The sequence below is a fragment of the Ischnura elegans genome, chromosome 1 (assembly GCF_921293095.1).
Source record: "Ischnura elegans chromosome 1, ioIscEleg1.1, whole genome shotgun sequence".
Classification (NCBI taxonomy): domain Eukaryota; kingdom Metazoa; phylum Arthropoda; class Insecta; order Odonata; family Coenagrionidae; genus Ischnura; species Ischnura elegans.
Window position 1 is genome coordinate 142,757,274 of NC_060246.1, and position 144,179 is coordinate 142,901,452.

Below are 144,179 nucleotides of genomic sequence, written 5' to 3' on the forward strand. Positions count from 1 at the left end.
TATTATTATTGTTATTTTTATTGATACTTATGTGAATAAATGGCCAACTAAATTTAGAATTGTGCTAAATCACAGTGTTATCCTAATGTTATGGTTTCTTTAAAAAAATGTTTGTTTGTCATAATTGTCATAATGAATAGTCACCTTAAATTCTTGTATTTAGAATCTTTTATCTAAGTGCGATTATTTATTTTTCTGTAGAAAATATTGTATTGTTTGTTCATGCTCTTGGCGATCTGCACTGATTGCATTTGTCTGTAATTATATTTATTTACTTTTTTACTTCTATTTATCTACCAAGATGGAAATGTAGAAAGCTGTACTTTTATTTTCTCATGGGCCCCAGTGCCTACGTAATTAAACGACATTATTATTATCATTTCCCAGACATGTTTTTCTCCTTCTGTAATCTTCCAATTTTTCTTTATTGTGAACCACGTAGGAATGTAGAGTGTCATGATAATTTTGGTTATTGTTTTCAAAGCCACTGTTGGTCGTTTTGTTCCTATATGTAAACCCGGATTACTCTGTTGGCCGTCGTTCCCCATCTCCTGTTATTCATTCATAATCGCGATCAGCAAGCGCTTGTGGGATGTATCCCCTGGCAATACCACGAGCCATGTCCAGCAAATAGTTTTGGTGTGTGTTGATGAGTGATGAATCTAGTTCAAGAACAGGTAGACCAAGATCAATCGTCTGAAATTTCACTAGAGGTAGCTGCACACAGGTCTTCAGTTGGCGACCAATTGACCCATTGTAGCTATTTAGTCCAGTCGTCGGCCCATCAAATTTCTCCATTATATGACGAAGAGGGAGTTCATTTGAATGCAGAAGGCCCACAAAAATCTATAGGGCACTTCCGAGATGCACTTCGATGAAACATATAGCGCCTCCCATACAGCCCGTCGCGGTGTTCGATTTTCGTCTTGTCCTTTCTCCCCTCGAAGAACCATGCTATCCTCGGTCGGTCTCTTAGCTTTTCCATATCCTCTGCAGTTGCAAGCTCTCTTTATTTCTTCCTTTGGCACGTAATTTTCTTCCGGTCGGCAATCATTGATGCATTTTTATATATGACCTGGCTGACGTCTTCAAACGCTGCAGCTACGAGGACTGCTGCAAACCGCTTGCTATGTTGTGCCTTTGCAAGCAGCTTAAGGATGTTGTGCGACGTGCTATTTGAGGATGGGAGGGATGGCTGCCATTCATCGTCAATCACAGGTGGCGAGTCCTCTGGAACTTAAGAGAACAAAAACCTGAGTTTAGAACCAATTTTCTGGGCAAAGGATGTTGATGCCCACTTTTCAAATAATTCCTCCGTTTTTATTACTTTTGCAGCCTTCTTCCTAAGTTTTTCTGTGGTTTTCCAATCAATTGCCCCTATCTCTAGTTCTCTGGTTGATATTTGGTCCACTAGGAATGATATTTCTGTATTTTTAATTTACGTCTTGCACTTTGCCAATTTAGGAAGACACTTGCATTGAGCTACATCAAACAGTCTTTTAACATCTTCCTTAAATTTGTTCAAGTCTCAATGAACAACAGATGAATTTGTCTTCTTAGTGCTCTTCATATTTTTTTACATTTCATGTGGTTTCTCAAAAGTACTATGAGGATGCCGCGGTTTGACATTACAGGACCATACGCGTCATTCCACACTTGGCCCACTCTATTGGCGACAACATGGGCAATCTCCTGGACCGATGGATCAAATTCTCTTCTTTCTTGAATCTTTTACATCTCCACCCACTTAATGTAATATTTCATAATATCTTCATATGTGGGAAGATATCTCCCAGACAACTGTCGAGGAGCGCCAAAGAGATGACTCTCAACTGAAGAGCGTGTCAATACATTCATTGTTTTTTTAGTTGCTTCTCCATTTAAAAAGATCACATCGGCACGCAATCCTTGACTCACCAAACCTTGCGAAAGGCTGTCCAAGACAATTCACCAATAGCATATAGGGAATATATATAGTAAGGGAGAATAGATGGGAAATGGAGAAAGAGGAGAGGATTCTGGCATTGTTACTTTCATTTAATTTGTATTTACATGGTCTTCAGCAGCTCACCTCCTTCCAATCTGTTTACTTACCATTTCTCGCCACCAATTTCGGGTCCAGAAGCATGGGTGGGTATGTGAGAAACTCGAGTTGGAACCACCTCCATGTGAGGAGTTCTGGGTCTAACTGAGAGCCAGAGTGGCACCTGATCTCATGGTGGGCGAAGAACTGCAAAAATTGGAACACGGAGCCATTTCCCTAGACAATGTAGCCTAAGCGGTGCGTAGACATTAGTTCATAGGATTCATTGCGATCATACCCATACTAGTACACAAAATTAAAATATATGCCATTAATTAAGAAATTTTCAAAGTTTTTTACATATCTTTGCATTTTAATGCCAGTGGTTCTATAAAAAACGTAATTATTTGATCTATGTTGCTTACCTCGACAATGTCAGGCATGACTGGTGTAGAATCGGCTGTAAAAACCATTAAAATCACAACATTTATCGCCGAAATAGCTCAAAAAGAGGGCATGTGTTTCGGGTTGCCTACTCTCAACATAAATGGTCTGGCGCCACCGTAGGATGTCAACCTACAGGAACAAAATTTTGTCTCTGCTCATTTGGTACCTCGGGCTACGTTTTGACATATGTCGAACTTTGAATATCGAAAAAAGTTGTTTGATGACCGCCCCTAATGTACATAATAATTTGAAGGCTACCATTGCAGGACTCTATTATGTTAAATCCTGGTGCACAGCAAAAACATTTGATCATCCAAATGTGGCCTCAATTTCATTTCTGAGACAGGTCTTCCTTGCATGAAGAATGTACAATTGAAATGGGTTGTATTTCCTCTGTGCACAAGGTATATTTTGCGACTACACAGTACTTGCTGACTTGACTACAAAATCATAAGAGTATAGGCCTCCTGAAAGATTCACTCTAGTTGCAACAAATGGTGTCGTGGCCCAATGATACCGAATGGTACCATTTCACCTGATAAGTTAGACTAAAGACCACAGGGAAAGCCTGATAACTTTAGCCCATATAATTAGGTCAAATACCATGAAGAGGGTGGAGATATATATGTGGAATTAAACCAAATAAGTGGATTCAATCAATCTATTTATATTAAATGTTTACATGAGTACACAATACATATCACATATTTCCTCCAGCTGTATTTACACATATATTAGGAAAGCCATAGTTATTAACGCCTGACTTCTTTCAGTGTTTTACTTTGCAACAATACAAATGCCAACATATGAGGAGATCACGGACTCTTCCACAGATGAATGAAGCTTAATGAAAAAAATACATGCACTACAGCAACACAACACACTTTTCCATGTTGCAGCTGTACTGCAACTAATTATGTATATACACAGTGAAATTAATACAAAATTATATACACCACATTCATAACTGGAACTGGGAAAAGGAAAGGATGTCATATAACAATATTACAAAGTGTGCTTTGTTCCACGACTCATGATTATTGAGTTATTCTTTAAGGCATGGCCAACAAATGGGCTTAAGCATATTGTTCATCGCAATAATCATCTTAGTAACAATATTTTAGAAATGTCCTATTGTTGGGCCTTCAACATGCATACACCCCTCCACTTCTGTAGCCATACTCTTCACTATCAATATCGGATATTTACAATAGGGTAAATGTATACTTATCATATGTTGTACTCTACGTTATATAGAATATAAGGCAAATGTAATTCATAGCCTATGAGTATTTTATAAATGTTTCAGTCAGAGGAAAAATGTATATCTCTTTCTTTATAATAAATTAAATTCCTTCATGGATTCATCTTAAATTTTTCTCCAAATGAACGTGGAAAATGATTAATTCTTTGGGACAAAATACTTACATATAAATATGTTTCAATTAATGCATGACTTCTGCCACAAATCTCATCTATGCCTACAACTTTTAAGGTAAGGTTTTGGCACAGTAACGAGCAGCAGGACAGAAGGGACTAAAGGAAATGCATGGATCCAACTTGCAACTTAGGATGGGGCTCATTCCCGGGTGACTCACACAGCAGCTCCAGTCATACTTACATACTAACATAAAAAATTAACAATTTATTATCATTTCGATTTGTGTGGCTGACTAGTTATCATTCATGGGCAGTTTAAGCAAATGAAGGGTTTTAAATAAATATTCCTATCTCATTATTTAACTAAAGAGTATCTTCACTTAACAAATGCCAGACACTACCCACGAGTTAAAGCATTAAAAAAATTAAAGCAGGGTAAAGAGGGGGATAGGAAAGGTTATATCTTCAGAGGGATATTACAAGAAAAATAAATAAGTGAGTAAATAAGGTGTGCCAAATACATACATCACGTTAAAGCTTAATACTTCGAAAAAACAAAACAGTGGCATCATTACCCTGGATTCATTTGCAATCATTAAAATCTACCACTTTTTACAGTGAAACACAGCACCTCTCAAATAAAAATTTGTAAAATTTAAGGATAGATAAGAAAGCAAACTGCATTCAGGCATATGCAATATGAAAATGGGCGTTTGACTTCAGAAATGTTTTAGCATACTTTGTTTTAATTCAAACATATCCTTATACATGTATGATGCCATGTAAATATAAGAACCATACTATGGTATGGTATGGAAAAGGTATGCTCTTGGGAGTAAGAAAGTGCAGGGAATAAAAATGCGACCAAAACTAACATTCAACAATATAGTATTAATATGTATTTTTCGGTGCCGATTCACATATGTGCAAAAGATATAACCAGAGAGATATGAAGCTTTTGAAACACTCAACCACATATTAATTGCAGATGACATAAACCAGATAAATGATGCCACTGAAAGTGTATGAGGAGACAACGAAGAACACTTAAGGAACTTCACAGACAAGATGAAAAAAATCAATACAAAATACATTGATTGGAATGATGAGATTTGAACTGGAGAGATCCTGAAACGAGTTACCGAATGAGGAAAGTATAAATTGGGAAAACCAGGCATTTGCACAAGGCCTAGACAGTAATGGCACTGCATGACAAAAAAAGAAGCATAAGAGGAGGAGGTCACGAAATAAAGGAAAAATTTCAAACAATATGTAGAAGTCAAGAGAGAGAAAGAGAGTTTGGTAATAGGATGGTTATATATTCAAAGAGAGGGAGAGGTAAAAATTGCCACAAGGAAAGGAGAATAATGGGTACAAGGTGGGCTATGTTGTAAGGGATGGCAGAAAAGAAAATTTGCAGCCCATCAAACACGCCCCACGTGCACAGGCAAACATACATACATACACACACGCACACTCTCTCTCTCATGGAGACTCAATCAAGCATACTCAAACACACTTGGCTCCCTTTACACTCTGAGGAGGACAGAAGTCTTTTTCTCGGGATGGGTCACTACTTGTATGCTGACCACCTCCCCAAGATCTCTCATTTCATCCCGTAATTTCCCCTGTACAGGTGCACAGACCCCTGCCTTCATGCAACCCTAGCCGTGGCAGCTGGTGTCACCGCTGCCTTGGGCACGAGTCCCCTTCTGTCTCCACGGGTGCAGAGGAGCCATCTTGAGTCCACGTCAAGTGCCACGGAGAGTTCATCACCCTCGAGGAATGCAAGGTGTCCACCAGCAGATGCATCACGGCTGCAAAGTGCACGCACAATCCTGGAAAGTTAAATACAGACATCCTCTTGACAACAGGATACATGTTCAGGGAAATATTATTTAATGACTCCTGACCAATATTTTCAAAACATACACCGCAACTCTATCAGTGATTCTCAAACTATAGGTAAAGGCACCAAATTTCCGTGATTAGCAATAATGAGTTCAGTTGACTTCAAAATGTATGCATCACATTTGAACGTAGTCCATATCAAAGCTGTGTAGAGAAAATTTGTGTTGTCCACATGACAATTATGTAGAGAAAATAGGTTTAACAGAACAATGTGTTTTCATGACTTGCAAAAATTTGGTGCCTCTAACTATGGCTTGTGATAGTCAACCAACAAATGACTAGCTACAACTCTTTAAGTAAAGTTCAAAACAAGAATGTGCATGAAAACAAGGTATGAGCAGTGAAAAATGCACAATTATGAAGTTGGGAATATGGCCACTGTAAAGTTTGTAAACAACTAACCAGCAAAATGGAAACATTAGACTATAGATAAAATTTTATCGAAAAATTCCACAGATGACTATGTACTCTAAAAATAATACATATGTTCAAGACACAATCCTTACACATTCTACAAGAGAAATGTTTGAATGAGAGAAAATTGGGGAACCCATAGCCTTAATCCTACTAAAGCTCATCCTAATTTCATCTAACTACACAAACCTAACTTAAAGACACGCAGTAGGTTGGCCCCAATAGCTCCACCAGGTTTGAAGCAATTAAAGCTGTGAAGACACTTTTACAGAAATAGCAATGATTACATTAATGATCATACATGGCACGATAAATCTTCCAGTTAAAACTATTCTGCAGTTTAAGGTAGAGTTGCAATTGCAGAATACTAAAATATATATACAGATAAATTTTGGAAAATATGTCAGCACACCCATCAACAGATATTTAAACAATAAGTGCAACATCCTAAATTAAGAGCATTGACCCCAACTTTTTGCTTCCCCAAAGATACCACCATCACCTAATTAGCAAGTGCAAGTATTTAATAGACAGCATTGCTAGCAACTTATAAATGTGGTACCTCGCTCATTTATCTCACTTCAAAAAGAAACTGCCAACCAGCTCAGAAATGTAGTTGAACACATGATGATGCCAAGAAGAGCCTATCAACCAAGAACATCCGAGCAACTGTAAATGATACGAATTTAATTCAAATGCATTATCAAATTCAAATAAATTGATCAGAACGACTGCTTGAGCCCAGGCCGAGAAAACAAATATTTACTTCCACAACAACATTGAAAAGGCTCACTCACCGCCTCTCTCCCTCCTGTTGCCCTTCTTTCTTGGTGCGCTGCAGTCCATAGCCAGAAGATACGGATGCTGGGCGTGGAACACGGGTACCAGGTCTTTGGGGAACTCTCTTCACCACACCAGTGTTTTTGCTGGTGGTGGAGACTGGTGTTCGCCCCCCACCATTATCGACTCCAGACCCATTGATGTCCTGCCCTCCAACCCCCTTTGAATGCATACTTGACTGAGGAGCTGTCTTTGAACGCTGGCGGTACTTTAGGACAGAGGGTTGTCCCGTCGGGATGAGGGATGGGGGATTCGGACGGACAGGGGAGGTGACGGGTCGCGGGATCCTCGACTTGACGCCACCGCCTGCCCCCCCACTCTCCTCCTCACCCTCCTCTCGCCCCGCCAGCATCTCCCACTGCATTTGCAGCCGGCGGAATTTGGCACCATCTGCCCTCGGGGAAGCCTGATTAGCGTTCCCGTTGATGTTCTCCGCACTCCTGCTGTTGCCCCTGGGGGCTTTCATCCCTGATGCCATGCCGCCACGAGGAGAATGCTCTGCGGGACGTGGGGGGGGCCTAGGAGGGGCGTGGGGGCGTGGCAGGGGGCGACTATGGGAGGCAGGGGCACTGCTCCTATATGGTAGACCCCTCCCCAACCGCAAGGGTCCCTCGTCCTCCTCTTCATCTTCCTCATCCCTATCCTCTTCTGCCTGGTCCTCATCATCATGGTCACCCTGAGAGTCTCCCCCACCTAACTGTGCGTATCCACCCAATCCTTGTTGCGACAGAGATGGAGCAGCCCAGCCTGAGATAACTGGAGGGCGCTGCTGTGGAGATGGGTGCTGCAAAAAGAAAGAAAAAATTAACACATTTTTTCACTAATAGTCTGAGAATCTCCACAAAATTCCAATTCGAGAGCACATAAATGTTGATAAGCATGAGATTCAGTGCAGTGGGCTTTGTGTCAGCCTTGCGCATCACTTGAAATTTGTCTGGGAGGGGCTTAGTCTAGTGCAAGAAGTGAAAAATAATCACAGCAGGTTATAAACACAGAGATTTAACGTATCCTTTCGAGTCATAGGCCATTTAAGTGATGGTGCTCAGGAAGAATGTTACTGATTGAAAATACTAGAGTGAAATGATTTTCACACCCAAGATCTTGAGTTATAATTTAATCCAAAATGTAAACAAAAAGAATCATCCAACCATATGAGATTGTGCCAATATAGGGAGGACTGGCATCAGCCTTAGGTTGGTGGAATTATTCCTAATGATGGAAGAATGCTAGAACTGATTTTTTGAAGAAATCCACCATTTTAAATAATTTTAATTACAGATGATATTCACAGCTTCATGAAGACCATTTATCATAAATTAACAACTAAAAAGGTAATTAAAATGAGACGGAATGGAACTATGCCCTATGTAATGATAATTAAGTTTTTGGCCATCTTTTCTTTCACTGTATCTATCTGGTTACACCAGTGCTAATCGTAATAATGTGCATAAAAAATCATTCACATATTATAACTCATTACAATGGTAAAAGCAATAAGAATGATGCAGTTAGAAAGAAGCAGTTAATTTCAAAAGTTTTAGGTTTTTTTTTACTTTCAAAGTTTGTGATGCCAATTCTGCTTCTCAAGGAAATTTACTTTTCCTCACTACTTTTGTAGTCTTTGATTACCCATGATTAATATTTCATTCGTTCATGATATGCACTTAAGAGAGAAGTTCTTTTATTGTTACGAATTAATATTTCTCTTTCGATTTATTTTGGATTACATGATGAGTACATTTACAGAGTACTTGCCCCAGTTCTCACTGTTGGTTTTTATTTTAAATATTGGAAGACTTGCATTACGGGCAGCTGCGTCAGCATAATGGATAGCATTTACTACTATGAGAGTGAAGGCTGCAGGATCACATCCCTGCCACAGAATACTTAACTCATAATTTTTTCAAAGTAAAGTAACATGTTATATAACAGTAACAAGGATGACATGGGAGAGTAGGATTGAAAATAGCAGAGATAAAATTGGAATTTGACGCTGCAATAAGAGACCTACAAAGGAATAAGGCACCAGGAATAGAGGATATTCCAGCAGAGCAAATAAAAAATGCATGGGAGAAGATTTTTATCTCAGCTATAAAAAACCAGAATGAAATTCACTCAACAGGAGATGCACCTGGTAACTTCAAGAAGAACATCAGTATTCCCGATCCCAAAGGGAAGAGAGAAAAGAAGTGCAAAAATTTTAGGACCATAAGCTTGACAATACGTGCATCACAGATACTGACGAGAATCATCTGCATAAGAATTGAACGAAGAGCAGTGAATTCCTGGATGAAGACCAATTAGTATCTAGGAAAGCAAGGCACAAGAGAAACAATTTTGCCCTTTAGACTGCTTATACAGAAGAGAATGGAGAAGAATACACCAACTTTCGTAGCATTTGTCAGCTTGGAAAGGGCCTTTGATAATGTGGAATGGATTACAATGCTTAAAATTCTGAAAGAAATTGAAGAGCTCTACAATGATGATAGAATTGCTCACAGTTTACATAAAAACCAAGAAGCTGCAAGAAAATCTGGATCCAACTATGAAGAGACAAGATTTGAGAAAGGGGTCGGATAAGGGTGTGCAATGTCCCCCAATATTTTTAAGGTTTAAAAAGAGAGAGCCATCGATGAAATCAAAGAAAAGGCTACAGGTGTCAATATCCAAGAAGAAAGCATTTGCTGACAACATAACAGCCATAGACAGAAAATTATATGAAGAAGACTGATCAATATGAAAAGGACAATGCCCAGGTATCAGCTGAAAATCAACAAAAAAGAAAACTTAGGTATGTATTAGTAAGCTGCAAAGGAGAGAAGAAGGGCAAACAAAGGAAAGAAGAAGGGCAAACATTGAACAAGGAGAATAAAAGCATATAGAAGTGAAACAATTTTGTTGCCTAGGACGCCAATTGACCAAGGATGGTTGAAACAAGAATCACATAGTCAATGGAATAGTACAGGTGAGGAGGGCTTTCTACAAAAAAGAAGAATCTACTTGCGTCTGAGTATACAAGTATGTATAGAATTAAAGAAACAGTTCATCTGGTGCTATACATGGAGCATGTTTGTGTATCGGAGCAAGGCTTGAACGTTGACAGCAGCAGAGAAGCAGAAAAGCGGAGCATTCGATATGTGAAGAATTATGAAGATAAAATGGATCGGCCACATAAGCAATGAGGAAGGGCTAAAAATGATGGGAGGTAAGAGAGCTCTTCTAAAAACCTTAAGGAGAAGATGGGACAAATTTGCTGGCCATATTACAAGGCGTAATGGCCTATGAAAACAATCGTAGAAGAACAGGTTGAAGGGAAGAGGGACAAGGGACGACCCCGAATAAGTTACACAGGACAGGTTATTACGTACGCAAAAGAAAATAAATATGTCGCAAAGAAAAGGCTAGCGGAGAGGCCAGAGGAATAGAGAGCTGCATCAAACCAATCTTACAATTGTTGACCAATGATGATAAATCAATACAGAATGATAATTTTGTAATAAATAACTTCTCCCTTAAAGTGCATATGTATTCACACACAAAAAAATATTTGCAGTGAGCAACCAAAGACAAGAAACAGAGCAAAGAAAACTAAATTTTCTTGAGAAGCAGAAGTGGTGACACAAACTTTGGCCTAAAAATTTTGAAAGTGACATTATATAAGAAGGGATACTTTAAAAATCACGGAAAACTTACCGGGACTAGAGGCTGTGAATCAGAATCATTTCTTCTCTGTTTTCCACACTCATAGAGCAGTGGCAGCCGGAGATTCAGAGATGAAAGTGAGCCAAGAGCAACACCAATATGACCAGTAAGTCCTCGAGTTGCAGTAGCTGCCAATGCCATGAAGCCATCAGGGCAATAATGCTTGGAAATAACTTCGTCTTGTTTACAGAGTTGAAGGAACCATGATTCAAGAGCATGGGTACTGAAATAATAAGATATTTAGATTAGTTAGCAAGATTAAATCAAGCATTTCATCTGATATATAGATTGATATGTGTCTGTATACTAGATTGGATAACTTTTTCTCATTTTAAATTGCTCACATCGACAAATTTATAGCAGGGTATACTCACTTGAGCAGTCCAATGATGAATGCATTGAACTTCATCTTGCCATCCTTGAGTTTCTCCTCACTATTCAGTCGCATCACTAGGTCCACATAATCCTTGTGTTGAGATCCTTTATGTTTAGGATATGGAAAATGACACAATAGAACTGCATTAAAAGAAGAGTAAGATTAACTCCAAGGAAAAGCATCGCAATAATAAATTTTAAAAAATGAAAAGAAAAAATAATAATCTTGATACATAATCTCTTACAGTCTAATTCACCAAGAGTTTTAGGGCAAAAATATTTGGCAGATATAGAGAGATAGATGGTCTGAGCAGGTGGAGAGTTATCAGAGTACAGTGATATTTTTCTCCCCATTTTTCCTTCAGTTCAAGTAAATAACCCCAGTTATGTCTTAGAAAATAGATAAAAGTAAAATTAATAAAGAGGGACATAGGGTAAACTCAAATATTTTAACAAAAATTAAGAAGTTAACATTCTGTTCATCTCCTCTTATATTTAAGTGAGCTAAAGCTTATAGAGACGAATAATTTGAGTGGACAGAAGCAGTTGGTATTCTGTTCACACCTCTTTGAAAAGTAGGGAGTAACAAAAAAGGAAGCCGAAGAAGGAGCACAAGTGTAAATATGAAATGTCCAGGAGAGAACACAATATATCTTTTTGATGGGTCCAAACTGCCTTCACTGCTTCCCATTTAAACTGAGAGATGGTATTTAATAAAGACATAGCCAAATTGAAGCACATTCATGCACATTTTAATCGGCCTACCTCCAGAAGCTTCAGCAATGCGCCATGGTGAATTGTTCACAGGCCCGAATACTGTGTCGATAGTTCCTTTGAGACCATCTGCCAACAGATCATGAAGAGCAGGACACAGAGTTTTGGTGGCCAATTCGGCCATCGCAGCAGCTGCACGTGAACCAGTTCCCACACTTCTGCATAACTGCTCTACAGCACCCACAACTGCTTGCGCAAGGGCTGGATGAAAAAAATTAAAAAGTTAACCAGGAAATTGATTCAATAATTCAAGACCAATATTAAAAATCACCGATAAAGTGCCTTTTACAAATGCAATTATCATCCAATGACTCCATGATATGCTAAATAAATTTAGAGTGGATCGTGACTTGTTAATTCAGAAGTAACATTGGTAAAGTTTCACCAAAAATATGATTACTGGCAGCAATCAGAGGAACATTAAAAATATCCCAAAAGAAAATGAACTCTTTGTACAAGCTCTCAAATTCATGTCAACAAATGAAGCAGAAAAGTCTAGATGTAGAGAAGTAACTGGATACAACATCACAGAATGGAAGATTTTCACTTATTTTCAAATTACTTCACATATGATCAAGTGACTTAGGGATCAGGATATCAATGAGAATAAACTATAAGGGAAAACCTTCACTCAAAAATCCACATGATATAATGCACATGAAACCTTAATGGAGGAGGAATATTTTAAGCAGGTAAATACTAATCAGCATGTAGAAAATCATCTAATTGTAAGACCTTCCAGACATTCATCATCAAGAGATTTTTTTAGGTGACAGCAGTCACAAACTACAATCCCACAGTCTATCAATGGACATGTCGTCCACCAATGGATTAATTACACATGCATAAAAACTAATGAAAATTGAGTGCCTTTTCCAGAGGCAAACACTTCGACATACAGTGAAGCACCTTCTGTCCTTCATTCAATTAACTGTCCATAGTCAAATCAACTGTTGATACATCAATTAGATCTTAAGCCTAAAATATCCCTCTACCATCTCCCTCCATTACCGTTTTCTACACTTTGGCCCCTTATAAAAACGAAGAGTACTTGGAAGAGGGATAAAATTTGCTGATAAAGCATGCCACAGAAACCAAAGTCAAAAATCATTCATGGATTATTGTTTTTTTTCCTATATCTTTCCTAGCTTCCCCTAAATTAACATGAAAAATTGGCACTTTACAAGATCAAACATGGTGAAGTATGTAATTAAGATGAGAGCAAAATCCGCTTACCTCTCTTCCCTGAAAGGTCAACAAGCAGTGACCTCTGATGAGCTCTTCCCTCCTCCGAGCTTCCCTTTTGCACCCAGACATCCTCAGCAAAGCTCACAGATTTCCTCTTGCCCCTTCCTTCATCGCACCACTGCCTACTTCCCACCCCACTCGGAGGCAGAGACCAAGGTCTTGATCGCCTGACACCCTCTGTGCCACCCCCTCTTGGGACAGGCGGCGTGGGTGGGCGCATTTCTGTCGCCCGCTCCCCACTGCTCTCCATCCCTGTGTCCACTCCCTCATCTTCCACCTCCTCATCCTCTTCATCCTCATCGCCCCACTGCCGCCTCTTCTCCGCCGACAGCCAGTCCTCCACGCCCCCTCCGGCCCTCAGCTCCCCCAGGCTCCCACCCTGCCCCCTGCGCAGGATGCCCCTGGGCAGCGGGGGCCTCGGCGGTGCCTCCACGCCTCCAACGACCCCACCGTCCTCGGCTGCCGGCAGCGAGATGGACCGCCGCGGAGGAGCGGGGGCGACCATCGCCGCCAGGCATGGATTCGCCGCGCTCTGCGTTCTCGGCGACTCGGAGAGGAGCGTCGAGGAGCCGCGGAAGCCGGAGGAAGAGGAGGGCGAAGCGGACTGATGCTGCTGTAGCGTCGTCCCAGTGGCGGACGTCGCCGAGCAGTCGCAGCACTCGCTGTTTCGCGTCCTCCCGCGAGACCTCTCGCCCTCCGCGGGCATCCCCTCCGAAAGCACCCTTCGATACTCGGTGGGCAGCAGCACCGCCAGCGACTCCCAGTCCTTGATGTGCCGGAACGAACGGTTTCTCAGCGCCTCCGCGTCGTTGCACGACAGCGGCCGCGCCCTGTTGCGCCGATTAACGTCGCCGGCCGCACCACCCGTCGCTGCCGCAGATGCCGTCGACTGGACCGTGCGGAACTTTTGCGGTGCCAACACCACGTTGAGATCGATCCCCTTCTGCCTGCGCTCCTCGAGGAAGCTGAGGTCCGGGAGAGAGTAGTTGGGGTAGCAGACGCGGACTGTGGGCGACCCATCGTCGGCAGACGCCCCCCGGTCGAGGCGCGCGTGGAAGGCACATGGGACCGAGTCGGAGCGACCAGACGTTTGCAGGCCCACGTCCGCCACGTAGACCGGCATCTGCGTGGAGGCCGAGCGCGTCGTCACGATGGACACGGAGGAGCGGGACCTCGGCGGGCGCGACGCTTGTTTCTGCTGGTCGCCCGGCGTCGAAGCGGCTGTCGAAGTGGACGAGGACGAGGTGGTCACCAGCTCCCCGTCCGCCGTCGTCTTCGTCTGCGTCCCTCGGCACTTGCCGTCGTCGCCGCGAGAGTGGACGCCCAACTTGGAGAAGGAGGACGCGTCCCCGCCACCACCACTACTACCGCTGACCACGACGTCGGGCGGAGGGCTCTCCGTCGGCGCCGCCGGTTCCTCCGGGATCTGCTGACCCCTAACCACTAGACTGTCCTCGAAGTGCGCCGAGTCCCAGATGCGGGAGCCGCCCTTCCCGCGCACGAACAGGCCGACAAGTCCACCGAGTCTATCGCCGACGCCGACGTCGTACAGCCTGACGCAACGGCCGGGGAGTGCGGACGCGGTCATGGCACCGGGAGCGGCGGCGGCCGCGGCGCGGGCCGCGAGTGGGGGCGGGAGGAGGTCGGGCAGGCTCCGACTCTTAGTGGCGGGGGCGAGGGAGGGGGCGGTGGCGGCGGAGGTGGAGCGGGAGTAGGAGGAGGCCGAGGAGGCGGAGGAGGTTGCGTTCCCATTGCCGTTATGGCTGCTGCTCTGGTTGCTGCTGCTCGTGCAGCTGTTGTCGCCGTTGTTGTTGTCGAGGAGGGAGGCCGCCGTGGAGGCTGGCCTCCTGGTGGCCCTCTGCAGCAGGCATCGGCACCGGGGCGGGCGGGGGGAGCACCGCCTCAGTTTTGACCACGTGGTGTAAACTGAGTCTGAGTGGACTAGACATGAGTCTTCAAGAGCTGAGAGCCGGGCTGAGCAGTTGTCCGATGTGCTTTCACTGTCACCTGAGATTTAAAAAAGCCAAATTTAAGGTTATCATGAAAATGATAAAATTCACCAATCACTGGCATGAAAAACTACTTAGTACACCACAAAGCACACAGCACTTTCTTTCCTTATATCACATGTTGAAAAAATTATAAACTTCATGAAAATTAACTTGGTATGTACTTCAAAATTGAAATGGAGTAAAACCTCTAAATTTTTAGCACTGATAATTTAATTATGATATCATCAACATTATGAACATATTTTCAATGACTCAGGCTCCTACCACAATATTTATATTTGATTCATTCACAAGAGGTTGCCAACTTTGCACAAAGAAAATGATTATAAATAAATAAATGAGCATATAAATGCAATGGTATGCTAAGGATCCAACACTTCTGGAAATGTCTGGATTGTGCTGCCCTTGCATAATATGCCCTCTAGGCAATTGTGAATTTTCTTACCTGTTTCCCTGTAGTCTGAATCTTCCGAGCAGAGCGTTACGCTGCCCTCGAAAGCAATTGTGTAGTTATTTTTGTTGCATGTGAGCATAATATCTTGTTCTGCTAGCAAATCACAGTCTAAGGAGTCCACACTGAAGTTTGCAGCAGCTGCTGGTAAAGGACTTTCCTTCACTGGCGAGAATAGGGGCTCAGACTTACATATAGACATGTCTGTAGACCCAGACTCCTCTCCCTAAATAATAAAAAAAATACAAAGGATAAGAGGAAACACCTTATGGGTTGGTCATCACAAAAAAACCTGATAGTGCTGTGGAGTTTATACATTCTTCAGATAAATTCTATCGACCTGGATTTTTCATTTATAAAATTGAAGGTATACTAAACCAGATAACAAAATCTCAATGTATATGCATACCTTCTTTTATGACATAGTCAGCACAACAAGAAGTTCAAGATAATGAGATTCATTTTAAAACTAAATCCTTCATTGTAAGCCATTCGCGAAAAAAGTATGTAGAGTACATTATGAAAGTAGCTCTTCAAAAATCAAGGTTGAAAGCCTGAATATCAAGTGTAGCTTGGGTTTCACAGTCTTTGAGCTTGAATGCATGTCATTGGTACTTACATGTATAATTATTTGGATTAACAAAGAATGGATAATAAATAAAGGATTGTTCCACTAATTTCATTACAAGCCCTTTAAATAAGTCACACTCACCTGTGAGCTGCTTCGTGGGCTTATTGAAGATTCCAAATCAAACTTGGCCATTAAAGATCCAGATACACTGGCAAACATTTCACCTTGACGATTTGTCTGGAAATAATTACAGATAGAGAATAAATGCTCTGACCTACATTTTGTAGCAAAAACATTCTAAAAAAATTATCATGGCACAAACCAGCAAAATTAGAACTATTAACACAGTAATAGTTAAATCTGCAAGCTTGAGGAAACCACATTTGCTTGCATTGACTCATAAAGCTTCAAACGGCAATGATTAACTAAAACCAAGCACCATCGTTTCATGAATGAGTAAGACACCCTTTGCTATTCAAACACACCCACGTAAAAAATCACCTTGGAAGAAATACAAGAAAGAGTGGGGCAAGTTACAATAGATGCAATGATGAGCGTTTAAAATTTACTCATTTAATAATTTCATATGTCAATAAAAAAATTTAGTGGATCAAGGTAATTTTATTGAATAGACATGACTGAAGATGTGATATTAAATCACAAGCAAACCATCATCCTTCAATTATTTTAGGTGCCACTATTCTTTTAAAACTTAAAACTAAAAATGCATGCATTCAAATTAAAAAGGGAGACATATAAGAAACTTTAAATGGGCAATTCACAGCTTAAAGAATCAGACTTTTTTATCAGAAATGTTTTCACAGAAAAATTACACCAATTGGATTATAATTACCTGCTGTACATCGGCACAGCACATTGTTGGCAGGGCAAGAAGAGAGTGAATGTCCTCTGTGCGGAAATCTTCCATGTCAATCTGTGCAAGATTCGCATCAAGATGCCTCGCCATGTCATCATAGCTAAGCAATGGAGATGCAGAAAGACAGCCAGGCAGTGGCACAGGTCCACCAAGAGACAGTGTTGACGCCATGCCTTGGTGTCTTGAAGTTGTGCGACAACAACTGCAACTGGTTCCAATGCCGCAAGAGCTGAGCAAGTTTCAAGGAGAGTAAAGAGAACAAATGTTAAATTCGATTAGTAATTGGCCCACTTCTAATGATATGTGATAAGGGCAAACGGCAATTTCCGTGAAATGTCACTGGAAAAGGAAGATGTTTCCAGTGGAGTATCTGAGTGCTCTTTAACAATAGGTAAATATCATTTTCACTAGAGTAATCTCAGGATAGAGAATAATGGAAAACATCATTTTTATAAAAGGCAAGAAGTACTTTATAATTTCACTACAAACAATTTCCCAGCCTCAGGAACTTTATATAGAAGGCTTACATTACATTTATAAATGTAAAGAAGGCCAGGCATGATTAAAATTTTACTTAAAAATGATTTTTAAAGGTTCAAAGAACTTATTAATTATAAATAAGGAATTTTCAGCTCTAAAGTTTGATGAAGAAAACTCTATCACCATGATTTCCATTGCTGAGGGTTTATAATGTACAAATATTTGACAGGTCATTAAGAAAATATGGTTATTACATACACTTTTGTAAGAAAAAACCAGGTAAAACTTCAGCTACTGAAAAATCAACTTACCCACATTCAGTCAACCATCTGCCTTCCACACTCTCATGAGAAGTAATGAGATCCTGTTTATTCATTGTGTTGCTTAGCTCTGTAATTATCCTTCCACCACCACGCCTACGAAGCCTTTCAGGGTCCACATTTCGATTCCAGTCACATTCACTGGACTCGGTACGATTTGCCATTACCTCAGTGGTCATGGCAGTTGGAGGCCCTGATGAGGGATAGGGCATCATATAAGACCAAAATAAATAAACAACAAAAAGAAATACTATTCAAGAATGCAGGCAACAGTTTCTTTACAAGACAGAATTATATATTTCTCTGAGATAAAATTACCAAAGATCAAAGCGACCATAAAGTTTAAGAAACTCTCAATAATACAATTGTGGCTCATTTACCCCAATATTAGGATAGATAGGAAGCCACTTGCAGCATAAAAATGCCTAAAATAATGCATTCCAATAATTTTTATTTATAGTCAACAAGATAAATTAAATCTCATAGTTACACAAATTACCTTGTATCATTCCAAAACATGCATAACTAAGCATTCAAAGTGAGGTTAGGTAATTCTAATCATTCCTACATGGAGGATGAAATTAGGGGTCCTTCTCACCTTGGGGCATTTGACGAACTGTCTGAGCGTTGCAAGCGCCCTCTTGCGCAACTGAAGGGATCAGCCTCATGATGGGCGGTGGTGGCGTTCTGCTTCTGCGCCTTTGCTTCTTTCCATGATGTCCTTTGGATGCTGGCTTTGTAGGAGCACCACCACCTAATCAGAAGAAAAAATTAACAATATGGTTAATCAATAGATACAGATGCAGTACTGGTGAAATTCTAATCTTGTGCTGGGTAATTCAAGGAATTTCCTTTCCATATGGACATATTTTTCCAGCAGGAATAAATTTTTAATCAATTCGAAGATTACCCAGCAATATTACACTCACTGTCATTATAAGAAGGTAGGTTATGTAAAACCATAAAGGGGATACTAGAATTCAAAAAATATTTTTAGAGATGATTTTGCTTGCTAGTATTGTTTCAGTGGCTCATCACAATTAATTAACAAAGCAAAACATCCTTTAGTACCCCATACATTAATGATGAAGCCTTTGAAAGCAGACTCATAACATAATGTGGGTCAACAAACAACGCTGTGCAGGTAAGCCCACTTTTTCAAAAGTAGATTTCTCATAAATACTTTTATTCTTCATTTATCTTTTTGCCAACTTTAACCTATTCAAAAAGCTTTTGACTCCATTAGCCATTATATTCCAATGGAGAATTTAGATTCACATCCACAGATAGCCTCGTAAAGAGCAACCACTTCAAAGCAATGCATGTGTCCTCCATGTCTACAGACTTCTCTCCCTAACTCAAAATTCTATTACAAAGAACCAAGACCTGGTTTCAGGCCCAAGAAAAAAGCCACTGCTAGGAGCATTATATGAGACAGCCACAGATATGTGGCACTCACTCAAATAGCACTCAAAAGTTCTTATGTTATTATGGCGCGAGGAAATTGAAATAAAATTTATTTACAGCTCGCATGAGTGTTGAAATACTACCTAAAGCCTACAAGGTGATAAAAAATTGCTTGAAGCATCTAACGTCATACTGCTTGCATGGAAATAAACTTGCCCCTGTACCTATGAATTAATATGCTTCTGTCATGTTGATGTATTTCTATTGACTGATAAAACATCATACCTTGTATAGTTGACATGTTTATGCTTAGTGTGAGAATAAAATATAAATGTGTGACATATAGTTCTAATATGTAAGGTAGGTGGAAGAAATTACTGAATATTCTACATAACTTTGAGCACCTCACTTCTTAAAGAAAAGAAAGTTTTCATTTAAATTAGAATGACTAAATTTGTCCCCACAGAATAGCAAACAAATCCACCCTACACTGACAAACTCTACTTGAATTGATTTTTCATATCCGGACCTAATACACAGGCTTTGGTTGAAATACACACACACTCACTGTGAACCAAACTAGTAGAAAAAGGTCCCATTCCACAATGATTTGTAACATTGGCCAATGATTCTTTTCTCTCTGGACCTTGACTGAGTGCTCCATAGAGTAACCCTTTCCTCCCATGGTTCAAAATAATTAAATAAAACCACATCTTTATCAACAAAGAATTCATTCACTGTCAATGCAAACGTTTCCTTGGAGTGACCATAGTCGAAGAGGGATTCAATCCCATGCATTGTGAAACTGGGGATATGGAAGAAAACGTTAGGGGTACTATCTTTAGCTACTTTGAGCAACTACCAAGGAAAAGCATCGGCTGCCTTACACTACCTGTAAGTATGGTGTGCAATTTCAACTGTTCTTGATAATAATAAATGTGTAAAAAGGTATTGTATTGCTTTCTGATGACTAGTATCATATCTATAAGTGGCAAATAAAAGAGAGGAATGCGAGGCTTATGTTTTTTAATGAATTAACTCAAATTCCAACAACACAGGTAGACATAATAGAGGAAATAAACAACTAAAATTGAGACCATTTTGCCGAAACAGACAAAAAATATGTATCCCAAATATGATATTTTGTCTAACTTGGCCACCATTGTCAACAAATACAACCATATTCACGGAATCACCGATGTTATGCCCATCAAAAGGTACGTGTAGTGTCGAATGCTTAACTAAACACAGATGGATGTCTTTCATTGATGGAAAAATATTAGCACTATCATTAAAGAGATAAAAACCATGAAGGTCTATATTATTAAAAATTTTCCAGTAAGTAATAAATAGAGACTATAAATTCAGCACGAAATAGTAGTTACTCGTATTTGGGTGAGAACGTTAAGGGAGTAGTGGATTCCGTGATAGCAGATCGATGTTCCCTAAAAGGGCAAAATGAGTCTATCCAACTTTAAAACGTGACACCAATATCCAATGCGTACTTAGTTTTATATCATAACATCATTGACCACAGGAGAACACAAGAAGATCTAAACTGATCTAAACCCTCGTCTACACCAGCGAAACCAAAACAATAACGCAGCCTCGCCCCCTTAACACGCTAAGCTGAACAGGCCACCTTCTCAACTTAAAATCAACACTGAAACCACGAGCAGAAAATAAACCAACTAAAATTTCGTGGGAAATGAAACATAGATGAAGCTTTTACCACATCCTCAATGGCACTATTTTTTTATTATTAGCCAGAAGAACCCGAAATCCGTCGAACACCGACAATCAACACACACATATCTATCCCTCACCTCCCTCAGTCGGCAGCAGCTGACTCACTCCTCCTGTCCCCCTTCCACCCTGCTGCGTCACTCTATCGATCCACAGAAGGCGCCGTTTTTCCACAACGTTATCTCGATATTTCGAAGGGAAAGAACTTCGAGGAAGGAAAGAAATTCACCACACGGGCGGCAGCGGAGACCTCTTTATCGACCCGAGGCATCGATTCTTGAACCACCGCTACGGGTGCCGCGCCCCTCGCAACGTCGCGACCATTTGGGGAGGCCCCAACTCGGACCCGACGCCAATGGCAGGCGCCAGTGCCACTCACAACCCTCGCCCAACGACGCCAAACACCGGCTTTCACAAAAGAGAAACACAGAGGGGTCCCCAGCCACGCCCTGCTCCGCAGTGGCCTTATGTGTGTATCTTCTCCCAAACACTAACAAGTGACTGGCTGCGAAGCGCATCAGGCGGCGGGGTTTCGAGCAGTCTGCGAGAGGGGCGGATCGTCGAGGTCGACTATTTTGCTTGAAGAGAATGGGAGGGATGAGCCTCTGGGATGAGGTTCTGAGAGAGCTGCTTGAGGAAGGCCAGTGGGATGGAGTGATGAAGCCTTTTGTCTCGTGCCTTCGTTTGATTTGGAGTGCTCCTCTCCGCCGCGCGAGCACTATCTGTCCCCCAATGAACTGGTGACACACTCATGGTTTTTTATGTTTCTCCCTGACATGTGGGAAGGCTGTCGCGTAGGGCAAAATCCTATAATTTTATCCTTTAGACTGGTTGAACAGATGTGCAGAGGCCGATCCCATCCTTCCAGTGTTAGCTAAAAAAAATTGAGCCTATGCCATACGCCCATACAACAATAAAAAAATAGAATGTGATGTCATGAGAAGAGGACCGGATTCATGCATCCCCTCCATGATAAATGTGTTGAAAATCATACAGTAAAGCTGAAAAGAGCTAAATCAGCGCTATCTTCAGAATTCACATTCTGATTTCACTGGAATGAGCGATGGAATCTTTCTGTCAAAATGATCACTTATAAATGAAAAAATTCTGTAAAGTGATGAGGGCCACATAACATTAAGTAATTTTTTTCACTAACTAATGTACTGTAACCGCCAGAGAGTAGCAAGTCCTCGGCTTGATCGTTAATTCCCCATAAACTATAGATGTCACATCTGCCACACAAAAGACATGGTTACAAGGAAAAAAAATGGGGGAAATTATAATATTATTCTTATACATAATAATTGAAATTTGCCTCGACGCAGTTCGATCATGCTTGCATATTTCAATGTGCAAAATCAACATTCTTGAAAGCTACTCGAGTTTTTCCCCTTGGTCCAACGCTTACTTTCTCAGAGATGACAATACACTTGTATAGACTTATTTCAAGTCCTGCTTCCTTTTTTTAAGAGTTCCTTTTTCACGAGGGTAAGGAACAACCCGCACCAGAGCAGGTCCATATCAAAGCTCAAATTTCTCAACCGAGGAACTGGAAGATGGTGTATCTACATATTTTCTGCGAGTCTTGACCGAACATGCAGTGGGAGACCAATGGCGCGTGAGATTTATCCCTAATTCAGGGGTAATTCCAGAGATGGTATGAAATAATAAAATGTCTGGCACGATAGGCAGGCATTGGCTGATATCCTTAAAAATTGACAGTCATATTCAGGGTTTATTCGTTGATGTGACAGAAACGGTTATGAGCGATAAGAAGTGGGTGATGGTTTTACTGATGAACATATTGAAAACTCTTTGTCAGGGAAAGTTTAACCCCTAGGAGAACTTGATAGGGGCTCTAAAATTTACGAGAACGTGAGGCATATGTTTATTCGAGGGGTGGCAGTTTTTTTCCCCTACAGTGAGCCCATTAACCGGCCTACTCCCCTTCAGATAGGGCGACGAAGGGTCAAGGGCTTACCATTGCTCCGAACGATATCCCCGAAAGGATTTGAACAATGGCGTTATGAAAAAAACTTCATACTTTTGTATCACAATTAAATACATAGTCAGCGTTGTAATAATGTTTTTAGCTGGGTTAAAAATGACGGGGAACGTTCAAACTCTGGCTCGGCTGAAATGAAAATTCACGGAAAATAATTCCGAATAAGATAACGAATTCCAAAAATCTTGATTGGATAAATTGTTATGAGGAATTTCTGAAGAGGAGGCGCTAATGACTGATTGTGAAAAGAATTGACAATAACATTAAAAAAGGAAAAAATACAAGTTAATTGCGATTTACAGTGATTGGTTTTCCTTCCCTAGCGGTACAGCGTGTAAAAGATGGAACATTAGATGTTATTAAACAATGGGGAATACTGGAATAGGATAAGAAGAGGAAACCAGGAGCTGGAGACTCAATTCCCCCATTTCTCCCTCCATTAAATCCCCTCCACTAAAATAATTACCACACTACCCTCTCGACTCATCACACTATAACACGCCGTACCAAAAGTGTAGCCAGGGTCTCTCTCTCCCCCGAGGAGGGAAGGGAGGGAAGGAGTGGGGAACTCGGTGCACGACCCTTTTCGACGGACTCAGAACGAAAGCTATCAACAACGTCCATTTCCTTTGGGGAGTGGAGGTAACTGACTCCCCCCCCCTGGTCCACCCATGGGCTACGCCCATGCACTTGGCTTTAAGAGTCATCTTTCCCTCCGCCTATTTCCTCCATGAACATGAAAAGAACATTTTTCCCTGTATCTACTGATACCACCTGATGACAATGTTGAACCGTCGAAAATCGTCCCAAAATAGATTTATCATTGGATAATCATTTAAGGCCATAATATTGCATCTACGCCATGGTGTTCCGCCATTGATGGCGACATTAAAGTGAAATATTATGAATATATTAGCTAATAATAACATCAGAGATACTTTCAATCGATAAAAGTCTGCATAAGAATGGTTACATTTTACTTTGTACTATAAGTGTTTCCCTAAGGCTATACTGATAACGTAATAAGCCAAAGTGATGCAGCGAGTTTGAAGTATGAGAAAAATTACTTCGATTATGAAGATCAATGGGATAAGGAACGAATGAACCGTGTCGAAATGTCGGATGGATAGTTCTGTAATGGATTCATGAGATAAGATCGTCCTCCACCGTATTGACCGGGAGAGGAGAAAGGATGAGAAACGAATCATTGAAACTAGAGTAAATGGAGCGAGAGGATGGATCGGAGCGAAAAGGTCATGGATGAATAATACAGTTGAGGAACTGAAGAAGAGAGACGTTAGAAGAGTCAAGAACAAGAGAATGGCATGAAGCGATGCATTATTGCTATGGAAGCGAGGGAGGCCTGCAAGGATAGTACATTATGAAGGACATTAGTGAGGCAGAGTCTCCTTGACCTAATATCGACTATATAAACTTAGCCTGCCAGCCAAAAAAGGAAAGTAATTACTTCGTTCACCAAATATGTGTTGCAGACTAAAAGATTCGGGAAAACGATGGTCGTTTTGTATCAAAAGTGTTGAAAATAACCACGCATTTTTCCATTCTGAGGTTAATCATTAGTTCCCATCATATGAAGCCGGATCTTACATTTGAAAGAAAGCAAAAGATGCTCCATTAAACGTGACTCAGTCATCGCTTTTTCTCAAGTTATCGTCGGCTAAACATCGATGCTGCCAAGGCTTCATGTAAAAGGGGTGTTAAAAATTGTTGACGTCACGCATCGATCGCAAATGAGGTGGTAAATAGGATTATCGTGGTTGTTTGAATAAAACTGTTAAGGTTTGGGTAGCGACAGTGGAATGGATAAAGTAAACTTGACGTAAAAAAACAATGCTAGAACGGCGGGATAACCGAGAAAGAGAGGATGTACAGAAACTAAAAAACGATTGACATTCAAAAATGAAAAAATATTCAAGTAAATAAAAGATCGTAGCACTTTTCCACAAGAATTTTTAATGCGTACAACGCGTTTCGGCTCAGTGAGAAATTCTTGTGGAAAAGTGCAACGATCTTTTATTTTCTTAAATATGTCTAACTTCCACCAATTGAAGCCTGAATCTGTTGAACTTATGAAAAAATATATTCTTGAGACGTCTGCTGACTTTAAAGAAAAGAAGGCAGCTGACATCAGCAGAGATATCGAAATAACAATAGTATTATAACCACTCTCTCTCTCTCTACTTTCTTCTTCAGCCATTACCCAGAGTACAAACAAAATAAAAATATAACGATTAATAAGTCATAATCATCATGTACATCGACGGTCATGACAAAGCTTTCAGTTCTGCTCGCTTGATTCTCAATAAGAATTCAGGGATGCCGAATTACAAAAAATATTTGGGGGGCCCAAACGTGGGATCTTGCCGCGGGAAATTTTATAAGTTGTGAGTTTTAAGTTTTTTAAGAGTTTTAGAAGAGTCAAGTGATCAACATTAGAACCCTGATAACTCGAATCTCGATATCTGGACACTCCGGGGAAAATCGACAAGCCAGACACATTTTTCCCTCACACCCATAACAAATTCTTGAGGGGGCTCAAGCCCCCTCAGGCCCCATGGAGTCGGCGCTACTGTAAGAATTTGTATGTGGGGGTAAACATCTATGCTTTTTTCTAAGTCTTAGGGCCCCCGCTCACTGGCAACTTTTACAAAGCAACTATTTAGTTGCTCTGTGGATGTTCAAATGAAACACACGATATTGACTGTGGCCCCGCGCACGGGCAACTTTTTAGTTGCCGCAACTGCCGTGTGTTCCATAGGGACTTCCTCAAAGCAACTATTTAGTTGCTCTGTGGATGTTCAAATGAAAAGCACGGAATTGACTGTGGCCCCGCGCACGGGCAACTTTTTAGTTGCCGCAACTGCCGTGTGTTCCATAGGGACTTCCCCAAAGCAACTAAATACAGTAAAACCTCTCTTAAACGAAACTCAAGGGACCGAAATTTTGCCGTTTCGTTGATCGGGAGTTCGTTCCCCGGAGGTGATGCGCACGTTGCATCATTCTAGGGGCTCGGAAATTGAAGCAAGTCTGCATGCGTTATCTTCATTCTACCTTCGCATACTTCAAAACAGTGCTTATTTCTTCAGCTGCAATGCAAATCGCGGGCAATAGACCACATTTAGGAAGCCTTAGTTCGTATTATTCAATCACTTCGCGTGCTTTTTCATCGGTTTTCAAAAATGTATGCAACGTAGCGGTGAGTGCGAGGCCATCCCTTTATTCTCAATATTTGAAATAGAGTACATGTATTCGCGAAGTTTACACTGAAAAATTAAGAATTCGATAGATTTGACCATTACTAATATAAAGTTAAAGTAACAGCGCCAATTATAGCTTCATCATGAAATTAAGATCGCTCTACCATAACGGCGCGAGTGCGACTTTCGTCGACCCATTAAAGCTCAGTGGGTGGCAGCATTTCTTTATAGCAATCGAATCCAGAATACTCCATAGCAATATTTGCGGTCGCGGGCTTCGTAAATAATTCATTGTACTAGCATCATTTCCATCGCATTCCGGATAGACAACTGCCGATAAGAAAACATCTTGAAAGGCCCTATGCAGGAGTTCTCGAAGTAAAATACGTCACGATTTTGAAAAATGAGTTTTCGAGAAATTATATTCTGCAACCCTCAGTTCGCTGGCTTCGCGGATTACGAAATTTGAGTCTATTCTAGTGAACTCATCAAACGACCCTTCAATATTCATGACTTTTGAGAGACCCTGCCAGGATTCACGGCTTTTGTCATCACTCTCCATCGCGTGGTCGCAGTTGACTGCAAACCGGATTGACAACTCCCGATAAGAAAACAGCTTGGAAGGCCTCATGCAGGAGTTCTTGAAGTAAAATAAGTCACGATAATGATGCTGTTGACTGCAAACCCGGTTTTTGCAAAATAACTAAATATGGTGACAGGTGCGACACGCTTCCAAGCTTTGCAAAGCCCTTGCATTACCTGCAAAATGGTCCTCTTCAATTTCGCCGATCCCTTACATCCATTCGACAAACCAAAAACTCCACTACAATCCGACGGTAATGCCGCTTTGCCGCAGTAATGACCCCTCGGTCGAGAGGTCGCAACTTCGCTATTGCAGTTGGGGGGAAGAAAATAACACGCACATTTTTTATTGTTAGTCCTATGTTTGGGCCCGTGCAGCGATCGAGGAAGAAATCTACTTTCCCCATGAGTGCATCAACTCCCGCCAACCACCGCTTAATTAATCCTGCTGTCATTCATGGATTTTTGCTGCTACCACAGGGGTGAGGCATCACCATTGGCCCAATCTAAACATGGCATGTTTAGACTGTGTCGTCTTCTTCATGCAACAATTGACGGGCGTCGCAAACCTTTTTCTCAGGAGAAAATCAACACCGCTTCACATCACGTTAGGACATCGCTACAATCGCCGACAGGCAGAGACTGACCTTTAGTATAAAGCACTCAATTCAAGTAACGTCTAGATCAATGGGAAATGTTGGCTTTCGTGTCTTAAGTGCGAATATTTTTTATCCAAGATTGCGGCAAATGCAGAAGTTTCTCCTATTTTTTAGATGATGTTAAAATAAACAATGTGAATGAAACAAGAGTAACTACTGAGTCATATATTAAAGATAATTAAGAGATGCAAATTTTGGCTTTCATCTTCTAGCGCGCACATTGTATCTTCCGTAATTTAGTTAAATTTTAAAGTTATCCAAGATGGCGGCCAGTGAAAAAAAATGCTTCTCGGAATTTACGCGTTGTAATTCTGTAAAGTATCTTAAACAACCGTCAAAAGAATGCGTTCGAAGTACATAGCTCTAGATATCATATCTTTGAGCGTGTAAATATTGGGACATTGAGTTATTTACGAAAGTCAGCATTAACATTTTTCGCAATTCGCCGCGAGCCGCGAGTTGGGGTCGGCGGAAACACACGACGGAAGGCCATGGTTACGGTTAATAATGACGATTCTGATTGGCTTATTCAGTGGAAGTCTCTGATTTGCCCTCCAACGCTACGAATATTAAATTATTCATATGAAAATAAAAATTTAACCGGAAAAATTGGTTATTGGGAGGTGAATTTCACTCGATCGCGCCGAAATTTCATTTCGTTGATCGGGAGTTTTCGTAAAAGAGGAGTTCGTTCATCGGGGTTTTTCACTAATGTGTTTACATAGGCAATTGGCCGGACCAATAGCATTTGTTCGTTGAACGGAGTTCTTCGTTTAGCGGGAGTTCGTTGAGGTGAGGTTTTACTGTAGTTGCTTTGTAAAAGTTGCCAGTGCGCGGGGGCCCTTACTCTCATCCACCCCTCCCCCGTAGTTACGCAAGAAAATCCATGAATACCACGCAACAATCTCCTTCCTTCGGTTTCCGATAAATGACGTGGTTACCGCACTATAAATTAGGTGACGTAACTAACTTCTCCAACGCGAATGATTATTTAACATTTGCTAGTAAATGGCTGGATTCTAGATTGTTTGGCGAAAACAATCCAGATCAGACTATTTACCCGTCGGTTCATCTACCGATTTCATGAATTAGATTACGATTTAGACCCTGAGCAGGCGACCAAATTAGCACGTCTGCATGTAGTCACGGAATTAGGTAGATGGAAGTTTGAAAAGCACTTGAGTTAACGAGTGCACTGAAAAAAAACAACGTTTAAAATTACTAAACGAGCAAGTTAAGCCTCCCCTGGCTCCAAGCCAAAGAGTTACCGGCCTTTACCTTCGTAAGTGGATATGGCTTCCCAGCTCTTAAAATCATTATCGGAAATCCCTTAACGCGAGGATACCGTGCTGGAGTGTTCGAAATAATACAGTTTTCCTTCGGCGGATGGCTCAAGCGTAAAGAGGGCTCAAAACAAGGAAGTGGGCACCAGCTGCGGATCTATTCCTACGTTCCCCGGAGGTGCAAGCAATTCGAAATACTACCGAGAATGAAGGAATTATTGCTTGGTTATAGATAATCAGGATGACAAAATTTGCATCTTTTAAAAATTCAATTGTATCCATTCCCAACATGAGAACATTTAAAAGATAGTAACACCATATAAAGACGAAGATGAGATATATCGACCAAGTGAGTAATTACGAAGTATTATGCAGGGTATGAGGAAATAAAAGTCTTCCAAAAATCCAGGGAAGCAGAAGGCACATCCATATCGATGGCTAAGTTCTAACAACACGTATCTCAAATTCGGCTGGTTTGAGACAGGTACCTTAAGCAAAGTGAATAACATTTAAAAATTAAATACAAGCAAAAATTACTCTTTGTTTGCAAATGAATGCTCCTTTTTCCAGTTTTATGAACTTTTGGTTTTTAAGTTCAGTGTAAAGTAAAAAAATTAATCGTCTTTTTTCTCTCCTGAAAAGTTGCTATTTTTGAGATACGTGTTGTTAGAACTTAGCCATCGATATAAACCGCATCATAAGACATGAGAGCTTGATGAATGGAATCATCTAAGGGCAGGTGACGAGGACGGCCAAGAAAGGCATTTACAGAACAATCGATTTCAGGCAGAAAGGAAAATAAATACGTTAACGTCAGTGTTGTCATGCTGCCGGAACTCGCCGGAACGCCGTTCCGGCACTGGTTTACATAAGATATAATTGTCAAGTAACACTTTCATCAATTTTTTGCCTCAAAATCTCTAAAAAAATGCATTCCTAACCAAAAGAAAAGCTTTTATAGTTATATCTAAAAATAATAACTAGCAATAAAAAACACAGAGTAATATTTCACTTGTAAAAAAGCTGAGGAAAGTGCATTCCGGCACTGCTAATTTTGCCACAACGTCACTGTTTAGCGTGTAAAGATAAAGTTTGAAGAAAATATTGAGGAGAGCTGCGTCATACTAATCTAGGATTGCTCACTAGCCAGTAGCTTAGGGCTAAGATAAATGTAAGGTTAAGGTAAGTAATTTAAAATAAGAACATCACAATATACTTGAAATTTAAACTAAATTTGCGATTAAAAAATAGGAAGTAAAACAGTGCTAGTTATCGTACAGGAATTATTACTATAGCTGTGGTGGGCGGAGGACAGATTAAACGCTAAAAATCTTCTTTATTTTGAGGGGGATCAGGTCACGTGACCCTCCTTTCATACGCCCGTATGTTGAATGATTTCGTTACGTGAGGGCCTCTCCCTGGAATTAAATTTAGCGCTGGATTTTAAATTTACCACGTTAAAAGTGACGCTAGGTTTCAAGGTATAAAATTATCTGTCTCTCCGAGAAAATATATTCTCTTAGATTTTGATGCGGAAAATTTTCCCTTTCTCCTCCGCGGACCCGCCACTGATGCGCACCGATGCAAAACACCAGGGCTTCCGATCACTCGTGCGCGAAAGGAACGCACCCCGAGATGCGAAACGGCATTCGGTCACTTTTTCTCTCGACGGGGGTGACACACCGGTTCGGGTCGATCCACATATGCATACCATCCCGTAGAGTCACGGGTGCACCGACTCGGTCGGTCGTGTGTGTGTGTGTGGTAAGTCGCCTTAACCTACAAAAGGTATTCGCAGTCGCTCGGCGAAGGGGATATTTAGGAGTGCGAAAACGGCAATTGGGTTTTCATTCGCGGTTGGAATCCAACCCGAGCCATGAAAGCAGTCGAGAGACGAGAGTAGAAGAAATCGGCGAGGACAGCGAGGGCGACCGTTCCAGTTCGCCATATGCACCGCGCCGCCGTGGTGTGGGAGACTTGGTGCCGGACCGAAACGAAACATAAAGCCATGCGCCACAAAAATCAATAGCCCAGAGAGAGAGAGAGGGAGAGAGAGGCAGGGCATGTAGTACATTCGAGATGTAATTCAAGAAGGAGCGAGGGAATTTCCGTCTCAGTTTTCGGGATGTTTCCACGCGGTGTAATTAACTCGCCACCAATGGGTCAGATGCCTCCTGCATTAACAAAAAAATGATTTACGTAAACATCCGAGTCTCTTCAGTCACTCGGATAGATTTGCGGCACCGGCGTCAATGACGATCCCCCAGTGTCCGGAGGAACATGCCGGAGAATTCATCAAAATTTTCCGAAATAGGAAAAGCAGATCGAATGGAATGCAAAGTAAATTCCCAACTCGCTAATTCAATATAAATTCCCAACAAGACCGCAGTGAGTGAAGAGGGTGTTGAGAGGTTTAAACACGACCTTATGTGTTCCTGATCCAATATGGAGGCTCCAAATGAAGCCTTTCCTGAAATGTATGTGAATTTCCTCTGAGAAATTTATTCTGGCCACGGGTTTAATTTGCAATTTTATTCCTATGATGCATGCATTATGATACATGATAAATTGATTTATTTTTCTCGACGGTGGTGTGTGGGTTTAGTCAACGAGAAATAACCAATAATTGTAAGTCATCGCGATCGTGAATTCAAAAAAAAATCAATAACGAAAATAACACCTCGAATGGGCGGAATTGACTGAGAGCCCATTTAAATAAAATATTACTCAGTTTCCACCGCAGAGGCGTGATATTTTATCCGGAGGCAAGTCGCAAGTGTATTTTATTTTACACATTCAACAGGATTGGAGAGGACACTCAAGAAAAACATAGCCATAACTTTCATTATTTTTTACATTATGTAATCACCACTTGCAAAATCAAAGGATTCAGAGGAATTGCGTCGAAATGTGTACAGGTATCCGATTTCCCACTGGTTTCGCTGCGATGGAGCAGGTGACTCACGAGGCAGAACCCGCTAACCTGCCAAGAGAGAAAGAGACTCTAGGGCTCATATCCAGGCGAGACAAACTAGGAACAACAACCGATGCTGAGAGACGTTTTTCAGGGACGAGATGAAGAGAAAGAAGGTGCCAAGGCTGTAGCTACAAAGGCATCAGAAGAGACACTCCAATGTTATGTATTCACACAAAACATAAACTACCACGCAAGTACAAAAGAAAAATCACGGAGGAGAGATAAATAAACTTGCAGCAAGCGGTCCGATCTATTTATCACGTATTTATTTGTATGAGCCGAGAACACCGGTTGGATTCCGCCCCCTTCGTGAATCTGTATGTTTTCTCCGCGAAAGTGATTCGTAAACCTGCCACTTCAGGGCGATCTCGAGCGATTCGCCTTGTAACAGGATTACACCGATGCAAGGGAGTGGGGGTGAGGCAGAGGGGGGATGGGAGAGGGGTGCCAGATCGGAGGAAGAAGGGAATGAGATCAGGGCAGCAAGCACGGAGTAGAGAGAGAGAGACTGCGGCAAGCAGATGCCATATTTGCTGACCAACAGGACGTATTTTTCCGACCGAATTACTCCTTAAATATTGCTTAAGCATGATTCACACGATAATTTTTTCCATCCCTTTCGAAGGACAGCTACAGCAATCGCTCCAATGATTGCGGAAAAAATGACAGTTTCACTCGATCATTTTCCGCGATGGCTCGAGGGATGGAAATCCCATCCTTTTTCGCATCACTCGGCAGGTCTCTTTTTCCGTCGGTGAAACCATTGAATGAAGGGCGATAAAAATGAAATAAATTTACTGAAGGTGAAATTATGGAAGTAGTCCAGGGGAAGTGAATTATACGGAAAAGGGCAGATTGGCAATCAGGTATCATATTTTCCCACGCACAGGTACATCAAATATCCCCTTGAATATTAGTTGCGCATTGAGAATTTTCAATCTAAATACTAATTATGAATGTTCAATGAAAGATAACGATCAACCAATGAAAGAGCAATGCATATTGAGGGATGTTTTCTACTGGACTTATTAATAAACTTTACAGGATACACCTCTTTGCATCTAAATTGGCCTAAAATACAGGTTGTGCATTCTGCGAGGGCAGTAAAATTTATGAGTTGAAATTTCAGTCTGTATGTAACTTCGGTTAGTATCAAAACTACTGAGCAGTTATTCGATTGCATTTCGTTTAGAATTTTTGCCTAAAAAGGTTGTTTCAGCCATGTTCTTTTCGGGTAAGGGCTGTCGGTATATTCATATTCTGCGTAGCCGTGCGAGTGGAGCCTTTCGCCGATGGTCACCATGACTACTTCACAGCTCGACGTTGTTATTCCGCAAGAACAAAAGTTACGGGATCGCCGAAAAAACACAATGTATGCGAGTGCAGAAGACGAAAAACTTTAAAATACGTAAAACAACGGAGGAGATGGCGTCGTGAACATTTTTCTCGCAGAAATTTCTTGATTTAATTGATAATTATCTCAAAAATGAAATACCATGGGAAATTCCCTAATAGGCAATGATGAAATAGGCAGCAAGATTTTTACGCCACTGAGTTCAAAACACGAGCGAATACGGTGTATAAATCGTGGATGACTTGAGGAATATTTGACACGGAAAGATATGTGATTCGATGTTTATGCGTACTTCAGCAAACGGTTAAATCTCCTGATTAGGAAAAGGAACTTAAAAATCGGACGTCAAACGCTCTTGGATGTAACACAGGTAAGCGACTGGTAAAAAAATCTATCTTCGCCATTCAGGTTGACAAATCGGAGCCAGTTATATATCCCACACCAACGCTGCACTGAGCCATGTCCATTATCAGCGGCACACTTAGCCCTCCAGTACCTTGGAAGAGATGTGAAAGTAGCGCTTTTGACTTGGGAATGCGACGACATTGTGACTTCCTTTTCTACTTTTCCGTGCCTAATACGGCAACTAAATCATGTGTCAACGAGGTACAGCCCGATGAGATGTGGAAGACAAGTCTTGTCTACACGCTTACTCAGTCAGTTTCTCTATTTCTCCGAAGTTTATCTTTGAGGCGTGAGGGGTATGTGACGAAGTAGTATAATAGCTGAACAATAACGACTAGAGATAAGAAACAAGGAAAATGAGCGCAGGAAGTAAAGCCAAAATTTATGGGCAACACCCAGTAATTTTCTATCCGAAGGTTTGTTCAACAGGCGAGGGCGGAGTTCCCCCAGTGTATAATCTTCACCACCTTTTCGATTACTTCAGCATCGTAGCTCGACGTGCAATTAAGACCACCAATCTCTAGATGTCGTTTGTCTCTTTTTCCTTCCGTCCTTTTTCTCAAAACTTCCTCGTCGAAAAAGTATTAGGCTTTAGATTTCTTTAAACTTCACTTTGCATCATTTAATCCTCTCATTGCTTCTGGAAAGATTTTTTCCAATTAGCACGTGACGTAATCAATTATTCCTCCCTTAATTAACGTCGAGATTTTAAGAGAGGAGGTCGGTTCATTAGGAAAGAAAAATATAAAACTATGATCAGAGAAGCAAGGTTGATTAATTTTGTAAGAATAACACATTGGCTTATCACTGAAGAGGGATGAATTCGCGGGAAAGTGATGAATAATTGCGATGAGAAATGATACGTACAAGAAATCCGATCCGTTGACGGGAACAAAACGCGACTGTTTCTCACATGCAGAATAAACTGAAAAAATTGATTTAAAAAATAGCATTCAGAGACAACGATAGCAATAACATAGAATTGGAAAAATACAGAAAAGGTTTATGTGACAGAAATTTGATGAGTTAGGTATAACATGAAATGAAAATGAGAGGAAATGCGTCTCAGAGATTTAAGAGAATAATTATTCGGACGCATGTATTTGAAGTGAGAGAGTGAGTTTCCCGCTGGTAACCTATCCTTCACCTGACCACATAAATTAAACAGCGAAGGATCTGAAGTTCTTTATTGATGATTTTCGTGTTAAATTCTTAAGTGGTCTCAGCAATTAGTTTTTTAATCTGTTCCTTCTGAAATTTGGAAGGCATCGGTAGGTGGTAGTAAGGAAAAATCATGGTTGCACCATGCGAAAGATAAATACCAGATGCAAGGAGCGGAGAGCAGAGCTACAGTGGAAACTAATATAAATCCGGATCGATGACCCACGATCACATGCGCTCTTCAGCCACTAGCATTTATAATCCAATTCCCCTAGCACACTCTTACTTCTCCCTTCCTCTCTTAACGTAATCCCATCGTACGCAAAGCATGCACATGATTGGAAAGGTAATGAGACTGGTACTTCCCTTCGCCTTTCCGGATAGGTCCGCCACCTAGATAAAACTATCTAAAATTGGCTTTGAATCTCGAGTCTCGTAGACTTCCACCCTTATTTGAACCAAGGAACCTCGGGTCAGCCCCGCCGAGCGCTTGACCCAATAGGCGACCAAACCGCACCTGTCGGGCTATGATGGAGATGCTGGCGCGAAAACACACCACGGTAGCTTTGCGAGGTTTCATTTCTCGTCCCCCTCTCCTTCTTCCTCCCCTTCATCGATGAACTTTCTGAACTTTCGCCGACGGACCGGCGGCGCCTCCCGCTGCGGCAGCCGAAGGCCGCCCGGGTGGCACGATGAGATTCGAGGGAAATAAAATAAGAATGACGCTACCCGTCGTAACCTTAACCTAGCGGAGGACAATATTGCGATGAATTGTCCCACTTATCAAAGAAGCGATGTTGAGGGCTGTAAAAAGAGGAATAAAAATGACGAACGAGCACAGTGGCGAAGGCGATTACGGACTGCGGAGCTGGGGCAATTAAACATTTATGCTAATTTTCGGGACACTAGAAAGTCTCGAATTGTGCGAGCAGACCGGAGGGGTGAAGGCCAGGGTGTGGGTGCTCCAAGTGGAACCTTAATCGATAGACTCATTACAGGTGGCCCTCGATACGCATGGTGATTCCTGATGGGAAAATCTTCTGCTTGGGAACGGGTTCTCATGGTGAGCAGATTCGGAGCTCTCTCGAGAGTTAGGGCTCAAATATCGATCCGCATTTTGCTGACATGTTGAAAGTAGTTCAATGAGCACTAAGCAATGTAAATCTATGCAGAAAATGGAAATTACACTTTTTTTTTAACAGGTAGACTTATCGTAAACCATAGGAATCAATCCTGAGAAGACGAATAAATTCGTTAAATTTGTGCATAAGAGCTGGAGGTATTTCCTTACCGATATCTAGAGAGCCCATCAATCTCGCTGGGCCGGTCTATTTTCGTGACCTTTATCTCCTTTAAAATTTATGCTGCCATCGTGAATTTGTCATAATATTAAACTAGACCATCATGTACAAATTTTCCTTTGTCTCAAATTTTAAAATCGCTCCTCAATATTTTCTCAGATGTAAATATATTATCTTAAAGATAAGGGGCGGATTAAGGAAGGTATCACAGGGGTCATGACCCCCCTAAATTATATATATATACATATATATATAAAAATTTTATTGGTTTAATAATTTTTATATCCTAATAAAGGAATAAAGGCAAAATTATATATGCAAATGCAAAATAATTCCCGAAGGTGAGAGAAGTTTAAGTTGTACTTGTCGCAGAGCGTATCACTCCCTACCGTAAAAACACCCCTCTCTCCCGGGGGGTATGTCATGCTTCCCTAACGGGCTAACTTTTCCCTTTTCGCGCACATGAGCTCCATCATCAGGCACTAAAACAAGTAAAAATGCGTATATATTGCACATTAGCGTTGCAAAATAAGTGATATAGACCGACAAAACATAATTACAAGATATGATAAGATAAAAAACACACATTTGATCATTCCTGAATTCAGATTGACGGTAAACGGCGTACATTTTGACTTAAAAAATATTAAAACTGCATTACTTCGACGGGCGATGAAAAGAATTCTGGATAAATTATTCAATTCAACATTCACACAGCATCAATTTTCGCAGATCTTCATACCAGCGGGTCTTTTTGCACGACACTCGATGAAACTTCCCGGCAAAGAGTTGAATACCTCTGAAAAGTCACCGAGGATTAATTTTCTCTCGGGTTCTCCTACCACCTCGTCTTTTCATTTGAAATTCGCAGCCGCAGGCGGAAATGTGAGGTCTCCAATTTCATTTCGTCGACCTCAACGTGTTGACAGAGCCGTGAACGCGGTACAAAAAAAAAGAAACCACCTCTCCAAGACGATAATCATTTCCATAAAACAAATGAAGAGACAATTGGATTCCAAGCCACGCCAAAAAACCCAATTACCATCCTGTCATCGTATATCACCTTCAGTCCAATTGTCTCATAGTGCATCGCCATCGGCTAACTACTTGCCCGTAAATGTTTCGAACGCCAAGGGTCACCTGATGTTAAACCAACACTTTTTTCATTGATAGCAGGGAGACTGGCACATCCGTCAATTCAGTTCTAAACAACGTGATTCGATAAGGGAAATTGATTCAATCCCGTCGTATCCCGTGGTACGAACGAAAGTGAAAAACTCTCTACCACCTGACACACTGATTCCTACTTAGTGTAACAAACCCGCGCAGGCCAGAAATGCTATTTGTTTAGCGTTATAAAAAGACAGGAATTTATTAAGATGACCCACTAAGAGGCGATTGCACTACCTTGGAGGAGGTATAGGAGAATACGATAAAAATGAAGTTTTCAGTTTTAGAGGGTTGCAGTAACTTTAGAGAGATATAAAAATTATCCCTTCCATAAAACAAATTAAGAGACAATATGCATTATCTCAAAAAGAAACATTAATTCTGACAAAACAACGGAGTTATCGCACTTTTTACTTGCATATTCAGAATTCACACACCTTGGTCGAAACATGATGAAAAACGTCTTCTAACGAGCATAACATTTTTCCAAAATTTCGAATGACAGCTCATATTTATCGTGTTTTTTTATTACTGGCTTGCGTAGTACTAGGCTATTCATCACAGATTCAAGAAAAGATTAAACGAATCTGGAAAGGGATGCATCACGTGATGGCAGCGCAAAGGTAAAAATGCTACGTTGATGAAAAATATTTATATCATTTAATATGTATTGTTTCTCAGTGTTTAATTCTCTTTTGAAGATATAATTAAACTCGCTTATAACGATCACGCATGTGACGAAATGCCGCATGTAACGAGGTGAGTTCGTGGTCCCTTGGACTATCTTATGATCGCCAATGTCAATTTCCTTAGTGCGCCTACGGATGATACGAAATCCCAGCTATTACTAACTATTATTTGATCCCATGGGGAATTATTGTTACGTACCCGTTGCTTGAATAAAGACGATTCACGGATTATTAGCCCGAAATCCTGTGATGTGCATAGCAAAATCCTTTATTATGGTCACAACGAAATCCCTTTTTAAACAAAATAGAACAATTGTCCCATAAAGTTAGTTATAAGCGAGTTTTATTGTATATAGACATGAGGACAGTGTTTTCAGTTGAATTAACAATCCTATTCTCACCCGTCTATCTCACTTCACTTTTCCCAACACCCGGTGCCAAACCGAAACGGACACCTAACTTTTGCTTCACTCGCAAAGGTGACATGATACCGCATATATATTCGCAAGTCATGCGCAACGGGAAGGGAACGTAATGGGGGTTGGTGACCGCCGCAGGCGGAGACCTGGAGGTGGTGTGAGGCAGACGGGCGAAACGGTGACCATCGCCACAAGGTTGTGCAAAAAGAACATCTCGTGTAGCTTCCCTCACCGCCCTCAAATCGGAGGATTTGTTTCTATCGGATGTGAGGGACTTTAATATTTTAAGAGGAGATACCATTCCTTCTCTAGAGTGTTATTCTTGACGCATTACCGGTTTAAAACTCAAGTCATAAATTTTAAACTATTTCCGCCCAGAAAAATGTTTCCTTGTTATTTTGAATATATGGATGTATTTCGTTTCTATGGTTGTCGTAAGCTATACTTTAAAAATATTATGGCGATGCAATCATACAACAGTTTTCTCAGAATGACCGGTGACCACATGTTTACATTGGGCGGTAACGTGTCAAAATCTCATGGGATTCATTTTCTACCAGCATAAAAAATGATCAAATCAGGAAAAATACAGGATCAAAGGATCAGGGAAAGCATATCCTTGGAGGAAGGAGAGTCAAAATCGTCTTTTTAGTTCCCTTCTATTTTTACTTTTATTATGCTTGGGTATTCTTTACAAACAGCCCGTGTCCATAGTGAAATTCCGATTCGCACCCGTCTCCTTCAGCAAGTGGGACTATACCTACCAGATTCAAAAATAAAATGATAGACGGATAAGGTTAAAAAAATTAAGCAGCACATTCGCAACAATTTGAAAACAAAATAGCGCGATTTTTTTCATCTCCATTCAAGTTTTCCATATGCCCAGCACGATACAATGCAGCCATTTGATTACAGTGGGCGGGGATGGATTAATATTTCTGGTTATGTAGAGTTGACCCTCCAAAATTTGCCTAAATCTCCAACGGCAAAATTTTACCCTGGTAATTTCTCATATTTCAAATACCTACGCTTGAGATGCAAGCAAACGCTGGCAGAGGTTTCCACTGAGTACCCTGAAAATTTATAAATGGCAGCATAAGTTCAAAATAAGCAATGCATCACGAAGAAAGAGAAAACGCCTGGTTGAGTGGGTGAGTGGGTGTGTTCCATCCTCTTAACATGTGTCGGCTGCTGAGGAGTGTTATGGAAAATAGATGACGGTGATCAATGAATTAACGTCGAGACGGAGAAATTCGAGTCCTTAAAACGGCATTATCTTTAGTGACGGGATAGGTAGACAGCATGGGGGAAGCGATGTTATTCGACCGGTATCCACTCTTCGACACTTAGGTTGGACACGCCCGCCGAAAAATAAACTGTAGAAGTTGAGTGATGTTATAACGTTTTACGTTTCAGGGTAGGAAACAATGACTATAGAAATTGGCACCACTTGAATTTCTTGCCGGTTATCGACTGTTAAAAAAAATGTCGCTAATATATTTCATGTTCATGTCGAAGAGTGAAAGCATTACAAGAGCCAAGTAATAGTTGAATTATGGGGATGAAATAAGCAATTTAAACCAAGCGGATCGCATCAAAATCATTTTCTTTTCATAATTATATTCTATTTCACAATAGTTACCATCATAAAAGAGGGATATTAGAGATAATTACACTTTTGAATAGTTTCAATTCCTTAATTGACAATGCATCGTTTATTTCAGTGTCCAAAGATATTTCGAAATTACTTTTCTCCCCAACGATTCAGAAAATCACGCAATTTCTAGAGCCATTCTAATGTTGTCCAGTGATATCTCACCAGGCACCCACTCATTCGTGGAGATCAATACCATAACAATCCTGAATAACCCGAATTTTATATAAGCTTTTATGGAGAAGCATGAAAAAATACCCAAAATTAAAATAACTTCCACTGCCGTTTCGCAGATATTCATGTATTTTTTCCGATTGTTTACCAAGTCACATTATCCCCCCAGGAGATTTCTGCGTTCCCAACCCCATTGTTGAAGTCAGTGCCACCGTTATCCGGGTGACACTAGGCAGGCCTGTATTTCCTCTAAAGGCCCGAAGGTGTAGAGCAGAGTTAAATTGGGACCAGTCCCGCATGATCAAATGGAAAGGAGGAAAATCTTTACCAAAGAAATCCTTTGAATAACCCTAGTGAGGAAAAACAATGCACAGCCAGGAGATCGATGTCATAAAATTTTATCCATAGAGTTTTTTTCTCGACAGTGTGAAACTTTTCTTCTAGTCCCGTAATATAAGATGATCCAAAAATGAAATATATCCAATTTTATACCGTATTAATTTTTACGGAAATTTTAATCTTAGTTTATTTCGGAATTAATAGCAGCGATTTCGTTGGCTATTTCGGTGAACTTAAGTAATAATTGCATTTAAAATATTAAAATTTACACTACCCCGTTTATTTTTTTGTCAGTCGAAGAATTTACTTGACGTTTATAAAACTCAGAATGAAGTCACCAAATCCACCCTCACAATAAAAAAAGAAATCTATCGAAGAATAGGTTTTTCGTTTACTATCAGTTTACTATCAAAATTGTATAGGTGAAGATCACTTAAGCAATAATTCTGAATTCCTTCACATTTCATTTCAAGTTTCGATTGACGACAAAATTTGTCAAAAGCAACAAACAATCTTAGTTGCTGTAACTTAGATTAAAATTGTTCGCTCGGTTGGAAATGCAGCAGCCAATGCTAAAAAATGTAATCAGTTCGATGCATCATTGATTATTGTGCGATTTGAGATTCACTGTGGTACCTCGGGAGCCTATCCCAACGAGTACGAGCGTTCGAAAAAAACGATCTATTTATCGCAGCTGTTTTATTTTTTTTAACAATCCTCATGCATCAGCAAAAATGTTGTATAGGATCTTGAGAGGATGTTTAAACAGAGTACGATGCGAGATGACGGACAAAGGCAGGAAAAAGGGAATTTCAGACATCGCAACGGTTGGAGACTCCGTAGGAGTGGGTTGTTCCGAGAAGCGAGCGGTCTTTTGCCTCGGGCATTATAAGGGAAACATGCTTAAGCGTGGTCGCAATCCAACAGGCAGAGGAGAAGAGTTTGCCACGAGCCACAAACTGCGCAGTACAGAGAAACTGCATTGCTGCAGCACATCAAATGGAATCGTAATGGCTTCATCTAGGCTGCACATTTGTTTGCTGCACCATCAAATAAATAAGCTCCACTTCCATTCTGCAGCAAATTAAAAAAAAACATGAAAATTAAAGGCAGCGTTCTGATACGAGAGCAACGGGAAACTTGACCAGTAAGGGAAGCCAATATCTCTTTTTTTCCAAGCAATCATTTATAATTTAAAATCAATTCTCAGAAGATAGACCCGGAGGGCATGCTCCGGACGACGTAAAACTTTGACTTCTGTTAGCAATCACTCCACCCATCATTCCCCAACTGCGCGTAGGAGTCAGCGGAGTACATAAATGAGGGACGATAAATTTATTCAATGCTGCGCATTTAAATACTCGTATTATTCACCCGTGGTTTTATATTCAAGCATTTCTGGTTTGCCTGGAGAGATTTCGTGTCGGACAGCGGAGCGGCTATTGCAAATGCTTCCGAGAATCTCTTTCGCCCTCCAGGATACATGGGCCGAGGCGGGTAGAGGCCTTCGGATTTCGAGGATGAAGAAAATATACAGCGTGTCGCCTTTTTTTTTTCATTCTATCGAGGCGTTGGGCAACGCGTTCGGGATTGGCCCGCACGCAACGTATACCATATTAGGAAGATAAGTGGCGCGCAAGAGGGCGGGGGCGTGTGTTTCGGGTCAGCCGTGCGAGATCGGCCAGTTCCTTTGACAAGGCGAGTGATTTAGCAGGCCGACGTGACAAGAGCTTCAAGCCGTCGCCGAAGCCGATCGAACCGCCATGCACGCGAGCGAGGATAAATCCACCCGTTGCGAAACGGGAGCGAGGTTATGAAAAGTACCCGCCGCAGTAATGCGAAAGGGAGGAAGACCGATTGCAAAAATTGGAAGATTAAACGTAAGCATTCACAGAAGAGAGCTAACTACGACTAACCTGATTAAAGAACAGAAAATGAGAAAAAGGGTTTTGGTTATCATAACTGATTAAATACATATTACCAAAGGACGGTAGGTTTGAAGATTTTCGCAGCCTTGACCAGATGGTCTCTGCATTATCCTCGGCTTCTCACCGCGTCGTTTGGATTTTGTTGACGACATTACAGTCACCGTCTTTAAGTCGTTAGTTTGGCCAAAAAAGCCAATGGAGGCGGTTTGAGCCCGAAGAAAATGCAGAAATTATATGACCTATGGAAGTTGGGGTTAAATCACTAATTGGGAGTTCCGTAGGGGTAGAACCATCACCATAAAGGGCACATTTATTCCTAATAGCCCAAAAAGGGAGGAACTCATGGTCCTGAATACACTTGATGAAAGGACGACGATAATAGAATTAATTTTATTATTAAGCTTAGACGTTTGACGTAATTTTCTCCTGAAGATAAAAACTCAAGCCGTTTTTAATAAATATTATTGGGATTAGAAAGTTATTAATACTGATTTTTAAAGCTAAGCACATAAATCAACCCACGCCTCAGAAAAGGGTGCATTGAGGAAATTTTAAGCGTTGGAATTGATTAAAATAAGGAACCAAATCAGTATTTTCAGTTGCCTACCGGTGAATTTTCGTACACTGAGTAAGTATAAATTCTATCTGTTACTTAGCATTTATGAAAAATGGGCAGGAATGAAATTTAGCGTTTACTAAGGTAATAAGAAACCATCGTCTAAAATTAATTCCGAGAAAGTAATTTTAGAGCCCATGAAGAATGAATACTTTCTCTATGACAGCGGGATTACAGAAAGAAACCGACAAATACAACCTTGTTTCCTCACCAGTTTCTAAACAGATCAGTGTGACCTCTTCACCCTGAAAATTCGCATCTAGATGGAGAATTCTTAGAATGAGGAGAAGAAGGAATTCACTGAAGAAAATTTCCATCCAGAAAGTGAATTTTCACGTTAATTTCTCTCTATTTCGGCCGTATACATTTCGATAATTGATCACATCTTCTTCAGGATGTTGTCATTAGCATCACATCCCTAACTCTTCTACCATCTTGTCTTATCTGGAGGACTTTGTCAATCCTCCCACCAATGCTTACTTATCTCATCAACTTGATTGATGTCCTCCTGCATGCGTTCGGCAAACTTTGTTCTAACCTAGATGTTCCAAACACTTATCCGTTTAGCAAGGGAATATTCTTTGCCATTTTTCGATTAAAATACCCTGCATATCCTCCCATGCTACTTCCATCAAGGTGACCTATTTCTCGAATCAACACTACGCCGTGCGACAAATCAAACTTTTTTCACTGAACTCATCGCGAACGAACTCCAAGTTTTATACTGCATTGGTCACTGGAGTACAGAGCCAACGCAAACGTTTCTGCTTTTATCCCAAGAGCACACTATATAACAGAGGAAGCTTAAAATAATATACATATAATCCAGTATTTGAACGGCTTCCAAACTTATGAAAAATATCCTCCCAAAGATAATCACGGCACACAAGCGAGCCTCGAGCGAGTTTTTCCGCTCTCGCATGCACAGCGATTTGTCACCCTCCGCGGGGGAACCGCGATTTATTCTCGGAAGCGGTATTTTATTCGGCAGGGAGCGGGTGGAGTAGTAGCACTCGCCGGCTCCCATGATTAAGTACTTCGATCGGCGGATAGGATACGGAACAGGGGTGGCTGAAAAGGACCGGCCCACGCTCATTACTTCTGCCTTTGTCGGGCACACGTACTGCACCTACGCGGTGGAAGAAGGGTGGTCGGAGGAAAGAGGGGGCGCGGTGGAGTCTTCAATGATTTCCTCCTTCCCCTCTTCGCGGGTTTCGCTCGCATGGGGAGAGAGAAAGAGAGAGAGAGAGAGAGAGGATGGCGAGATGGCGGCTGCTGCAGCATCTCGGAGGAAACGAGAGACTAGAGCGCGCATTGGCATCGGCGCATGGTGCCAAGATTGAAATGGCAAAAAACTAGATCAAGTGATGGATATCTACATCTGTATAGAACCCTTCAAGCCACCTCAATAGGCGTGTGGCGGGGGTGTCAGGGCACCAGCCGTTTACAAATAAAATGAAATGCTATTAAGAAATAACGCATAGAATTTATTAAATTTCTCATAGTTCGGGGGGAAAACGAATTTCCACAATTTGAATATTATGTACATCCCTGATATGTTCTGATATTCTGAAACGTTGGGTCTGTTTGGCTGACAACGGCGACAGCGCATGTATTCTCTTTATTTCGATAAGAAAAGTTATTCCCATCGCATTTTGAAATAACGACGGTGTAATAGCGCAAGGATTTTAATTAAGGCTATTTTAAATTATATTTGTAATAATAACTGTGTATTTCTACAGCTATTTATCCTGTAATACTACTAGTGTTTATGATCTTCACCATCATCAAGTGTTATAAAAATTGATATTTATAAAAGTACAGTGTTCCCAAATTTTTTTATTGTTATGCTTGCAAAATTAGAAGCATTTTATTTACAGAAATTCTCCATTTTCGTTTATTACCGCGTCGGTTGCTGTGGCGATGACAACTTTTTCTCTAGTACTACTACCAGCGTTATCAGGTCGAAGATGATCAAAAGACCTTTAGCAAACGAAAATAAAGATGAAAATTGTACATCGCGGAAATCTCTATTCTCACATTGTATTCAGTGCCAACATCAAATTTTATAGTACTAGATGATACTGTCAAAGCTAAGCGAACCTAGTTGCATCTAGGAATAAATAACTGTGAAAATAAAAAGATATCGCTATAAATACAATAATGTACCACGAATCGAAGCCTGAACTAATCTATGTCATCTTCATAATGAATTTACTGTGTAATCTGTTTCCATTCCTTAGGATAATACGGAATGTTAGGGTTTCAATGTTGGCCTCGGGTTTGGGCTACTGCGCAGTCTTCATGCGCGCCCTCGCATTTATATCCTCTGGGGCCTCACAGCATAGCGAGGGTATGCTAGTCGCGGCAAATGGTGGATATGAGGGTGGGAGAATGGGGACCCTAACCCTCTCCCTCCCCCCTCCGTTGACGTAAGCCAGCGTGGGAGGGGCCCTATGGCTTAGTGGTGTGAGGAGGGAGAGGGGATGAGGGGGTGGGGGGGCGTGGGCGCTCCAAATATAACCGATCCGTCGGGGGAGCCACCGCAGCGGCAGCAGCTTCAGGCAGCGCGGCGTTTCTCTCTCTCTCTCTCTCTCTCTCCTGCCGAGTTCGAACTCCGAAATTATCTTCCTCCTCTCGGCGGTGGTGTCGAGAGAGGTGACGGGGGATGAGGAATCCTGGGATGCTGGCTCGAGTCCCGTAGGGAGACCGCTCCACTGCTTCTTGGGGAGGGTGCACCGACGACTTAACTCACGGTGATCGCTCACGGATAGAGGTGAACATTTTGTTTGAGGTGAATACCCATTTTCCCTTCCTCGAATGAGAGAAGGTATGGCGATTTTCGATATCCGTCTATCTACGCCTTTCCATACCTCGCCACTGAGAAAAAAATATGCGCGGCGGAGCCGAGCAAAATCCTCAGGTGCTCTAGGACACGTTCGCGTTATGAAAAACGGTGACATGAAATGAATGGGAGAAGACGTCATATTCAGGCAAAAAATGTAACTGATATTGGATTTAATAAATTAGGCCTTGAAATGATCTAAGGGCGCAGAAAATGAAAATAAATTTTTAAAGGAGCGCTGAAACATTACCTCAACTATTTTTTCACTGACATATTTAGCGATTCAATGACAGAATTTCTCACATACAAATCAACCAGATGGTCAGCGTATGAATAGACTTGTAGCCACTAGATCAAAGTATTTTCTTTCGCGAAGTTTCTGCGATATTTCAGGGATGGGCAAGATAAGTTGATAGTAATCTTCAAATGATATATTATTACCTTCCTTCCGTCTCTGGTGAATAAAGGCGGCTAAAAACCGAAGACTTTATATGTAGAAGTTATCGAGCGAGAGGAAATTTGGCGCTTGCATGGATTTCACCATACATTCTCACCAGAAAACTTTGAACATAAACTTGGCCTGAACTAAGGGCTTGAATGCTCCATGGCGGTTTCTGAGGTCTACCTCCGGCAAATGGCTCTCCGCTTACGAACAACTATGCCGATAATTCTGTACACATTCTCACAGAAGTTGGAAAAACACTAGTAACATTCAAAATATTCTCTAAGTGGGGCACGTTTGTTAGAGGAGAGCATGAAGTATTTTGACGTCGGCGAGGAAACAAGCAAACTCGGAGGGTATTTTCCAAGCAGAATTACAACTTACAATTAGTAGCACAAAAAATGGAAACTAGATTTCAGGGATTGCTCCTCAAGAAGAATGCCGTCCAAGGGAATAAACGGTTTAAGATTTATTCACTCTAACCTCATGCTGCCAGAAGTAGGATAACCATTTTAGTATTGAGGCCATTCTCAGTTCTTATTGTATCTGGAATGTAATAAATTAGAGACGTTAGTAAAAATTTCCGACATCAAAACGCGGTGAACTCCTAATCAGCGTGTAAACCAACATAATCTGGTTAATGAAGGTACTCACTCTAACCACACAAGTTTTTTTACAGATAATGTTTAAAGCTTTTAGGAAGAAATGATGAAAAATAACAACATATTATAAAGAATATTTATTAATTATGATATACCTATCAACAAAGATTATGTTTTGCATAAATAAGTCGCTAGTTATTGTGTTTTTCATACCTGTACGTAGGCATGAAAGTGATAGCGCAATGAACTAAAAAACATTCATACGACCAACAGCAGAAAAATACCGACTCTGCGTGCGACACAGCAGGAATGTTAATAACACAGACAATAATATTTAAAAGTATGAATAGTAACTGATAATATGAAAAGGACAGTAAACGGAAACTTGGATAACTCATAATATGAAAATTATAGCAAAGAGGATAAGAATTATTATCAATGGTAATAAATTTGAGCTAAATATATCGCCTATTCTCTAAGCTGAGCTGAATATTTTTCCATGCTCTAATTCTAAAGCACAAGGACAGCTAGGGATGCCCTCCGACTAGTATCGTTTATTTGTTCTAAGTTTGGAGGGCGAAGTCTGCCGCATCCAAACACAGATACCCGACGAACATTTCAAGACCCTTTTCTCTTATCTGTTTGCAGAGCTCAAGATCTTCAATAAATGCTTGTGACGAAAAGGAGAAAAATAAAAACTTTACCTACGGTCTAGACTAATTATGAAGGAAAACAGATTGAAGGGCATAAAACAGTCTTATGTAATGTGATTATTTATCAACTCAGATATAATACACGAATCCGATGCAATTTATAAAATAACTAGCGTGGGTAACCGTAGAAATTCTACAGTGAATAAAATAAAGACGGAAGTGGTAAATAAAAAAAACAAATAAAATTTATAATAACTCACAATCAGATTAAATTCATTATTTTGTTCATCGGTAATCAAGCACAGGCTTCAATGCACAAACTCATAGTCCACATTAATGTTTACCACTCATATATTATTGATGGAAAGAGAAAAAATATCATCAAAAGAAATATGGTATACAGTAGGGAGGAGTACTACTAAACGAACAGCTGATGTGCAATTTTATCATAATTTTTCACAAAAAGCTCGATTACTACTGAAAACTTCTAGGGATCAGCACCAGGCGAAAAATCATAAAAAAATCTTTCATGGCGTGGTCAGAAATTTAGTGTGGTCTAGCAATTAACTAGCGTAAAATACGCCAGAAAAGGTAAAAATAAAAAAGTGCTCGATTTTTCCTTCGATTTAACCACAATCACATACGATCTCATTCGCAAGTGCACTTATGGGCTCAAAAAGAGGGAGGTTCATGATCCAAACTCCGTTCATGGGACATTGATATATGTTAGCGACATGATGGATTTCCACTGATGATAGGGGAAGGCAACCGGATGTTCTTCGGAGGATACATTTTAAACATACAAAGCGACGAAGTCCGTGAATCACCACTTGGACGACGAAGATTGCACGGCCTAGTCTGTACAACCAGGATCAGCCAGCCTTTGTCATCGGTGGCAGTGAAGTAATCCCTCATGGGCTTAAATAAAGGACAGTTGCGCAAGGACGAGTCCACACGAAGGACGAGGAAGGAGGTTCGATAGAGAGGGGGCCACAGGGGGCGGGAGTGAGCAGTAACGAGGCATGATCGGGAGTTGCATTTCGTATCCAGCGGCGACGAGCAAACGTGGCGCGCTGCGCAAGTTACCTTCGACAGCAATTTCAAGCCAGGAAATGGAAGGCCATGCACCGCAAGTGAATCTAAATAGAATGCCGAGGGATTGAGTGTACCTACCATCTGAATGCGAAGTAAATGGGTGAAGTGGGGGAACTTCGATTTGCCGTGACCAACGGCAAATCGGAGGCAACTCAGGGAGCCGACTTGAGCATGTCATCGAAGGAAAATACCAAAAAATTTCGTGATATATATCTGGTGATGCAACCAGACTGAAATTAGCTTTTTGCGAATGCCGAGGCAATGTGGCCCATCGTAGGCACTTACAAGAAGAAAGAAAAACGCGAGTCCTTTTGGCCCAGTTTAAATTGGTGCTTTCAGGAGAAGCGGCGACCAAAATGTACTTAGTTTCAGGGGTGCATAAATCCATCCAACTTCGCCGGCCTACAAATTAGCTGTGGAAAATATGCAGGTACTTTCTAGCGGAATAAAATCTAATGAATTCATTTTATCAAGTGTGGAGGTATGAGCTAGAGAAAATGACCAGTAGGTAATATACATTATTATTGAGGATGAATCCTGAGATTCTAAACTAGTAGCAAAAAAGTACTTCTAACAAAACAATTACTCTATCGATGAGAAATGGTATTAAAAGTCGGAGAACAGCAATCGTGCTAACTTCACGAAAAAGATTGCCCGCTTATAAATTTAGGCCAACGATGGGATCAAAGAATTACGGATCGATTTACTTGCATCAAAGTACTCCACAGAGTTGAGAAGGAAATATGTTGTATTAGAAAGAAAAATGGCAAGCCATCAAGAATTTTTGCGGAGATACAGTGAAGTGAAAATCTAAGAAAAGGAATTACTTAGCATGATTAAGCAATGGAGAGATAAATAAGGCATCGTGGGTCGATCAAATGAAGGCTTAGTGAAGAAATAAAACCTAAAGGCGGACAGAAAGACTGAAAAGACATGAATTAAGGACCATTACAAACCGATTTCCGGATCTATTACTGTAAATTGATAAAAAAATATGTTAATGCATGTGAAGTTGTGAGACAGGGACGGAATATGTCAGTAACTACGTCATTTATCAATTTCATTCCGAATAGTATTTAAAGTAAAGATGTGGGCAGTATTATTCAACAGGCCGTGGTAGTTGAAAAAATAGCTATTCATTCGTTAAAAATATTAAATGAGTATTTTTTGCCTCATTCACTACAGATTAATTGCAAAGCCTTTTTATTTTCCTTTCTTCCATCAGGGCAATACATCAGGTGGAGCAGAAACCTCTTGATTCCGGATAATTAAACAATTCAGATGTTTTAAATTCATTGATTAAAATATTAAAACGCTATCAGGGCGGGAGCAAATATTAACTATAAATCGCTCTCGGGTACGACTTGGAATTATATCCACCACAGATAATGTTTGATGAAGGCTCTTTTTCTCAACATAGCGCCTTTCTATAGCATATTCAACATAGTGCATTCCATAAGGGGGAGCCAGCCCGAAGGGATGAGGCCCTCAAAGAAAATTTCATTTCAAGCTCCACATGCCTACCGTTTAACTCCATTTTTCCCGTTACCCTAAAGAATATTTCTGACCCTCAACACCAGAAGCTGAAAAGCAAATGCTTAAAATAACCAAGCACCTGCTCGCAATAAATATAACGAGAAAAAGCCCTTCAACTCCGTAACATATTTCTTTTCGAGACAACTAAACATCAAATAACATTTTTTAATCGGTACTCCAGCTCGAAAGCAATTTCAATTTATTTGAAAATTTGATATTACATCGCTAAGTGACTAAAGATAACTTTTTTAACACCTTAAAGCATTTTTGATTAATACATTACCTAATCATAACTATGCATGGAGCCCAGGCAATTAAATAAAATACTGAAATGGTTTTTACCATCTGAGAGCAAATGGTATGGGTATACAGATGCAAGCAATGAAACTGCAGAAATTATCTTGCATTGAATAAACAACAACTAAGAGACAGTCAAATTCTTTTTTAAGGTGGAATCGGGATGGGTCAACTTCACATCTTAAATTCTTCGGGCTACCAAACTCGTTAGTGTCAAATGAATGAGCACAACACGAACTTGCTTGGTTCATTATAAGAACTTATTTATTCAGGAAGACGTTGGAACTCCGCAATCTTGCGACCCACGCCACACATTTTCAAACTTGCAAATAAGCATGATCTTGAAACGACTCAATCACTAGCGAGGCACTCTGAGGATAATTAAATTCCCGAGCCGAGAATTTGAATAAGTAAATCGTTCATAACGGTTCGCTCGGTCGATTACCAGCGCACCCACGCAGCGATAAAGCTCCTGGGGCGATTCGGAATTTCCATTCCGAAGAATGCCCACAACGACCTCAGCCGACGAGCACAATGACTGCCGTTCAAAACCAAACCAGACGTCAAGAGAACGGACCAATAGCCACGCTTGCCGCCGCCGAGGCCAAAGTCCAATAGCCAGAAAGACTCGACAAGCGAGGGAATGAAATCACGTGGACGTGTTCGTTCGAGGAAAAGATTTACCCGACTACCTTGTTATCTTGCGTGAATCATTCATTATGCTGTTGAGCATGTGTCCATTTGCTGTCATAATCAGTAGACGGAACAAGAGTCATACCTTGAATACACAAATTACTACCTTAACACGCAAGTCATTATGTCAAATTTTTCCAGTAATATAGGTGTTTCTCGAGAAAATATGCGTTTGGGGAAAAGAAATATGCAGATATGATCACTATAGGTAAGATGCTCCCATGTACGCGGGTCTACATAAACAGTAGATTATAGATATGACTTTCGTATATGCTTGAGAAATACATGTTTGGGGAAAAGAAATGTGTAAAATGATCACTATAAGTTAGCCAGTTACTTTGCGCACATGTCTACATACACAGAATATTAAAACTATATCTTTCAAAGATTTGTTTTTCGCAAAAAAAAATCCTTCCTCTGACTGTAGTCGAAAAATAGCTGCACAAAAAGATTTTTGTTGATGTTATGAGATGATATTTGTAATCATCAATTTGTTTTGTCTATTGTTAATAAATTTATTGGCCACGTATGAAAAATAAATTCATCCGAAATGGGCACTTAACTTTATTCGTCCTGTCTAAACGGTTGATGAATAAAAACTGGAAGCTAAATCATTTTGAACGAGTTGTGGAGCAAAAACAGAAAAATATAAACTTGAAAGTTAAATGAGTTACATAGAACTAGATATTAAGGATGAGAAAGAGAAGAAATGCGTAAATAAGATAAGGTTACCTGATAGGAGGGCTGCGTCAAACCAATCTTTGGATTGTAAACGTTTGATGATCATGATCAGTAAAATGTTTTGGTCATTCTGCCGTAAAGAAAAGTGGTTTTCCCCGGCTCTTTATTTCCACTAAATTGATGAACCTATAGTTTTGAAGACAACATTTGAAAGATTACCAATAAATTTGGAAAAGAATGACCTGTTACCTAAGCAAACACCAGGTCGTATAAAAGTATATTCGAAACCATATTTTTATTCCAGCTTTTATTGGAAAAGGCTCATCAAGTGGAAACGCAGTAAACCTTTGGGGATGCGTAGAGACCCTAGCTACCTTCCGCAAGTTTAACTTTGATGAGTAGTGCGACTGACGTCAAATACCTACATTGGCACCATTCCATGTGGACCGTTAACCGACCACGCACTTCCTAGACCCGTGGCGGAATTCGAACGACCGTCCCCCGCGTCAACAGACGGCTGAGGGTGCCCACTGGGCTAATCACGTGGGCGAGACATTACGTCTGCACGAAGATCCGGCATTTGGCTCAGGAGGGGCTCTCAACACAGTCGCTCGTGTAATTTTGCTGGGGGTCGTGCGAGACTTTTTGCTTTCGTCGCGACTTTACTTCAGGGGCAAGGCAAAGAAAGTGGGAAAATAGTGAAACAAGAAATAGACGAACGAGAAGGATAAATTCAGCACTTTCGGACTCAACCTTATGAAAATTCACAAGGTCATGGCTGATTAAAATTTACATTTTTTACACGCTTTTATGGCCGATTAAAAATTATACTTTCGTCGCGGATGTACTACAGGGACAAGGCAAATACAATTGAAAATGGCGGAAATAATAGATAGACAAACGGGAAGGATAAATTTTATTATTTCGGTCTCAAACTTATGCAAATTATTAAGGTCATGGATGACTAAAAATCATACTTTTTACACGATTTTCCCTAAAATTTGCCTTTGAAAGACTACCGCTATCTTCCAAGAGCAAATATAAGCAGACATTACAGGTTATTTATTACCAACATCCTCATTGTCGAATGCAAAAATAATTCGTCAACGAGCGGAAAAATTGAGGCGAGAGTTTGGGCTAAGTCGTGGATAGGGAATAGGTAAAAACAAGAGTTTAAACGAAGCCCTCGATAGAAGAGGTAGGGATAATAGAATAACGAGAAGAATAAAGATGAGGAATAAATTGTATGCTATCATATTACTTAGAGAGATCACAAACAATCGTAGAATACCAACATCTCACTTGGTGATTCAGCCTGAAGATTGGTCTGTTTAGGTGGAGGTAGAGCTCACGGGGGAAGCCACAGACATGTACAAAAATTTACAAATTTAGGGCAGTGAGCAAGCTCCTTTCCCCGGTCCAACCCACACAAAAATGATTTTTGGTTGGAGTATCCGAAGGCTACAACCGAGATTCGATCAGTAGTCCCAAGCGCTAACCACTGGACCATTCCCTCCTCCCCCTCGGTATCATAAAATATGAACTCAGGATTTGCAACCGTTAACGAGAATATTTACCGATATATCCTTCATCTCTGACTGCAGAAAAATGGTTAAGCCTACAGCAGGCCTTGGAAAACCTCAAGGAAGCTAGTAAGTGGCTTTGAAGCATTCGTAAATTCAACTAATTGGATGCGGTGATAAGTAAGATTTGTTCGAGGCGGATGCGTTAACTCGCCGAGCCCGGAGTAGCACGAAGATTGTGAGTTTCCTTACCACCTTAAATGTGAGCATAGTGTATTTATCTCGGAAGCAGTCAGCGAGCCATACGAACAAGGCAACTCAAAGTTTAAATTTTAACAGGAAAAAATATTTTCCGAGTTTACTATTTTGTTTGTTCCAATGGAAATGGGCACACATCATTGAGAAAATAAAATAGGCACACTAGATTTCTCACATTACAATAATCTTTTAGCATATTCGACAAAGAGATTATTTATAAGCTGCTTAAAATATGTGCATTATCTCTAAAGTAAGTACGCTTTCCCACAAATGTGATAAGATTTTCCAAGACGCATGAAGATAATTATTCAGTATTCTTACGGCAATAGTATCAGATAAAATCTAAACTGCGTCACAAAGTCTACATTTGATTGAAATTTGGTGGAAAATGTACTGGTAATGGCCCATTCCCAGCAACTACCGAGTAAAAAAACCCATAATTAGCCTTACTGACCTATTGCCGCGAGGAATCATTTCAAAGCCTTATATTTTACTAAACCCGAACTAAATCTGTACAACAAGGATTCCTTTTAAGTGGTGGTATTTTAATAGAAAGAAAGAAAAAGTTCCATAGTTTCATGCACAAGAAAGTGAGTCTTAGCGATTAAAGAAATCAGTTATTAGGTTGAGAAACAGAAGTTAATGAGAAACACTTCAATATGTCGTCGTAAATAGGGATTTTTTCATTTTTAGCTCCTGGACCGGTTTTTGAACCCTCATTGCTATTAACAAAAGTCATCACAAGGATAAATGTATTTCAACTCCACTCACTACCGCTCTACTAACAGCATTGAGAGCATTCTCGATTTTTTAAGTATTCAATAATTCTGCGCGCTAAGAAAATTAAATTTGAATTGTCATTATAATATTTTTAGGATTCGTTATTGAATTTTGGAAAAAAGCTCAAATGAAATTACAATATTAATATTTTTCTTATATTTATTGGAATCGCTAAGGCGTGCCATCTCCAAATTGGTTCAGTTTGCCCTTCATAACAATCGTAGTAAAGCAGAAATTTGAGGGTGGTTGATAGGGTCATGTCCTCATTATTTAATTTTGGAAATCAATACCTAAGGATCCGGAGCATTTCTTAAGCTCTAACATGAAAGACACCGATGAGCAAAATAAGTAAAACATACAAGCAGCCGACAATATATACATTATGTTTTGCACTGCGATTATGTATAATTTTAATGGCTAAAAAAGAACTCGTGCGTATGTAGCTCTGTAGCCGTACATCTCCTTTTTGATGCGCATTGCTGATTTTCAAAAGGCGGAGAAATGGTATGCTGAGAAACTATGGAACACAATAGAATGAGAGATTTGGCAAACACGTGAGTTGAATAGAATGATTATTATTAACGAGTAGTGAGGTTAGTAGAAACAGTTATAGGCAAAAACACAACTCATGCAAGCCACTAGTAGGAATGAGAAATATACTGAGTTAGTTAAGACTTTGCCTCCAGAAAATGATAATAATTTAATACGAAAATAATGGCGTAACTTCTAATACTGACAGGAAACTTTTCAAAATGATATCTGCCGATAAATAGGAAGCAATTAAGAATGATAAACAATACATGGTATAATTTCACTAGATCTGTTGCTGCCAAACAGTTCGAGTTCAAAGCTTTCTTTCAATACCAATCAGCAAGATCAACAGCATCATTTTCAAGACGAGATGAAGCAGATATAAAAACCAGTAAACAGCAATTTATCCAGAGAAATAATCGCGTGTATATTTAATAAATTTTGGCATTACCTCTTTCCAAAAAATATATCGCTGCATTCTCTCAACTTGATACGGAAACAGTTCAAGGATTTGTGCTAATGAATTCAAAATTAAATCACTGTTTACTGTCAAAAACTAAGATAAATACCTTAAGAACGATTATGAGGTAGACTTTCTTTTACTATTAAGAACAATCATGCCTTTTCACAGCTGGTCTATGCTCAGAGGGAGCACAATCTCTCTGGCAAAACCATTGCTCGTCTCTGCGGAAAATGTTGCACCCACATAATAAGCTTTATCCGTAACTGCAAGCTCAAGACACAGCGAGTAAACTCCTGACCACTCAATTTCCAACTCTTGAATCAGGGTCGTAAACAGAGAATCGTGCACTGGACGTCTTCCCAAGTCGGGCAAACTCCGCGGGCGCCATCTTCCTATACATGATTCTTTTTCTTTTTAATCCCTACGGATAATAAAATTGCGCGTTAATCTCTCAAGATGCCTGCGGGAAAGTGTCGTCGAAGCTTTACCCACTCGTAAGGTGATACCAAAAAAAGAAAAAGTTTTATTAGTCTTATTTCCTCTCGTTCAAGAGGGGGCTTACCCCCGTCTAGGAAGAGAACGCCCTTGCTCCTTGGAAAGCAACTGGAGAGCTCTGTTGATTCACGGACAGCGGCAAAAGTGGCGTCTTCGACGATGGCTCTGACACTCTTGTGGGGTTGAGTGAGAACCCTCAGTGCCTTGGAATGCGTAACCCCCGAGAGGACTCACAGGGTATACAACCCCCTCATCCCCACAAGATCATCTTCCATCCCCCAACGCTCTGCCTTTAACTGGGTTCCTATTTTCGGATTTACCGGCAGGGGAGATTTCTTTTTAAAAAAGGAGTCAGAGAAGAGATCCCCTTCTACGCTTGTGTGTACAAACACTTTCGGAGAGATTCACTACCTACGATGCAGCGTAGCGGCGAGTTATTTTCTTTTTATTTCCAGCAGCAAGCCACGTGAAAGAAGGCTCTCGAAACAAAGGCCAGGGCAAGAGAACCAATGAGTTTACAATAACATTGGTCGCTCCTACGCTCTCGGGAAGGGAAGATCAATGACAGTGGTGCATGCTTTTGTATTTTCACTGAGAGAACTATGCTTATTAAAGGTTGTTCTACCATACCAGATAAACGGTTAGCCAGTTTTTTAAAAGATGGTTGATATTTATTCACTGGCATTTCAATTTTTTTATGAATATATTTGTCCGAAAGGTGTTCTAAATGTTATTTGTCTTTGCTCAAATGCTCATTAATTAAAATTGTGGTAGGTTAAATTTCTACACAGAGGAGTGGTACGGAAACAGAAAAATCTTATGTTACCAGCAAAACTTTTTAGTTAGTAATTTTTTCGTTTTACCGAAAAGTAAAATAGATTTTCTTACATATTTATTTTCACCAAATGCTAGGTGATTTTCTTCCAAAAATGGAAATCGATCAGTAATAAAATATGCCTATAACGCAAAAATCAGGTTAGAAAATAAATAAATCAAAACTGTTAACATTGCTACTCAAGAGAGAGAGAGGAGATAATAAATTGACGTGAATAACACTAAACAACTTAAAATGTCGGAAATCCGTATGGCATTAGTTGGCGCTAGTGTAACTTAATCAATATTATTTAGAAATAGAAACAAATGAAATCAGCGGAAATGGTATTACAAAAGCAACCTTCTTTCGCTTACAATTGGCAAGAATAAAAAAAACAGATAGGTATACGAACGTTTTGAAGACAAAGGTTAAATTCCTCCGTTTAATTAAGATATAAGTGAAGTGCAATTACAGAGACATAGTACATACACGTGCAACATTGCGTAAAAATATTTCCCTGGAGTATTTAAGCACCACAGACTTTACAGCTCTTCAGGTTAATTAAATTTGACTTCACCAGTTGCCGCTCGATGGAAGTTTGCCAGTTTGTCTCCTCACCATAAACTTGGGATCATTGGAAAAATACCAAGACTAGTTCATTATGGAAAGGTTATATAAAAAAAGGTGCATAAACCTTCTTAAGTCTCTCATGAATCGCTGGAGAAAGAAATTTTAGTCAGAAAGATACGCTGGAAATCTTGTGAAAGAATTAAGGGTACTATGTATTCAGAATATAAGTTTTTAGTACAGGAAAATTTAATTTTTGAACGGAAGACTTTGCGCTTAATATATTGTAAGCTAAAAACTACCTTATGATATTAAATTATTTTGAAATAGTTTTTAAATAATAATTATCTTCATTGCAGAACTTCCGACCAAATATGAAAATTAAGTCTTCATTGGGACAGCGGACATGCTGAATAGAAAACTGTTGCTGATCGAATGATAAATTAATTCTCAAACTATATTCAACATTTACCTATAGCATATCCTAAGAAAATGGTTTTGCTGTAGCCATTAAAAGTAACACAATTCTTAGCCATTAAAAGTAACACCATTCTCAATAAAAAATTTTGTGACCTTAACGAAAATTCTCTTAGGAAAATTAATGAAGATATCTGATATGCGTTGCTACAGAGCCCAAATACATGATGTATGTACAAATCTTGATTTCCGTACAAATTTACCATGTAAAGTCTAAGAAGAAATCATAATCATATTGTCTTCCTAAGGGTTTGCTCAAAGATTAACGAGTAAATTAGGAATTGGCCCCTCCATAATCTTGGTGCCACGGAAAATGGGGTCAATGTACTTTAAATAATAGCAAAAATGATAAAAACATAAATAATTTATGAACCATTCATGATTAAAGACAAATTAAATCTTAGGTCTCTCTCGGATCATAGATCATTGTTAGCACAATGACGTAAACATATTACCCCAGCCAGTCCCTAAAACAACTATATAAACAATGAATATATTTACAATGTTGTCTTATTCAGTCCATTTGAAATATAATGCGGAGATTAAGCGAATATAAACGGCGCGGCGCTGTAAAGATCGCACAGCGGATCTGAACGCTAATATGTGGCGTCAATTGAAGGAATTAAGCGGAGTTGGCTCCGACGATGACAAAGGCATGCCGTGAATTGGCCTACCAGACACGCTGATGTCACCACCGATGAGATCAAAACCAATACTACGGAATGAAAGACCCATGAAAACACTAGAGAGAATGAAGTGAATACCAATAGCAATAAAATAAAGATAACAAAGCAATAGTGTATAATAATATATCGATGGCTAAGTTGTAACAACACGTATATCAAAGATAGAAACTTTACAGGAGAGCAAAAAAATGATTTATTTTTTTACTTGTATATAATTTTAATTGACAATAAAAACCAAAAATACATAAAACTGGAAAATAAGCATAAATTTGCGAGCAAAGAGTTGTTTTTTGCTTTGCTTGAATTTTATTGTTTATGAACATTATCAGCAGTATTAACTGAGACCAGCCAAATTTTGAGATACGTGTTGTTAGAACTTAGCCATCGATATGGACCTGATACGATAATAGAGCGTAAAACATTTATACTTCCATCATAAAGTGCTGCTTTAGAAAAATATGTAGAAAAAATGCTGGGTGCGGGATGAATGCAATTATTTGGGTTTTAGAACATTTTAATACTGGCACTTTGAATTTATGGAGAACACCACCTCCAACCGAAATGCATGAAATACTTTTGAGACTTAAGAAATATTATTTGCCCTTTATTTTATCTTAAAATTTTTTTCAAACTGCTCACATCTTGAGCACTAAAGAAAAATATGAATAATAAATTGTAAGCAGATGACATTAATTATGACTGTAGGAATTTGAAATAATATTATAAGATAAATTTTCAAGTAATTATAGCATCATCAAAGTATAAAAATATACAAGCATAGTTATAAAAATAAAATTTTAAGGTCCAAGTAATTGATACGTTAATTATTTATCGGGAAATGGACAACCGTAGAAAATAGCTTCACAAGATAATGAAACATCAAAAATGGTGAAAAGAAATTAAAACTTGGCAGCATCAATGATAAGTAAGACCATTTTTGCAATATCCAAAATCTGCTGTGCTGCCTCAAATATTTGAAACTGGCTTCTGAACCAAGCCTTTTAGAATTCTGGCCGACAACGCCTTGGTGAAGGAAGAGACATTTCTGAGATGATAATTGGAAATGATTAGCGCCGGTCATGACCCGAAAATTGCTTTTATTTTCCCGAGGAAAAACTCAGGCAAAAGCGTTCGACTTCCTCTCATTTAACCGACGTATATGCAGGGCGTATCTCTGACGTATTTTTGGATTGACACACTTGGAATTCCTGTTATTATTGATATAATATTTGAATTCCAAGGAATCTACAGAATTTGTCCCATTTGAGAATTTAGAGGCTTATAGAATTTACGATAATATTTTGCCCGCGAAATATTACCAAACTGATTGATACGCCGGCATATCATCCTCAAAATTCTCTATGTCAATGGTTCTTATTATTATTGCTAAAATTTGCACAAAATAAATGTCCTTTAATTAGTCACCTTAAAATTAGCTAAAATAACTGATATAGTAAAGAAAAAAATTTGAGGCGCCATCTTGTCAACCGTCTCCTTAAAAGAAATATATTCACACAAAAAACAGATACCTCACAATAGTAAACAATTGGTCTTTCAGGAATATTCATAAATGCAGTTTTATTTGGGTCAACCTTTAGGCATAAATTGCGAGAAATACGTTGACACGAGTCATGCTGAATCAAGGAGAATAATGGCGGCAACAATGGCTGCTGATGTGGAAGGCCAATAAGCGTCCCATGGCGCAATTCTCTCTCGCCGGGTGGCGCGCGTGCTGTCGCGGAGAATCAACAGGCAATGCCTGAGAACAACCACCACCTCCGCCCCAAAATGTCGATGAAAACGAGAACAAAGCCGTCATTACATCCAATCAACCCATCATTTCCTCCCAAAATTATATGCTGGCATAAAAATTTTGGTCGCCTCCGGAGAGACGTCGAGGGTGGAACGATTCAATCCCATGATTCAATGGCGCTTCCGGCCATCTTCCGTTCCCCATCCCCCCTCCATATAATCCGAACAAAAAGTCATCTTCACCGATTCCCTCCCACTCATGGGACATCGGAGCCGACGCCCTGGGGTGAAAACAATCATCCCTCCTCACCTTCTCCTGTCCCCGTGTCACCCGCATCGACTTCAGCCGTCGAACCCGTCGACACCTCTAGGATCTTCATGAGGAGGCAAAGGGCGAAGACCAACATGGCGGCGGGGCGCACCGATGCCGCCTCTGCGCCCCGCCGGAATAAGACCTCACCGGACACGGTGATAGCCACTGGTGCACCTCACTCAACGAATGTCGCACACCCGAAAAAAGACAGTCCGCGCGGTTATGTAACCGCGCCGAGAGAGACGATAATCCGACGATTAGCGAAAAGCGAAAGTCCTCAACGACGAAGGAATGAAATGATAGATTCACTTATAAAAGTTCCTTCGGTATCGGAGACCGCTATGACTGTTGCAACGTGACGTCCCTCAGAACGAAGGGTCCAAACTGAGGGAGGAGGGAGATTGGCTCCCTAACGAACCCCTTCGGAGGAGGAGGGGGAGAAAGAGGAGAAGAGGGCTAGGAGGATGAGGGAGGGGCTGGGGGGAGGAAGATGTAAATAGAAACAAGGGGGGGATTGGTTGGATGTGTGGACGCGAGCGGTGACGGGATGTGGGTTCGTTGGGTGTGGGGTTCGTGAGGATGTGTTTCGGAGGATGGGTAGTCTGCCGGGTGGATTATGGGCCGGAGGGTGGGTGCGGTGGATTGTGCGTTGAGTCAGTGTGACTGGCGGGAGACCGTTGCCAGTTGTTATTGTGGGGGAGGCGCGGAAGAGAGCGCCGGGGAGTCGTCGGCGGGAATAAGACGAAGGAAGAGGAGCAGAAGAGCGGCAGCAGATGTTTTGAAAAGTCCGAGGGAAGAGAGCCGCTCTCCTCAGCAGCCAGTGTTGCCAAAGCACAGTGGCGTAGCCAGGGGGTGGGGCACAGAGGGCACGTGACCCCAACCCAAACCAATCAATCTTAGCAGAAAATTATTAATTTATAAAACAAATATATTCTACTCCAGTTTTTCTCAACCACCAACTACTATTAAAATGGTGCCAATTATATTTGTATGATATAATATTTTTTTAACTTAGTTGTTTATTCAAAAATTGCTGTATTTGGGATTTGTTCTTATGGGGAAACTCAAAGTGTAAATAAAAGTTTATACATTCATTCTTTCTTTCAGCAATATGTTTTTAGCAAGCAAACAGCCTCCATACGACCCATAAATTCTGTAATTAGAAGTGCCAAAGTAGCACTAAATGTGATTTTTTAGAGACGAAAATGTTCACATTTTCTCCAGAGGGGGGTTCCACCCGCCTGACCCACCGGGTCGTAACCCCTCCCCTCCCCCCAACGCGTCCTGGCAACGCCACTGCTACAGCGACAGAGAGCGCGAAAAATAGAACGAACACTCACGATGGAGCCTCCAGTATTGTCAACTCCCTAATTGCTCGGCAAATTACTCGTAAAGAGTGGGGAAATCGGGATGCACGGGTGATCCACCGACTTACTAGCACTATCAGTTCTATTTCCCAACCAACCGTGCAACCAACTGAAATAATCTCCCGAGAATACCCAAATATACCCATTGATACCGTCGCCCATCCCACAGTGCTGATAGCGCATTCAAGCTCTCCCAAAACCGGTCGCTATATAGCATGCAATTCAACTATCTCCCCAAACAGTTTCATCCTCGTCATCACAAGTCAACAATTGCATGATTGGTTTGACGCTACACTCCATTCCGCAGTCCTATCTGCTAGCCTTTTCAAAGACGTATTTTTTCACTTTCGCATTCTTTATAACCTGTCCCATGTAACTCATTCGAGGCCGTCCTTTCCCTCTCTTCTATTCCATCTCTCCTTCGACGATTGCCTTCATTAGGCCATCATGTCCCATGATATGACCGACTTAGCTGTCTCGTCTTCTGATAATAACTTGGTATATTTCCCTTATAATAAAGGATGTCACATTCATGGGCCCTTATGCATCATCTTAATCTTAGCGGTCCGTTCTTTTGTCCTCCAGTTCACCAACATCGCCATTATTCAAAGCAATGGGGATTTTCACTAATAATCCACAGCCCGGATAATACGTGCTCTGCAATAATCGGATATAGCTGCATTCGACTCCAAAAATGGGTTCCCCTGGCAATTTACTTTCCCTGGATCACCTCGCAAAGTGAGAATTAATTGCGAGCAGTTAAGTCTGCTCTAAGGCTTCATACGGAAACCATACGTAGGACCAATCGGTCAGCAGTCATTCAGCCCACCTACTAGGCTATTGTAGTGATCCGAAAATGGAAGATTTCCATTTCCAAAAATATGCATAAATGTGTTGTTGTGTGTCGTCTCAGAATAGCTATGTCAAACTATGCCTCGGAATATGTATCTTTCACTTTCAAAAGCGATTAAACCCTCCTCTTCCTATCCCTACTTGTCGAAAACATCCTTGTTTCACCTTCCCCATATAATGACACGGCGGAGATGCTATTGTCACACTCACTTGCTTGACGCAGTTACTCAGTCACCAGTAGACTCGCCAATGGTCAGTCACAATGTAGCCGTCAGTTGGAGTCGAAGTGCGGGCCGTACGGCCCATTCTACCGAAGCGCCTCGCTATCCACCCATGCCATCACCAGCAGCTCCTCTCCTTCCCGAGACATTGGTAACATCCTAAATTTTGGCTATTCTGGACGCACAAATTCATTATTACTTTATGTATTTTCATTGAATTGATTTGGCAGTTGTGATTTTAATGGCAATAAACCTTTGGTTAAAAACTTGAAACATTTGTGTGTGATTAACCGCTTCCCGACACCAAGGGCAAGAACCCACAATTTAAAACGTGCGACCCGCGACTTAAGGTGTCGACGCCGCGACGTTACAATATTGCGATCCAAAGAATACCCTGCAGTGCACACGTTTTGAGTTCTTTTGGATCCTCTGCGTTGATAGTTAAAGATTGATATGGGCACTAAAAAGCTCCAATTCAAAATTAATAGCTGAATGTTGTTATTAGGTAGATAAATTTCTTACAATTTTAATTTCCTACGCACTCATAATCGTTCAAATAATATAATATAATATAATAATAATAATAAAATGCCATTATTCGGGTGAGGTTGAGACGAAGAAGTCCCCTCTTCCACCTAACACTATATAGAGGCCATGAGAGGTAGGATGCACCAGGTTAAGGGTGCTATTTTACTCAGTGGTATCTGTTTTTGAGCCACGAATCGTAACCACGACGGGTGCAGGCAACATAAGTCACCTCGCAAACTCTGACGCAGGACGAGTACCGCGAAGGGCACAGCAAAGCTCGCTTCCGTTGACTAAGCGGAGACGGCCAATGCCTTCCTCTCTACTCGGAAGGGGAAGCCGCATATAATTGCAGATATGATTTCGCCGGAAAACCACTCAGTGCTACAGAAATAAACGCCACCGTCTACGTCGGTTAGCTATCAGTCACTCATTCAAAACGAGATAAAAATGGAGACAGTCTTTCGTGCCAGCTAATTAAATAGTTTCGTCCATGTTTCGTCCCTGACTGAAAAATCTTACCACCAAATAGCCGAACATTTTCTAAGACCCGAATTGACTCCGACTAATGCCGCTGAACTTCACCTCTGCTGCAAAGAAAAACAATACCAGCGTCGAAAACGAGCGAGGAGATCACATGCAAACAGGGCAAAACCAACAACAAATAGATCGCCTCCATGGTAAATCACGGAATGAAATAATTTCCCCGCTTCCCTATCCTTTCTGCGAGAAACGAAACATATTAATAAGACATTCCAATCATCCACGATCGCTTAGAGATTAAAAAATATTTAACGCCACTCACCATATAGTTTGGCAAAAATGGCTTTTATATGGTGACATATTCTGCCAAGGGATACGCTCAAATATGGTTTCAGCAGTTAAAAACCATGGTTTCAGAATAATTCGTCACTCTACTCCGTGAAGGATTCTCGAAGCACCTCACTCGACTCTCGGAGTGATTGTTGTTCTTTGTATCTACATCTACATCTACATAATACCCTGCGAGCCACCTCTAGGGTGTTTGGCAGGGGGTGATCAATCACCAGTATGCAGCATGCATTTGGACTCCCACATAGCCACTGAGGAAGCTACTGCGGTCAGACGCGCAAGATAGCGGGGAGCCTGTGGCGATAGAAGGTTTATTAAGTATACTAAAGTATTTTATTAAGTTTTTAGCTTAAAAACTTCTTCGGACGGTGAAGGACCCACCTGAGCTTTCGTCAATTCATAGCAGCTGTGTACATAAACGAATAATTAATCATCAATAATTAATATTTTATAAATAAGTCCAGTGGAACAGCGATGCGGTGTGCTAACTCCCGATGGAATGATCATGAGGCCGGCCGAGTAGCCTGAGGAAGCTACTGCGGTCAGACGCGCAAGATAGCGGGGAGCCTGTGGCGCCGGTGAGGTTGACCGTAGGGTATATTGCTTCCGTCGGCAATAAAGAGACTGCCAATGCTTTTCATTTGCGGAAAAAGCAGGCAACAGGGTATTCCTGACGAATGCCTGGTTCAACTTTTCATGATGAAAAATATTGAATGATTTGGCACATTTCAAATAAGAAAACCTAACAGCAAGTAGTTTTATGGATGGTATTTAGAAATTTGAGCAATTCTAATATTACAGGACACAGTTCAACCTTACTGAACACACTATTTTAGGGTAGTTCGAACAGAATTATCAAGGGGATGACTAGAGAAGAGAATGAAAGAATCAAAGTAAAGTATTGAACAGAGTAATCCACCCAAAGTTAAAAAAAAATATTTCCCACTTCCCCGTAAACAGCTGAGAACGGCCTTTACAACGGGTGTTTCAACATTAATAATAGAATTTCACAAACATCCATGCCCTGGATAGGGACCATCTACCCAGGCGCGATTCGAACCGGCGGCCTACGAATTGGCAGGCGACGACTTTACTCCTCCGCCACCGAGGCCGGCCAAATTATTGAGGTTGTATCAAAACCTGAGAAATCGCGGAGACTTTAACATAAATTGCCACGAGAAAAGTTTCCTCTGGATAGGCAATATAACTGCATTGGTTTGCCTTTTCCGGCCACTGCGCAGGAAACTACGGCATCTAGGTCCTTTAATTTCCTTGGCGATGTTACGATTTTTACAATCGGGCTACACATTGTGGCCACGAAGTCCACCAAAGCAAAGAAAAATAGGGCTTCAAAGAAACTGCAATCAAAGCTGAACCTCGTTCCAGCTCTAAAGCCACAACTGAGGCTTAACTGTGAATGCGGATTCCATGAAAGCTGCTGCAAAAGCGGCGGTGAAATTCACAATTGCCACCAGCAAAATAATAATTTCGGTGGTTCGTTTCCCACTCGAAAAGAAATTCTGTCAGGTAAAAAATTTAAGAAATGCATATTAATAAATATTCATAAATCATATTCATGGGCTTACTTGAGGGATCTCAATCCTATGCGGTGACGTAACTTGGAATATATGCTTTGCGGGGATGAAGGGCCACTGGAGGGGGACCTCCCCTAGGCAACGGAGTTTCCGGGAAAAAATGACATTCCTGGAAATACATTTTACATCATTTCGGCACTTAAAATTTAACTTTAAGAGGATGCAGTTATTGTATGTCTAAAATAGACAGTAATTTTCAATATTTTTTTATTTCTCTGAGGCGTTGGGGGGGATCTATCCCCTCATCCACCCATAGTTACGCAACTGATCCTATGAAACGTTCGATGTAGCTCTCCACTCAAGTATTCTAACAGCAACCCTTTTCATAAATTCGTAGTTTTTCGTTTTACGTACTTACTGATGATTTTAAAGAATTTGATGACATACATATTTAATTAGACCATGCGCGGAAAAATGAACGTGGTTTGTACTTGGTTACAGAAAGTTTGTCCTTGACAGTTTTGAATTACACTTAAATTTAAGAAGAAATTTAAGGCTGTTGGTTATTGGTTGGTTGTTATTGGGAAGAATAATTAAGACCGAGAGAAAAAATACACATATAAAATAAACGATAGGCAACAGCATAAAATTTCATTGCAGCGCAATAGACATTTAAGGAATGCTTTAACAAATCCTCATTGAACTTATTGTTGTAGCATTTGTCAAATGCACGTGAAAATAAGTGCAATACACACTGAAACTATTCCTTTACGGAATGAAGCCAATAAAATGCAAATGTAGTTACCAGGGCTTGTTAACGCATGAGTTAACGCATTATATGATCTAGCCGAAAACTTCGTAAAAAGCCAACTCATGACTTTGTGTATGGAGCGAATGCATAGAGCACGTATTTAAGGCCTCCACTCTTAAAAATACACGTCTAATTCTGGCGCACTCTAACTAGTATTCAACTCTAACACGCGAGCTACTACCTCTATTTTAATGCTTCAAAGAAAATAGGGGCAATGCATTTTTGCACGGAAGTATCCACGTGGGAAATGTGATCAAGCATTCCTTCCATTCGTCAATGACTTCGTCATGAGCCAACTTCGAAGTTAGACCCCGCAAGTATGGACTTCACGGAACATTCCAATAATAGCCATTGCGTAAAGAACGTATGTTGAGAATGAAACTTTAAACAGCAAGTTCTTCATTGACCATATTAGGGACGTAAATGGACATGAGATAAATTTTAAGCCAAAATTAAACATTAACATCACACACCAAGAGTTGGTATATGTATGTATAAGAAAGGCAAAATTTAGTCAACTAGGTACTTCTATCTTAGGCCCTCATTGAATATTCCCTGCACTTAAATATTAATGCCACACAAGTATATTTTAATTTTTAAAAACGGAACAGATTTTGAATACACAATGAAAGGATAAGTATTGCAAAGAATTACAGTATATATCATTTAAAAAAACTCTTTCGGGTGCCAGATGATGTACGTTATTATAAACCAAAAGATATGGTGAAACCGCATTCGATTATATTTTTTGAAATTTTCTTAGAGAATCACAGAATTTTTTTCCATTTTATTTAATAGCCGTAGAAAAAGAGAATTCAAGTCATATTATAACTAGGAGCGATAATAATTGAATAAAATCTTTAAACGCAATCAGAGTACACTTTTCGTGTTAAAGAAGAGATTTAGCGTCTGAAACCTATTTATAACCCGATATTAATATTTTTAGCTGGGAAAATGCGGCATCCGTGCAAATGGCTGCTATTTTAAGAATGACCCGCTTATTTTGAGTCGCAATTCCCCTACGAAAAGGTTCGGAGTGGGGAGAGAAATTTAGAGTGGCATTAATTATTGCAGTCGCATAACTTATGCAGATGGGATAAAAGGATATGACTCAAACCAAGGTGAGTTTGTCTACCTCGCAGTAAGAAATCACATACAAAAAAATGAAAACGTGGCACTGAAAAATAAAATAACCTTTAAAAATTGAACGAAAATAAAATAAATTATGTTAATATAATGATACGCGGTGGAATATTCAGGCGAAGATATGATGGTAATAATTTTGTAAAATAAGGTAAGGTTATCGTACAAATAATAAAAGAACCAGTATTAGTAGTATTAGAAGTATTGTACCTGAGAGAAGTATTACACGGGAAATTATTTTCCAACCCAATAAACTGCACAGGGCCCCGATTAAACTTCAGCATCAATACTGAAACATAAATAGTCATAGTGACGAATATGATACTCGTGTTACATTTTTCTCTAGTTTGTGCTAAAGCTGATTTTATTTCCATGAAAGGAACACGGGTAAAATAAATGACGAAAAAATGTGTCACATAAAACTTTAAGGGTAGAATTTGGAAATTGAAAGGACTGAATCAACAAAGAAAGTAATGAATTACTTCTGGTAAATATGCAATAACAACTCCAAAGATATACTTAAATAGAAATTTTAGAAGTTAGTTCAATAAGTACACACCAATCTAATTCAGATAATAAAATACTAATACGTAAAACTGCAAAATCCTAGGCTGGGTTTATCAAGCTATAGGACATATGGAATATAAAGTTTACGGTGCATAAAAAATTCTCAAAAGGGAAATTTAATTGTTCAGAGGGAAATTTCTCTTCAAAAAAGGGAGTGCTGATATTTATCGCAGTCTCCTACTATCTCCCGCTAGCCGCTTGCTCCGCTAATGGAAAAAAATTGAGATCCAAGAGGAGGTCTGGAATAAGAAACGAAAAGATTTCAGGTGCATTACAATGAACGCCCATGGGCAAGGAAAGGTCAGAGGAAGCTGACCTACTCCAACATGAAAGCACGAGCATCTTCGAACAACAACAGAAAAGACCGCTCTCACGAAAAATGCCAGAGAACAATGAAATCAGCACAAAGGGTTGCAATGCTTAGGTCGCCACCAGAAATTCTCCTTCATAGATAAGTGAAGGGCAGCGTTCAAAATGTGCGTCAATGGAAAAAGAATTATAAGGTCCGAAAAAGTTTTATTTAAATGACTCAAGGAAGAAAAAGGATTGGGAAGATTAAAGGTTGCGTCGGAATTAGTCAACTATTTTTCCCATAAGTCGTATTTTCTTTTGCTGTCGTTATTAGTATATTTCATAAAGCAGTTAAGTGATCATAGGGATTAAATATAGGAGATTCCCTTCCATCCTCTCGTAGCTTTACTTTTATTGCCACTTTGAGCACATTTTAATCGGATTCCACTAATTTGGGTAAACTTTTCTTTACCGGGTTAGCTATTAACCCGGTCCAGTATTATATTTAGTTTTCCTTGGTTCTTCGTTTTAGGTATTCATTCCTTGGATTTTTCTGCAGCAGTTTTCCAGTCAGCTTTGACTTATGCTCTTCTTTTCAGCTGGTCGTCTGTAAAGCTACATTCTTCGATTAAGTTTCGCATAAGTAGTCAAAATATTCCTCTATATTTCTTCCCTGTATTTCTTCTAACATCGCCTTAAGTAGACCTTCTAGAGATAAGTTTTCAATTTCCTCAAGTATTATCCTCTTCTACGTCATCATTTTCTTGAATTTGTTCAATTTTATTTTGTGATTAACTATTTCATTCGTAATTTTAGCTTTCTAACTGAACGCGTGCAGTCTTCTACAGCACCACTATTCAATGGACTGAGGGCTCTTTTTATTTCCTGTCTTTCCAGTAGGTTTATCAGATCTCAAATCGTTAAACTATCGGTTTTTAAAGTATACCGGGACTAGCCGCGGTGATAACTTTTACGGGAGTCACCCGCAATGCACAATCGTGCGAAAGATCCACAGAGAAAAAATCATTCGCCTTGACCGGGATTCGAACCCGGATCCCCCGATTTCCGGTCGAGTGGTATAGCCAGTTAAGCTATCGAGGCGTCATTCTTCCCTGTGGATATTTTCGGACACTACCGGACAAGATCTCGATTTTTGTTGCATTTGATAGTTTTTTTCAGACCAGAAAGACAAAAGAAGAGTAGAAATAAGAGCTGGCAGGAAAATTGCTGCAGACAAACTCAAGGACTGAATACCTACGACGAATAATCAAGGAGTCCAAGCGCATTTTTATCAAAAACAGCCGAATAATACTTATAAATTTTATGAAGGTTGCTTTTTTTATTCCAATATTACACCCACATGACTTGATAGCAATGACTCCGGAATAGAGTAAGACAGGAAAGGTTGACGCCTGCTTTCTTGAAAAAAAGTCACTCCAGTCGGCCAATTGAGGAAGCCCTGCATGAAACGTCACCGAAAAATGAGTAGTTATATATCTACTTCCATCCGAGACAACGGAAGAAATTTGGGAATGGAAGAGAGATAGGGGGGCCTGGGGGCAGCCCGGGGAAAGTGACCTTTGGACGATGGGCCATCCTCTATCTCCGACTAATTGAAAAATTTATCTAAATACAAAGAGAGTGCGTGGAGTGCACAATCCATTACGCTTAAAGGTTGCAGCAAAAGTAGCAGATTAGATTTTAAGTGCTCCAAACACTGATTATGGCGTCGTCAACCCAAATGCAAGATCGCTCAAGGCACGGCAGCTTTGGACTAAACGGAGTGAAACCCACCATTTGAAAATATTAAAAGGGCACCCAAACTTATGTAGAATTATCAGAATATAAAGGTGTAGCTGAGTAAGTATATTTTTACTGACAAGGCCCCGAAAAATTGCACTTTCCTTCAGCAAAGGTGATTTTGAGTCAATCAACAGGAAAGAAAATATTCACAGACTGAAGATTTGAGCTTAATTTCTTGGACAAACTTGAGTAGAAGTGAGGTGGTTTCCAAATATCTCTCTACCGAGTCATTTCTATCGAATTCTTGGTTTTAATTGTATTATTCCCTGTAGAGAAATGACGATGTAAAAATTATATAATAATTAATTTGTCGAACACGCAAACGATGAATTGAAGTATAAGGTACCTACTGTATTAAAATACTCAATAAATAATTCTTTAAAATATTAATTTCCTTCGTACGAATAAAGCATGAAACTAATAATCCATGCTAGTGTGTCAATTTTTGTTGAAAATGGGAATAGAAGGTCCTACAAGCCCACATAGCTGATGGTGTGCAGCCAATAGCGATATCAATATTATCACGTTGGTTTGGACAGAAGCAAAATTTAGGAGAAATGTTGTCACGTAATAAGTGTGTATCAACTTTTACGCAGAAAAGAAGGCACACATAGAAAAAGATCGGGAAGAGTAACAATAGACGAGAAAAATAAAACATTTAAAATATTCAAAGGGAAAAAGCCTCCTACCTACAAATATTAGCAGATTTTTTAACACCATGCTTTACATTAGATGACACATTACCTCATTATGCTGCGACGAAACGTTTTTCGATTTCGAAAGCCAAGGGCCGTTATTCAATCATACCCCTTCAATACAAGTAAATACCAGCAATTAGGGATGATTCGACCCTTTAAAATGCTTAAAAATAATTTTCGCAAACAGAACTCTTGTTCTGGAATATGATGTTGCCTTGGATGGGAAAGTTTGTGGGAGTAGAAAGAACCAGAAACTGCCAAAAGGAAATCCTGTTTTCCCTTACATTCAGAACACAGAAGCCATTCCAAGAATTTTCAATCGCCACAAAAGTTTTACAGCATATAACACGTACATTTTATACGAACAACTTTACGCACTCAAAAGGGCCAAGTCCTCCTCTTTCGTACAAATATTGCCGGCGATTACACCATGCTATGAAGGAAAAAAGACATCTGACTCATCTTCGAGCATCGATAAGCAAGTTTCGGGGACTTGTTATGGAAGTTTCATCCCAATCGAATGTATAATTCCATTCACAATTCCCTCGCACACATTGGTACGTTTTTATTGCCTTCGAATGGAAAATTCTCCCACGGGTTTATACAGTCCCAGACCCGAGTCGTCGGAAATAGAGCCTAATGCACAGCTCTCGATTTCTCTGACTCCCATGCTTGGCAGATCCATCAACCCAGTTTGCTTCCCCTTTTTAAACTCTTCTCCAGACGCTTATAAAACAGGTCGGCTCGAGATAGGCTTATTTTAAGGAAAAGGATGGACTTACGGAATGGACGGCAGACGAAATGTTTGTGGACGAGAAAAAAATTAAGCAATTTGTATTCGCTTTAGAATTCGAAATGTAGTGAGTTGGTGGGCGCGGGGTGGGGTGAGGATAAATCCGACAGATGAGATCCCAAGCGAGAAAATAAGCATGCGTCTCTCGTAGTCGAAGAAATGACGGGAAGTTAATGAGAAATGCCAGGGGGCAGAAGAAAAAAATGGAGGAAAGAATTGTGGCAGGGAGACTGGAAAGCCGCTGCAGTTCGTTCGATAAAAGGACACCAGGGGGAGTACGGCGCAAAGACTAGAAGTAGGTGAATCGGAGAAGGGGGAAAAAATACACTGAGGACACAGGGATTTTCGGCCAGGAGAATGAGTGGGACGGTATAGGAATAATGGCTGTTGAAGGATCACGACAAAGCAAGATGATGAGAAGGAAGGATTTAATCTCGGAGGATGCATTAAAACGCCTTTCAAAAAAATGACAAAAAAGGAAGGAAAAATGGAATGATTATCACTCCCACACCAACATGGTATTTTACAAGCCACCTCTAGGGTGGCTGGGGTGGGATGATTTTTTCTCAACGATAACTGCGCCACGCCATGCATCGCTTCAGATGCTACAGACCGATAAATGCATCGCGAGTTCTCACCGAGTGTCTTGGAGACGCCCGATGATAATATCTACCACGCCAGCGGTTCCCAAACTGGGGGTCGCGACCCCCAGGGGGGTCGCGGGCCGTTCGGAAAGGGGTCGCGAGATGTGCGAATAATAAAGTGAACTATGTACTTAAACTTAGACAACCATTTTTAGGGGGTCGCGGCTAAAACGTATGGGCTAAAATGGGTCGCAGAAAGAAAAAGTTTGGGAATCGCTGTACCACGCCAAACACGTTTCACGAAATCGCAAGAATATAGAGACGATTGTTTTACATTGATCGAGATTTTTAATCTAGAGGAAGTACTCAGAAATTTGCAAACCTATGAAAACGATTATGATTCCACACATAAGAGAAAGTTATCGACCAAAAGTAACTATTTATATTTCGTTGAAAATTTATGCAACCGAACTGCATGCCGCTAAAGGTAATATGGTATTTGGAGGAGGCGACCGACAGCTGAGGTCATTTGCGCCATGAGGGAAGGGCAGGAAAGGAAGGGTGGAGAAAAACCTGGCGCCGGCATTAGCCTGCTCTTACCGAAAGGCACCAAGGGGACCACGGCTTAACGTCCCATCCGACGGACGTATTGTTGAGCTTGAAATGTCCTCCACACAACATTCAAGCAGGGATCGGGCAGTCTCAGAAAATTCTCTGCCGCTGCCGGGATTTGAACTCGGGCCCACCGGGTGGGAAGCCAACACTCTAGCCACCACACCAACCATATCCCCTGCATGCCGCTAAAGCACGCAAGAAATATTAACGTTACGGAACCAGGTACCGCACCGATCGGTTTCCCTTTCAAGCCCACCGACTGGACATCATTCCGTACCGACGACGGAACTTCCAGCACCGATCGATTTGGAGATAAAGAATACGGCCTCAGAGTACATCACAGCTCCACTAAAGATCCATTTGAACTCAAATTTCAATCGATTAATTGCGGTCTATTATTTCTCGCAGGAAACTAAATCATTTATTCCGCCGTCTCTTTTTGAATATAAATAAAATATACTCTAGTGATCATGTCATCCATGGTTGCATGTATACATGTGCACTCTGGTATGGTGCGTGTTATCAGAATCCATCCGCGTTCCCAGGAAATACAATTTTGTGTAGTTCGTTGAAAATATTAAGATAATTTTTGAACTTGAGTGAAGGTAGTGACGCAAAGTCCAAAGATTCATGCGAAGTTGAGCGAATATTTTACCAGTGAAATTTTCTGTAGCATAAAAGTTTCATCTGTGGAAATCACTCGGGTCGCATCTGAAGCAAAGGCAGTGAGTAAAAAGAACAGCTTAACTCCAGAATGTGTGACGAACCATTTGCTCGCTCTCACAATTAATAATGAAAGGAGCCCGCTTTAAGCTATCTCCTAATGGAATTCATGTTTCACGTTGAAGATAGAATTTTATCGACTGAGGTCCAAAGATCAATTTAATTGGACAAGCTTCCACTAATAAGAGTCATTATGTGAGTTACAGTTACATTGCGTGGTGATCGAGATAAGGTAAATAGAATATGAATATACCAATAACTATAAATTCCATAGGTAAAGATACAGTATTTCTATCAAAATATTGTCACTTATGAAAGCCATATTGCATATAAAAAATACTGGCCGTATATCATCATATTTTGAAAAATTTAGTGATTTTATTTATTTTTTGAACACTTTCTAGTGAATTGAAATCTTATTTCTTCTCATTTAGCAAGCTGAAAGTACCATTTCAGAATGATTGTATAAATCAAGTTCATTTTAACCCTTTCACTGCTGTTCAATCTGCGGAAACCTTCTCCTCACATGCGGCGAAAATGTTAAAATGCGTCTCCTAGGCCCATGGAGCAGGTACTTCCAGGATGGGTGTGGTACACCCTCCGAAGGGTCACTAATCCCCGACCCTATCCTCGACGAACTCACCCTCGCAAGACCGTCTCATCGGCCCTACCAGCGGGGGCCATACCTCCGGAAAAGTGACCGCTCTGACTGCAATTTGAAAATCAATCAATCAATCCGATCATCGAAATATGATAGTTTTCATCGCACTCCTGCCAATCAAGCAATCAAGTACGTCTTTGAACCGTGTCTCTGCGATAAAAAATAACGATTTTGTTAACTTTGCAACAAAACGTGGCTGCGGACCACCGGAAAATGGCCATTATATCAAAGTTAACAAAATCATTATTTTTCATCGCAGAAACACGGTTCAAAGACGTACTTTATTGCTTGATTGGCAGGAGTGCGATGAAAACAATCATATTGTGATGATCGGATTGATTGATTGATTTTCAAATTGCAGTCAGAGCGGTCACTTTTCCGGAGGTAGGGCCCCCGCTGGTAGGGCCGATGAGACGGTCTTGCGTGGGTGAGTTCGTCGAGGAAAGGGTCCCGGATTAGTGGGTCCCTTCGAAGTGCTTCATGGAAGTGCTGACCGTATGGCAGGGAGGAAGAAAAAGTACGTCCACCGCAGTCTGTCGTGCGGACGTACTAGGTACGTCCACAGCAGTGAAAGGGTTAAGTTAATTTGAAAGGACTGTGGAGCTAAAAACAGATGAAAATGGATAAAAAGTACAATGCGAGGTGAAAACAACGAAGACGAAAGTGTGTGATGCATGGCACAGCGCTACACAGGCGCGGAAACAAATGCTTTGGCTTTTAGGTGATTGTTCATGTCAATTCAACCGATTCAGGCGAGATGCAGTGGAATGAAAGTAAGATTATAAGTACTAAAATAATTTTGGAAAAGGCAAATTTTTGTTTATTGTTAAATTCTCCATGCCCTCTATATTTTTCCTTACCCATTCCATTGAGAACTAATTACCCACTGATGTTCCTGCACTTGAGGTATATTCATGTTGCGCATATATTTAAAAAAATAAGCATTTGTTTTTCTCGAGCATTATATGGGTTCACTGCTTCCGGTCTCCTGATAAACTCACGAAAAACTGAATTACTTCTCAATCTTTCTGGGTATAGAGTTTTTTTCCTCGGGGATAGGTGAGAAGAAGGGAAGACCCTGAATCAATATTTTGACGAAAGCGCTGCGCGCAAAATCAGAGTGTATCAAACAGCCTTAAAGTTTTCGCAAGCATTCGCGTTCTGATCGAAATGTTGGAAATCCTTTAAGGTAAAAAATAATTCTTTCTGCCAGGGCAGTACAAGAAATGACGTCAGAGCGTGCCTAGGCAAAGACGATGGAGTTATTAAGCGAAACATTGACCGTTAACCTCTGTTCAACCTGGAGAACAGTACGACAGAAGTAAGCCAGAGCCCGTTTATTACAGCTATGCTTTTCTTAAACGATCTCACGCAAGGGGGAGTTTCCACTGAAATACACGACGATACGGCGTCTAAAAAATATTTCTCACCTGGATACATCTAACCAACTATATGTTAGCTCTCATCAAGGATGCATCGAATTGTACTGCACAAAAAATATGGAACTATAAAAATTTGCCTCAAAGGGTTTTCATGAATTCATCCACTAGGTGTCAGTGACGACAATGGTGGACTAGGCGAAGCTACCTAAAGATCTTGATATTTTGCAACTATCATAGGCCATATCTTCGGAGAAAAATGACGGTTTGGATACTTTTATGCGATAGTTAATTTCTAATGTTATATTTTTATTACATTTTCTATCGCTGTTTGACGAAACGCTTAAAATGGTCGGAATTATTTATTTTAAATAGCATAGTTCGGAAGCACTTTACATGTTCCTCCAGTATTACAGCATCATTATAGCAAAGAATCGTACCATATACTATCTAAGTTCATCAAGTAACAAGAAAACGCATCTTAATTTACGGTAACAGGTGGTAGAAAACCTTGACAAGGCTCTCCGTAATACTAGACATTTATTTCTGATATCCGAGCCCCATACGCTAACGGCATTTTTCTAAGTGAGGCACGCAAGCATATTCATGGACGTTTTCCCATCGGATGTTTGCTTCCATTGTAATAAAAAATAAGTACCAAAGCTACCGCATTGCCGTTTAATATTAAATATAGCGTTTCAGGTGAGTTACATGGCGGTCTGTTTTCCGGCAATGCCATAAACCTTTGGTGACACAAATTAGCTACTAAATGAAAAAAAACTTATATTTGCTCGTAATTCACTAAATCGCTTACATCCGATTCTTCAAAAATATTCTTCTGTGATTCTCCTGAACCGACGGTGATTTTACGGGTTTGCCACCGTCCTTAGGGTGAATACTACTGGGCCGATACCACTCCCATATCGGTTTTCAACCCCTGTAGTGCTGAAGAGACGACAGCCTAAGCAGCTCCGCTGATATTGCTATTCCTGTAATTTCGTTAAAGTGTTATAAATTTTATGTTATTGATTTTTAAATGTTATCCGTGAAATGAACATTATTGAACACCTGAACTTACGACTTATTTCTCCGATGTATTCGGATCGCTTTACTCATCAGAGACGCGAGTGCCGACTTTTGTGGACACATTTAAATGCGCGGTGAATGACAGCACATCCAGAGGCCGACTCCTCTTTAGTAGTATCCTTGACTCCAGCACATACGGATTGGATAAAGAATTGACTGTCGGGGCGAGAGTGGCAGAGGAGCCCGCGCGTCTTTCGCCGCAACCCCGCGAGCCACAGCCCCGCCGTCACTGTTCTAAATTAGTGCGCAGAGGAGGAGGAATGTCGGCACTACCGGTGGCCCCGTTGAGGATCTGAAATTCCGCCCTGGGAAGAGGGAAGCCACCGTGACTCAACCCACCCGTCGCTGACAGTTGTGAGGGTAGGAGTCGCCTCTTTCCCTCCTTCACAAATGAAAGGAGATAAGACAAAGCGGGACGGCGTTCATCCTACGGTGGTCGAGGAAGCTGCGACGCACGGTGGAGGCCGTCACGCTGCACCTCTGTTTAATTGCCGTAAACAGAGAAAGAGAGACAGTGGTTGGATCGAGCCTCTTTTGATTCCAGATACGATAGCTGAACCTAATTCAGTGGAACCTATGGCAATCAAACACAGATAGCACTGGCGCCCAGAGCCACTCAAGCTAGGCGGCTCATCCCCTCCAACATCATGATGCTTTGAACCCTATCACCCTCTTAGTGTAAAAACCGAATGGATGTACATATAACCCAAACCATCAGTGGCGTAGCGAGTGGAGAGATCCGGGGGATTCGGACCCTCCTCCCCCTCGAAATACGAAATATAATTACTTTGCTTCATCATAACAGACAAAATAATTGAAAAATCATGCATTTGCAAAAGATTTCTTTGGAAAATAAAGTTAAAATTATGATTATCGTTTTTGAAAAGCGTTAAAATTAGTGAAAAACCCTTTACTTACAATTTACTTTACTTATAAAAAATAAAATTTTCCTCCGGAATCCTCTGGTATTGGTGCCCCCCGAGCAAAATTTCTGGCTACGCCACTGCAAACCATCCTCCCTTTACCCAACTCCTGGATTAAATTGATACATCAAATCATAAATGACACCTCCTCTCCGAATTTTTGTACTTTCCACGACGAATGTTAAGATCAGTTTTCTGCTTTTACCCATTTTAGTTATATTACTACTATTAAACATTTAGTTTGTTACTTCTGTTTATGGTACAAGTATCAAATAGTTTTCGATCTCCCCCTGAAAAATATTACTGTTAATAATGCACTAGGGGCTATGAACCACCCTCATGGGCACCCCTTCAGATAGTTATGCCTTGTGCGAGCTTGGACGATAGGTACTCCCGGCATTTCTCGCGATTTTTCTCCTCTATTCAAATTTTGAGGCAATCTATAATGGAGGCGGAAGCGTAAAAATGGAAAATTTAATATTTTCAAACCACAAGGTGGCTAATAATATACTGTATGTATGATTATTTATTTGATAAAAATCATAGCTGATGGAGGCTGAATGGGAGAATAAGCTATAGTGGGAGAGTAAGCTGTATTTGCCTATCTATTAAAAATCCATATTTTTGCAAATTTTTGTAAGGGGAAACTCTTTACAATTCTACCGTGCTACGAAACCATTTTGGATAGAGGAGTTCTTCAATGTTAGATGCAATGACTTCATCCGATTTAATGGACCTCATTGCAACCAAATATAGGAGATTAATCAAGGAGCTAGGACAACACTTCCTATTTCTCAAACTTTTTCTCCTTAGCCAGTTTTTCGGGACGAATCAGGGAAAATTGAAGATAAAGTAATGTTATTCACCCGAAAAGGAGCTAACAAAGCGCTACATGGAATTTGACTATCCTATAATTTAAGATGCAGCTTCCGGTGGTTGAACGGGAAATTCATCCTACGGTAGGGAAAATATTTCTATACAGAAACCTTGGATCGAAAGAGGATCTCCCGCCTTAAAACAAGGTATCGAAAACACAAGAAAATACCGGAGAACGAGAAATACCGACTCTATTGATAACAGGAAGGGCACTGCCGCAATGTTACCGCTGAAATTTTGGTACCAAATGGTAAATAAACAGGACACATAAAGCATTGCTTAGTGAGGAAATAAAATTAGATTAGGAAAGATGAAGCGGTAGGATTCCGATAATTCATTGAAAGGGAACTAAATGAGGGGAAGAAGAAGACATACGGCGGAATATGAACGATGCCCTAATAATGGGGAATAATTAGGCCCGATGAAATCATAGGAGACATAAATTAACGATGCAAGTATAGATAGCTACTGAAGGGAAAGTTTAAGAGAAACCCCAAAATTGTTCAGCACTATCCTTAATCCAATTAATAATAGGGATACTACAACAAGATGACGATGTGTACAAAAAGTTCAGGTTATTTATGACATGCTGCCCGTCCGTTAAGCGAGGATAATTTAGAAGGGAAGGAAAGACAGAGGGAGAGTGTTTAAAATATGGCAGGTGGAAGAATGAAGTTCGTAGGGAGATATTTAAAAGGGTCGAGAAAAAGACGATGTGTCGAAAGAGAATCCTGAAAGGGACTATGGAGGGGAGAGAGCTCAAGTAGGAGAGATGAGAGGGGGAAGAGCAAGGGTTGGAGAAGATGCCGCAGGAGATGGAGAATACGGAGAGAGAAAAGGGAAGAATGTAAGACCAACGGAATGTTTTGGCTCAGAAATAGCCTTCCTCAGCTTCTTACTCAACTGGTCGTGATTTAAGCATCACATGATTGGGAACTCTTGAACATAGGTTAGTATACATTTCACCATGAAATATTTCCTAGGTGACCGCACAAGATGAAAATGAAATGGTTTGATAACAAAGCCCATACATCAGTGGAAGTATCTAAAAAGATGTACGAAAATAGAATATAAGTTACGAGACACTCATTAAACATGAAAAAAACGCTAACCCGAATCGCGTCATGGCGCCAACTCCATGCGTTCAATTTAGGTTTATTTACCAAACCCACGGAGACAACAGAAGAGTGATAGTGTTTGGCTTCCAGGTGCTCAAAATCAGAAGGAAATCATTACCCTATTACCCGGGAGATGGTCATGGATTCTACTTCTACTACTAACATGTCGGGCATGATCCGTGACGCGTTTTTGGAAAGGGGTGGAGTCACATAAATTGATGAATTGATAACTACTTATAGGGAGAAATGATATCACCCATAAAAATGAAATTTTTAATATTAAGCGACACAGTACTTCAAAACTGCATACACTTTACATGGATGAAAAAAATTAACGTGATTTACGGAAATTCCCTGGTAGAATGAATTTTTACTGGAAACCCGACATTTCAAGACAGAGTACGTCAAGTTATTGGCTCTTATTGAAGCGGATATTACAAATGAAACATAAAAATAGAATGTTTGCGAAAGGATGGAATCCATAGATCACGGATTACAGAATTATTATAGCCAGTAACCCTTTTCTCATACTCGGAAAACTGTTTCCTCAATGACCTGGCTTTTAATCATTGCTTAATTCATTGCTTGGAGATGGATATGCTTAGGGAAGCTCACATTCATGCAGTACCCGAAAGGGTCATGTATAAATAGATATATTCAGCTTCATCGGAGGGGTATTGTTTTAAGCATGAATCCAGGTGTTTTTGCCCACCGGAGCACGCTTGATGGATTGCCAAGAGTGGCTTGTAGGTGCCTGGCCCACCAGCGGCGACAGCGTAAAAAATTAACGAGGAAACACGCCAATAGGATTGAGCTTGGGCCAGAGATAGGAAAATTCCGGACAGCAGTCTTCCCAGGAGAAGTTCCTGGCTCAGATGAATACGGCACAAGCTTAATGGACACCGGACATTAGGATTGTGACCTGTTTCCGTAGCCAGCCGAAGTGTGAAAACGCTATCCGTAATACACAGCTCTTAGTGTACCTTACGTCGTATCCAATCAATGCCGCTCATAAACTTGCCTCATTTATTTCTATACATTCAGTGAATACGAGTAATAACCATCAGTTCCCTATATGAAGACATTAAAAAAATTAAGAGACAAAGTAACAGAACTGTGGTACGAATTCCAGCAGGGAGGATGAAAAAATCAATGACGATGCAAGACTTAAGGAGGACGCCCAATCATAGAGGACGCTTCTACAATAGGGTCATAGGTTTTAGATGTAGATGTCCCTACAGCATTAATTTTGGCAAATAAAATCCAAAGTAGGACAAAATTTTGCCTGGTTAGGCATAACACTGACAACCTTCTAAAGGCGAACTATGTCATTGGTTTTACCCTCGCCGTTGAAATGAAGCAGTGTCAAAATAAACATACACACTCGACAAAGTTGCATATTTTAAGTAATAAAAGATACTTAGCATCCCACTCAAGAAACACCGACTAACTAAAAGACATCAGGTCTCAACTAAGCCTACATAATACCGGAAGAATCTTATTTGAGCTTTGTAACGCTTGGCATGGAAGTAGGCAAAGAAATTTTTTATAGAAACAAAAATGAGCATGAATTTTTTAAAGACAAATAATTGCACTCACCGATCACTAAAATTATTATATAAAAAACCTAATGTTGCCAACATTTAATGATTAATCATAAGAATCTATGACTCAGAATTAAAATCTGAAATGCCTATGTTATGCCTTGTGAAACTATGACGGATACGATAACTCTTGAGATGTATTATTTTGAATTTTATTCCGTGCAAGTTATTATAATTGACGAAGATAAGTTAAAAATAAAATAAAGAGAACTCAAAACTTTTCAAAACTATGTCATCTTCCGTTAGTTTGGCCTACTAATAGTCTTCAAATTATGCTAAAAAATTACTGTTTGAAGCTGAACGTAGATAGGTGCGGAATAATGAATATAATTACCCGTTGAGATATTTAATGCTGGGTCATTATTGTGGTGAGCTGCGGAAGTGAATTAAGAATACATATAAAATTAGAAAATATGATTAGATATTTTCACAAAGTATTCGTTATTTATTTATAAGCAAGTTTTCAATTAGAAAAATTAATTTTTTCCTAACAGGTATAAACCTGTAGTTACTGTAACTCGTAAAACCTAATTTTCTGTTATTCCCATACAAACTCATAAGAAATAAATTTTATATTTTCAATCAAAGACAAATAAATATAGTTTAAAATTTTCCATATTTTTTAGTTTTGCAATACTAGTGAAGTCCAATTTTTTTAATAGGGCGAATAAATGATTTGTCGTACACTCTAATCGGCATATCCCAAGAATTTGGAGCGAATTTATTTTTTGTGAAATACAAGGGCATGTTTTGCCAGTAAAAAAATTTCTAACCGGCCAATCCACGGAAAATGAACTATGTACGCAGTGGCGGCTCGTGAGTCAAATGCTAGGGGGGGCGCACTCCACCGGGGGGTCATAATTTTTTAATATTTCGTGTATTTTATTAATTTTTTACGGCAATCTAGGAATTAAATTCTGTGATGCCATACGTTCCGTATTTTTTCAACAAAAATACCTAGTTTTCCTAATAAAGCTTGATTAATAAATACTAAATGCAGTAGACTCTCGGTCATACGGATCGGCTTAGTCCGGACTCTCGATGATACTGATCAATGATCTTGAAGGATAAAAATATATTTGCTGCGATATTTTGCAAATACAAACGAAAATACGTAACTTTAGGTTTTAGCGTCTACATTCTTCGTGCGGATATGCCCGCAATACACTTCTGTTGTTCGTTTTGCAATCATAATGCGTTATTTGTCAAATCTATACAACATTTGCAATGACTTAGGTAGCAATGACACTTGTAACACCTGAGGAGGGAGGAGAGTGTCACTGACTTCCACTAGGCAACAAACACTACTAGAATGCGCGCGCTTTGCTATTGCAGATGTAAACTTTGATGGCGGTGTTCGCGTTGCTTCTTGAATACAGTATGATTTAAAATCAACAGTTAAACATTTCTCACACATTTTTAACAAAATATGAAATATTCACATGCCTTTAGTTATATTGCAAAAGTCCATCCTTTCCTTTTGTTCAGCAAAGTGATCAATGACACGTTCGTTGAAATCAGCGCTGGACAACAATTTCTTTCTGATTGAACACATGGCAAGGGCACTAGTCTATAAATAAACAAGGGACGACACAAAATAGGCCGACGAAAAATTCGACCAAAAAGAACAAGGTGCCTGGACACAGAATTGGGAAAATTTTTCCCTATATTTCCCTTAAAAAAACGAGCACTGTTGATTAATTCAAAATTGTCTTCTTGAATGTACACACAGCACTAAGAGACTTCTTAATCGGCAATTACGCACAATTAACTCCTCGAAAATTATGCATGAACTCATTTCACTCCGTTCTTTCCGAGAGTCTTGCCGTTACTATAAGTACGACTCAAGGGAGATAGAAGTCGTGGTCCACTAATGCTGATTCAGCTGAGGGACGAATTTAAGGTCAGCAAAGGCATTCAAGCAAACAAAGGACGTCACGGACCATCTCCTTGAGTCTAAGATTCATATGTGGTAAACACACGAGACGCCAACGGGTCACATTTGGAATAACCGTGTCTTCGAAATCATTGCCATGATATAATAGAAAATAAGTTCTAGATCGTAAAAGAAGACGACTCGACTGACCAACAGATGGGAGCTGTAAGGATTTCCGCACTGATATGAACTCTTCGAGGCCACTTAAATCAGACCCAAGTGGGCATTTTCCGTCAGACAGCTACCGCTCTGCAGCTGAGGAATTAGGTGAACATGAACTAATACAACAAGGGCGGCTAGAAAAATGATGAACCTACACGCAAAAGGTGCATTGTACGCGGCACTTCATGACATTAATTGAATGACTCTATTTAAAGTCGCGCTTAACAATTTAAATCATATTTAATCCTTCACCCTATCACGCACACAACTATTTCTTAAATTATAAATCAGTGGGGAATTTTGATCAGTGGGAACTGATTTTTCCTAATACTGCAGGTCTTTTGATAAATTTATCTGAAAAATAGGTACCGCATTTCTAATCATCGGGAAGATATGAATACATTGTTAAGGCCTAAATATTATAATATTAGTTTCCCCAAGGTTCTTGAAATTCGTAATCATAACAGAACTGTGTCAAATACTCGAGAATAGTTTTCCTTCGTCAATACGGCCTTTAACTGGTTGGATTTTATGTGTTCCGGAATTCAAACACCAAAAAACGCAAGCATAATGGGATAATTTATTTACTGTAGCAATACCTACCAGTAATTAAAAATTAAAATCGTATAACTACACCCAGTACAGTGACCATTCTGATTCCGTAGGTCCCTTTTCTGTGGCAGCACCAAGTAGACGCCAGATTATACGCCCGCCGGCCTGCGCAGCGATGTCAACTCACTCGTCGCTCTGCGCATTTTCGGACGACGTCCCAAGACTTCCATAAGACACAACGTTAGACGCGTCATAGCACCAGCGGCCCCCACCACTACCACTCTCCATATAACTGCATGGGGATGGATTGGGACGTTCTGGCCAGCGCCCCACGGCTACAAATACGAACTTCTCGCGCTATTTCTTTTCGTGTTTTTCCAACACTTTCGATGTATGGGACTGAAAAAACGCTTTGATTAATCAGATGTATAATTATAAATTAATGGATATTTATTTTTTTACTTTTTCAAATAGTTGGGAGGGGCGGCGTCCGAGAGTCCTTATGGGCAAACCGCCACTGTATGTACGTGAATAGACATACGAGACCAGCACGGACTGAGGCCGGAATTCAAGTTTATCGACGTTTCGTGCTTTCCGTCTCCCTGCTAATTGGTTTCCATAGTATCCGAGAGACCTTGCTTTTGCAAAAAAAAACTCTGAGCTCTATACTACCCTTTCTTACCTAGCTTGCCTTCGCCACCCATTTCCATTGCGATGTACCGTTCCTGACATGCTCATTGTATTTCTCGTCTCGGCACTCCTCACAACGTGCTCATCCATGCGTTTCTCGGTTTATTCTTACTCTGTAAGCACATGACTACACTTCTGATTGCCGGAAACCGCGGTCATTACAGATTTCCCCGCGATTTTTTTTCGCTCGAAAAGGTGTTTTTAGCTCATTAGAGATGTCACTGTATAAATGGCATCTCAAGTCTACTTACGTTTCGACATTTTCTCCCTAAGCTTGTTAGTTATTCTTACAGTAACTACCTCAATCCAAAAGGTGACGATCGAGAATGTCAGAATGAAGGAAGGTAAACATATTCCGCAACAAAAAACGACGACAAAAGATTTATAGCTTTGGTGTGCAAATTTGACTCGGCATGGATGGCATGTTTATCGATAAATTAAAGGTGATATATACAAGAGAAAAGGCAGAAACAGGTATGTTGAATGTACAGCTTTAAAATATCCTCTCTTTAACTGTCAGCATATTTCAGGGTGTACATTTTTATTTTATTTTTGAAAGAAATAAATCAGCCAATTCACTTGAAAGTAACGTTAATGAACATCTCCCGCGGTAAACGGCAACAGTAATCCTGTGATATTTATCAGCATTCCGTATTACTTGTATTTAAAGAGTATTCACACTGAAATACCAGAATACGCCTAAGTTTATGCATTCCGCAGGACAAAAATACATCGCCTGCTCTCATCAGCCTAGCAACAGAATATGAAGGCCGTTCTACGAGGGGGGACGGAATTGCGCAGGTTAGAACTGCATTAATTTCTAAAACTGGCGTGGAATTGCGCGAATGCATGAGCGAAATTAGATCAGGGGCTATTTTGCCATCTCACGTCCACGCATTCTCGCACGTGTTCTAGCAATTCACCGCTTTACACGACGCAATTTTGACTGCGCCTTCGTACACACGTCAGATTGTGCAAGTACGTGCCTCGTGTAATACGGCCTTAAGGTTCTAAATCTATCCTGCGGGTTGCATAGATTTACGCGTTTACCAGGTACTTCCTGTCGCTAATATCTCGTAAAATATTGAGCGCTGACGGCTGAAACCAAAAATACAACTCATGGGTATCAATTTTCTATCACCCAAGAAAATTTGAAGTGGTCCGGTAGTGACACTTGAGGGACATTCCTTGTGAGAACAGAAGAACATTTTTATCTGTTTCAACAACGAAGATTCGAGGACATAGCTAAAAACGATTAAGCAAAAAAGTCTTTAAATGTATCATCATCAAATGATTTTCTGCTGGTAAGTTCCAAACACCGAAGTTATCTCCACCTCCTCCTGTCCCATGCCTCCTCCTTGCTTTCCTTGTATCATATTTCTAACCTCACTTCGTCTGTCATCTTCAAGCGCGATAAATAAAACGTGCCATTCGTATTCTGAATTCCGGATGGATACACCACAATTTCAGAGTTTTAGCGTACTCTGTTTCCCAATCGATTCCACTTTTATTTCCCCCTCTAAGTGGGATTCTGTCAACCTAGATGTAATTTAGAAAAATAGTTAATTCCTTGTATGGATGCTTTAATCATGCCATGAATCTTACTTTCACTATGCAATAATTTTTCGCGCTACAGAGCTAAACTGATCGTAGCCCCCTTACAAGGGGGATATTTTTGCGGATATCAATCTGATTCATGTGATTATTCGTCACATTTCACGTAGCTGTGTGAATTTATTATACGTACTACATTATTTATTATTAAAAAAGGTATTTCAACATCTGATCTGAGGATGATTGAAGTTTCTACCTTAATATTTTTGCTAATTCCAAAATATCCCACATTATATCCCGACTCGAGTAAAATTTAATACGGAGATATTGAATGAAAAATGACAGCAAAGTGCCCACTGGGTATTAATACGTTTCGTGACTCACCAATCAATCAAGATATCAAAATTGAGATACGATAAAGATCAGAATACTTAGGTTATTAAGCGTGATTGTGTTTCTGCCATCGCGTCGAGAAAAAGTGCCATAACTCGAAAATACTGTCCATTCTCTACTTCGATTCCGGCATATTTTCCACAGAACATGATCCCATCTCATGCAGCTGCAGCCAGCACTTCACCACAACCCATCATGCGTCAGATCGTTTGCAATAGCGCCGTCTCACGCATGAAACTCTCTCGCATAACCCTAACAACCTTGAAGTCATCAAACACGACACTTGTATCTTATTCATGACGCCATCCAATGAACCCAAGTCGTATTATAAGATTTCAAATACCTCTAGCACGAGAAGAAAGGGTATAAAAGGTACTTACGAAGCAAACCATGAATGCCTGGCAATCAGCATCCTCGTCCATTTTAATTCCAATATTATTCAAACTTATCATTGTGGCCAACCAACTATTTTGCTTTCCTAATTCAATTAGTTATGAAACAGCTAGAATTCAACGGTATAAGCGATTAAAATGAAAAATTGAAATACAGGCTACCCCTTTAGATTGGGCAGAATTATTTTAAAATATATTTTACAAATTCACTAAGGGGCTCTAGAACCCTGTGTAATTTTAATAGCACATGTTTCTTTTTCACTCTCTCATATGAAATGAATGAATATTTTCAAAGGACATATACAAAACACGAATAAAAATTAATAATATTCTCACCACAACTGAATTCACGCGTTTGTCCAACTTACTAGCATGGAAGACGTACGCGATTACTCAATTATTCCATCCTATATTTTCAGAATTTAAACGCATCCAATAACCCATGGTATTAATCATCCTAAATGTCCATTCATTATAAAATGCAAAAATAACAATTCAGATAGAGAAGAAATTCTACGCTATAATCCTCAAGATATAGATATTCAGATGGCCTCTAAATGGATTGCAGAGAATAACGGCATATTAAAAATAGTGCCAGCCACGGAAACGAAAAAAAACCTCGCCATTTTGCAGCAAGATTAATTTGATTAAAAATTACAAATAAAAAAGGAAGGACTGATTTATGTAACAGTACTTTACTGGCCGTGAAGAATGCAGGAAAACTATTTTGAAATGCTTTCAACATTGCTGAAAAAATGGCGAAGCTTATCTCATAATATAGAACACAAAAAGGAAGGAGAGAGAAAATTTAGTGATGCTGCATCGTGCCAATATTGCAGGTATTTTACTTCTATTCGCGGACGAAAACGCTTAATATTCATTACAAGTGCCCTTTTAATTTGCGTTTTATTGACTCAGCTCCGGCGGTAACAAAGTAAATCACAGCCTAGTGTTCCACGCAGAGATCCATAAATCTCGAGCGCAATTTCGGCAACGCAATGACGTCATGCCTATCGGGGAAAATACCGAAACAGCAGCGACGGCAAGTCGTACAGAGTTGATGAATCCGCAGTCGGGGCTCATACATCTCCGGGTCGGAAATTACCTCGTGATTTACTCCATCAAGGAGACATTCAACTAATCGTGAGTCACGTCGAATGGTATCAAAATAATAGACTCAGTTCACGCTAAATCTCACTCGTGGAACATAAGCATGGAAATCTATGACTCAATGCACGCAAACGAATCCAAAGCATTACATCAAGTCTACGGAGTCGATTAATAACTTGAAGATTTAAATATGAACAATTTTCGGATATTTCACTCCAGGTCAGTAGCGTAACAATGGGGAGGATGAGGAGGATAGATCCCCCATAAAGCTTCCGAGAAATAAAATAATTGTTTGAAATTATTGTCTACTTTTGACGTACCTATAACACATGTTATGATGATTTCCCGTGGAATAACGATTAAAGCCCAAATTTCAAGTGCCAAAATGATGTAAAATGTATTTTCAGGCAATTCAGTTTTCAAAATATTTTCCCCTTTGCCTGTGGGAGGGTCGCCCCTATGGCCCACCCATCACCCAAAGCACCTGGTTACTCCACTGCTGCCGGTAATAGCCACATTTCCATTGCGAGACTCAATTCTTGAGGCATTACTTAGTCATTGGAATTTGAAAACACCACCTTGCTCTAAGGATCAGATTAGATAACGTTTTAAGTCATTTATTTGCGGAGAGAATCAAATTATACGGTTGGCAGAGAAAACCTTAGGCGTGGGTTATGAAAGAAAAAAAAGCGAAGAAAAAAATAGCCTCGTGATCAAATGCCTGAGTAGAAGCGGTGAAAAAACTCAGGAATGACATCAATTTCAGGAATTCCTGAGATTCCGATCCACATTTTTTTCCGGAGATAAAGGAAATTTTCTTCACAAAACAGATATAAAATCACATCTCCCTCAAGGGCTGTGGCGTGAAATTGTTGGGATCGGAAAGAGAAGCTGCAAAACAATTGCATTGCGACATTAGGAGAATATCCACAATCTTAAATAGGCGGGAGGTTATTTTAAAAGAAAATAAACGGAAGTCGAGAAGCGATCCAGCACTGAATTCCCATGGAAGTTCACCCACCACCCTGCAGCATTTGTATGCGAGCTATAGCGTGTCGCTGCAGTATATTGGATGACCCAGCACGGCGCGCCGCCCATCTCCCTCAACAACGGAGCAGCTCCATGCGGTGAAAACGAAGTTTACGGCGGACGCCGCCGTGTGACACCGCGCGTGGTAAAGTCGTCGACCTGACGCGGAACTGGGATATCAAGTGAAACATTTAAAGTGCTTTGAAAAAGGAGAAGTAAAGGATCTAATGCACATGGGAAAGCGAGAAGCTGGAAAAGCTAGGAGCTTTACGAGAAATGGGCCTGACCGAAGGTTGCCAGACATGCAATGGAGAAACAGGAAACGTAAGGTCCGTAAAATAAATATTACCCAGAGCGATACTAGAGGCATGGATAGAGGTCAGATTCCACGCCGCTTCATGTTCGAAAGTTTGAATATCCTATCTGTGGAGACGAAAGGTGGTAAGAGAGGCACCAATAGAGTATCCGTAGTACCATAGAGTAGTATATATACTTACTCTATGGTAGTACCAATACTTTTTACGGCATTTTTACACGGGGCACGTCATTGTGCAATCTGAGGCGTGAATGTATGAAGGCGCAGTCAAAATAGCGTAGTGTAAAGCGGTGAATTGCTAGAACGCAGGCGAGAATGGATGGGAGATGGAAAAATAATATCCCCTGCTCTATTTCCGAGCTCGCTTGCTCGCAATTTCAGAAATGTTTTCAGTGCTAATCTGCGCTATGACATGCCCCGTGTAAAACGGCTTTTAGATCCGACAGAAAAGTAACATGAGGGTGATGTATTTCCAACAGAATGGTAGAAGAGCGCATCAAAGAGCCGCAATGATTAAAATAGATGGGACTTGAAAGTAAAGCGATTTGCCTAATCATCATAATGGACTTGCGGGCGGTAACGGTGACGTTTGAAACGAGTCAGTTCTTATCTTAATGATTATGAAACGAACTGGAATAGCAATAAAAAGAAATTTATCGTCATATTTTGAGAGGCGGTATCTGTTTTAAGAACCGTAGTGGGATTCTCCATAAAAAATAATAAGGATCGCCCAAGATTGATGCTAAAGAATGAAGGCCAAGTAGGGGCTGATGAAACATAATATTGGATAGGGAGGAACAAGCCGCTGCGATATCCACCAACCAGTCTTCGGGCAAAGACAAAAACTAGTTTTATCAAACGGAACGAAATACAAAGAGAAGAGCGGTATTGATGGTGAATATAATTTACGTTTTTGGTGGGCCAAGATCAATGCTTAGTTACGATAAATAATTTTAAAGAAAGACAACCCATGATAACTACATTGAAAATAATTTTATTAATGAAAATGAAGGAAGGTTGATAGTACTTAGGCATCAGCCGATAATTAGGATGCAATATGTTAGATATAAATGTCTCGCAGTTGACAACTTCGGACCACAGAATTCAGAAAACGATAATTAAAATTTATCTTCATTTTTCTTATGGCCTGGAGCATTTAGACATCCTCATATATTCGCCTCTGCTCGTATTAGGAAGGCACGGTCATAGTCACTTAGTAGAGAGAATATATCCGAGGTGATGAGCAGGAGTTCCTATTCGACATAAAGTGCCACTTCAAAACTCCGCCTTTTCGTGTCGCATTACCAACATCGTTCGCCTTTCCTTTCGTTGATAAGATTTTTTTCACTATTGGTTCGAATGTGATCGTCATAGATTTTACATATTTATGGTAATCGTATGCAGTAAACACCCGATCCGAATTCCCATAAAAGCAAGGCCGTGGACGTCATGGAATTCCATGAAATCTATGCGCTCCCCTCGCCATCTATCGTCCGGGCCGGCTGCCGTGCATCGCGCGCCGACCCCGGGCTTCATTGATTTCGACCCGAATGTGTGGGCTGTGAACGTTGCTCCGACGTCGCGCCGTCGTTGCCGGGTTCTCGATCTTCGTAGTCACATGGTGAAATAGAGAGAGAAGAGCACAGGGTCGTTAAAGATTCCCCATGTAGGAACCCTCGCGTGGAATACGTTAAGTGACCTTTACACGAAAAGAAAACGTTCCCCAGAGGACGTTCTCGAACGGGCACAAAATGGCGTGCAACGAGATACAAGAAACGGAGAGGAAAATCGACAAACCGAACATTCTAAAAATCAGTGCACTTCCAGAATCTCATGCACCAGGGATCTCAAATTTCAAGCCACCAGGAACGATAATTCGTGATACTGAAACAATGATTGTTCACCAAAACATGATTACGTCGCATTGACGTCATGATTGAATGACACAAAAAACTATATGCAACAGAAAAATATTAAATTAAATGTCGGCAAATCCCCGGCGATTCATAGCGAGCCCATTAAATGATTTAAATTGGCACTCTTGTGGGTTGTCAAATAGTTTTTTTTTTTATCTAGTGAGCAGAGCTTCTACATTATTTTCGCAGACACGCAGTAGCTGGCATCTTTTAGTATTAAGCTGAAAACTTCTTTGATATGCTTAGAATTAGGAAATAACTCCGGAGAAAATAACTAAAGTTGTTTTTCTTAGGTGTAAGTTAAGTTAAGGAATATATCTTTTTTTCAGATCAAGCAGTAGGCAAGGAGAAGTGAAAAAAAAACAAGGGATAGAACATGCAGTGAATTTTAATGACCAGAATACTTACGATATACGGTGCAAAAAATACCTCCCATATGATGGCAACTCTAAGCATAGCACTAAAATGCTGTGATTGTGAACAAAAAATTTCCCCTAATATATCTGAGGTATACCATCCGTAACACAACTTTGACCCTCAAAAAATATTAAAGTTGCTTGGCTGAAAAATTAAATTACTTAGCTTTGAAAACACCCGGCAAACGACGAAAAATCCAGTAAAACCATTCCGCGGTAACTCAAGGGAATTTCAAACTTAGACATGGGGTAAAAAACAGACACCTCAAACATGCATGGGTATCAACAGGCATTAAGAAATGCTGCTAAGTTTCCCTCGCCTAAGATTCTGGGAAAAGATAAAATAATAAAGCCAACGCATTTTCTTTCATTCCGAAATCATTGTGTCCCTATTGACAATTGAATTTATGCGTGACTCACCGATGTTGAGACAGAATATACTGGTCTGGAGATGGTGATTGTATTGCATTAAATCGACGAGCAAGCATTACCTACGAAAGTTGAATTAAAGACAATAGTATATGGTAAACAATAGCGTAATAAATCCGCAAAAGTTTTCTATGAGGGATTGGGGAGTGGAAGAAATCGATTTCTCGACCTTGAGACACTGTGTCCCCTGGCGCGGAGCCAAATTGCGTGCGTGCGTTAACTCTTCAGGCCCCTGCACGAAATAACCCAAAATGTACGTGGTTTCATGTCCCTTATCTTCATCTGCCAGGCTAATAGTAGAAGACTTAGGTTACATCGAGTGTGCACGACCATCAAATTATGGATTCGATTTCAAGAAAGGCTTTGGAAGGCATTGTCTACGTTATGTAACTCCATGCCATGCAATACCACCAGTGAATATAATTCTTTCACCACGTAACACTAGAACTCAGGAGATGAGTAATATTTCCGGTGTAGCTCTGAAGCCAAGCTGAATGCTAATGCTAAATAAATGATAAAATTGGTTATACCTACTACTAGTTCTTGGGATACTTCCGAAGACAACTATTCTCATTTTCGTTGAATCCATTAGCTAGAATAGATTTTATGATGCACTAATACTTATTTGCTTCAGTAATTATTTAATTTGGCAAATCTTGGGTCTTGTTTTTTCATCTTGGGCTGATTCATAATGAATAGAATCTGCTCTCGAAAGAAACCGTTCATCTTTGGTTTGCGAGCACCAGAATAATATGAAGCAGCAGATTGGCAATGATTAATATAATGGGATTCTCTCTTGATATGAACAACCGAATGTGATATTCAAGGAAAGCTGAGCAGAAAACTCAGAAAAACACTCCACAAACAGCATCTCTAATTTTTCGAAACGATAAATCATTAGCGATCGCTAAGTTGCCTTTATTTTATTTTAAATGAATCTATTTAATTCACATATTCATTTCACGGTTCAGACTGACATTTTCCAGCAGCACAGAGCGTGGTGTGATAGGTATTAACTTTCTAAAATAAGTGCACAATGTAAAAGTAATGTCGTCCATTTGATGAATGAATGCATCAATTATTAAATAATTACCATTAGCATTATTTCATGAATCCTATCGATTTCATCTCATCATTGTCATCCCCTAAGTGCGTAGCATCACAGGAAGGACACTGGTGAAATGAAATAAAACCGGAAACTAGTCCGTAAGCCATTTCAAATTGAAAATAAATATAACAGGAACTTGCATGTAAATAAATATAATGATACGTTTGTAATTGACAAAAAATTATATTTTAAACTAAAATACCACCATAGCCAGAAAAATGGATAACTTATGAGGTAAACATGTGAGATAGCATTTCAATAGAGCAAAATTCATCAAAATTTACTCATCCATCTTTTATAACCACAAAATAATTTTCATCACTATGCTCATTAACTGACGAAGATGTACATGCAATCAAATTAAATTCGAGAAAATGAATACATCCATTATCTGAAATTTTGATGAATGAAAATTTTACGGATTCACGCGGTGCACAGAAGATTTAAATTTCTTCAAAAGTCATACCTGTTATTTTATGATTTTCCAAATCACGGAAAAAATGAATATGTGATTGAAATAGATTCATTTTAAGTAAAATAAAGGCAACTTAGAGATTGCTAATGATTTATCGTTTCGAAATGAAGTCTGCAGTTACTGAGAGCCCTAGAAATTGAGAATCAAGCAGAACAAGAAGCAGAATCAGGTCATTTTTAAAAACTACGTTCGATAGTATCTGGATGGTAAAAATAAGCATTACAACTGCCTGCATAAGGGATTCGTTGGTGAATTTACTATACTGAAGCTCTTTTATAATGTATCGTCCATAAAGCTTGCATATGGGTCGGATATCGAACAGATTATCAACAGTCTTTCCACCGGAAGGACTCAAGGGAGAACTGCTGTATGCTCATATTTACGTACATAAAATCTTAGACAAGACATTCGTGCACGTATTCACATCAAACTAGTCTATAATTATCTTTTGTCTGATTTTGGATTCCGATTCACGTATATGGCACCAATTCTACTATCTATAATTCCTGCGGTACAGTAGCTACTGCTTGGATTTTACTCGATATGTCAATTCTCTCAATTTCATTCGTAAACTGTGATGGTTGCGAGAAGAATTGCCTGTTTGCAATATTGGTTATCAGATTTTATTCGCAAACATAATGTGGTAAACATAATTACTTTTAGACAAGATAAACATTCAGTGGTTAATAAGCATGAAGCCATGTTTATGCGTTGCTATTATAGAGTTTAATATCTTAGTTCCGTTGGTTACAAAAATTGGTACATAGGCAAATTTGGAGCTCCATTTGTAGTAGAAGGTTGCCGGCGAAATAAAGAGTAGTATCCATTACGATAGCATAACTGCTGGCATATGGTAAGTATACACCACCTAATGAAATGGAGGCACTTCAGAGTAATATACCCATAAAATCATAAACTCTATCAACATCAATTCAAGTATTATTTATATAGTTAAACTTCCTTTCGTTTCCACGAACACTAAATGTATTTTTGAACAATTTTGAAGGTGAAAGAAAAAATTATAGTTCTATTCACAGATTATTCCACTCACTAAACCTTGATAATCCTCTAAAGGTAAAACTTACTATAAAATATAAACTTGGGGTTCCACGGTTTTGGTTAACAAACGTAAATAGTACCAGAAAATCTTATCACACAAGGCCATAAAATTTTTTGTACGACGCAACAGCCGTTCTCACCATGGAATAAATACGACATTATCTGAGTTTTTAATCACCAAGATATACAAAATGGACTAAAAAATAAACCATAAGTCACGGCAAGAACTTATCTCAGGTCCATTCCCTCGATAAATCTGATATAGTGGATGCAATTTAGATTGAGAAGATGGCCGACCCTTCGCACTTCGTTCGCTTATCCCAATATCCTTGAATTCAGGCAACTCCGATAATATCTACCATCAAAATATCTCAATACCAATTATGAGGGAATAAATAATCTTCATGAGAAAAAAATTTAAAATAAGACGAAAATGCTGTCAAGGCAAGCTATTTCATGGACATTTTTTCCTCCTCCTATTGAATCCCTGCATCGAACGTACGCTCTCTATGGTCGATTTCAGGAAAGCATTGAATATCCGCAAATAATGAGATATCTTTATCCAAAGTATGATTGAGTGGATCGGGGTCCAGATTTATTCGAAACATCGGGTAGGCTACTCGTCTTAACACAACAAGACATCAGATGAGGTTTTTGGCATTGTGGACATAGGCAGGCCCTGAGATTTTAATCTGGCAATTTAAACAAACGCAAGAAGAGTAAAGGGTTGCTTTATATCCACACTTCAAACGAGAGGAATGGCGCAAAGATTTGTGGGGTGGTGAACGGTGTCAATATGCGCTGGTTACTCGAACCGCACGAAGACTGCAGAAAGCACAAATAGCTGAAGGCGACTTACAACGCGAAAGCGTAATGTTAGCGCAAGACAATCCATTAAATTTTCGCCGCGAGGGGTGTGTTGATAAAGATCAAGTAGATAACTGCTCACACTCCCAGAGATCCTCGACATTTATAAAGAGTAAAGAACTGGCATATTTTCCTTCGCCGTTATCTTCGTGTTGCAGGAAGAGTGCACTAATTTGCACGAGTGGGAGGGAGAATATTTAGCTCTAGTGCTTTTGCCAGAGGGCTTAAGAGTGGCAGCAGCCAACCCAGACGAGAATACATGAAACAGTACCCCCGTAGCCCCCCTCCAGACTTAGAAGGACACTCGAAAGAGACCGCAACCAAAAGCGACCAAAAGCGAAAGCGACCATGATAAAACATGAACTATAGATGATAATTTCAGCTCTTGTCATTGTCAAGTTATTCAATACTAGAGGGCGTATAATATTCCTATAACATCGCCTTAACTTCCCTCAGGGTAGCTCAACTTTTTCAATTATTTTAGTTTCTACCACACATTTGTGAAGCGTATCCGTCAAAAATACTCAATTCTATTCCATTCCACTACTTTTTTAGTATCGTTTACTAGCTATATGTGTCCATGATACCATGCGATAAATCCATGTTAAATAGTGAACAACAAATGGTGATTCCCTCATTTTAACATATAACTCCACTACCGACACTTTTGTGTCATCGTCACGTCGAAAGTGTGACGAAATCGATCCTATCATCCGTCATGCAAAGAGTCAAAACCATGGTCGATAGTAGAGTTATAAACTAAAGTGTGGGAATAATAATTTTTTGTTTATATTTTATCATGGACATATCGCATTGCCACCACGTCAAGCCTGAAACGATTTCATGAGGAACTTTCAGCACACGAATCGTGCGCCTCTTCCTCATTTCGACCACGGCTTCGCGACGCTGCCGAAGTCTGAAGGAGGGAAGAGAGACTTGAAGAAAATTTTAAAAGCGGTGACACGCTTTCACGACGGAATAGGGGGATAAAAACAACAATTACAGAGTTTGGGTAGGAGGGGGGGCCGTCCCCCGCCCGGGTATAGTCACGACACCACCCCCTTGGTTTTTACCCCTTCTCCTTTTGAAACGCCAGCCATACGTTCCACTTCGCCGGACAGTCAAAGAAAGGGGTTTTGGGGAGTGGATAATAATTTTCCACCGGATTAAGTGATCGACTGGGCAGAATGAGAGAGGGGCATGTGGGCACTGACGATAATAATCTAGGACCACCATCGAGCGGGAGGCAGCCGTAGTTGCTTAGGGTGAGCGACCGACAGATGGGGTATCTCATCGTCAGTGCACTATTGGGGACGGATGTGCTGTTTCGTAAAGGGCAGGGATTTTTAAGGTAATTTCGAAAGGGCGAGGATAATCTCGGAGCCGCCATCAGCAACCTTTTTCCGCTGAAGATGCAATGTGGTCCACAGTTTCAGCTAAATTTGATGGACGGAGCGACGGAGTCTAGTAGACTAAGCTTACTGTACTATTTTGACTAGTTTTCATATGGGGTTGTGATTTTATCACGAAGTGGTGATTTATTTACCAATGCGTAACACAGATTTAAGATGGATAATCGTGCGAAGCATATTTATTCAACGACGCTGGAATTTCATAAATGTGGGGTGGAATTTTTCTCAACAAACGTAAGTAACTATTAGCAGCCAAAATGGCTTGTAAAAACAGGAACGGAACGAAATTCATGACAATAGTTTTGAGATAACGAAATATGATGAGTGCTAAAGCCACTTTGCTCACTACTCACCAAATCAAAGGCCAGAGTAATTTAAGTTATATGCTACCTTGCACCCGCATAAAAAACCTGTGAACGGTGGAAAATTGCCCAAAAATTGATGCTCCGCTGCAGGAAGAGGAATATTCCAAAAAATCTCTCACAGTCGTATCGAGATTTATGTCCTTGTCATCGCCACGGGTGGTTCATATTCATGCCGCAACAACACTAATCTGATTCCCTAGTCGCAGAATTGGTTGTGAATGGGAAGTGGTGGTGTGAGGGCGCCCCCTGGGGAGGAAGGGTGGGCACAAAGAGAGAGGGGGAGGAGGAAGATAGGCACTCGATTCAGGAGGGATCGAGTTCATCAGGTCCCCCCCTTCCCAACGAGTTCGACCCGACACAGTCGACACCAGGCAAGCACGGGCAAACCCACCACCACCAGCTATGGAAGGGAATTCTCGCAAAAGGGGGAAGGATGGATGAATGGAGCAAGGGAGACACGAGGCGGAGGGTGAATATTTGCGGGTTAGAACGAGGGGAGAGGGATGGATGATGCATGTCTCGCTTGAAGGATGGAAGAATCCTAACGATCGCCCCGCTGGCCAGGAAAGAAGGGGGAAGGAAGAAGATGCACACGAGACGAGTGGGAGGTGAATTCATGACAAGCGGCGGGGAGGAGAACGATGACATTTACCGAGCAAGCTGCTTAGAAGAAGAAGAGGAAAAAGGGTCCTATTTTAGTCACCAACAGCCATTACGGGTAAACTTATCCCCACTGGGGTAAATACTCTATATTAGTCGACGTTTCCATCTCCGACTCGGGGCTCAACCTAAGGGCTGTTGAATGTAGTTTTGTTTGTTAAAAAAAAAAACAAATTAAACGATATTCAGCTGCCCTGGGTTGAGCCCCGAATCGAAGCTCGAAATGTCGGCTAAAATGGAGTAATTAACCCAGCGGGAATCCCGAGATAACTTTACCCACATTGTTCGCCAGGATAGCTTCAAAGCTTATTTTAACAGTCATTATGTTTCCGCCCTTTTGTGCAGAAATTTTGCTCAGTTTTTCCTCCTCATCATTTCCTCCATATTGGCAAATCTTTAGTGTCCGCCTCTTGCGGCGTCAACGGGAAAAACGTGGACAGATTAATATAACGGCACCCTGTGTTACTCGGTGAAATTAGTCAATCATGGAGAAAGAAATGAAAACACTGCTATTCCACAGAAACCGGATGATGTGACCATCAAGCAAAACCACGGTTGGGCATTTCAAATTTCAAAATTCAGAATTACAGTGTTTTTTAATGAGACAGTGCCTTTATTTGCATTTATATGAAATTGGTCCTTCTAACCCATAAGGATTGTCAGATGTTTTCATTATTATTTTTCATATTTATACATTTTATATTCTACTATCATTTCTCTCACAACACCCGAACCTTCAACAGGAAAGGACGACATATAGGTCGAGCATCAAAACGGTGGTCAGTATAGAGGACCTGATGACACAGAGGAAAACACTTGAGCAGTTTCAAAACATTGAATTTTCCCTAGGAAAGCACAAGATTTTACACGAAAAATTTTTTTTCCAATTTTTTCAAAACGCTAATAGGTAACACGCGAATTTTACTACTGTTTTTCCCTGACACTTAGAAATGATACCATGACTTGGATCAACAATTAATTATTCAATGCCCCTGAGGACAACGAACAAGAGGATCTGATACACGCTGACTAATTTAGAGGACCTGACCCTGGGGAAAACCCATGACCAATCTCGAAACTTTACAGGTACGCCGGGGGAGCACCAGATCCCTACAGAGCTACATTGAGACTTGTATTGTCAAACAAAAATAGGCAAAGCGTGGAATCTTAACACTGTTTTTCCAAAAATAATGATGCAATTCCATGGAGTGGATTCCATAGCGACCATAAATAAGAAAAACATTCAAAATCTTTAGGGAGACGGGGGAGCCGGGAGAATGGTTGTGACGAGAGATGGAGTGAAAGGCGTGAGCCTCAATATAACAACATGCTTAGAGAGGATGCAAAGAGGGAGAGAGAGGGGGTACCTTAATAAAACAACATGCTTGCAGAGGATGCAAAAAGAGAGGAGAGAGGTATCCAAAAAAGGACAAGGCACGAGGGAAGCGAAAAAAAAATAGGCGAAAAAGAAAAATCCCAATCAATAAAACGGGCATGGGAGGATGGGGTGGGGAGGGGGAGGTTGGTGAAAATTACAAGGAAATGTGAGCATGCGTGAGAAAGTGACGTCACGTTTTTGACCCATAAGGGGGAGAGGAGGGTGCCGTGAAAGGAGGAGAGGTCGAGGATAGGAGAGGAGGAAGGGGCGTGGAGGGGAAGGCGGAGGAGGGGAGGAGAGAGACGCCGGTTATCGACTGAAGTGAATCGGGAAGGGGGCGGACAGGTAGGCTGCGGAGGGGAAGAGGAAGGAAGACCACCAACAAGGGGGTTGCGGGGGCGTAAGGTGAGGGGGGGGTCAGGGGGGGACCTGCAAGGAGGGAGAGGGGGTGTTTCCCTCCGACACTTTCCGGAGAATACGAGGCGACGACCGGAGGGAGGGAGGGAGGGAGAGGAGTGGAGGGGAGAAAGTAATCGATTTTCCCAGTGGGAGAGAGAGAGAAGCCCAGAAACAATCGAAGCGATCATTGCGTGCGCTCTGTTACGTGATTCCCTTTTCGACGTGACCAGAGGGGTTGGACTCGGAAGGGAGGGAGACACATAAAGGAGACTAACAACACGCTAGAGTGGCCATTCGCAGAAAAAATAAAGAGCGCCCTCAATGCACAGGTTATGTGCGTCGAGAGGGGGTGGTTTTTAACCCACTCCCTCGCACTCGTTCGGTGGGTGGGGGGAAATGGCGATTGAGCCCAGCAGCTCGCATGGCGACAGATCGACGCAGAGAGACAAAAAAAAAGAGACCGACTCACTCACTCATTTGCACTGTCTCACCCTCTCGACACAATGCACGCGGAATTGAGAGAGAGGAAACTCGTTTTTTCGGTTGAAATGACATAACTCGCAAACACACTGCGCACCCAAGCGACCAGGCCATACTGCAATATGCACCGCCGTTTCACTCACTGCCACTCGTTCCTACCCGTGAGGGAACAATATGGAAATATGTGGAGTCTGAAAATAGCCAAACCGTATGATGCACAACCTATGAATGGCAGAATTTCTCCAGATATCACCGGGAAATAAATTCCAGTTTCTTCCAAACACACTCGCGTAACATCGCACATTCATGTTAGGGAGATTTTCCCCGTTCAAACGATTCTCCTATGCATTTATGCTTTAGTACTTCACTATACGTACCCGAAAAATAAAATAAAGCGAGGGGGAGAACACGCATTAATAGGAAAGACAAGAGAAAGCCTTCCCTCGACCGCAAACACAATGCGGGGATGCACTCCAGATATGGAAACGCCGCCACAGACATTTGACCATAATATCGACACGCGAGGTCCACTCACCTTTTATTTCTCTTTAAAACCGTGCCGACCGTGCAAATCCAAAAATTCCCCCGGGAAGGCTTCGCTCGAGTCGAGAAGAAGGCGGGTAGTAGTGGTAATTTTCCTTTTCTCTTCTCTTCTTATTTGGTCAGGATCTTCCGCGGATATTAAAGATGCATGTCACCGAGGCACGGTTCACAGAGGCGAGGGCGTTCCCTCGGGAGACGAACACGGCCTGCTGCGTCGGCGGTCGTGATGCCAGGCGAAGAAGAAGGGAGGAAGAAGGGACGTCACGGCGTCGTCTGCGAGGACGACGGTGAGTGCACACACTGTGATACTCTCTCGGGGTCTCTCCTTGGCACGTCCTGCGGGGGGTCCTCCGCTGAGGGACTGTGCATGCACGGAAGACGGCGGACGGAGGGAGGAGGGCGTGGCGGAGAGAGGCGTGGGGTGAAAGGGAGGGCGAGGAGGGAGGGTCGGGCGGGGTGGCGGGGCGCGCAGGCGCCGTGGACGCGAGCACAATGCAAAACGATGCAGAGGGGAAAGCGATGCGGAGGAGAGTAAAGGAGGGAGAAGAAGCATACTTGCCATTATTATCATTATTAATATTAAAGTCATTCCTCACGTTAGGCTCCGCGACCAGTTGCGTTTTACCTTCTTCCTTGATGTTTTATTCGTCTTTGTGCTATCACTTCGAAGAATATATAGAGAAGACCCTCCTCAACATTTAGGTTCGTCAACAATATCAAAATTTCACTTTCGAGAACATATTTTGGCGAAGATTTTACATTTTATACTCAGATAAATTCTGACAAGGGTCTACTGTAGATGCCCTGAAGAGCTGAAGATGGTGGCGTAATTTTTAAACAAATATCACGGTCACTGTCACGGTACGGTAAAAAAATACCGGTTGTACTTGAAAGATGTGTCATCTTAGATCAGGGATAAATGTATCATTTCATGTATAGCCCGAGGTGGTTATCTCTCCAGTACAGGGATGCCGACTTACAAAAAAATATTTGGGGGTCCCAAACCAGGGACCTTGCCCCAGGAAATTTTATAAGTAGTGTTTTTTAAGTTTTTTAAGCATTTTAGAAGAGTCATATGATCAACATTAGAACCCTGATAACTCGAATCTCGATATCTGGACACTCTGGGGGAAATCGACAAGCCTGACACATTTTTTTCTCACACCCATAACGAATTTTTGAGGGGGCTCGAGCCCCCTCAGGCCCCATGGAGTCGGCGCCACTGCTCCAGTATCTTCTTTAATTAATAATGAATCTTAATTTATAGGGGAAACAGGAATTCATATTTATTTAAGTTATGCTACTGGTTCTTAGAAGAGATTTCCATTCTAAGTTGACTGATTACTCCCTCGAGGGGTCGTATTTTGCAGTGACATACTATTTGTCTAAAAGTATTCCTATAATCTCGTAATTAAGTGAGACACACCCTTGTCAACACTTACCTGTAACTTAAGAATCACCACAGTACCTAATAGAAAATATAAAGGTAACAATTTCGTATTTTTATATAAAGCAAAGATTGATGAGGGTCTACTGAATTTATATGAAACATTGATGATGATAGCGTCATTTGAAAATAAATATTACCCCACGAAAGTAAACCAGTCGAGCGGGAATGATGCGTCCACTGAAGGTATGTTTATATGAAACACTTTACCAACAACTCTGGCCTGTCCCCATCCTAACTTTGAACTTAACTTTTTATATAAATCACCATGCAGCCTATCTCCTTCCACTCTATCAATAAATCATATTTTATTTCGTCCCCTTACCGCTTGCCTAACATCTTTCCCACTAAAAACGGCCTCGCGCGATCATCTATCGAGTGAAAAAATATTAACCAGCCGATCAAAAGCCTGCTGTTGCTATGTGAACGGCCGCGCTAGTATGCCAGCTAGCAATAACTGAACTCCACTCACTAGCCCGTAGCGTTTTGAGTGCCTTTACACGACAAGTACGCTTGGGGCACCAGGTGCGATGTTAAACATTTGATTGCTTAAAAGGCGATAGCAGAGAGCATACCCAACACGGTTTTAAAAAACCCTTCCCTTATTATCACTCGCTTAAGATCTTAAGGTACGGTATTTCGAGGAAGCGACCGACAGCTGAGATCATATGCGCCATGAGGGAAGGGAAAGGACTGGTAAGAAACCCGTCGCCGGGGTTAGCCTGCTCTTAACAAAAGGCTCCTAGGGGACCTCGGCTTAACGTCCCATCCAACGGAAGGAGTTCTGAACATGAAGTGCCCTCCAAAAAGCGGAGATCGGGCATTCCGAGAAAAATCTCCTCCACCTCCGGGATGTGAACCCGGGCCAACGGAGTGGGAATCCAGCACTCTAGCCGCCACACCAACCCAACCCCCAATCCCTATCTTCATCTTAACCAAGCATAAAAAAGTACGTTTTAAGGCTAAATTTACTATTTTAAATTAACTTTTTAAACTAAATTAACTAATAATTTCTAACTTAAAAACCGATGAGTTGTACGTTTAATTATTAAAATTTTTATTTAAATGTATGTATATTATATTAAATATATTATGTTTTTTTTACAGAGATTGACCTCAGCAAAACGTTAGTTTTTTGATAACTTTGCCAGCCATGAGGAGACGGGAGAAGAAGAGAAGGTAGAGGGAAGAGCAGGAGAGGTCTACGTGGGTGTCCTTGTCCCCGGCAGTCCGCCCCCTCGTTCCCCGAAAAATTTATACACGCGCCGCAACGCTTGTAATTGGGTGCCATAAAAATTCCCCCCTTCCCGCTCCCACCCATCACCATAAACGGCAGGGAGGAAATTTTGTGCAGGGGCGAAGCCCTTCACCCCGGGTGGACGTTTAATTAAAATCGAAGCGCCGATTTGAATATGTAGTTTATTATTATTACGGTTACTCTCGAAACCGGAATGGTGTTCTAAATGGGGGTTATGTTACATCTCCCCTTCGAGAGAGGTAGAGTAATGGGTGGCTCATAGGTGGGCGTCGAGTTTCATCCCTGAGATTCTATTTGTCGCGCTCGGTGATTGGAACATTGCTCCCACGGGAATGGATGCTGTTAACGTGATCTTGATCCAAGAGGCAAGTTTATTTTGGATCGTGGGTTTTACTTACAGCTTTACGTTTGGGATAAAAAATATACGACCTCAAATAAAACGGAATCAATATTCCCACCTAGTAAGGAGTAGATCCTAGGTATTTCCCCATTAATTTCATAAAAATTCAAGCACAGTTTCTAAAATATCGGAAAACATTTTATGGACGAAGTGTACATTCAATAACATTAAAAATGTTAAAATGGAGGACATTAGGGAATGAATAATGTTAATGCCAAATATGAAATAGCATGATAAAAAAACATATGAATTGGATGTGTACTTTCATCATTCAAAGTATTTAAGTTTTTGCAACCATTAGAGCAAAATGGTCGAATGTACTGTTTGGTTATGAAGTAAAGATACTTTGCTCTTTTCCAGATAATTATTTATTTAAAAATGACTCGACATGCTTCACAGCACTGCAGCATCTACAGTACTAGTGAAAGTATCTTTACATCCTATCATATGGTGGAAGCTTCCATCGTTCATTTCAATATGATGATGGTGATGAGAGCCGAGGAAATTTATGCAAGATTATAAGCCCACTATACACAAATGAGGCAATTTACTAGTTTAAGAAATTTTGTTCATAGAAATCGTAGATTCGGTTCCTGATAGAAACTTTGAGAAATGCTTTTTATCCTGTCCTTGAATAAAATTTAGGTCCATACATACGGTGTAAAAATATGCGTCTTCCATGACTTTGACCCAAAAAATTCCATAATTCATATACTTAAATCTTCGCTTTTAATTAGAAAGAATTCCAATGCCACCTATTTAAATTATTTTGTAGGATTTTAATTTAATTTATTTTCGTACGCCTCTCGCTTATCCGTGAAAAAAGGCTGTTCCCTAACAATGGCTACGGTGAACCTGAGTCTCCAGACTACAATCAGTGCTTTCAAGTACTTCAGGCAACGATGACGAGTGGTGGAAACACTCGAAACAAATTGAAAATGTTTCCGCCATTTGCATATCAACAAGTATAGAAAGTCAGTCGTAACCTTTTACTGTTTCTAAGGACGTTCTCTTCAGTATCACGACTTGAATAATTCCCCTTCCCTCCGTGAACCTGAACTCTATACCCCTATATGGAAGTAAAAGTGGCTGCTATTATTAATGACATTCAAAGTAGGTCCGGGGGAATCAATTCTATTGGAGCCTGTACTCGGTGGTTATAAAATATTCGCGGTGACACAGATTCACGAACGAGATTGGTTTTGCATCCAAGAGTCATTAGAATACATCGAGAGATTCACTAAAACGAAAGCGTGAGTCCGCATGTGGCGTAGTGTGTTTCACATCCTTACGACGCCAGCCAAGAGCATATAGCACAATGGAGAAAGCAGGGTAAATTCCCACTTTCAGCTTGGCAAGGAACGCGTACTGCAAAGAGAATAGGATTGCTGCCGACTTCGGTGCCCGGCAAACCTTCCCGAGGCTACAGATAGCGCGAGAGGAGATGTCGAAAATACATATCTTTTATTTTTTTAATCCAACCCCATCTTTCAACGGCAAGGACATGGGTACGGAAAATGCGACGATGTGGCGTATATTCCCTTGCAATAGCGGAGGCGAACACAATGCCTTAATATCGTTATGTGAAGGATGACCCCGGCGCGCCTGGGAGCGTCCCCTATCATGCACTTATCTCCTTTAAAATAACTGAAACCCGTGGCATTGAAATTTGTTCTAATTAAAAGAGAAGATCCAAGTATTGAAATACAGCAACTTTTGGAGCAAGGTCATAAAAGATGCATGTTTTTTCGAAGTATGCATGAACATGACTTTTATTCAAGGACAGAATAACAAGAATTTTTGGCCCGGAACCAAAACTACGATTCCTATGAACAAATGTTATTTAAAACCCCATGCGCAATAATATAGCTTAGTTGCGACATAATAGCCTCTAATTTTGCCATGTAAAATCTCATATTTTCCTTTTCCAAACGAATTCTGATTCAGGGCAACGTAACGACGCATCACTCCAGTACAGTAAAAATCACAAAAATAAGCACTCAATAGATTACATCATCAATGGTAGGCAATCTTGTGGTTTTGGTTTGACGCAGCACTCCACTACATCCTCGTCTCAAAAGAAGAGCGAGTTATGAAATACTGGAAAAATCCGCGAAGTAATCGCGCCACGGATTCACCGTCTCCTGAACGATAACTGAGTCTGGTGATTGGTGGGAAGTGTGATGTGTTTGATATCCCTTATTTTTATAGAGAACTAACAACAAAAATATTTGCATCCGAAAACATTTCGTAGCAAAACTGCATTTGTGGGTATACTATTCAAATCACAATGTTCAACAACACTCAGTTATCACTAATAGTTATAATCGGAGAACTAATTAATATTCCCGCCATCAGAAGCGGATCAAGGCCGTTGTTTAATATCTCTAGGTGGTAATGTGTCATAAGTTTGATATGATCAGACAAGTGGCTTTTAGATATTGATCAATTACTTTTAAACATTTAAAGGCGGACAGGTGCAGATTAACAGGAGCCGTTCCCAGTAAGTTCCGGAGAAATTGGAAAGATGATACTTTTTAAGGAGGTTCGCAAATGAAAGTGTTTATTTCACCTCGATTGTGCGCAATACCTCTCATCAATAATGTGTCTGATATGTGCAGACAAGTGGCTTTTAGGTTTCTATCAATTATTTTTTAAAGATTTTGTTAATATGGTGGCGGAAATATTCTTTATTTCTCCAATACAGTCGATCAAAAAAATATTTCTCAAATTCCTGTGATAGCAGTGAATATAGCAAGATATTAAATACCTTTAAGTCATCGAATGATAATTTGGTCGTAGAAGTTGACAGCGCTCAACCTGCGTCGAGCGGCATTTGGGAACACTGTGAGAAAAGGCACATCCCCAAGAGAGTAGGTTCTCAAAATAAGCCTCGCGCATCTACGTGCTGACTAAGGGGCTATTAACGATGAGCAAGGAATTTGAGGCAGAAATATTTGCCACCTCCTTCCTTTTACCTCTGACAGACAAACGCCAGAGAGCAACTTAATGGACTGTTTCGCAAGTTCCTGTTGTGGGAATAGAAGCCTTGACATTCGATGTGGATGTAGCGTAACAAGAAATTCAGCTGCGGGCTAGATTGCCCCTGATTCTCGGTTGGAATAAGCGTGAACACCACATGTTCCTTTATCGCACCACTCGTACACATCGAGGTGACGATGGAAACTTGCAAAACGCCGGTCATCACATTAAATGCACAAGAAACAGGTAGTCAGCCGTTAAAATATTCACGGTTTCATCGATGGATGCGGATGGATATTATACTCCATCCATGGTTTATTCATCCGCGATATGACGGGCATATTCGAGAAAATTACTGCCCTATACTTTTTTTACGATTCGGTAGGTCATCGTAAATGGAAACTTGAGCTTTGCACTGAATTTTTAAGCGCATTGCCTTTTCATTTCCTAGAGAAAAATGCCCTGACCTAGGTACTTCAAAATAATTGAACGTATCGGGCGAATATAACTAAGTACTGACACGAGAAGAGCAGTACAATAATAAGCTAGAGGAAATCATACTCTAGGAAAATACCGCAACTATTCAACGACATTCCGTAGATAAAAAAATTCGCAACACGTGCGTGGATGGGTGAATCAAATTTATGCTATCACGAAAGTTTTGAGCATTTGGAGATGCATAATTCAACACCATTATTGATAGGTTGGAAACCCTCGTTGGAGAGGAACCATTTATCTCAATCGACGAGACCACTTCTTGGAAAGACGTCAAAGTGCCTGCTACCACAAAATAAATGAGAAATTGACTGCCAATTACGTTGAACAGCGTGTGATGCCATTCAAAGAAAGAGCCTCCGAGTCAAGAGCATCCAAGATGACATTGAGGGGAGGTGGCCAAGTGCGGTCATGAATCCCAATTTAACACTGACTGGAGACTCAACCATGATTCTGAGAGCCTCGTTATTCTTCAATGAATAAACTCCCAGCCACCCTCTAGGCTCCGCAGTTAACGAACTCACTTTGCTCCGGAAGACAGCGCAGCAAGCTAATTCGTGCCCCGCTGAGAGTTGTTCATAACCTTGAATTAGTGCGTTCACTTGTTTGCCACCGACTTAACTCACGTGACTAATGAGAAATGTAGCGATCAACCGATATTTCCTTTGAACAGGAAGGCAAGACGGCACAAAAGTTTTTAAACGCAGGAGAGCTATGGTAGAAATTAACCGCACGGTCATTAGAATTCAAGCGCGACGGCTCCTTTGAATGCGAAAAGCGGCAATAAAGCGCCCATTCTTTTGTCGATCCAGTCGGAATGGAACGAGAGCAAAAGTGCCGTGCCAAGAATTTTCGCAAAGCGACGCCTCGTTGGTTTTCGGACGAAAAAAAACAGCAGGGAAAGCTGAGACTAGATGCATGGAGACACTGCTGGAGATACGGTACTTTCTCCACACGATTCCCTCGAAATGTGATTTAACGCGGTCGAGTACTCACTTTCCTCGTGCTGTATGCACTCCTTAAGCCACGACTTTTTAGGAGACCATTCCACCTTTAAAATATGTTCCCTATGCTAAGTGTGTAACATTATTATTTTTCTGCGTTGAAAATGGTTGAAGCCGAGTATTCATAGTATTCCACACATCCAATAAACGCAGTCTTTCATTCAAATTAATTCTTGACAGGCGAAAAATTAAAGCCAAAAATCTCAAGCAATAGATCTTGCTACGTTTCGACGAAATGCGCCCACTGAAAACTGAGAAAAAATAAGTGGATAGAGGAAATGTTGACATTTGTAATTTTCAGTTGTGTTTTGTCTCTGTTGGTTGGTTACCAAGATTGTTTATTGATCTGTATTTGTTAACAATCCTTATGTGTGTGAAGTTAAAATACGGTACTACTAAAACTTTTAAAATATGAAGAGTTATTGCATTTAATTCATTTACAACTACCAGTGCTTTCCAATAAAATACCAACAGAGGTTATGGGCCCAGCACTGGTAAATTATAAGAAGTAAGTGAAGTCTTCATAATGTCGTCTGACGCATCCGGTATATCGTCTCACATTAAGCCGTTGTGTGGGCGTGAAGGATATCCAACTTGGAAATTTAAGCTGAAGGCGTATTTAATAGATCAAAACTTGTGGCATGCTGTTGATGGATACCCAAATGATGATCATACTGATGCTGCTTCAAAGTCCAGGAAGGATGAGCGTGCCCTAGCTAAGATTTGTTTGTGCGTGGACGATTCCGCTATCATACATGTAAGAAGATGCAAAACAGCTGCTGAAGCATGGAAAGTTCTTGCCGATGCATATGAAGATAAGGGTTTTGCCCGGAGACTTAACCTTCAAAAGACTTTGTACCGGTTATCCCTCGGAGATTATACGTCCATTGAAGAGTACCTAACTGCCGTAATGGATACCGCTCAGAAGCTTGCTGATATTGGGAAGGAGATTCCTGATGAGGATTTAGTTGCTATTTTGCTTGGAGGTCTTCCTTCACATTACGACCCCCTAGTAATGGCACTCGAGAATTCAGGAGTTGAAGTAACGGTGAACATGGTGAAAACTAAACTCTTAAATGAAATGTCCAAAAATGATGGTGCAACTGAGACTGCATTTGCATCCAATGCGTCTCGAACTATTCCGAAGAAAAAGAAGTTCCCGAAACGCGACAACTCTCAAGATGGTATCGTCTGCTATGGATGCAACCAACCCGGCCATAAAAAACCAGACTGTCCAAACAAGACCAAGAAAACGGCACAGACATCGAGTTCAACCCACAAGCAGCTACACAAGAAACAATACACTTTATTCTCGGATTTAGGTGTTGGTGGTTGTGCTCAAAGCAATAAAAATGATTGGTTTGTGGATTCCGGGGCAACTGCCCATATGACTCCTCATAAAGATATTCTGTTCAATGTTAAAAGTAACTCTGGTTTGGAGATTGTGTGTGCTGATAAACGTAAGTTGCAGAGTGACAGTATAGGTGATGTCATGATTCACAAAAGTAATAACAACAACAGTATTAGTAGTATTTCTGAAGTTGTTCATGTGCCTAATCTTGCTACAAATCTTATATCTGTGTCAAAATGTGTTTCAAAAGGTTTTGTTGTAGTATTTACGAAAGAAGGTGCTAAATTTTTTCATGATAATGATTGTAGTATTTCAGGGAATGTTTTAATGACTGCTCTTCCCAGTAACGGGTTATATAAGATAGAGTCACAGGTATCAGAAAAGTCCCTGGCTGCTACAACTAACCCTTCTCAGCAAACTCTTTGGCATTGGAGGTTGGGACATCTCTGCCGCTATGGTATGAATCTACTGAGAAATGGATTAGCTGATGGAGTTGATTACGCCCCTGAGGAAAATAGAACTGTATGTACTGCATGTCTAGAAGGGAAACAGAGTCGAGAACCTTTTCTTAAAATCAAAAGTAAAAGGGCGACTAAATGCCTAGAGTTGATTCATTCTGACCTCTGTGGACCATTCAGTGTAAAATCATTAGAAGGAAATAAGTATTTACTTGTATTTATAGACGATTACTCTAGAATGATATTTACCTATTTCATTAAAACAAAAGATCAAGTTAGAGTAAAGTTTCAAGAGTTTAAAAACCTCATGGAAAAGCAAACTGGCCAGAAAATTAAAATTTTACGATCAGATAATGGTTCTGAGTATGTTAATAGGGAATTCTCAGATTATCTTAAGTCAGAAGGAATTATTCACCAGACTTCCATACCCCGTACTCCTCAGCAAAATGGTGTTGCTGAAAGGGGAAACAGAAGCATTGTGGAGAAGGCTCGTTCCATGTTGCATAGTGCCAGACTACCTAAGTCATTTTGGGAAGAAGCTGTGAGAACTGCTACGTATCTCAAGAATAAATCACCTCATAGATCCGTTACAGGAATGACTCCAGAAGAAAAATGGACAGGTGAGCGTCCCAACTTGACACACTTAAGAGTATTTGGCTGCCGAGCTTTTGTACATATTCCAAAGGAGGAACGCAAGAAGTGGGATAGCAAAAGCAAGGAACATATATTTGTAGGATATAGTGAGAATAAGAAAGCTTACAAATTTAGGGATCTTTCTAATTATATGAAGGTAGTCCATGCTAGAGATGTTGTGTTTTTAGAAAATAATTTTTCCGGTGAGAGCAGTACTGATGCTCAAATTCCTTTGGATTCTTACAATGAAAATGCAGATTCAACAAAAGATGAAGCTGCGGCTGCTGTTAAAATTCTTTTGGATTCTCCTTGTGAAAATGCAGACTCAACAGAAGATAAAGCTGGGACTAATGTTCAAGAAACTGCTAAGAGTCCTAGATATCCTCAAAGGGTACGTAACAAGAAACAATTTCCTGATCATGTTGTTTTACAAGCAAAAAATTTCTTTGACAAAGAACCTACCACATTTGAAGAGGCTATGCAAAGTGAAGACAAAGAGCATTGGATGAAAGCAATGATGGAGGAATTAGAGTGTCTTAGAAAAAATGAAACTTGGAAGCTAGTGCGAGTTGCAAATAAAAGTGTAATACCATGTAAATGGGTTTACAAATTGAAAAGAGACAATGGTGGTAAGATCATCAAGTACAAAGCTCGTTTAGTTGCTAAAGGTTTTGCTCAAACTCATGGTATAGACTTTGAAGAAACTTTTTCTCCGGTAGTCAGAGGTTCAACTATCCGTTTGCTGTTGGCTATGGCAGCAGAACTGAATCTTGATGTTGAACATCTGGATGTCGAAACTGCTTTTTTAAATGCCACTTTAGATGAAACCATCTATATGACACAACCAGAAGGTTTCATAGCTGTAGGTGAAGAGAAGAAGGTTTGTCTATTACAGAAGTCTATTTATGGACTCAAGCAGGCTAGTCGTGCTTGGAACAAAACAGTTCACAAGTTATTGTATGAGATAGGGTATATTAAATCAAAACATGAACCCTGTGTCTACTTTAAACATATTGGAACTAAAATAGTTATTATTACATTATATGTTGATGATTTCTTTATATTCTCCAATGATGAGAAAGAAAAGAAGAAATTGAAGGAAGAATTGAAGAAGAGATTTGTCATTAAGGATCTTGGCAAGATCAAACATGCCCTGGGAATGAATTTTACAAGAGATGAGAAGAGGGGAGTATTCAAGATAGACCAGAAACAATACATTAAAGATGCTTTAAAGAGTTTTGGCATGGAAGATTGTAAGATTGTTTCGACCCCAGTTGACGTTAGTCAAATGAAAGAGAAGGGTAAGGATATCATAGATGTCCCGTACCAGTCATTAATTGGAACTCTCATGTATCTCTCCGTCAACACGCGGCCAGATATTTCCTTCATTACTAGCTATCTCTCCCAGTTTAATAAGAAGCATACAGATATACACTGGAAGATGGCCAAGCGGGTACTTCGTTATCTAAAAGGTACTATGGAAATGGGACTCACATACAAATGCACTGGGAAGCCTATTTTTGGTTTTTCTGATGCAGATTTTGCAAATGATCTAAATGATAGGCATTCATACTCTGGATATGTTTTCACTTGTGCAGGTGGACCAGTCTCCTGGAGTAGTAGAAAACAAAAATGTGTTGCCCAATCGTCTTGTGAGGCAGAATATATTGCTCTTTCCGAGGCTACTAGAGAGGCTATTCATCTAAAACATCTTATTTCCGAATTATTTCAGGAACAAGAAATTATTACTATTTTTGAGGACAATCAGAGCGCTCTCAAGTTAGCAGAAAATCCTGTTTTCCATGATAGAATGAAGCATGTAGATGTGAAATACCATTTTGTTAGAGAACAAGTAGAAAACGGTAATATAAACGTAGATTTTCTCTCCACTGAGGAAATGACAGCTGACATACTTACCAAGGGCTTAAATCGTATAAAACATGAAAAATGTATGAGAGGTTTAGGCATGGTTTAAAAATAATTTTAAAAATTTGTAATTCATTTGATGGAAATGCTAAAGAGCTGTTTCAGCACATCTTCAATTACGGGGGGGTGTTGACATTTGTAATTTTCAGTTGTGTTTTGTCTCTGTTGGTTGGTTACCAAGATTGTTTATTGATCTGTATTTGTTAACAATCCTTATGTGTGTGAAGTTAAAATACGGTACTACTAAAACTTTTAAAATATGAAGAGTTATTGCATTTAATTCATTTACAACTACCAGTGCTTTCCAATAAAATACCAACAGGAAAAGCGTGTTCTCTGTGAAGGCGTTTGATGACCTTTGAAAAGGTTAAATCAAAGGGGGCATAAGGGTGCTGTGAACATATTCTCTGTTTTTCCTAATTTTACCCTGTCCTTGTCAACATGCCGACTTTCAAATGGAAGGTTGGTCATGATCATAACAGAAAATGCTTGTTCTCATGTTCGCGTTGGCTCTCGGATGTTTAACTATTAACATGCTCAGAAGACTCGCTTTTCTCCTAATTCAATCAATCTTGTTGTTATAAGTTTTGCAGTTTCAGTATGACGTTGTTTCCTTGGTCTTTAAACATATTTTCATTTCCTTGAGTCACATTACGTTGAAACGTAGCTAAATCGATTGTTTGAGATTTTTTTGGCATCAATTTTTCGTCGGTCAACAATTGATTTGAATGAAATCCTGCGTTTATTTGGTGTGTGGAATATTATGAATAAGCAGCTTGAACCATTTTCAACGCATAAAAATATTAATGTTACTCGCTTAGCATAGGGAACATATTTTAAAGGTGAAATGGAGCACTGAACGGGGAAAAACAAAAAAGCCGAAGAAAAGAAGGCTTATGGGACAAGCAGTGTAATATAAACGAAACAGGTGGACTGGACTCACCCAGAGAAAAAAAATGTAATTAGTAATAAATTGTATTTACGGCTAAAAAATAACGAAAGAAACTGAGAGGAGGATAAAGAAAAAATTACGCGAAGAAAATTCAGTGGAATTAAGGCAGAAGAAAGTCCAAGGATGAGTATTTATAAGTAAGTACAGAACTCAAGAAAGCTATGGTACATTCTCACATTTAGGACATGTCTTATTGGTCGGAGAATATATTTTATCCATCTCTTAATATTTAGTTTTATTGAAAAATTAGGGCCCTCCATTTAACCACATTCCGAAATCTTCCTTCCTTCCATCACATTCCCTTACATCGTATCTTCATCTCAAAATTTTATCGAGGAATCGAATAGCCTTCAGCCATTTTCATCTTAAATTCGTCCACTTGGGTATTACAACGATGTCCATCGATAAATGTTCACGCCCCATTTTCTGTCGAGCATTAACTTTCTTTACCGATGGAAACGCGAGAAATGATGCATGGAAGCGACTCCATGATTGCGTATTCCTTCAGCGTACGTCCCAAGTGTTCGATTCATTTCGTGATGAAAGGCTAGAAGCGTCCGTTTGATCGAACTGCATAGGCTTTTATAATTGATTGATCTTCGCCTATCTGTGCTGGTAGGTTGACTCTCGCGCACGGCTGCCGCGATGGAGCAGGAGCAGTCGTCGGGGGAACGTTTTTCACACGGCTCAGCGAGCGCCTTCAGAATGCTAATGAAGTCACTTCTCCGATCCCGCAGGCAATTTGAGACTCGACCTAAGTTAAACCACCTACTCATTGATCCCCAGTAAATGGCTTTTTCTTCGCGTACCATACCATCCTAATTAATTCAACAAATTACTCCAGTCTTCTGAGAAAATTCTCCATTCTTATTCATCAAATTCCATTCTCCCCATATTTATTATCAGCTCTCGTATTTTCTTATGTAATTGCATTGCGATGTGATCTTCGAAAGTATCAGAACCCTGAACCGCATTTACGCGTATTTACCGCAGTAAACCCATTTCCTCTATATTTCCAACAACTTGATTTCTCAATAAAACTCTTTGCTTGTCGTGAAGTCAGGAATTCCTGGAGTGGGAGGAGAGTGAAATCTAAGGATAGGGACAATACGAAGGCCACAATGCCCTCGAAACCACGTAAAATTGTAAATATGAAAATTGCTCAATCAAAAAGGGTCCAAGTGTAACGAAATGAGGTTCATCATTTTTCTCCATAGTTATTTTGTTAGACAAACAAAGAAGTCAAAAAGTTTTTAAAGCCAACATGCAGTAAAAATATTCATTTAACCATCATCAATAGCTTACGAAAACTGAGCGACAAAATCCACATTTCTCTTTGAATTCTTTCTGAACAACTTCCTTCCTTCGTCTTCATTACCGCTATCCCGATGTTTGCATTTAAGATTTTGCGCCTTGAAGTAATCTCTTTTATTTCTATACAATACTTCTTAGTGTTTGGCTCTTATTCTAACATGGCAATATTTACACTGTGATTTTATCGGTGGAAAATAATCGGAAGCGAGTGCAGCCAATGCAGACTCTCTCCTTAGGTGAATGAAGGAACACTGTTATTCCTAATTACTCTCGGAATCGACGTTTGTAAAGATTATATTGGGTGTGGTCCTTCGATATCCAGCAACGATTGGCATAATAGAATAGAAAAGCTATTCCAATAAAAAACTATTTTCAATGCGGGAATGGTTTTCATAAATGAATTTGGATTTCACCTGCTTCACCTAAATCCATGAGAATTCTAATAAATATCACTCAGAGATTTTTGGCAGTATGCCAGTCGAATACACATAGCGCCGAAATGAATATCGTGTTTAATTTTCCCTCGGAAATTGGAATGTCTAGCTATGGTCAATATCTGAATCACGCCAATAAGAGGGCCATCGCAAAACAGAAAGGATTGATGAAAAATGAATATGAATACCAATCATAGGTAGATCAACCAGAGGTTTAAAAAAAGGAAAGATCATCATTAATCTTTCATAGCAAAGGGCTGAAAAAAATTAAAATGATTGAATTGAAGCAATCATTTTAATATATCTTTTGCTGTCTTTTAAACACTGAATATGCTTAAACTCTATATTTAGCTTAAACTAAACTTAAAATGAACTTTACATATTTTTAAACCACAAAATATAAATAAAATATGAACAGAATAAAAAGAGGAGAATGTTAAAGTGTACACCGAAAAGTTTCTGATCACTGTTGAATTACCGTAAAAGTTCCCCGGCACGTTTAGAGCACCTTGCATTGTCGAAGGCACCTTAATTAGGGAAAGGGTTTTGGAGTAGAGTTCATTAATACACCTTGGCTGGGAATCGAAATCTGACCCAGTTCCCTTCTCGATGAAATTCTGGATTCCTTCAATTCAATGAGATATTTTTTATTCACGATTCAAGGAAAATTTCAGGTCAAAGGGAAAACCAGCTGATTTTTGTAGTCTTATCACTATCTATGGGTTCTATATATAGAGCAGGGTTTCAAATTTCCAGAAGGACGACATCGTTTCAGAAGGGATATAGGAATGTGATGAGGGCTTAAGTGCTACTAACAGGAATGATCTCGATTTAGGAGGCCCCTTATAATATAGGGTGGGTTTCATGGGCGTGGGTAGGGGGGCAAGTAAAAGCGAAAATAAATTTAGTTCAAACCAAAAGTTATGAAAAAAATTTCCTTTTGAGGAAAATTATATTAGTATTAGCCATGGAACTGAAATAAAAATTATTATTTTTCAAGCAATCAATTATAAAAACTAATAAATTTCTGTCATAATTTCCTTAAAGATTTCGTTTCATTAACCTTTTCTGCGCAAAAAAGTTACAACTTCAACGACCACAGCTAGTTTGCCCCCCCCCCTTCCCCAAAGTTTTGATTCTGGGTACGCCCATGGTGGGTTTAGGAATGTCTTTACATGAGGCGCAAGCTGGAAGTTTTGAGCTGGACCGCGGAGGAATTCGGAGTATCCAAAAGTATGAGGATGCCTGGGAGAATGGAAACTTGAGAGATTTGGGTTCGCGGCTGGATCCGCCTAATTGATAAAATTTTCTTCCCGCCGATCGCAGGTTATAATCTTGTAATCTGCCATTCATCTTCCACTTCCTTTGCCACTAGTATTGCAAGGGTTCAATGCGTCGGCGGAAAGAGCTAACTTTGGCCTTAAGTCGATTCTATTTTCTAGTATATTCGTAGGAAAGGATGGATATGTGCCATTATTATGAGGCAACTTTCATTTTTGTGTTCATGCTAAGGGAAAAGCAAACTTCCAATGAACTTATTTTGCCATTTTTCACCAAGCAGCTTCTCACCCAAAAAATAAATACATTACGCAAAAGCAGCAAGTATGCCCCTTAATTTTTCCATTAAAGCAATTGAAATATCCTCTATACTATTGCATAGTCGAGTACTACTATACTAATTATAGCAGCATTGTAGCTATCACTAAATGTACCATGGATTGAAACTTATAAACGAAGCCTTGTTTTCACTAAAATGTAAAAATACCTCTCCTATCGCCTCTATTTGAGCTTTAATCATCCGAACGAGGTAGTGATCTTTCTCGAGTGAAAAAAATTACCTCAACCAGTCGATCACTTTCAAGAACAGTCGGCCGACCACCCAAGCTCACTACGGTTCTGAATAATGAAGAATGGAATTATGCTCAGTATACTTCTCACTCGAATTCGTCAAGCCTTTCCGCAGCTGGAGGACACATTTCTTTTAATAAGCGCAACGAAAAAAAAATAATTCGGCGCCGCGTAGCAATCTCCAGTCTTTGGGCGGATGAGGTCGTTGGATGACATTATGATGCAGCAGACCCCTCGCACAAAAATGTGCGGACGGCGGGAAGGACGAGCGTGAAAAAAGAGCGAGCCAGTTAGTGTTATTAGAGGAGTAATTAGAGCAGGCGACCGCTCACCACGCACTCCACGCGACCTCCGTCCTTCGTTTCCACGACTTCTCCCTCACACGACGGCACGCCTCGTCTCGAAGGACTCTCTCTACAGTATACAAAAGGGTCCAAGTTAAACAATATAACCACTACTTCATTCATTCACACGGCGCATTGAGCGCAAACATACAAAAAAATGACAGGTAAGGAAAGAAAGGGATACCAACATATAATGGAAAAAGGACGAGGACAACAGTGCTGTATGTTCCTATCCCGTTCTTTCCTTAACTATGAATTTATTTGTATGTTTGCGCTTAAGTATCAAGGGTCCAATGTAAACAAATATTTTTAAGGATGAAAATAGATTTTTGAAATAAATTAAGCCATCATGATATTTATTTAGCCTTCATCATGGGGATAAAAAAGTAAATTTGATTAAAAAATCCAAATTATTTGAAATAAAAGGTAGTTACACTTTTCAACGATTATTTAATGCGTCATACGCAAAAAAGCAAACTACCTTATATTCCAATACGTCGAACTTCCGCTATATCACGCCTGAACCGGTTGAACAAACCCAAATTATCCTATGACTCTTCCCAGAACGACTTCTCTTTTCGCCGTGCACAGAGCAATAGGTTGACATTATGCAGTAAAAACGATAGATAACAATGCTTGACCAATTACTTTCTACGTGTTTCACGCGTTTAAGCTGTGCATCTCGCCGGACGCGGTTAACTTAATGATTTGAACGTTAAATGAAATACAGAACAAAAATATTAATTTCTAATTATTCTCGTTACTTGTAGTGCATATATATGGCATTTGTGGTGAATACTAAGGAAGCACAAAGGAAAATAAAATCATCATTAAGTACCGCAAACATCGAAATGCGGAAAATAAAGAAATGATTGAGAACCAAAATCGGAATGATTTTAATATATAATGAATGAGGGCACGGCCGCAGTATGCAATGACATTACTTCTTCCTCTAATTTTATTTTAATGTAAAATGTCATGGGGTGTCCTATTAAAATGAACATAGCCTAACTAAACATTAGCCACACTCTTTCCCCACTCAAATATTCAATATTTTGGTAGCCATATTGTTTCGACACTGCATCGGAAATTTTAAGCATAATATAGAGAAAAGACAATGCCGTAGGCTGTTCGAATAGTTATTTGAAATATACGGGTATAATTTGACTATACTACATAATACAACACACTCCTCTCCGACCTTCGATCTTTCCTTGCAAGACAGACGCCTTCATTCAAAAGGAGTCTCCGTCTCCTCACTCATTGTTGGATCCCACGTTCGTTAGGTGCTTCAGACGATAGCCGACCACGGATCACACCTCGCTTCCTTTTGTCTGCGGCCACCGCTCCTCCGCCTTCGCGGGCTGAAAAAAAAGAAAACAACGAGGAAAAAAAACTCAAGTTGACAGGGGCTGGGTGAGTGTTCCGGTGGATCACAATGGCACACGCGCGAGCCAAGTACTACAAGGAAGCCTCAGTGGGACGACGATCGATGCTCCGTGGGTACGACGGCGGTCCATTAAAAAAAAACATGTTTTATGTAATTCGTGCGCCATCTGCATCTTCTGCGACCGTCGGGTCCGAAACGGGACCTTACGTCTTTCATAGGAGGTGAAAATTAGACGTCCAGATTGGAAATTTCCACCTCCCATCAGGCAAGACCATACATCAGAGTAAATTAAGTGTAGGCTTATAAATTAAAAATTTTAAAGTGCTATAGAGTGGCAGGCGCGTAGCCATTGGGGGTGGTGTTAGGACGCTTCGTCCCCCTCACCCCAAAATAATTTTCCTTGCGACGACTCCCGCGATATAGCTGTTGAGGAGACCATTTTCCCACACGTATCTATCCTCTGACACCTAATTTTTCCGTATAGTTACATTTAATTATGCCTGCCAATTATTAACGATGAATTTAATTTTTAGCACAATGCAAACGAAATACGTAGCTGACTTAATGAAATGCACGGTTTTCCGATGAGTGTAAAATGTAACACAAAACGAATGAAACCATTTCGGGGTTGATGCGATGGAAATATGTATGCATGATAAAATATAAATCATAAAACGCCACTATTTTTTAGGAAATTACTATTTGTTTTTTTTAAATTTTATCGTGGATTCAACAAAAACTAACAGAATAGGCAACCCGCATAAGCCCCTATAATCACTTGAAGCAAACTTCTGGCTACGTACCTGCGGTGCGAATAAATAGATAGATATCGGCCTAAACCTGTTACACCTATAAGTAACTCGGCGAATTCATGCACACGGAAAGGGTACGTGAATGAAAGACTAACTCAGAAGTAAAGGTAAGAAAGAAAGGCGTGGAGCAAAGAGCCCAATTTCATGGTTATTTGTTGTTTCTATAAGTGGTTACTTATTTAAAAAAAAATTTGAAGTTCCATGAGTGTTTCACCGCAAAATTTTCCTTAGAATTGACTCCACTGGAAAACCAGGCTCTTTTGCTTATTAGGTCCGCACATGAAGGACATGGTGCTTTCTGGGTAACTTGTGATAGGCGAAATCCTCTCTGGTCTTCCTTTTAGTGAAGATTTGAAGATATGTGAAATACACTCCAATGAATGCCCGAGAATATTTCATTCATCGCAAATTGTGGTTGCCTTATGGTTCCAGAATTTAACCCCGCCAAGATATAATATTGCAGTTAAATAAAGCAGCCAATTTAAATCTCACAGCTACCCAACCAGTTATCCCATCCAAACAAGAATCTTAGTTATTTTAATAGAAATAATATGAAAAGCAAGTGAAATTTCTATCATAATGAAGCGGTATATACCATGACATGGGTTCCCTTATATTACTCATACATTATCTTGGCCCAAATGATAATATTTCCCAAACAAGTTGAACCTTTAGTCACGATATCATGTCAATTCACGAAATACGTATAAAAATATAATTAAATAAAATTTTAACAACGAAAATAATGAAGTTTCAAAGGGAATTAAAAAATCTATACACTGGTGGCACCCACACTGATTATTTTCTTAGTACGACACTTACCTATACATGCCACGTGCGGCATTCTAGCAAAGGTGAACACTCATTATAATAACACCCAGTACTTCGAAGAGGAACAGTACGCCCATTCCTCTTTACACACTATGGATATGGCTCTCACGACACAAACATACCGTGGGCTGCATCCAATTGTCTGCGGAAGACGCCTCGCCGGCGGCTACGGTTAAAGGATAGAGATTATGAACGCTACGGAGAATGACTACGATGGATGTTAAATTTCGGTTTAAGCAAGAGAGGAAACAACAAATGACGTATACGTCAACACCTACGTCTCAAACACACTGCTTGCATTGGTCATACTTACTCACCATGATCATAAATAAAGCCTGTTGTAGGAAGTGAACCGATATCATTATTTTATTTTTATTTATTCCCATGCTTCCGAAAACAGTTCATATTTGCCTTTACAACGGTTTTTTCAATAATTTAACAATTATACGTGCACAAACAACGTTGCCCTGTATAGTGGCAACCTACTCAGACGAGACTCGAACCCGCGATCTCTTGATTAGCAGGCGAAGTCTTTACCCCGCCGCCACCGAGGCCAGCGTAAATTTTAGAGTCACAAACGTTTTTTCCTCTTCCAAATATCTAGTTCACAGAAGATCTAAGACGGGAATATTCCCCGTGTAGCCACTCTCTAGTCACGGAGATCAGTAGGGAAATGACTGAACTCTTCCTGAACGGCTAACAAAATAGGTGCAGCTAACGGTTACGGCACGACCAGCGAGGCCATATGAGGAAGTGATATCCTTCCTGGTCTCCAAGCGTTTTGAACGCCGTAGGCTCGAGCCAAATCCTAAGCATGAGAGCTCAGCTCTTCAAAGCACTTAGCGTTTCATAACGTACAGACGCGATGGCGGAACCACAATCACATTCAGAGGTGTTACAGAGTATCACACTGTCTTTTTCTTACTTCTTCATAACATTAAAATTTTAAATAAATTTAATAAACATTAGCATTACCTATATCCACTGGCTGAATTTAATAGACCAAATCCACATTAAATGGCATAAAAAGCAGATTTTTCTCGTTTTTAAAAGATTTTTATGGATTCGTAACAGTGAACTCAAGCTCACCCCTTTCAATAAAAAATAAGAAAACCAACATTAGTATCAAGTTGAACCGATGAAAACTTCAAATTTTAAGCAATTCCAAATAAAGATGAAAGTTTATAATCATTTGAATGCAATCTCTGTCAAATAAAGATTTTTGCAACACAGTTTTACCTGTATTTGGATGAGCATTTAAGCAGGAACTTTGGCCTGTGTTTTTATACATTCGAATGATGGCTATCTAAATGGAAATAAGGTTATAATTAGTATATTTAGCTTCAAGGGAACATAGAAAAGAAGGCCATAGTAAACAAAGTAACATTATCTTCATCATCACTGGTCAACAATCCTAAGATTGGTTTGACGCAGCTCTCCACTCAATTCTCCTTATCAGCTATTCTTTCCACACTATTTAAGTATTTATTCTCTTTCACATCCTTTATACCTGTTCTATATATTTTATTTGAGGCATTTTTTTTCAATCTTGCTATCTACTTATCCCTCATAAGTTGTTTTCATCACTCCATCATAAGTAAGTCCAAATAAAAATATTAAATTCGATATCTGGGCGCTTCAAAATCAGTATCATTTGAAAATGATAAGCATTCAGTAAGTGAAAAGGGCAAGGGACATACATTTGGTTAAGCAAAAACTCACCGTGGGTTGACAAGCCTCTTTGAAGCTAAGGGTCTCGAGGTTTCGATTTCCGGGGACCTTAGTCGTCCCGGACGTGACTTGGAAGGACAGAAGAACACGGAGGGCGAGGAGTAAGCAGGAGGAAGGAAGGGCAAGAAACCCTCTCCGCATAAGATTATGATAATGAATCACAGGAGACAGCCAGCAGTTGCATTGAAAACCTCACTCCACCCTCCCAGGGGACAGCGCATTGGTTCTTCAATGGAGGCAGGGTTTGGGAAGAAGATATTGCCACACACATCCGCAGCAAAATGGACAACTGTCACTTAGGGAAAAGGAAAGGTTTTTTTGGGAGCCCCCTTTAAGATAGAATTATTGTGCCTTAAAGAGGGAAAAGCTAGCATATTTCATACCAGTCAATGAAAATTTTCACATTATTAGCAACATTACTTTAATTAGCCATCAAAAATAATAACCTCATTTTTTAAAAAAAAGAAGAAATAATTTTTTGTCAGCATATAGGATCGTTCAATTTTAAATGACAGTTGATGATAAAAATTTATAGTTTTACCCTCAACCCTTAAAAGATTATGCAAGTTATAATCACAGATTGAGGTTTGATTGGCATTCATGAATATTACTTTGTATTTATGCATAGCCATAATCTCAAATTTCTACGTTAAACTGAGCTTTCGATCCAAAAAAATGTAACTATTCGCCGTCAATTTCCACAGGGATAATAAAAGCACCACGGAGTTCCCTTATTACCCGTCATTACATATGTCATTCTAAACTTCTACAACTGAGAGATAAGACAAAATTGCGCACGTTAGCACTGCAGAACATTAAGATTAGTCGCAATATGATTTCTAGAGATGATAATTTATACTGTTTACTATTCCCTACTGAAACTTTCAAATGCCTCTATGCAAACCACATGGACAGTAATTTATACCTGAACAAAATCCATGCAACAATCACACGTAATGAAAAAAATATCGATATATAACCGAGAAATGATTTTTTTATCATATAAAAATATCAACTCCAGGAACCTAATTATATTAGAAGAGTTTTTTTCCATTGTGAGAAGCTTATTCTTTTCCATAAGCTGAAAGAGAAGTTTCTGAGGCAAAAAATAATTAAATATTTTAAATGACTCCGCCATTTTGCTGACCACTATCAACTGGTCAAGATTCCATAATATTTCCCCCGATTCATCTCAGTTTAAGTAATACTCAATGCACCAATTCAAAATAATAAATTCAAATTTTATCTTTTACTCGTTAGGTTTTATTTATCAGTAGGTTATAGGCATATTTATCCCGTTTTTCCTATCACAATTTATTCCACAAAAATTTAGAATGCATGCGTATGTCAATAACAAATAGATTTTATGCTTATTATTCATGTAAATTATTTTATATACCATTCACACATCAGACTCGTAAAGCTTTATTGGAGTTCTTTTATCCTTAGCTTTTCTAGGATGTTCCAAGGTCCATTTTCGAGTTTTTTTGCTAAGGCAACATTACTAGTTCCTGACAATGCGAAACCCCATTAAAACAGTATCTGGTTTAACTTAAACAAACTCTCTCCCTCCCTCGAAAAAGTGAAAGTTCAAAGAAAATTAGTTGCACATTTATCAGTAAAAACACAAAATATAATGCTGCTTCTAGAAAGTCGAGTATGATATCATAGAATAACTGCGTATGATAAGGCTTGAAATATTCTCTCTCTTATTTTCTCGGTAAGCTTCGTTGCTGATTTGCTTGCGACGGGTTTATTTTGCTTCGAACTCCCTGCTCTTTCTTCTTCTTCTTCATTATCACAATGTTTTCTCTTTTAAAACTGAACCATTGTGTGCTAATTGCTTCATTCTAAAATTAGCAAAACACGATCTTATTACCATACGCTGGAATCCGAGTTCATTGTTACCGATCGTCGAAAAGCAGCGGGCTCGTTAGCAACGGAGGAGAAGGCGAGATCACGGAAACTTTAATGCAATGAAATTTCAAAAACCTCACGACTGGTTATGAGGCAATCAAAAGAACAAGGGAGGCGTATTGGTTTCAACCACTCCAATTACCAGCGCTGTCATCCGCAGTCTATAAATATAGCCATTGCGGTATACCATACGTATAATAAAAATCTGAAAAAGTCTTCTTATGAATCCGGAATATGATTGGCCAGATGCCATAGCTAGTTCGTGACAAAGCCAAACCCCATTTTATCCACTTTCAACAGTATCTCGTCAGTCAAACAAACTCCCCCTTCCGAGAAAGTAAAAGTACAGCGAAAATAGGACACATGATTATTAGTCAAAGCATGAAAATATATGTTGCTTCTAGAAATCGAGTATAAGTTCCTGGAATAACTGCGTATGATGAGAATTTATATATTCTCTCTCTGCTTTCCCCGGTAAGCTTCGTAATTTTTTATTTGAAATGACAGCCTAATTCAATAAACTGGTTACGGAAGATGACCGCTTATCAACAAGCAGATAACCTTAACATTGCCGTCCGCAAATTCACAAAATCGTGAATATGCCATGTATGAGAATTTATGGGCTCTTGCCTGGAAACGAACCGGGCTTCTCCAATTAGAATAAACCAAACCTTTTCTGTGATAAAGATAGCGACACCAACTAAGTCAAAAAATAATCGAGAGATGTGGTGATGGAGGTCATAAATTATAAAAAAAGGCACTAAACGAGAATTCGTGGTTTGAGTTCAATTTAAGGTCAGTAATGTTTTTCTCCCTCGAAATTTCGCCTTTATGTTGATGAAACCTTCGCTCTGTTGGTGTATGCTATCATTTTGAATGGAAATCAGATGGAAAATTAGAGACAAAATGCTAGATCATATTTTTTCAATGTCATTCAATCCGCTAACAATGAAAGGTAATCCGGCAGATTGGATACGCCTTCTAATACAATGGATTACTCTGCGATTGAGGGTGATTAAGCGTAAGGAATTGATGTGAAGGTCAAACGGTGAAAAGGTATGGAGAAAACAGGAGAGAAATACAAAAGATATATTGCAAGGGATTCTTCTAACTGAGTAAATAATGGCAGAAAGACATTGAAAATGCAAAAACAACTATGTTTGTATTTTCCACCGTCACTTCTACCGACGCGCAGTGGGCTGAAACCGAAAAAAGGTGGATCAATTAAATTATGGCTTTTTATGAACTCGGAACTTGAAAATTTATGTATACACCCAAAAATAATCGGAAGTTAATAAATCGTATTCAAATCTCCATATCTACTCGCCGTTTCTTAGATAATAAGACATACACATGACTATGATTTCAAAGAAACGGCCATACTTAATGCTTTAAAAAACTTTACAATTTAAGTATTTGATTATTTCATTGGAACAATTTCATGGGATGAAAAGTTACTTCATTTATAACGAATAAACCCTTAACGTAATTTATTTTCATTGACTTCAAACGGGCACGGAAGCTCTGATGTTACAAAATGAGGGAAGTTAATTTCACGCGATATTCTGCTTTAATTTTAATTAAAACCAAATTCTAGCGTTTCTTAAAACATATCTATCAAATTAATAACATTAAGGGGTAGATGAAATCAAATTCATCCACTATTTACGGCTGTATTTCAACTGCAGTTATTATTCATACAACCAATAGTAAAGTTTAACTATGAAATTTCTATTTTAAATCTTATCATTACCGATGAAATAAAAATCCTCCTAACTGCCCTTTCAAAGAGTCAGCCTCCTCTCCTTTCTTTCCAGCCTCAATAAAGCATTTGGTGCGTACTATCTGAAAAAAATTGAAATAATTTCTCTGCCGAATCCTCAACGAGAACAGTAGATGCCATAATATTTTTTTAAATATTTTATTTCTTTCATTTTGTTTTCATTTTTTTTTTGCATGACCGAATATCGTCGGTAATGTCCCTATTCTGTTCGAGAAGTAGAAATGAAGTGAAATTCAAAGTTTATGCTTTTCGTTATAGCCTTTATATGACCTCTTTATTATCAAGTTACACTTACATTCTTTGATGAGCGCAAAACATCCTATACTTACTTAAGACATGGCTCAAACCCGCATGAATTCATCGACCGAAGGAACTTTATCAACCCCGGCTCGTGACGAGTCGCTAAAATAGGATGAAAAATGCGATTCGGAAACGAACGTCCGCTCTCGATTAAAAAGACTACATCCGAATTGGAAATGGAAGGTTGGTGTGTGTGGTCGCGGGAGAGTGGTAGGCTCATTCCCTTCTCTCATTCCCTACCCTTCAATTAAAATTCAGCTTCGGTATTAGGGGGGGATCCATGGGCACGAGCCGCCTTTGTGATCCTCCGGGCACGATTAGCGACGCAAGGAAAAGGATTTCCGCGCAATCATAAGCGTGAGCCAACACAAGCGACGGAGGACTGGGGGCGGGGCAGCGTTCTCGTATGACCAGAGCCGATTCGCACCAAACATTGACCGTGCACTCCTCTCCTCAAACGTTTGCTTACGGACAGAAGTTTACTTGGTGTTGGATATCCGAAAAGCCGCCCAAATCTGTCAAAATCATCAAACAAGGAAATTCCTTGCGATTCGGGCATGTTGTATCAATTAATTCGAGATAAATGAACACATTGGAGCCACATACTTCAATGACATTGAAATAAAAGGTAGTTTATTTCAATATCATAGAATTAAACGATCTTTCTCATCGTGACCTTCACTTTTTTCTCTTACGTTTTTTCGACATCCTAAAATTTCAATTTTGCGACGAAGTATTTTTACCAGAGCCGACACAAGCGGCGAAGCGGTATACTTTTCCATATTGCGATTTTGGATCTTAGTGATATGTCCCATTGAGGTATACACTGCCAAAAGTCTTTAATAGTAGTAATAATCTTTTATTTTTATTTCCAATGTGTCGACCTTCCGCTGCATCACGCCTGAATCACTAGGATTTAAATTCAATGAACATAAATGAATAGTTATAATATTTTTTTATTTCAATATGTCGAACTTCCACTACATGCCACCTAAAAGGTAGAAACAAGAGGTTATTACATCACAACATCACCGTTTTTGATAACCAGATTAAAAAATAGAAAAAAAATCAATGCAACTCACGAATGGAAGTGAGTCGAGACAATTTTTTTTTCAAAAAAGAAGGAACATAAATTTAGCGATTGCATTCATTTATTTCGGTCCATGCAGTTTCTATAGCATTGAAAATTGATCATATATTTGTCATCGACTTTTATTACTTTAATCTATATTATATGCAGTCTCTATACTATAAAACCCTCTGCAGACCACTGAATGACTTGTTCGTGCAAGTATTCTGGGTGAACGATACTATTTATTTATTTATTTATTTTCATCTCCCCGTAAACAGCGCATTTAAGGCCTTTTCAACGGGGAAGCTATAAAAAACAACAAAGGAGGACATTCACATAAGCTTATGCCCGGAATAGGTGAAACTTACCCAGGCGGGACTCGAACCTGCGGCCTTCGGTTTGGTAGGAGAGAACTTTAGAAAATAGATACGACAAAAGTCATAGAAATGACCCCCAACAAAATCATCCGACACCCTAGGAAAAATTGTCGAAACACTTAAGTTTATATCCATGACAGTGTTGCCAAATAGGTACCTCTATGCATTTATTTTTTGGGTCATTTAGGGGTCAAAAAATAGATTTTTCAAAAATGTCATTTTTTCGAATCTAGATCAGGAGATACGCCGAGAAACAGATTTTCAGATCGATCGGAGCATCTTTAATTTTCTTATTACATTTATTCTTTTTACTTGCGCACAAACTCGGGAAAGATTTCTAACAGTTGGAAGATATTATACTGAAGATGATCGACATGTCTACAAAAGAATTTTGGACTGCTCTTTCCGGTGCGTTTTAGCTGATTGGATTTATCTCCCAGCAGTCTTAGTATTTACTGCAATTTCATTACTTCGTGAATTATTATCTCTACAACGGAGGATGATACGCTGTTACGACGGAAGGAGATACGGTGTTGCGTCATAGGGCAGAACGAAAATTGTAAGAACTGGCCAGAAAGGTCGCAAGCATTTTCCGGGGGTTCTGAGAGGAGTTCATTCCCAGCGACCGAAAGCGAGTAAAACCCTAACATTGCCTCCAGCGAGAGGCCAGTTTTGAGAACAAGGGAGGGCGAAAATAGATTTTTCCTCGGCAATGATGTTTGCAGACGATATTAAACAGAGAGGCATGAATGAAGTTGAATACAAAGGGGCGCCGCGTTTTCGTAATGGGTAGGGGTGCCCTAATTCACATTAGAATTGAGGAGTGGGTCTTTAAGAAAATTTCGCCATTCAACCCACGTTACACTGCAATTTATGCGATTTTGAATTACCGATGCAAGATTAAAGCTATCATAATTCGGTTCATCGGGAACATTGATCTTACTTATTAGATACAAAAGATGCTTAAGCCACGAAGAAGAAAGATTGGTGTTCCAGATGTTATTATTTTTAAGGGGCAAGAAATTTTGAAGAGAGCACGAGAAGCCCGGTATTCGGCGCCCCAGGAAAATGTGTTCCTAAAATATCATTCAAAGATGATAAAGATCCCAAATTGAAAATATAAAATTACTATTCATGACTTTTGGCAGACCCGAAATCGCAAGAAATTAAAAGAATTTGGTAGATGAAGGGGAAAAATTGCACAAAATTTTTTTTTCTCATTTACCCATTATCTCGTATGCTAAAAATATGAAAACGTGAAAGTTGCCGCCTATTTTTCATGAGTTAATGACGTTATTAGAGCTATGATTCTCACTCGCTCACGGTGAATATTTTCCGAAAGAATGATTCGCTCTCAATTGCAGAAATATCCACAAACCACACCAAGCCCATGTACAAGACCGAGTTATACGTAAAAGCGAAGACCCTATCGATATGAGTTTGTGACGAATAGCTCAAGAGATAGGTGACGGATCGAGAAACGGAAAAATATGGGTTTCTTTATATTTCAATTTATCATTATGGACAATAAAATAAAATGGGCGAATGAGCCCATTAAGTCCACTTTAAACATAAAATGAGTGGATGAGAATCATTTTTTTTTGTCATTTTATATTCTACTCCTGTGCCCCAAAAAATGAAAATATTTATAACGCATGTCAGAAAAATAAAATTTGTGGAAATGTTTCATCTTTCTACTTGCCCACGAACTCTTGAAAGATTTCTAAAAGTTTGAAGATATTATGCTGAAGCTGATCGACATTTCCACAAAAGAATTTTGGACTGCCCTTTCAGGTGCGTTTTGGCTGATAATATTTATCTTTCGACAGTTTTAATAGAGAAAAATGGTCGCAATAAAGAAGTCCTAAAAACATGCAGAATGTAACGACGTAGCTTTAAAGGAAAACTACACCCTATCAAACTCAATTAATGGAACATACTCGTACAGGTTAACAAAACATGAACAAGTATTTTTTTAACACCTACTGGTCCGGCGCCCTTTCAATATGACTATCCCTTACGGCTAGGCATTTTTAATTTTTTTCGGGGAAGCTACAGGAATACAATTAAACTCACACAAATCGAGGATTAATAGATATTTTAAATACATTTTTGTCATTATGAATATATTTTAATGCATATTTTTTATTTTTTTCAAGAACAAGAACTCGAAGAGTCCAAAATAATTCCGTTGAGGGGAATCACCGATCAAAATGCAAAAACACGTAAAAAATACGGGATCGGATCACAACCACTGCATGCGCGAACACGTAGGTGTTTAATTACGTCAGCAGACCTTAATGCATAAGACCATAATGCAACGATACAGAGGTTCGAGATCACTACCCATAGTGTTTTAGCTGTTATTATTTTGAAGGGGTACGAAATTTTGAGGAGAGTGCGAGAACCACGGCCCAAGAAAATATCGATACCTCCTCTGCAATAACGCTCAACAATCGCCCACCGAATCAAATCTGCTCATCTAGTACTATGAATATTTTTATTTATATTTCTAGTACTAGATGATCAGATTTGATTCAGTGAGCATTTGTTGAGCGTTTGTGCTGTGGAGGTATCTATATGTGCCTAAAATACTACACAAAGACGATAAAATTACTTTTCATGCCACTTTCTTTGGCAGTGAAAACCACAATGGCTATATAACTAAGGTCAATCCCACGGGCGCCACTCACCGACAACAACGGTCTCTCCATCGTATAAATACAAAGCACCTATCGACGGTTAACCCTCATGCATGCATACAAGACCAGCTAATGGATTTCGGACGGACCCGACCTCGTCACCATGGTAACTGACGGCGAAACGGTCAACTTTGATCAAATAAAAAGTTCCCGTGGTTTGGCGGCCGTTGAGGCAGGCAGAGGCCGCAAGCGGTGATCGACGACGGGCTCTGAGAGGTTCAATGAATCACCGCGAAACAGTGGGTTGTGTAAGCGGTCGCTCTTGAGTACGCCCACTTTGGGCATGACCTTCGCTTTTAAAGGCCGCAAGTAAAGATGCTGTAATTCGCTCTTTTTAGGTCCTCGTCATCACTCTTGGTATGATAAAATGCAAAAGTGTCCCAAGGCTGCAGCCGGAGAGTGAATGCTGTACCCAGTTCAATCCTTTGAGCTGGGCCACATCAATTCCAGTCCACGCAAACCTTCGCTGGAGCCCACATAGAGCCCATTTCTACTTAATATAATTAATAAATGCATATATTTACTGTGCACAAAATATTGCAGCAGTTAATAACAATCATCTAATATTAAGTATTTGATTTTTATGAGTAAATGTAAAATATTGAGGTAATTTATGTTCAAATTTTATTTATGCTCAAACGGCTTCTCATAATTTACGGTTGAGAAAGACAAATAAATGAAAAATTCATTACATTAGGGCGATTATTTCACAGCAATTCAGCATTACGAATTGCAGGGGTTTGGTAGAAGTCACAATGGTAAAATATCATTCCCGCAGAAGTTCTTGTTAAATATCTGCTCAAACATAAAACTATTCAAGCTGATTCAATTGAGAAACTAACTCTCATTATTCAGGATTAACAACGGGAAACTAATTCACCAGCTATCGGCCGATATTTTTAAATAAGTTTAGCAACAAATATTTGATGGCACAATCAAGTGACACGGTATGTATGGCTGACACATATTTTGGTTCCTATGAAATGAATGGTATTGAATATAATGTAAATCGTACCTTACAAAATTGAGGATAAAAATAAAAGCGTTGGACAATAACTCATCGAAATCATATTTTGTGTACTTAATAGTCACGATTATATAATGATAATTAAAAAAATGATACAGCGAAATAAATGTCATCCTAATAAACTCATATCGTTCATGACAATGGCAATTATCATAATCGGCAAAAGTATTTTATGTATATTAAAAAAAATAGCCTATTAAATAGCATAATCTGTTTTCTAAACGGGCTACACATAATCATAAATGTGCGCCCCCGATATATCGTGTGTGGTTCTCCAATTTTCAGCAACACGGAGGATGAAAGGCTTAAATACATCAGCAGTGATATTTATTTTAAAGGATTTGCCTATGAGAGGAAAAAACGGAAACAGATTTAAAAAGCCAGTTTTCAATAATAGAAAAAACTTTTCGGCGTTAAATATTAAATGAGGAACTTACAATATAGGGCTATAAAGGTGAACAGTCACGCGGAAGACATTTTTACATTGTCCAGTCTGCTAAATGGGGTCATTACATTCAATGGAAGACACCCGAGACCCAAGAAAATGATCACGACCACTCACTCCCAAAAAAAAAGATTCCAATCTCTCTATGTTTGCCAAGTTCTTTGATTTGGCATGCGGTTCGGCGGCACTCGGATATCCGGACCATTAAGAAGGGCGAAAGACATGTCCTTAAGAATGCCCTTGGGGTAGAAGATGGATAGTGTCTCATGTTGTGATGACCGGCCGCGTACCAGATTATAACGAGAATTCTAAACCGTGCAATTGTGAGGGAAAAGGACATTTCCTATTTATTTCAAATCTGTGGCAATTATTATACCCATCTGAATAATCTTGATTTTACTGAAGCATCGATTTTAATTTCTTTTAGCGGCAATATATTCTCACTAAATTACAAAACATCGTTACTACGTTAAGATACAAGTGAATCTTCGTCTTTGATAGAAGTGACCATCGCCATGTGCGGGCGCTGATGTCAATTTTAAATAAACATTGCCCGTAATATTTCAACACATTTAAGCCTAGTATTATTTTAATCTTGCTCCTCAAAATATTCCGTTCGATTTTGACCATTTGAGAGTTCTGGACTGCCGTCAATGACGGCCCGTCATGTTTCCTTCAATAATGTGACGCTAAGTGGTACTTTTTCAGTTGGGTTTTCAAATAAGTGAGAAAATTAATACATTTGATTGGAAGGGGTAAGGAGTTATACAATAATACTCCAGAATATTGAGTGCTCTTGGAAAAAGGTTTATATTGTGAGGAACCATCCAAAAATCATTTTCCCGTCCTCAGTCATGATTGAGTACATCCACGTTTACTTTCAGTTCTGGAGCAGTATGTTGCTCATTTATGCACATTATCGAGAAATATATAAAAAATGAAGGTGAAAACAGCTTAGAAACAGCAACAAAAAGTTCCTTAAAAAGAGCTATGTGGGTGCAACATTTATGTGCATTACTTCTGACATAATTATCGCAGCCCATTTTTGCAGTTTAATAAGCCTTACTGTGTGGTGCTAGACCCTTTCCGATCTGTCGAATCAACAGCAGAACTGCAGTGGTGTACAGAAAGTAGGCAGAAATCGGAAGTCAATACGTGCTTGCCACGAGGAATACCCATGCTGCGACATTTTCATTCATTAAATGCAAGTAAGTTCATGTCCATCATTCGCAAATGAGCGTTAGGCTTATCTGCGGCAAATTCACAATATTTGAAAGACAGGGCAGGTTGACGCTACTCGCGGCTATTTTCGTGTTTGGCCGCCATTCGATGAAGAATTTTATTTGGGCAAGAAAGGTCACGCTAAATTTGATGTTTTTTTTTTTAAACCTTACAGCGTAGGAAGTCCTCTCGAAGCGTCAGTCAGTGGTAGCTAGCTTGAAACGACCCGGAAACGAACTCCCAGCAGCTCTCAGAGTTCCATTGTGTGCTAAATACGTCAGATGTTTTCATTAATAAAGCCATTCTAAATTACAGAGGATTGGAGTTCAGCCTAGACAAAAGCAAAAAAAGCAGTTATCGCCGTGGAGATAAAACAACACTATAAACGATCTGTAATGTATGCAATCTATTGTTACAATAATGGACCTAGTAGAAATTTTCCGGAAGATTTTTCATGTAGATATTACTTGATAGTGGATACCAAATGTCTAAAAAATTGAAATTATGCTACAGCATCATATTTAATGGTAGCATTGGTTCTCGCATAGAAAAAAGCGGGGATCATTCCCCCTCGATCCCCCCCCTGGCTACGGCCTTGCCTATCAATGGATTAAAATGAAAGCAGGCGATAGCAGAAAACCATTCTACCATGCTGCTTATGTAATATTGGAGGGGAATCGCGCCCAGCCACAAATTTAAAAGATAATGGCTGCAAAAGCCATTAATAATCCATGCATTAATAAATATAATTCTGGGAATCATGCGCTTAAACGCTACTGTAAAGGAATCCGGTGAATATCATCGGTTTTAGTCGGGCCTACCACTGATATTACAAAGAACATGTTAAATCATTGAGCTTTAACTTGCTTCTATTTAAGTTTGTACAAATCCTACATGAACATGTACGAATACTTGTAAAGAGCGGAAAACCTGCGCACTTCCAGTGCCAAGGGACGAATTATGCTGGACTGCGAGCTAACGCGCACTCGATCCTTAAAGGTAACCTATCAGAGCACGGGTAACCGCACGACGTTATGTGGACCATTAGACTACGAAAAATAATTTCTTTCTACCGTAGAGTTAGATAATTTGATAAAAGGTATCGCACACACACTAGGCACCACCAAAAGTAGTTAATTGTCCCCACCCCTCAAAATAGCAACTTCAATTCATCCCTAAATCTCGTTAATATGCTAGGTTAGGAGCAATCTCATTTCGAGTTACAAGCCATTTGCGGTAATCAATGAATGGCAAAGGCAAATTTCAGAATATCGAATCCCTTATCATTTCTCCGTTCCCTACCAATGAAAAAAAACCAAGAACCGCTGATGCGAAATTAAGTAAACGGAAAATGTCAGAATCGACATTATTTGCCCTCCAGAAACAAAAAATAGCCACACTTCACCAAAATGTCGGGATCCATTTTCTCCGGAAGCCCCCGAAGGCGGGTATTTTTTGCGCCGCGGGCAGCGTTGGCGATACGATAACCATCTCAAGAGAGCAATCGGCAACCGATTTTATTGAGCCGCCACAACACTTTGATCGCCCGCTTCATGGATAACACACTTCCAGCGAAGGAACATGTTGACAGTATTGATTTCATTTGAATTTTTAGACCTCACCGCCTCACGAATCAATCGATTTTCCCGCCATTTCCTTGCTTAAACAGATTTCACGGACGGATTTTGGGCCTTTAGAACCGGAAACCGATCTTGCTATGGAACCAATTCCATAAAAAAGGGCTTTTGAATACATAGGCGTGTCTTTTACACTTGAAAGATAAGAAAGTCTTTTAGCTATTCACGGAAAAATCGACTCAAACAATTGGTTTTGGACGACGCAGAAGCCAAAGAGATTATTTTTTTATCCCGAACATATTCATACTGAAAAAGGAGCACGGTTTTTTTTAAGTCTAACATGTTTTGATAAACCTTAAAGGCGATAGAAGGTGCTAAAAAAAAGGGTCGCACAACAAATAATATCGCCTCACATACTCTTCAAGGGTATGTCTATTTCTTTATGGACGTTCGATTCAGTTATAAGAAATTTCGCGAATAAATTAAACGAGAAAAGAACCAGCATAAAAGATGGAGACAGAAAATTAATGGGTTGATTATCAAAACAATGGTGTTTTCAAAAGGGTAACGCAAGTAGAGAGAAACTATATCCGAGAGACGTTCCAGTGCAAGGGAATGTTGAGAAATTAATGGATTTTAGTGATTTTAAGGACCCAGCAACGGGGATAATCCTTTAAAGGCAGCATTAGTATCGATTCGACAGGATAGTGGAATTAATTTCAGACCAAACATTAGTGATAGCTGAGGCTTTAATAACGAAGTCAATAGGGAATCGGGTTGGTGTGTATTTAGCGTTGGCTTCCCACCCCGTGGACTCGGCTTCAAATCCCGGCGGTGGTGGCCGACATTTTTAAGGCCTGTTTACACGGTGCATTAACACGTACGGGTTAATGTCTAAATGTATGAACGCGAGAATGAACAGCAAAATGCACCGTGTTATCAACCAACTCGTGCGAATGCATGCACAGAAAATAGAACCTGTTCTAATTTGGTTCATGCATTCGTACATGTGCCGTTCCGGTCCACAAAAACATTCTCGCAAACGTACATTAACTCATACGTGCTAATGTATCGTGTTAACAAGCCTTTAGAGATTGCCCGATCCCTGCTTGAACGCAATGTGGAGGACTTTTCAAGCGCAACACTCCGTCCGTCGGATGGGACGTTGGGAAGTGGTCCCCATGACGCCTTTCGTTACGAGCATGCTGATTCCGACGCCGGGTTTCTCTCCACCCTTCCTTCCTTACCCTTCCCTCATGGCGCTAATGACCTCAGCTGTCGGTCACCTTCTCCAAATACCACCGCTGCCACGAATCCAATAAAATATTAACACTGTCTGTCCATAACATGTAATTTTGTATTTACACAGTCTTAAGAACATAATTAACATTAATGTGTAAGAAACACATACCGCTCGACTAAACCAAAATGCTATAACGGATTTGAGGACGTGATCGCCAGCATACCGACTAGAGACGTGACAACTGGAACTCGACAATATTGAAAAATTGACGCGAGTCGCTCCAAACATCATCCATCACCAATCTCCTCTCATTCTATACCCATATCTTGAGGCTGACAGGGGTTTATTTATACGCCTGTTCGGCTAAAACAGCCACTACACTCGCCTCATAATCAGTCAGTGCCGAAACGTGCTGGGGGGGAAGCATGCCCGAAAAAACAATCTTGAAAAATGTAACCAAGTCCTCTTAATGCGTCGGAACTGACACGACCCGACGCCACGCGAGACGGCTCACACAGAGAGGCGAGCAGGACATCGACTTCAAAGCCCGTGGAAGGGATTTGAGGGAGGAAAGGATTATGTGGGGGAGAATGCGGGCAAGGAAGCGGGTGGAAAAAAGGGGGCAAGTGTGTGTGTGTGACGACGAGAGCGAGGGGGCGCTCCCTATGCTGCTCATGGCCGAACACATGACGCGCGGAGCGGGATCGCACTCTACGGGGGCGGGTTGGACGGGTGGGCGGGGACCTAATGTATTCGCGCACGCAGAGGCGGTGCGGACAGATGAGGACCGGCGGCAGAATGAACGTGACAGTGTGGGACTGATGGAGGAGGGACGACGACGCCGCCACCGCCCCGAAAAAAAAGAAACATTCCTCCAAAGAAGAGGGGCATTTAGGTACGCGTTGGTCGTCGCTTTTGCCACTGTCACGTGCGAATGTCCAAGGTTTCTTCTTCCGTGGTATAATTCTCCCATGGGATTATCTCGAAAGCAGTGCTTAATTTCTGCCGGGACGGCGGCGTTCCGGCACCTCTACGGGAGGATTGGGTTGTGCCGAAAATTTTCATCGTTGTTTTCATATTTGGTAAAGCATGATTCCTCATTATAGCTTGTATTGTAGTTTTTAAAAAATCGGAATTTTTTTGGTGGGGGGCCTAAATTTGAAAATGGTGTAGATTAAATGTATTGGAAAGCGTTTCGGTACATAAAATTTTCGAAATCAAACACTGCTCACAACCATTGCTCACCCACGAGTTTCAACCCGAATATTAGTTACATATGTGAGGGTAGAGTTCATTCTAGACGAAGCGATTGGCATGAGAAAATAGTGCGAACGACTCCATTGGCCTCCTCTGAAGCCGCAAAAATTTCAATTCATGAAAAAAAATTCGGTAGGCGGAAGGGAAATATAAGTTGCGGAGAAACAAATCATCCTCATTCTGCGATTCTATCTTTAATTAAAAAAATAAAACACGAAAGATGCCGCTCAGTTTTCATGAGTTGATGCCGTCAGTAGCGTTCAGGAAAATGCGTTGACTGAGAGAAAGAATGGCTCTCATGATTGCTAACAACAAGGAACCATGTGAGGCCGAGGAGTCGCTGAAACAAGGTAACCCACTACACAAGAGTACGTGACGTCTTCAGCTTATCAACGAAAGGGTTATGGCGATAAAATTGTCGCCGCGAATCGCTGAAGAAGTAGGAAATAGATCGAAAAACGGAAAAATACGAGTCTTTATGTTATTCAAATTCTTTCAAAAAAACAAAAGGTGAACGATCCCATTGCTCGATGGGCGACGCCTACGCTTAAAAAACATTCCAAAGAAGGGCGCTCACGCGTTGGTAGCTTTTGCCAATGTCCCGCATGAATATCCACGGTAATGCAATGCAATGCGATGCAATGTGCAACGGTTTCTGTTGTGGTAAAATTCTCTGCTGAGATTACCAATACTCACTCACACGCTTCAACCCGAAGGATGGTTCGATATGTGAGAGTAGAGCTCACCCCAGATTAAGCCATTGACATTTGAACAAAGTATGAACGGTCGGTAGGAGGCCAATTCTGTTCTTTGGACTACTTTTTCATTTTTTTGCCAGGCACAATATTCTCAAGTCGCACCGCTAGGATTATAATTATTATCTTAGGTTTTCCTGGCGTATCAGGTGCAGAAAAGTTTCTCCGAATCTTCGGAAGATCCCCTGAGGATGATCAGCAAGTCGCTGCTCGAAACGTCGGGAGACATGGACGACATCAACCGGTGGAAAACCCGATAAACTTTTCTGCATTATAATTATAGGTTACAGTTCTCTATATTGACCTCATGTTGGAGGCATTCAAGTTTCATTATTTTATCCTGTCGATTATATTTCTTTGCCTAGAAAAATTACCTCAAAAGAGTCCGAATTTGACCTATTTTGTGAAGCAGGGATATAATTTTAGCTGATATTTTCCGACTTGCGGTGGTTTTAAAACAGAAATTACAATCAGACAGGTGGTATTGTATTATTTACAGGAATCCCACTTCAACGACGGCTGATGGATTGCTCAATGCTCTGAAGTCCAAGTCTCCCTATCCCTTCCTGAGTATCTTCCTTAGTAACGTGTGTCAACATCATCCAATGTGCAAATATATAGCTCCGAAACGCCCGTCACATCCGAGAGGGCGTGTCCGGTCGGTATCATTTGATATACCGGGAGATACATATCCGAGTTTGCGAGGTGAAGTTAAGGGGATCGAATTGGCAAGGTGCCCAACGGGAACCGACCTTCTCCCAAGACACATTAGCCCAGACATCAGACGGCATGGAGTCCAAGAAAATAATGTAGTATCTCTTAACAGAATGGACTTCCAGTTGAGCCAAAAGCATATTCGAGAATTGAGTCTGTAACTCTAGTTGCTAGACCACAAATCCCGTGCTGCAGTGGCGCAGCGAGGGGGGGGGGGGAGGGTTGGGGGATAAACCACCCCAGAGCTTAAAAAAAATTGAAGTTCAATCTATTTTACTTAATTAGATTGATATTACTAATAGAATAGCGTAAGAACAAGTAAAATATCCCTCAGAAAGCCGTAAAACTCACAATTTTGAACCATTTATCTTATCATTCCGCAATTTACTAATCTCGCACCTACCGCTTATCCTGGTGGGTATACGATACCCCCGCACACCCCGGTATTAGTTGCACCTAAACCTCCCCCAGCCTTAATTCCTGGCTGCGCCCCTGCCGTGCTTAAACTAGAAAGTCTCATATTCCTCTGCTATCAATATGTCCGGAGGTTGCGGATATCAAGCGAATCGATACAGGAGTTATTGGTATTTTGAAATAAAATTTGGCGATTACGGTCTCCTAATCTCTCAATCAGATCAAGGAGTCTGCCATCGAGGAAGCCAAAACCGTCGAGCGTCGAGAAGATGCGGTTCAAGGATTCACTCTCATGATTGGGGAAAGATTAGCAGACCCAAACTGAAGGGCATTTATGAAAAAGAGGAAAAATTGGCTTCCGCGTATGTATCCAAGATATAAATGGAAACAATAAGTGATTGGTCTGATGGATGTGATTGGCTGGTTCCGACCTTAAAAATCTTTAAATATAGATCACTTCGATTGTAAACTTTATTTAACATGTGTTAAATGTTCACTAAGGTAGATAAGCGTTATAATTTCAACTAAACCCACCTCAAAGTATTAGGTTACTTTTTGGTACATCAGGTAAATTTGTCTCGGAGTCTTCCGTGGCGTACAGAATTTGTGGATTTCTCCATTTTCCGGGTTATCGCCGCGTTTCGTGGTCAGAGGTGACGACAGAATCCTGGCGAAACTGTCGTCACCTCTGACCACGAAACGCGGCGATAACCCGGAAAATGGAGAAATCCACATTAGGTAACTTTTTCCATTATAATACCACACTTGAGGTTTCCAGTGTTAGCATCAGCTTTTGGTTACTGCGTGGTTACCTTGAGCACTCTTCATTGCATTCATTCTATTCACTCTGGGGATCCAAAAGTCAACTCAAGTTGAAGTCTTGCTTTCGTGGATGCATCTTAATATTGATTGCGCCGGTGCAGTGCATTCACCCAATCAATGCACAACATGAAGAAGAACGTGAAGGACTTTTTAATCTCTTTCTACTTCAAATACTAAATAGATTTTCTACCAATATTGATTATTCCGTATGAGTCCAATGAGCCCAGAGTATGAAGATAAAATCAATTTTACCGAACAGATAACCTAGAAGAGGGAATGTCTGTTTTCAGCGGTCATTATTTATTTTACTTTTCATACTACAAAAATTATAAACCTGATATCAAATCAAAAAGTTACTCCCCCTTGAAGTAATGTTTGTTTTTAAAATGTAGTAGTAATGTTTTTCGTTAAAGCTGAAGCCAAAATTGAAAACATCAACTTCGGTATTATAATGGAAAATGGAAAAAGTTACCTAATGTAGCTATTAAGTACACCTGGAGATAAGATGACGGTCGATTTTAAAAAGTTTCTGGACTGATTTTCGGCACGCGAACGACTGATGGTTATTTATCCATGAAGATATGTTTAGCTGCAGAAGAGATACCAACGCTTTATGCGAAAAGTATGCTTAGGTCGCAACATAACCGATACCGAATAATACTCAAAATAGACGAATTACCGATTACTTGAAGATTAATCGAAGCAATCCCATAGCTTTCGGCCATCATCAATAGGTATTCAGTTCTCGTCATCGTGCACGTACTAATTCATTGTGTGATGACCTTTTTTCACATAAAAGAATGAAAATGAGGCAAGATTTCAAGAGTGAAAGCCATTCACCGGAGAGGTTCACGGGATATGCAACGCGTGGGTCCATCTACGTAGACGACAATTTCTCCGGCATTGCAGCTGGCTTCCTAAAGTCGATAAAGTGCAGAGAGTTAGTTTCATCCGTCTTTTACCCACATCTGTTGTCAGGCGTCTTATCGTCTAAGTCAGGCGTCCGACAGATAAGCATAAAACCGGACGAAACCATCTCTGGACTCTCTGCACTTCATCGACCTCAAGAAGTCAGCTGCAGTGCCGGCGAAACTGTCGTCTAAGATGATGAACACAAGTGGTACATATTTCGTAAACCTTTCCGCTGAATCCAATAGGTTCGCTTCCCTTGAGACATCTTTTTATTTACAAGGTTTTACGTCGATTTTTCATGAGAAGTGGAAATAAGGGGTTATTATTATACAACCGTCCTTCCTTCACCCTACGAAGATCACGTATTACTTTACCAAGACTTAACCTTACGCTATGTAAACGTTGTTTCTTGTTTATAGGCCCAAAAGTGTATAATTTATTACCTGATTCATGTCTGAAATCAAAAAATAATAACTCAATTATGAATGCAAGGTATGAGGGATATTTTTCTTTGATATAACACCATGTAATACATGTTCGTACCTACATCAATTCAAATGCTGTGCCGAAAATGTTTCTATGTTAGCATGACCTTATGTAAATAATGGTAGCCATGAAACAGGTTCTCCTTAATGGCTACCTAAAGTTACTCCTTAGTATGTAATCAATTCTATTCTGTACCTTTTATTTTTGGAGTAATAAAGCAATTTATTTATTTATTTAATCTTCACCACACCGCGAAAGCCTGCAAGAAGGGTGAAAGCCATTATCGCAGAGTCGCGGCCCCCCTGGATAAATCACGAGAAATCGACCATGTGAATGCGTCAACAAACGGCAGAGAAGCTGGGATCGCTTCCACGCCTCAGAGGGGAACGACTGTGAAGGCGATGGCAGTTCTAGCGTTTAAGTTGGGCCACCTGTAATCTATGCCGTAAAAATCCGAAAACGTTTTGGCTGAACCACGTCACATCGAGATCATTTCATGGGACCTGCCATGGAGAAAACCTGTTTAAATTTCTAATGAAACCGCGTCAAAGAAAGAAACATCATCGCAGGGACGCGAGACCATAAAGTAAAAAGATGATACTCCGCTCCAGTTCCAATTCATCTATAGACACTTTTGCCGCGAGCTCCTGGGACGCATGGACTCGAGAACAAAGGGAACCCACGCGCCGCACTGTTAAGAAAACCGCTACGACAAAACAGAAAGTGTAACACACATATTGGAGAGACTGGGACACGATTGGTTGAAGACTGGGAGGTCATATGCAAGACTATGATCGCTAGAGTATTTAAGGCCAAAAAGATTCATGGTGTTGCGAAGGATATTACTGAAACCATGGACTGCATCATAGTGATGAAATAATAACAAAATACTCGATAAATATTATATGGTACGTGATATAGATTTTAAGATCACACCCGATACTTGGTTGCATAGAGTGAAACAATATTCGTCCAGCTCAATTTATAATGAAACTTGCAGCGTACTACATATCTTGGCGATGTATGATGACGAATTTTAAAAAAATATTGCTCATATTCCGCAATACGTACTGCACGTATGAAGCACGGATGTGAAAAAATGTCGAGTATGAAAATATTTTTCATAAATTCGCGGACAATCATTTTTCTTCCCCTCGATTCTCCTCCATTAATCATTAATATGATTTACTTCCATTCTTTTATTTGGAGTAATATCAGAAAGAGATAGACCATATCAGGGAACTATGGGTAGTGAATATACTTAAATGTATTTACTTGGAATTAAAAAGATAAACCATCCATTATAAAAAATGTTCTTGTTCTACGGTTATGTGCACTATGCGCAGTGACAGATGAATCCAAGAAGGCGGCAAGAAAAGCAAAATATGAGAAGAAGACTTTCAAAAGAGAGGTCAGCTAGTCCTAAAGAGAGGACATGACGATAAAATAGGAAGGCAGGTGCCCCCGAGACAGAAAAAGATGAACGCTTAACATCAGAATGAAGTCCAGACACAAAGGGACAGATGCTCATAGCGATGCCGAATCGGAGGTTGTTGAACCGAGGCTGGGGGGAGCGAAATTTCGAAAAAAAAGTGGAAGATAAATCTCCTCTTCCGTAAAACACAGAAAACAAAAATTAAGGTCCAGTGAAAATGTAACAAAAGAAATAGAAGCAAATAAGTGAGCGATGATAAAAGATGTGCTGCACCAAGGAGTCGAGATCAATAACGAAAACCCCTGGAAATAAAAGTATCTCTGAGTAAAAGGCATGAATTGGGTGACGGGAAAATAAGAGGTAGAAAATAAAGACAGATTACGATGAGGATACGGGGACCCATAGAGAGAACCATACGTGGAACCATGCCCAGTGGTAGAACCCATTGATTGGGTCATCATTCTCGATTTAGATTCCTCAAAACCTTCAAGTCCAACGGCCATGACCGAGGATTTCGCGAGAGAAAATGAGACTATCGTCAAATTTTTGGGTTGAAATGAAATGCAGAGTCTATTTGTCATTTTATTTTCCACGATGCAGACAGTTCATGAAGTCATTGCCGTGTAAAAGAATTTTTCCTCATAACTTGCTCATTGCCACGTAATATAAAAATAATCGAAGAAAATGCATGAAATTGCATGCATGGTGGGCAATTGTAAACGCTAACCGGGCTGTTTCAATTGGAGCAAAAGTTGCGTAGGAGCTCAGAAATACGGAGATTGAGGTTGTGGAAATTATAGCTGTGCGGTGAGAAAATGCGCAGGAAGAAGAAACTTAGCCAAATAGGGTGTTATAGGGACTTCATGACACCCCGAATTTCTTCCATCTCTCATAATAATATTGTGTACGACAGGCTAAATACAAAGTTAGTTAGCGTATAATCATTTAAATACAACCTTATTTATTTATAAATGATGTATTTCTAAAATGTTGGTTAACTCTCTCAATAAATAAGTTAACGCGCCACTGGAATTTGCTCACTTTTGGC

General features: G+C 40.1%; 1 protein-coding gene across 5 annotated transcripts; it reads right to left on the reverse strand.

Moving 5' to 3' along the window:
• Window positions 1–3,117: 3,117 nt before the first annotated feature.
• On the reverse strand, window positions 3,118–101,430 carry LOC124171337 (mucin-19). Of its 5 annotated transcripts, none has more exons than XM_046550511.1 (12): window positions 101,055–101,430; window positions 18,424–18,579; window positions 17,817–18,018; window positions 17,002–17,254; window positions 16,290–16,385; window positions 15,572–15,803; window positions 13,103–15,121; window positions 11,858–12,067; window positions 11,092–11,233; window positions 10,709–10,940; window positions 6,973–7,799; window positions 3,118–5,688 (listed from the first exon to the last, which is right to left on the reverse strand). In XM_046550511.1, exons 2-12 carry the CDS (start codon window positions 18,491–18,493, stop codon window positions 5,505–5,507), a joined length of 4,467 nt encoding a protein of 1,488 aa, XP_046406467.1. In that variant the 5' UTR covers window positions 18,494–18,579; window positions 101,055–101,430; the 3' UTR covers window positions 3,118–5,504. The 5 variants fall into 5 exon arrangements, with proteins under 5 accessions (XP_046406467.1, XP_046406450.1, XP_046406459.1 ...); XM_046550494.1 differs by lacking the exon at window positions 101,055–101,430 and adding an exon at window positions 60,413–60,843; XM_046550503.1 differs by lacking the exon at window positions 101,055–101,430 and adding an exon at window positions 60,413–60,822 and having other exon boundaries at window positions 11,092–11,197.
• Between the last annotated feature and the right edge of the window lie 42,749 nt (window positions 101,431–144,179).

Coding starts and splice junctions, on each gene's coding strand:
- LOC124171337 (XM_046550494.1), bottom strand. CDS start 60,509: ATGTTGGTCTTCGCCCTTTGCCTCCTCATGAAGATCCTAGAGGTGTCG. Junction 18,580..60,412: donor TGACACGGGGACAGGAGAAG/GTGAGGAGGGAT, acceptor TCTTCTGATTAG/GTGGTGGTGCTCCTACAAAG. Junction 15,804..16,289: donor GCCCACGAAGCAGCTCACAG/GTGAGTGTGACT, acceptor TTTATTATTTAG/GGAGAGGAGTCTGGGTCTAC.